Source organism: Haemaphysalis longicornis, unplaced genomic scaffold (genome assembly GCF_048455015.1).
Source record: "Haemaphysalis longicornis isolate Haplotype H1 unplaced genomic scaffold, Haemaphysalis longicornis Haplotype H1 scaffold_1, whole genome shotgun sequence".
NCBI lineage: Eukaryota > Metazoa > Arthropoda > Arachnida > Ixodida > Ixodidae > Haemaphysalis > Haemaphysalis longicornis.
This window is the reverse complement of record NW_027526203.1, coordinates 155,958,932-156,103,110: the sequence shown is the minus strand read 5'-3', so window position 1 is coordinate 156,103,110 and position 144,179 is coordinate 155,958,932. Positions and strand designations below refer to the sequence as shown.

The 144,179-nt window shown below is 48.1% G+C and overlaps 4 protein-coding genes and 1 long non-coding RNA gene across 5 annotated transcripts; all 5 read left to right on the top strand.

The window, feature by feature from the left end:
- The first annotated feature begins 38,280 nt into the window (after nucleotides 1-38,280).
- On the top strand, nucleotides 38,281-59,401 carry LOC144166770 (uncharacterized). Its single transcript, XM_077696260.1, has 4 exons — nucleotides 38,281-38,390; nucleotides 43,901-44,039; nucleotides 46,468-46,711; nucleotides 59,001-59,401. The coding sequence occupies exons 1-4, from the start codon at nucleotides 38,300-38,302 to the stop codon at nucleotides 59,316-59,318; spliced, it is 792 nt and encodes a 263-aa protein (XP_077552386.1). The 5' UTR covers nucleotides 38,281-38,299; the 3' UTR covers nucleotides 59,319-59,401.
- Nucleotides 59,402-77,795: 18,394 nt separating this feature from the next.
- LOC144155304 (uncharacterized) lies at nucleotides 77,796-79,316 on the top strand. The gene has a single exon (XM_077686653.1). The coding sequence runs from the start codon at nucleotides 77,796-77,798 to the stop codon at nucleotides 79,314-79,316; it is 1,521 nt and encodes a 506-aa protein (XP_077542779.1).
- A 20,523-nt stretch (nucleotides 79,317-99,839) lies between these two features.
- LOC144155296 (uncharacterized) lies at nucleotides 99,840-101,636 on the top strand. Its single transcript, XM_077686640.1, has one exon. It carries the CDS (start codon nucleotides 99,840-99,842, stop codon nucleotides 101,634-101,636), a length of 1,797 nt encoding a protein of 598 aa, XP_077542766.1.
- Nucleotides 101,637-103,945: 2,309 nt separating this feature from the next.
- On the top strand, nucleotides 103,946-105,482 carry LOC144166760 (MOB kinase activator-like 1). The gene is made up of 3 exons (XM_077696249.1): nucleotides 103,946-103,959; nucleotides 104,861-105,249; nucleotides 105,313-105,482. Exons 1-3 carry the CDS (start codon nucleotides 103,946-103,948, stop codon nucleotides 105,480-105,482), a joined length of 573 nt encoding a protein of 190 aa, XP_077552375.1.
- A 21,709-nt stretch (nucleotides 105,483-127,191) lies between these two features.
- LOC144166751 (uncharacterized) lies at nucleotides 127,192-128,842 on the top strand. Its single transcript, XR_013321758.1, has 4 exons — nucleotides 127,192-127,391; nucleotides 127,581-127,719; nucleotides 127,807-127,929; nucleotides 128,421-128,842. It is a non-coding gene; the product is annotated as an uncharacterized LOC144166751 (long non-coding RNA).
- The last annotated feature ends 15,337 nt before the right edge of the window (nucleotides 128,843-144,179 follow it).

Genomic DNA, 144,179 nt, shown 5'->3' with positions numbered 1-144,179 from the left:
ATTAATCAGACAGAGATGCGACGGGCTCATAACGGGCGTTAATAACGGCCAGAGATTGAAAATGAGGACGCGAACTTCGTGTACTGCAAAGAAGGCTGAATGCATGGCCAGCCAGTTGGAGCTTTACATTCGTTTCGTTCGATTGAATTACACGACCAGTTACTGGAGTGCCTAGACCACGAAGACCTACATGCTTTGCTGTGGCGGATGGTGGGAACATAACAGGCACTCTCGTTATGGCTCTCAGAACGAAGAAGAGAAGCAGCTGTTTAGTGGAAGCGGTTAAGTACGTTGTCGCGCGTGTGTGACGGATATGGCTTGCGTGTACATATAATCATTAGCTTTCAATAAATATCACTTTGTAGTGGCGCTGGGTCATATTACGCTGCTTTTTAGCCACTTGTGAACGTTTGGATGAATTGCTTTCACAGCTTAAGAGAGGGCGCTAGGGTAGAACCACTCAGTTTGTCGGTTTGTCCTCGATCAATGCACCGTGCTGGTGCGCACCATCGTTGGGCACCGTGCACCGCGCCGGTTTTGGGGGCAACCCCGGTGCGTGTTTATCGAGGATGCTATCAGTAAACGGAGTAGAAACGACGGCGTTTCCCGTTTTAGACGAGAATGGTCGTCACGTGCAACAAGATAGTGCATTTGTGTACGAAACACAAGGTGATTGCAGGGTGACACCATTTGGAAAAAAAAAAAAACGCGAGCGCGCTAACACGGACCGCAGCAGACGACGTTTGTGCACTTTTGCCCTCGATTCGGCCGCTGCACGGAAAGCGCTAGTATACGGCTGCACACGCACTGGAAGAACTGGCGCTGCACTTGCACGACACTTTTGGGAACTAGTGCACAAAGTGCAGTCAAATCGAGGAGACCTGTAGTGTCAAGTTTTTACACTACGAACCGCCACCCTTCCGATCTCAGAAAGTTTGGTGCCAAACTACAATTATTTCTGCCAATTTTGTATATAAATTGCCTGTGGTTATCGGGCTGTATAAAACGCTGGCTTTTATTTGTGATAGAGAGCATATACCCGACCAAAATCGGTTGTCTGTCCCTTTCTTGTAATTGTCCACCGTGTTCTGCTGCAATTTCCAACACTCATTTGGTCTCTCTGCAGAAATATGGTAAACGAACATTCACAGAATGCAAAAGCAATACATACCACTGCTTTTCCTCACCGCAGTATCTTGCGCGTGCGTGCTGAACTCGCATAAAGCGATATATTTCTAGAAATATGCATACCGCTGAACAACATGATGGTTCTTCGAGAACTGCTCATCGGCCACATATGACAGAGTGCAGAAAAACTACAGGAGTAGAGCTTTTCCTTTTGGAGCAATATCAGAATGCCTTCTCGAATTACAAAAAAGAAATAATAATAAACGGAGGAGATAAGTCAGCTTCAACATTGAACTTCCCGAAACGCAATTCAAGCATTCAACCAAGAACAACTCAACGTGTGGCCCCGCGGATCCAACATGTTGGCTAACATGTTTATCAAATTTATTGCTGCGACAGTAACTACTTACTACCACCGATTAGTCAACAGCTACGCGGGCAGCTTGTTAAGCTTGGGTATGCTAGCAGAGAGTGGAGTGATCCGAAAGAGGCACACTGCTATTGTTCTTCCGCAAGTGAAGGCGAAGGGGTTGGAACATGGAAGAAAGAATACTTTTTTTTCCTCCGTGGGTTGAAACAATTTTTATTTTTTTGGTGGCATGCGGCGTGCGACCTAAAAATATTTGTCCCCACGTGACGTGTGAGTAGGACACCGAAGAAGAACAGAATTACATCATAGAGTTTCTTAGTATGTATAAAGTAAGAAACTCTATTGCCTACATGCCTCCATTGGCACGTAGTCTCCCGAGAACAGAGCATACAGTTTTTTACTATATACTTATTAAGAAACTTTGGAATAGAAGACAGCGTTGCGCCACCAGCCGCCGCGTCGCCGGCGTCGCAGAACGAAGGACGAGAAAGTCCGCTTGACCTGGGGCGGTGTTCTCGAGTTGTGTCCCTTTCAAAAGTGTCCCTTTTGGCGAGCCCTGATTGGCTAAAAGCAAACTACCGGAAGTGACGTAACGCAAGTGCGGCAAACCTACTGTCAGCGCCCATTGCTTAACTGGAAGTACGTCACGATGAAAGGGACTCAAAAGAGACGTTTTCAAAAGGGACAGTTACAAGAATACCGCCCCTGATATTGGTGATACCTGATACCGCGCCGACCGCCGCTTGACGAGGAGAAAGGGGGGGCACTGGTCTTGAGGACCGAAAATTTGCCAAAAAATCAATTTTCTGTATTAATTTTATTTGCAGTTTACAGGTCCCAAAGAATGTACCTGCAAAATATCATAGCTGTATCATAAGTATTCACAAAGCTGTCGCCTAAATGACCATTTTTGCCTATGTTTGCAAACTTCGTGCCCTGTTTTCTCAGAACCAATTTTTTTCCCACATGGTCAGCTGTCGGGTACAGTATCTTGGGATGTACTGGTTCGATTTACATCATTTTTGCTGCATTCGAAAGCTTATGAACTGAACAGTGCAATAAAACCACAAAAGTACAGAATTTCTTTTTGCTGGCACAAGATTTTATGCAGTTAGTTTTACAAAATCGTTGTAAATTGATGACCTGACATTTACGAATTTTACAGCGTTTGCAGAAACCATGCTAAAATTACTGCAGTGGTATAGTTGCACTCCCTGGTCCTTCTAGAGCACAAAGGCCCGAAATTGCCCGAAATGGAGTGACATAACATCTTGCACAACTCTAAACTTGCACCCCATAGACGAAAACTGACTGCATATTTGTGCTCAGGATGTTGAAATACACTCAATGTGCAAATCTCAAGCACATAGGTTAAAAAATAACAAAAATGTCCTCAAGACCAGTGTTCCGTTCCCCCTTAAGTGAAACGTTTGTCTTAAAAAAAAAACGTTTCCCTTTCCCTTTTGAGCGGTCTAGAAACTGCCTTGACTGTTTTCAAAGGCCAGTCTAGCAACACTGGAACTGGCGCGCACATGAGTGTCAACCCGTCAACCTCCGTTGACTGACAAAGTCGCGCGGCCGCGCTTCGCATAGAATTTCAATCTCTTTCACTACGGTAAAGCACACCTGTCTAGCCGTTCGCAATGCAACGTCTCAAATACACCGAGCCCGACGACACGGACACTACCCGTACGAATGGCAGCTACTACTTTTCGTCTTGGAGCAACACCGACCGTCTCGTCCTACGGGGCCTGTACAAGCGTTACGCCTGTCCCAAGGTTCATCTCATGAAAAAGATCGAAGAAAGTGGACGAGGGCGCAGCTGCGGACGCTGGCCAATGTGGCGGACCATGGCCAAGGCTCTGTTGTCGGAAGTAGGCAAGAAAATCACGCCCAAGAAACTGCACGACTTCTTCTGGGACGTAATCGGCCGAGGTTCGGATGTGACCGCGACGCTGGACCAACTCCTGGGCCGCGAGGCCGTCAGTTCGTCCCTCGTGCTCAGTAGAGCCGTTGTGCCCAAGCTAAACGTCAAACCAGCCAGACGTAGTTCTGCCACCACTTCGTGGGACGACCGCGATAAAGGACGACAGAAGACGGCGTCGCGCCGCCCGTCGCCGCGTCGCACAGCAAAAAACGAGGAGCTACCGCTCGACCTGACGCTGCGGCCACCGCAGCATGATGAGGTGAAAGAGAAACCGTTGTCGTGCGACGAGCAATGCGTCCTTGCTTTGTTCTACGCGATGATGGTGGAAGGCGGCGCGGCCAACGAATCCGCCTTGCTGCCGGCGTCTGCGGCAAGCTTGGACAACGAAGGGGCTCCTGTGCTGGGCTTGATGCCCACGCAGATCTCAATCGCGAACGGCTGCCAACCGGACGCGTCTGCGGTGAATAACGCCTTCGCGGTCTGCCCCTATGACGGCGGTCTTGTCGGGGTGGAGCCGATGTTCAGCGACGGTAGTGGAGCCATCGCGGGCGCGAGCCCCGAGCGCCCTCCCCCGCCCGTGCAGCGCGTGGACAAGGAAGTACAGTGCGAGCTCGACTCTACGCTGCTGTTCGAAACGATGATGACGGAGCATTTGCGGCGAATGGACGATATGCGGCGTCAGTTGGAAGCTCTGATGCTTGAATTAAATGGACCACTGGACGGGGTGCAGTAGTTCTCTTCCAGAGACTGCAAGGGCACTGTGATTTACGGCTTTGTGATCTGTGTGCAATTTTGTCGTTTTTTAGATCTTCAATCCATTTTTTTAACCAAATTTTTTTCAGAAGATTTTCTGCCTGGTGAGATTTTAAGATGTTCTGGTGTGTTGATTTCAACAATTGAGAAAATTGCTGTTTGCGTTCGGTATTATCTAGTGAAGTAGCAGTTAGTATTATTATTCAGTGGTTTCAACTATTGAGAGAATCGCAGTATTTGTGAATCACATTTGTCAGTTATGCTCAACTGCAAAGCACTGTCATTTACAGCTTTAAAACCAAAATGTGTAAAATTTGTTCATTTTCCATATCTATATTTCATTTTTTTCAGAAGGCTTTTTGCCTGGTGAGATTTTTAGATGTTCTGGTGTGTTGATTTCAACAATTGAGAAAATTGTTGGTTGCGTTCGGTATTCACTAGTGAAGTGGCAGTTATTAGCGGAGCTGCAAGAACATTGAGATTAGAGTTTATTCACCAAAGTGGTGAAGCTTTGTCATTTTTTATTACCGTGTTTCATTTGTTCATTGATTTTTTTCTGGGAAGGCTTCTCAACATTCCAGAAATTTGGTGCTTCTGTTTTAACAATTGAGAAAATTCTATTTGCGTTCAGGATTGTGTACTTAAGGGGCACTATTGGCTGAGCTTCTGGATCGTTGTTTCATTTTAATAAATTAATTTTTTTTGTTTCTTGCGGGGCTCTTTAAATATTCTGAGCATTGGGTGGTTTCGACAAGCAAGTAAATCGTTGTGTTTGCTGTTTGTGACTATTTTGATTAACCATTTCAGCTTTTTCTTTCTTTGTTAATTCACACGGGATTGTTTGCATACGACATAGTCACGCTCCCAGCCATAACCCAGTATGAAGACCAAGTGAAGCTTTGTCCCTGGTCATGTGGAATGCGTTCACGTTCTGTGCAATAAAATGTGATAGACGATCAAAAATCTCGATGAGCTTTTAGTTTTGCGAACCTATGCGTTTCTGGCGTTTAGGTGCAAGCCCAGGAATTCCTGTACGCTGTATGCCCTTAAAGAAGCAATTGTTTACATCCTATGCCACGAGCAACATCAGTGGAGCATCTTTACAGATTCCAGGGCAGCTCTGCAAGTTTTGTCAAGAAGGAGCAGGTTTTCCCCCACCATACCGCAGCCTGCGATGCCTCCTACCTTGCATTGCTGAACACCGTATAAAATGGCAATGGATACTGGCTTAGTGGTATTATTGGAAAACAAAAAGCCGAAGCTCCCATATAGGCCTTAACCACAGAAAATACTGTAAAGGGTTCTTTACAAAAACAGGCTTCTACCATGGTGCATCGTTTTTCAGGAACTGAAAGAAACCCGAATAACCTAGTCTTTTTGCACGCGATTGACGTGGAGTAGAAATCGAGACTTCCAGGACAGCTCCCTCATAGCCTAGAAACATTATACACATTGCCTGCGACTGAACTTTGCTTACACCAACAGTTACCTTTTCCGCCTTGGACTGACGAACAACCCGTACTGCGACAACTGTTCTTCTGTAGAAACCGTTGAACATATTTTTTTAGAATGTGTGGCCTATTTGGCACCAAGGTCCCATTTTTCTTTTTTTTTTTTTTTTTTTTAAGATATTGAATGCCTAGAACAAGGGCTGGTAACTCTGAAGACTATCCTAGGACCATGGACCTGTGCCTCAAAGCAGCGTCAGGCTCTGAAAAGTTTGTTTTCCTATTTGGAGGACATTGGTCACATTTCAAAATTATGAATTCTGTGACACAATCTGAAAATTAGTCTGTCAAGCCACGCCAGTGTTTTTTTTTTTTTTTTTTTTCTGCCCACATCTTTCTAGGGCCTTTTTCCCTACATTCCCAATCCCTAGCAGAGAAGCATGTAGGCAACTGCAAATGCTGCCAAAACTCTCTGCTTTTTCAATAAAGAGCCCTCTTGCTCTCTCTAGCGCCATCTACTGGTTTGCATTCAACGTTCTCGCTATTCTCTCTGGCAACTGCTGAAAGGAGCTCATTGTTCAGCCACCTTTGCCGAGGGGTAGAGTCAATATTACCGATGCTAACGACCCAAGTTCGAGCCTCGGGAATGCTTGATTGAATAAACTTTTATTAAGCCTGCAGAACTAACGCTGACGTCGAGACGCTAGCGCTCATCGATCGGGCCTAGATCATCCTCGAGGGGACGGCTGGGCCGTCCCTTTACGGTCCCCCATCGAGGTCCTCCGGGGCCTGCCCAGCCTTTGATAAAAATTTTCTCTGCACTAAGTAGTGCGAGCATTTGGGCAAGTTGGTGATGAATGTTGAACCACAGCTCGAGCAATTAAGGTGAGGACAACTGAGAAACAACAGTGCATGGATGTGTCGCCTACGATGTTAGTAGGTCACAGGTCCAAAGAAGGTGGGAGTGATTGTGGGGTTTGCTCATTTAGCGATGGTGTAGTGGGGGCGGGAGCATCAAAAGTGAGTTTATGCTGTTTACACGTTTTCTGATTTTCTTATGACCAGCGGGAAATGATGTTGCATGATGCAAGTGCAGACTACATTTCTATTAAGGATTTAACAGGAAGTCAAATCGTGCGTCAGTCAGTAAGAATGAATAAATGCACAAGCATGCCTGCGAAGAACATTTTCAGCTAAAGGGCTTGGAATGGGGCTACAAAGAAACGGAGCATATGGGGTGCAGTATGAGGAATTTAGAAAACCACGATGAGGCCGGTGACCCTAGCATAAAGTGACCATATGCCTCGGACTCCAAAGTGGGATGGGGTGGGGAAGGTAAGGAAGGACGTAGTACATAGCTTGAATGACAAATTTCACTGTGTATTACTACATCTGCACCATGCGGCCTTCCTGGTCCCGCAGGTTTTTTTCCTGTCCAGTAACTGATACTCCTTGCTTGAATGAATTGCCTTCATCAGTTCATTTTTGTTAATGTGTCTGTAATGCCACTCACATGTCATGTGCAAATTCTACCTTAAGCAACATCATTGCTTTGAGTGTGGTCAAATGAAGCTGTCTTCTCTGCCGTCCACATCTTATCAATCACGGTAAACACCCTTTCCACTGGTACATTTCTCACTGGCAAGCATATGGCATACTTGACGATTGTCTTGATATTGTTGCAAGGCATGTCATTTGTTTTGAAGTGCTGAAGCACGTCCATCCACCGTTCCTCAAACGCAGAAGGGCGTTCTGAATGGCTTATTGGTATACTGTACCTTCAAGAAAACGGCTCAGACGTTGGAATTAAGCAAGAAACAAGCAACACAGGTGCTGTGTTGCGTGTTTCTTGCTTACTCCCGTTGTCTGCGCTGTTTTCTTGAAGTTCCTCAAATGGTTTCTTTTGGCTCTGCCATTCCTCCAGCCTTTCATTCGTGACACAGGGCAATTGGTACCTGTCTTCCATACTTTCGATCGAAGGCGCAACAAAACGCCATCCCACAAGCAGGCTGCCAGGGCAGTGGGACCACAACCACAAAGCCGGTACATGTCCCGCCAAAATCGGGACATCTGGTCACTTTACCCTAGCACCAGAGAAATCGTCACGGCTGGAAGTTGCACAGGAGGCAGAGAGCCAACCGGAGCTATTCGCTCGTGGCATACAAATCGCGCATGAGGCCGTACAATGTTGGTCCATGGGCTGGGCTCTTTATGGGAGTTGCAGAAGGCTTACTTTACCTTGCACACTCCTCAATACTTAATGGCGACACATGTGGTTAGTGGGTGGAAAGGCGAAAAGCGAAAAATCTATGCAAGTGTAAAAAGCCGGAGGCAAAGAAAGTCAATGCCACAGCACAAAGGCTCTGTCTTGTGCCCCACGCGGGGCACGGTACAGAGCCTAGAACAAAAGGGTAGTTCATTGTGTAGCGTAGTGTCTGGCACCACCGTCAAGGCGAGCTGCGCTTCAGCGAGCGTTCTGTCATGTACCAGGCAGGACAAGCATATCGGGCCAGAAGGCACGGCACCCTGATTGGCCGGTTGAAATGACGTCGCGGAGCAAAAAACCGGATGTGACGTTCCTTGTTTTTATTTTTTTGTGTGTGTTCAGATCTATCATGGCGGTGTGTTGTTGATGAACTTTCAGGCGCACGTGTTGCTCTTGCCTCAAAACTTTTCATTGTGCGGTATCTTAGTCAGCGATGTCCTGCAGAAAATTGCGTCAGTATCGACCCAACTTGTTGTGATTTGTTAGCACGGGCACAGTTTGCTTTCGAAGACGCATCATGGCTGGCAGACAACGACGTGTGTCCACAGCCCTGATGATCTAGCTTTAATGTGGCATGGTTCTTAGGTTCAAGGTACTGCCCTCTACTTCGACTCTGCGGATGCGTGTTCGAAGTGCCATGCCCTCAGCAAGAAGCATGCAACGGCACTGAAGCGTAGACCTTCGCACATTGAACGCAGAGGTAACAAAGGACGCGCTCGTATGTTTTCAGTGGAATAGTAGTAACAGCCCGTAACTTTTTTTGGCTGCTCCTGGAAGGAGCAGAAACTTACAAAAATTTTGCCACTGTTTTTCATGTACTGCCACAAAAAATTGTACGACATGTGAATACAGGCAGAAAAGTGGAACTAAATGAATGCATGTTCTGCTTTGTGTGGCCTGTAAAGCAAGCAGTATGGTGATATATTTTTATTTATTAGTTTTCTGTCTACAGGTATGTCGAAAATCTGCCCCTGGCAGTTTGGATGCAACTATAGATAAGCTTCTTGGAGGCTCACTAAAAGGGTTCAACTTAAATTGAGGACGACTCAGCGAGCAATGCAACAACAGATGATAGGTGTAACACTAAGGGACAAGAGGAGGGCGGAGTGGGTCAGGGTAGTGTCTGGCGCCGCCATGGACGCCAGGCATTTACGCCTACTCTTTCTGCGGCTGATGCAGGTGATGACTACCGTCTGCAGTACCTTCGACTCAGCGTGCTTGTTTCCTATCAAGAATGCCGACATGAATCACGTCTGCCCCGCTTTCATATGCCCTTGGGATCGCAACCCGCCACTGGACATGACAGCGCTGTCGGCAGCCGATCGTCTCATCCTCTGGCAACCTTGGTCACACCAGGACGGGAAACTACATAAGCAGGCACCTCAGCCTGCCACTCCGGGATCTGACGCCGCCATGGACGCCAGGCATTTACGCCTACTGTTTCTGCAGGTTGGTTATTCCTATCGTTGTGTATATGGAAAACCGTTTAGAAAGCTGGCGTCAGATCCCACATGTGTCCGTGTGCTTATTAGTGATTGATTTCATGTTGTTGCAAACTACTCGGAAAGCGGAGATGTTATTGTTGGGTTGCTTTTGCTGCTTTCCGGCGGTATCGAGCAGAATCCTGGCCCCCTTTCTGAGGAGCAAGAACAAAAAATGTTTTCTGCTATCATGCAAATCCCTGAGATGTTGCAGGAGCAGTCGGACATTCTTGATGAAATTCGCACCCTACGCAGTGAGCAACAAGCTATCAAACAAGACGTATCTGATCTCGTGGCTAAGGTCGAGCGTGCCGAAGCCAGCGCATCATGGGTTCCGCCTTTGAAAGAAGAAGTAGGGAGAGTGACGGCTTGCGTTGAATCAGTTGCTGCATCGTTTGCATCCATGCGCAAACTCCAAGATGATCTAGAAAATAGATCACGCCGAAATAACTTGATATTTTATGGTCTTGATGATACCGCTGGTTAAACGTGGGTGGAATCCGAGGAACGAATTTTGACTTTTTGCTCCGAAAAACTAAGCGTTGATGCTTGTGCAACATCGATAGAAAGAGCCCACAGGCTTGGGTGTTTTTCACAGCAAAACAACAGGCCGATAATAGTGAAGTACGTGTCATTTAAAGAAAAACAACGGGTGCTTGCCGCTGCGCCAAAACTAAAGGGAACCGACTTTTCTATCAGCGAAGACTACTCTGAAAAGGTTAGATTGGAGCGTAAAAAGCTACTCCAGTTTGCTAGAGAACGCGGCAGTGATTTCAAGCTGAATAAGCTCAAGATTGGCACACAAGTTTTCAGGTATGACGCAGCTAGTGATAGCGTGAGGTGCAATGACCGATAGCCACGAATTCAACCTCTATCGCGCGAAAAGACAGATGCTGTAAGGGAACTTAAAATAATTGTTGTAAATTGCCGTAGTCTCAAGAACAAAAAGGAGCAGTTTGGTGCACTTGTTGAACTAGTAAAGACACACGTCGTTGTGGGCACCGAATCGTGGTTGGATGACACCATAACTGACAGCGAAATTTTTCCGCCGAACTATACGGCATATCGGAAAGATCGCAATGTGCATGGTGGGGGCGTTTTCGTCCTTGTCCACAGTGCTATCAGTAGCGTGCCAATAAACCTAAATACCCCATCATGCGAAACGGTCTGGTGCAAGATTATTCTAGCTAACGGTTCCGCAATGGCTATCGGGTCGTTTTACAGGCCACCTACACAGAAAGGCCCGAGTCATTCTTTCAGCTTAGCAATATTTCACTAGCCCTAGATGCAACGCGTGTTATTTTGGCAGGCGATTATAATTTGCCAAACATCGAATGGTTCCATCTTCAGCCTAAATCTAACACGTCGTCGCTTCTGTACTCTGCTTTTTGTGAAATGATTAACGCCCATTCGCTATTTCAATTTGTATGTCGTCCTACCAGACTAGGCCCCACCTGCAATAATGTGCTTGACTTAATTTTTTGCAATGACCAAACTCTCATCTCTTCTGTCACAACAATACCAGGTATAAGCGACCACGAAGTCGTTGTTGGAACAATAAGTTGCGATATCGTGCGCCGCCGAATCCGTTACCGCGAAAAGTGTTTTATTATAATCGCGGTGACTATATCTCTCTTTCCCCAGAGCTAGATCAGTTTTTACCGGAGTTCAGACAACATGCTACCAACCTGGATGTAAATACTGCATGGCACTTGTTCAAAACTAAGCTTTTATCACTTATATGCACTAATGTTCCGTCACGGGTGCTTTCCTCAAAGCGTAGAACTAGTAAGCCCTGGATGAACAGCAGCCTCAAGGCCTTGATTAATCGCAGGCACCGCGTGTATCGAAAGTACCGCCAGACACCACAACGCGAGCTATATCAAACGTTAAAAGAACTAAACAAGAGTGTTGCTAAACAGATGCGCTGTGCTGAACTTGAGCATCTGGGTCACCTAACTGATAGGATCAAAAATAACCCGAAAGAAGTATGGAAGTACGTTAAAAGCAAGCAGGCTGTGAAGGAAACGATTCAAGATGTTATAGATGACCTCAAATTCAGCGCAGACTTAAAGGGTAAAGCTGAGAGATTCAATTTTTATTTTCAGTCTGTTTTCACCCAATCAGTTTGCCTACCCAGCGGCCCTCAGTTAGTCAGAAAATATTCAGAAATGATGGAAATATGTTTTACTGAACAGGGAGTCTTAGCTCTGCTACAAAAAATTCAGGTAAATGCGGCACCTGGTTTTGATGCTATTCCTAATTATGTTTTAAAAAACTGTGCTGTCTCACTTGTACCATTTCTAGTATTGCTCTTCGAAAAATCAATTGCGCTTGGCTGTTTACCTGACGACTGAAAAAGTGCCAACGTTGCCCCTATCTTCAAAGCTGGAGACAAAACGCAAACAAAAAATTACAGACCGATCTCGCTAACTTGTGTAATATGTAAATCGATGGAACACATTATCTATACCAATTTAATCTCCCATCTTCAAGCTAATAACTTTTTCTGCACTACGCAACACGGTTTCAGAAAAGGGTTGTCCTGCGATACTTAACTAGTTGAATTTAGTCGTGATATAGCTGCCTCGATCGACAATGGATGCCAAGTGGACTGTGTATTTTTAGATTTTCGAAAAGCCTTTGATTCTGTATCACACAATTTATTATTACTTAAGCTGTCTGCTCTAAATATCCCTCCCTTTTTGCTGAAGTGGCTTGAAGCGTATCTTGTTGGTAGAAAACAGCAGGTTGTTCTCGAGGGAGTGAATTCATCTGAAGTCGATGTGTTATCAGGGGTCCCCCAGGGATCTGTTCTGGGACCCCTTCTTTTTTTTATATTTATAAATGACATAAGCCAACAAGTATCCAGTCGCATGCGCATGTATGCAGATGACTGCTGCATATATTGTGACGTCACGTCTGCTCGAGATTATGCTCAACTACAAAGTGATCTAAATGCTGTGTTATCATGGTGCACCACATGGAACATGACACTCAACTTTTCAAAATGTAATACCGTTCGCTTCACAAGCAAAAAGAACATTTTAAATAAGAATTACTTTCTAGGAGACAATTGTTTGGAAGTTGTCTAAATATAAGTACCTAGGCGTTTTCTTTGCGAGCAACCTATCCTGGAACGACCACATTGAATACGTCGGTGCCAAATCGAGCCGTGTATTGAACTTCCTAAGACGTAACTTTAAACAGGCCCCACTTAAACTAAAGGAAATGCTCTATCTTTCTAACGTTTGTTCAATTTTAGAGTACGGTTGTGTGGCTTGAAATCCAGACCCTAAAATATGTATTAATGCGCTAGAAAGGGTTCAGAAACGAGCAGCGCGATTTGTGTCTGGTAACTATGATTTCACTAACCGCTCTTCGTGTATTCGCGAACATTTGGGTTGGCCTCTCCTGCAGGACAGACGCAAATTCTTAAGAATAAATCTATTTCATAATATTTATATTGGTAGCACTGGTTTAAATAAAGACGTGTACATTAAAGATCCCACTTAATGTATCCTCTCGCCTAGATCACTCCCGAAAAGTTCGCGAATACCGATGTCGTATAAATACTTACAAAAACTCTTTCTTCCTGAAAACCACACACGAATGGAACAACCTACCAGAATATATTGTATCCACCCCACCACCCTCATTTCAAAATGATCTATCACAATTTTTGTTGAAATGAAAGATGCCAATTTCTGTCTGCATTTCTGTTTGTGTTTTCCTTGATTGCCTCGTGTTCGCAAGAATGTGTACACACTGTATAAGCTGAGCATGCTTACTTGTTTTGTTATCGGTTCATACCCTGTATCAAATTTCAAGTTTTATGTCTCCTCCCCCCTACTGTAATGCCCAAATTTGGGCGCTGTAGGTACTCAAATAAATAAATAAATAAATAAATAAATAACAAACGCGTGTTAAGGACATATTACTAGGCATTAAGAAGAAGAAATGGGTGTGGACAGGGCAGTAATGCGAAGGCAAGATAACCGTTGGTCATTAAGGGTAACAGAGTGGATCCCTAGAGAAGGCAAGTGCGGCAGCAAGTTAGATGGGCAGATGAGATCAAGAAGTTTACGGGGATAAATTGGTTGCAGTTAACACAGGACCAGGATCATTGGAGGTCTATGGGAGAGAGAGAGAGAAACTTTAATCGCAGTTGAAGTGAACATATTTGCGGTCTCGGGGTCTTCAGTACAAAACTCCGTTGGTATGGCCGGCTGTCTTCTCCCTTTCCGCTAGCAAAAGCTGCGTTTCAAGGCAGGAGCTGGCCAGCCTACTCTCCCACTGCTCGCGTGAAGAGTTAGGGATGGGGGGAAGATCTGGTTTTAGTTGGAATTTCCAGACAATATGGTAGAGTGTACCTGGGGCTTGGCAGTGAGTACATAGCGGATCATAAAGAGTAGGATGGGTGGCATGTAGTCTTGTTGGGTGTGGGTACGTATTAGTCTGCAGTTGTCTCGGGATGATTTCCTGTTCTTCCGTGGCCGGATCGGTGACTGGTGTATAGAGTGGTCTCGCTAGTCGGTAATATTGGGCGATGTCGGTGTATGTGAGGAGCAGTTGCCAGGTTCGCTCTGAGAGTTTTTGCCCTGCAGTGGGCGTAGAAATGTGCATATAGTAATAAAAACATAGTTATGAGTCTGTGCTTGATATTGTGTTTCTTTTCTGAATGGCTAGTCTTTTCTGCTAATCTTATCATTTCCTGTCATTAGCAACCTGAGCTCTAAATCGTGCTTTGCTTATTTACTGTCTTCAGTGACCGGAACTCTCAATCGTGCTTCCCTCATTTGTGCATACATTTGCTCCAAGAGCCTGTTTGCTTAGTTCCTCAGTTTGTGCCCAGAAAGTCAAAGCTCTCTCTGTGTTCGTTCAATTCAGCCTGCACCAATTCTGAATCAGTTCATTGCAAAAAAATCCTGCACGAGCAGCGGAACTAGGCCTGCACTCTTCGTCTGTTTCTGCACATCCTTGTCTGGGAGTGCAGACAAAGCCATGTACTTGTCTTGCGCTCATCTGCACATCCAGTGAATCTAATGGTGCGATTTAGGGGCCACAATCTGCACTACTACAACAAATGGCGAAGTGCTGCACCACCTGAACTGGTTCGCGTGCTGCAGGCGAATCGAATGGACCCTCTGTTTGCTGTGGATGGCTCGTTGCGAAATCATATGGCAGGTGGTACGGGCAAGGCATACTGTACCGTGGACACTCTACACGAGGGTCCAAGTGCATTATCATCTAGTGTGGCCACCATGGAATCAAGAGTGCTGAGCACAACTACAAGCAGCACTGCTGGCCATCTGGAGGCACAGTGCGGCAGTGCTGAAGACGAGTCTTTGGACTGCTCAACATGGCACCTTTCAGGGCCACCCATTTGTTTATCATGTGAAACTTGATGGAGTCAGCCCTCATTACCCTCTCTGGTCGAATGGGAAGCTCAAGTCCCTGTGTGGTTGGTCAGATGGTGCGAACGACTGGCGAGTCTCGTGTAGTACAGCTAGCAAACCCCTTTGTGGAAACGTGCAACCTTGGTTTGTACTCACTCTGGGCTGACTAATGCAGCTAAGCTCTGATTTTGAAAGTCCTGGCTCGCACGTGCTTTCGAAGTCAACATTATTTTGCTTCACCCTGGAAAAAGAAAAAACAAAAAAAACGTGGCATCCAGGCAACAGAAGCGTCGTGTGCCCTTTGTCTTAGTATTGCAAACAATTGCACATAACACATTCATTGCATGTGGTCCTCCGTCTGCAGGTGCACTATTTTTCTGCTCTCTAAATGGCACATCACATTGCCTAGGTCCAGTAGACTGAGAGTACCAGTTTGTGCTTGGCTTGCATTTCTTGTTGCTGTCATCTCCACTTGAAGCAGGTGGGAAGATTGTACTTGAAATTTTCAGGGTTGTTCGTGCTTAGGGAAACAGACTTTTTAGTACTTGATTTCATTTTTGTGTGCTTCCTTTGCAGTGCTGTTATTTTTTAGATGCAAGTTGCTGCAGGGAAGAGATATGTTAGAGACAAGTTGAAATTGATGCGAAAGGCAATTGACTGATAGTGGACATCAGGAGGCTGATAATGCACAAACATTAGTCATTGTAGCTCAAGGTAAATGTGGCAGCCAACATGCACCAAGGCAATTTGTGAGGCGGTAACTCCAGTTCATATGCACCTTTAATCTAGTATAGTCTGCTGTTGAAATGCAGTGCAGTTTACCATTTAAAGCACTACAAAAAGAAGTCTGAAATGAGCATGGGCGTTGTATGCACCAAAGTGCATTGATTGATTACCTCATGCCTTTGGTTCATATGGCTTCTCCTTGCAGTGCGGCACAAAACACTGCCTTTAGAATTAACAGTTGCCCAAGTGGGGTACCGGCTGGTGCTGCTGCTTGTGGGTAGTGCTTGGATCGAAGTGTTATCTTGTGCTATCCTTCAGCATGCACCTCATGCTAACTGTTCCATTTCGCAACCTGCCTGACGTTTCACAAAGGTAGCAGAGACAGCTTGAGGCAAAACGTTCAGGTAAAACTTGTTTATTTGGAGTAGTAGAAATAGTTGTGTTTGCGCGTGTGGTCCAACTTCCTTTGCATTGAATTCGCACCAAGGAATGAAAGTGGTGAGGGTGTTGCTTGGCTTGCCACTCACCTGCCTAGGAACATGCTGAAATCAACCAAGAGTAAGCCAACAGGGCACAAAAGCAGAAGTATAGCCAGAATGACCATTCTTGGGAAGGGCACATCTGAAATCGTTCAATTAAAACAAATACATATCAACACCTTTATTATCAGCACACGTATAGAGTAAAAAGCCTCGCATGTGGTTTTAAATGGGTGGGGGTATTATTTAGCGTGCAACAGTAAAGTGGCCTGTGGTATGCTACTGATTATGACATTTGTGCCATGCGGTCGATGCAAAAAGAAAAAAGTACACACAAGTTAAGAAGCAGTCAAATTCCGATTGGCGATTCCAACAAGCTCTCTGCATTCACATATTCTCTCAGTCTCTTGAGTGCATGATCCTCTACGACTGGGTTCAACATTAGGAAAACCTAAATGTCAGGCTGGGACCACACCACAGGAGTTCCTATATAAAACTCGCTTGCCTACTATAAGACAATAAGGCACGAATTTCCCATGCAACCGTGTGTCCTTTACTGGTGAGTCCCTTCAGAAAACGTAAATAATGAATGTCGACTTCACTAAGAACAGTATAGCACAGATAATTGGAGACATCTAACATGCAACTGCAGGGAAGAAACATTTGTGTAAACAGCACATGAACTGCTGGCTGAGCCCGCATGCATTTGCTTGTGGAAGCAAAACAATTTCTAAAGTAAATATACAGGATTCTTTACAATTAAAAACATGATATCCCATCAGCAGTGGCAGTGTTTCTAAGGCAAAAAATAAAAAACCCAAAATGCCCGTACATACAGATTTTTGTGCAAAGTAACTATTCTTAGGTGGTCTAAATTAACTCACAACCCTGCACTGGGCTACAGGCAGATTTTTGTAAAGCAAGAAATTAGTAAGCTGAAAACTGTTCTCAATAGTTTGATGCGTGTAGTCAATGAACGCAATACCAGACCTGCTTCCTTTACATTTTCTTCAAAGCAAAATCTTCCTTGTTGAAAGTTGTTTTTCTACTGCTTCGCCTGCTGCTCATACAACTGGCTCATCTTTGATCTTCACGAATTTCACCCACATGTGCGCACTAGTTGCACCATTAGGGTGGCACTGTTCTGGAAAAAATTGGTTGAAGTCGTGCGTAACGTGATGCAACTGCTTGTGCTCTGTATTCTGTTGAGGTGTTATGTCCACGCCTTTTCGTATAAGCTTGCACTGATCCTGTTCATAATGGTGCTGATAGGCACGCCTTTCTCGAGCTCCTTGGCGATTTCAACTCTTTCAGTAGGAGTCATACCTCTATGTGCCCATAGTGGTGCTTTTGATGTGACGCTTAAACAGAAGCCCTGGAGGTGTAGGTAATGCCCTCGGTAAAGGTTATGAAGGCCACGGACAGGTCTTGACAGTCTTACACGTTCGTAGTTTTTTATCAAACATGCCTCTTTGCGTCGTCTGGCTGGGTTCAGCCACTTTTGACCTGTGGGAGCCATATGTTGGTAACTTACCGCTGGCAATGCTTGAGGCGCCGCACCTGTCTGTTTCACTAAGCAGAAGCACTGGCCTTCTTTGTCTAATATCTGCAACGCCAAGGAAAGAAAACGTATACAGGTGCATTAGACGGGGCCTAAGCACAATTGTACTTTCCATTACAGGTAACTGTGAATATGCACACACGACATCATGCTGCCTCATGACAGCCAATGACTGCAAGAGGTAGAATGTGCGTTGCGTATAACACCTCCACATGCGTGGCTACATTAGAGCCACATTAGAGAACATTATAGCCAAAACACCACAAGCAGTTAAACTTTCTAGTGAGACAAGTGCAGAAGCAGCATTTGGAATGAATATTTACGTGCGACAGTAACTGCGTGTTTTGTGCTGCTTCTCATATGAACCTACGAAAATTAGACTTTATTGCATCTTTCAGGCTGGGGATATATTACAAGCTTGAATTGAGACACCATGACAGTATTTCGCACGCTAGTACAATCATAACAAACAAACAAGTATGGTGACCTTGAACTTGGTAGGGTACTAGTCCTGACATGTAAAAGAAAAAAAGCTTTGTGAAAGCCAAGGCATGCGGTGTGGCTGTATCTGCTTAGCAGAGTGAAACATGTATCACATTACGTTGCATCAACACTTTAAATGCGCAGCTGTCACTTGCAAAGAGTACCATCGTAACAGGGTTGGCCTAATTGAAATTTGAAATGGAGCAATACATGAAAAACAGTCGTTGCTTTTTCATATTAATAACGTTTACTCGATGAAATAACGAATATACATCAGCTCATCTACATTTCAATACATTCAGCGCTACTCATGGACACTTTGTACGATAGTAAGCGACGACCACAGCACTACACAAAGCAAATTGCGTACTTGTCTACGTTTTGTACCTCCAGCGCCGACGAAAAACTGCAGCACTGCAACCTCAGCATTCAAGTTGCACAGTGCACATTCCTCTCAGGTTGAAGCATGTTTTTTCGTCGCAAGAACAAGGATACAGAGCAGCAAGGAGCATTTTCATTGCTGGAAGCAGTTGCATCGTCATTAAAAACAAAAAGGCTGCACAAAAACACCTATGTAACTCTACGTCACATTCGTTTGTGACTGTGGTGTCAAATAAACTTACCAATCGACCAATCAGGGTGCAGCGCCTTCTGGCCCGATATGCTTGTGTTTACACGGCTCATTGGCCTTCATTTTCAGCTCAAGAAAAACAAACAAACAAACGTGAACAGCATAAACAGCTAAGCGCTTCAGCTAAGCACTTCTTGTGAGTTGTAAATGCAAAAGTGTTAATGCTAAACGCTACTCTTCCAAACCATCATATGCTCTTTCTGCGATGAACCTGCCACACCAGATGCACATCATTTAGGCCTGCACCCAACAACGGTCATCCCGTTCCTCACTGGTGTCATTCTTGCTCTTGTTTTGAGATGAGGAACCGAGCAATACAGTGCTATGCCACCCACTCGTCACAAACATGAGGACGATTGACACAGGAGTAACGTGTCGCCGGATACTTCCGTCAATGGGTCATACAGTGTTGTTGCATTTACTGCACTGACTGCCTCAGTGTAAACGCAGCATCAAACACTGAATAGTTATCCAAAATATTTCTTGCCCTCAAGCCTCCACGTAATAAACATTTTTACACACGGACCAGGCTTGCCAGTGGCGAACGCACATCATCATCCACTTCAGTCGATGAAGAACAGGCATAACACTAAGAACAAAAACAAAACCGAAAATATTTTTAAAATTATTACCATTAAGATACGCCAAAAGTACTAATAAATAACCCAAGCCAGCATGAAACAAACAAAAGAACAATAACATCAAAGCAACAGTTTCGTTTTGGTTAACTTTGGTAGCCAAATTACCAATACCTAAAGTGACCATATTCTCCAGACCCCAAAGTGGGACGGGTGGTGGTGGTGGGGGGCGGGGGGGGAGTGTTAGAAAGAATGTGGCACATTGCTTAAATTACAAACTGCACTTTGTATTACTACACCAGCACCATGCGACCTTCCCATGGCCCTTGAGGTTTTTTCCTGGCCATTAACTGGTAGTTCTTGCTTGAATAAATTGCCCTCGACTTCATTTTTGCTGATGTGTCTGTCGCACGCCAAGTGCAGATTAATTCATTGCTTTAAATGCGGTCAAATGAAGGTGCGTCTTCTCTGCTGTCCACATCCTATTAATCAAAGAAAACTCACTCATCGCTACCAACACTTCATCGGTGGTTCGAGTGACCCTGACTGAATCGTGTCACATACCGGAGACTATTGAACATGTGCTGTGCAACTGTCCCTGCTACGCGCGTTACTGTGGAAAGTTAGCCACGTTGTTGGCCCGGTTAGACAATCAGGCATTATCTGAGGACGTCCTGCTGGGACCCTGGCCAGACCCGCAGTATTCAAACAACGCCTTCAAGCAGTGCTGGCATTCTTGAAAAACAGCGTTTGGCAGCTAGATTGTACCTCAATTCGTTGTGGTAAACTATTGAACATGTACTGTACATAGCATAGGCATTTTGTGTATACTTGTACTATCACCTCTATGTCCATCATCATACCTCTCACCCTCTCTATCAGTGCTCTTTTCCTCCCTCCCCCACCGCCCCACAGAGTAGCAGGTCAGAGACTATACGATCAGGCCGACCTCTCTGTTCTCCTCACATTCAATAAATTACTCTCTCTCTCTCTCTTCCCACTGGTGCGCTTGTGTATGGCAAGCACGCGGTGTACTCGACGATTTTCTTGATATTGTTGCAAGGCTCGAAGTGCTCAAGCACGTCCACCCACCGCTCCTCAAACGCAAAAGAGTGTGCTGAACAGTATGTTGGTACACTGTAACAATCCAAGAAAACAGCTCAGACGGGAATAAAGAAGAAACAGACAACACAGGTGCTATGTTGTGTGTTTCTTGCTTAGTCCCGTCGTCTGTGTTGTTTTCTTGAAGTTCTAACGGTTTGTTTTGGCTCTTCCATTTTTCCAGCTTTTCATTCGGGATACAGGGCTTGATACCCGTCTTCATACTTTTGGCCGAAGGTGGGAGAAACACACCGTCTCACAGAGGGACCACAGCCGCAAAACTGGGACATGTCCCGCCTAAATTGGGACCAGGGTTGCCGCTGAGCTTGGAGTGAATTTCACCAGACGGCGAGCAAGAAGTCGCCAAACTAGCCATTTTTTCTTGAGATTTCATGAAAAATGTCGCCACACTTCATATCTGTAGTAGCACCTAAAATAAAAGCTTCTAATTTTGTATAATCCCATAAAAATCAGCACTGTTCAAAACACTTACATTATATTGACATTTTACAACGCCAGTCGCATCGTGCGCTTCAAAATTCCTGGTTCTTCGACTAGCCTTTAGATGGCGCCGCAAGGCTAGCCCAGTTATCATGGTAAACGTCTAGTACACTCTAATCATGGTCTTTAACGACGGTGCGGAGCACAAAACAGTATCAGTGCAACAAGTAGAAATACCATTGGTGAAAGAGTATAAATATTTAGGAGTATGGCTGAACGACAGCGAAGATTACACGCACGCGCATGAGGCTCACCTTAAGACGAAAGGAAGACGGAACGCGGCTATAATGAAGCATAGAGCCCTCTGGGGATACAGCAAATACGAAATGGTAAGGGGAGTCTGAAATGGGGTCATGGTACCAGGATTAACTTTTGCAAATTCGGTTCTGTGCATGAAACCAGAGACCCAAGCGGGCCTGGAGGTAAATCAGTGGGCGGTAGGCAGATTGTCCCTAGGGGCCCACAGCAAAATTACAAATGAAGCAGTACAGGGGGATATGGGCTGGTCGTCTTTCGAGGCAAGGGAGGCGCAGAGCAAGATAAATTTGAGGAGCGACTTCGTGACATGGAGGACGAAAAATGGGTCGCGAGGGTGTTTAAGTATCTGTATATGAAGAGCGTGGACACGCAGTGGAGACGAAGGACCAGACAGCTGACCAAGCAGTACAAAAAGTCGCTAGGGGAAAGTGGGGTTTACACAACAGTTAAAAAGCAGGTGTAAAGGCAGCAGAGACGACAAAATGGGCACAAATAATGGAAGCGAAAAAACCCTGGAGACTTATAGGGCAGAGAAACGGGAAATTAAGAAGGAGAGATTCTATGGCAATACGAGAGGAAGTGCATTGCTCTTCGAGGCACGGGCAGGGTGCCTGAAAACCTGGGCATACACGGGTAGCTACAGGCAGCAGGATGAAACATGTGCATGCTGCGGCAGTGATCGGGAAACTATAGACCATATTGTCAGAGGCTGCACAAAGATACAACCACCGCGGGGTGAGGGGGAAACGACGCTGGCCAACACCGACTGTGCTGGCGGAGACTTTGGGATTTGGGGCGAGGGGGAACATCAACTTCAAGGCCATAGAGGTGACGAAGAGGCGACTGGAGTGGTGGTGGAGGAAAAGTAGGGAAGGGATGGGCACGCAGGCGAAGTAATCATGCGGATGAGAATTTGGAACAGCGAGGGGAGAAAAAAGGGGGGTGGGAGTGATGAGTTTAAAACAGGGAAGAGGGGAGATGGGAGGGAGGGAGCAAATCTATTAGGTTAGCTGGGAGTAGGGCAGGTAAGCGTATTAAAAGAGGCAAGTCGGTTGCTGACAACCGACGCCTCGATTTAAAGGGAGAGCCACTAATCATCATCATCATCAGTTATGATCATTAACTAAAGTTCCTTCATTGCTTTTAGCCGAAGCCTCTCCTAACTTTTTTCCTTTGTGACTGGGAAGGCTAGTACCGCGGGGTGTGGGGTAACGTAGCAACAGTTGCAGGAAAGACTTAATTAATATTAATAATAAAATAACCACGCCGAGGCGCCACCTTTACCTTCAGCCATAGCGTTATACAGTAGGCTATGGCTTAGCCGACGAAGGGACTTTTCCACCGACGTAGCATGTGGTCGTTATCTTGCAAACACAGAAAAAAAAAAGTGGTGGCTGCGCTTGGACGGATAAGTACCCAAAAGTGCGCTGAAAGTTAGCTGTAGTTCATTCCACAAGCTAGGTGCAGCACTGCACAGGCTACACTGTTGTCAACAGCCCACCACCTCAGGGCGCCCAAGTCACCGTGAAGGAAGCGACAAAAGGCGCCGGGGCCTTGGCGTTCCATTTGCCCAGAGGGGAGAGGGGAATCTCCTTTCAGGAACCTCTTCACGGCGACTTAGGGGCCTCCTTGGTTAGACGCCCTCAGTGGGCGCACTGTTGACAACAATGTAGTCTCCACAGTGCTGCACCTAGCCTGTGGTATGAACTATAGCTGCGCGGTGCCCCAGCTGCGTACGTCCCGCTTTCCGCCCCCCGATGCCTACCCCCGTGCCCCCGCCTAGACATGCGCACGCCTCGGGCGAAATGAGACGAACGGCCCTTCGAATGCTGCTTTCTGGGTCCAGCCCGATGGCAAAGCTTTGCATTGCCACCGAGACAGATGTAGAAAGGGCAAGCAGATAAGGGGGAGAGTCCTCAGCCGAAAATCGCCAGAAATTCGCCATGTCGCCTTTCATGATTTTACATCACCACGGGCCTCTCAAAGTCGCCAATTTGGCGAAAAGTAGCCACCAGTGGCAACCCTGTTCGGGACGGCTTGTCACTTCACCGTTACCACTTTCGTTATTTTCGCTCAATTTCAAATGTAATGGTCTGCGCGGGAAGAGCCAATGAGCGCCGCTCCCGCCGGGCCCGGGTTTTCCCGCCCTCCTCCTCCTGGCATGTTCGCGCCCTTTTCGAGCAGCGTCTGTTGCGTGCCGCCGAAGCTTGGGCAAGTCGCGGAAGAAGTTCGTCGCATTCGTAGGGGCCGCGGTTGTTTTCTTGCCACACTTTGAGTGCTTCTGGTCGTTGTCGCAGACGTTGACTTGTACGTTTTCCGCCGTGCGCTCTGTAGGTCATGGTCGGAAGCAGCAAACTGCACGACGCGAACCGTCACGACCGGTGCCGGCTGGTAGCCGAAGGCAAGCGTTCGGACATCTTTTCTCTCGCCATGCCGCGGATCTTACGAGTAGTTTTGAAGTCCGCGCCGAGTATTGAATAACCGTTGTGCTCACCCTGCTTTTTGTAGCAGGAATCTGCTTTGTATGGAGCTCGAAGTTTTAAAAGTGTCGCCGGTCGAGTTTTTTGCCTTTGTTAACTCTTACGAACACTGCGCTAACGGTTCCCTGCACTGACCTGTCGTTCCACCTTTGTCCAACGTCTCCTATAGACTGTAGTCTTATTGTGTTCGGTTAGTTTCGAAATATTTTCTCTTTTCCGTCATGCTGGAGGTACGCAGGCGAACCTGTATTATGTTGCACTGAACCCGATCGTTCGCCCCGCAGGGGGCACCTTGTGTACTCAAGGTGTTTTGGTGAGTAGCGCCACCACGGTCCCGAGCTCCGCAGGGGTGCCTACTGCCGTAGGCACTTGGTGACTTGCAACACCACGGACCCGAGCACACGTGGGTTGGACCCACCCACGCCCCGGCTGTGCGTGGCTGAGCCATGTCCGGGGAAAAGGGAATCCTGGTGGCTGAGCCAAAGCCGGGATTGTTTTGGACCTTCATGGCCCCCCGGTAGAGGCAACACACCACTTTGGCCCCTGCTTCTCGCAGACGGTGCCCCCGGTCTGACCCGCCCGGGGGGAACCAGCCAGTCGCCTTTTCCTGCCTCCCTCTCAGCTCTTTCACCTTCCTGTCTTCTTTTCTACCCCTACCCTGTCATCTCTTCTTTTCCTCATTTCCACACATTTCCAGGCGGCGAGGGTTAACCCTGGGTAAGGAATCAACCTTGAGGACTTATACAGGGTTATAGCAGCTATGTATGGCTAACGCGCATCTAGCGCGTTCCCAGGTTGGGCTCGGTGGGGGGCGGCCAGCATAGCTGCTGAATTGATTTCACTTGTTATGGCAACAAGATTTTCTGCATCCCATGATCGTCCTCCAAAACGGGGACACAACGAAGCAGTCCAGCAATTTTTCACTCCTAAAAAGTCAGAAAATTTCCTAAAGTTCCATGTCATGCACTGTGAAAAAGAAGGCTTGTCAATGAGACGTCTGTCACCATTCTTGGTAGCCAAAGTTCTAACGAATGAGCTAGGCGGCGGTTATAAAGTAAGCAAGTTGGGAAGCGGTGACCTTCTCCTAGAAGTACAAGATGCAGCTCAGTGTGCCAAGTTGACGAAAATAACCGCTGTTGGCGACAATCCTGTGAGCATCAGTCCCCACCGATCTATGAACACTACCAGAGGTGTTATCTCTGATGAAGATTTTCTGAACTTGTCTGAGCAAGAACTCCTGGGAGGGTTCGAGGGCCAGAATGTTGTGAATGTTCAACGAATCAAAATACGTAGAGATGGGAAGGAAATTTCGACCAAGCATGTAATCCTCACATTCTCGACTAGTGTACTGCCCGAGTCTGTCGAGGCAGGCTACGTTAAAATCCCTGTGCGTTTGTATATTCCAAACCCCCGACGCTGCTATAAATGCCAAAGATTTGGCCATGGTTCACTGAGCTGCCAAGGCAAGGCAGCATGTCCAAAGTGTAGCCTCCCCAACCACTCGTCTGACACCTGTGAAGCTCCACTCCACTGTGTAAACTGCATGGGAGAGCATGCCGCGTACTCGCGCTTGTGCCCGCAATGGAAGAAAGAAAAAGAAATAGTTGCTCTGAAGTATAAGGAAAACATTACCTTTAGGGAAGCACGACAGAGACTGTTCCTGACACACACTAGCTTTGCCGATGTAGCGCGACGGGGGGCGGCGCTACACTCGGTTCGAGTTCCCCTTGGAATCCTCCCAGTGAGGCCCCAAGGGACACCCCAAGCCCCCTCAGTGCCGGTGGCTAAGGCCACTGCACTTGCCACAAAAGAAGCATCAAGGGCTGCCCCAGCACCCCTTGATGCCAAATCTAGGCCCCTTGCTGGCACTGCAGTGCCGGTCCCTGCTGAGAGGCAGGCTGCCGCAACCAGCCAGCCTAACCCTGCTGACGAGGCTTCGCAAGAAGCCATGGACACAACGCCAAGCCCTCCATTGCGTGGTACGCTGATAGGGCGCGGCACGTCGCTCGACCGTTCAAAGCAAAAGACACCTAGGGTCACGGCTCCTGGGAAGGTGTCTTGAGCCTGGGAGGGTGACAGCATGGCACTTCCTTAATCCTTGTTCAGCATAAGCTGATGGTAACTGATAATGTAGTCCAATGGAACTGCAGAGGCCTCCTGAAAAACGTGGACGATATCTATGAATTGCTGTCACAACACCAAATAAGTATTATGTGTCTCCAGGAGACACACTTGAGGACGAACCAAACTAACTTCTTAAAGAACTACTCTGTATTTAGGAAAGACAGGGATGGCTGCATTCTGGAGGAGTTGCGATTATCGTGCAAAAATCAGTGGCATGCCAGTTCTTACCGCTACAGACCAGTTTAGAGGCTGTAGCCATACGAGCCATTATCTTTAATAAACTGGTAACAGTATGCTCACTGTACATACCTCCAGACCACGGGCTCTCCAGTATGGAGTTTGAAACATTAGTTGATCAGCTGCCAGAGCCGTATCTGCTAGTTGGGGATTGTAATGCTCACCACCCACTCTGGGGTTCTGCACGCACGGATGCTAGAGGACGCCTCGTTGAAAAGTTTCTGCTATCATCTGGAGCATGCATACTTAACAAGAAAGACCCAACATATTATAACACAACACATGCCACGTACTCCTGCATAGATCTCGCCATAGCCTCTCCAGTTCTGTTTCCAGCACTCTAGTGGAAGGTCATTAATAACTTGTACGGAAGTGACCACTTTCCAGTGAGCCTCAAGCTTGTAGACAATAAACAAGACAACACTCCATGCCCACAAAAGTTCAAGGAGGAGGCCGCAGACTGGAAAAAATTCAAAGAGCTCTCTGAGTGTCACTATACACTTATAGACAACCTTGGTATTGATGAAGCTGCTGAGACTCTGACCATCCATATAATTGAAGCTGCGCTGAAGTCCATCCCCCAGACTTCTTCTAGTAGGGTTGCTAAGCCGAAACCTTGGTGGAATGATGATTGCAGGCAGGCCCGTAAGGAACAGAATAAGGCATGGGGTGTCTTGCGTAGGTGCCCAACGACTGAAAATTTGGTACTTTTCAAGCGGGCAAAGGCCAATTGCAGACGGATTCGGCGTATTGCGAAAAAAGAAAGCTGGAATCGTTTTGTGTCATCAATCACATCATATACTGACACGCGGAAAGTATGGAGGAGAATTAAAGCACTCCGAGGAAGTAACACTCTTACGTACCCTTTGGTCAGCACAAGTGGAGACACCTTACAAGACCAAGCGAATGCCCTAGGCAAGCATTTTGAGTATGTATCAAGCTCAGCTCACTATTCAAATAACTTCCTGAGACACAAGAATGCAGAGGAACGGAAGATTGTACGTGACAAACGGCAGTCTGAGGTAGGGTATAATTGCCCCTTCACTATGCAGGAGCTTAAAGTGGCGCTCACTACTTGTGGTTAATCATCACCAGGTCGAGACCGAATAACATACACCATGATTAAGCACCTGCACGACGACACGCTAGAAGCGCTCTTACTGTTGTTTAACAAGATCTGGCGTGCAGGGCAATTTCCAAAAGTGTGGAAAGAAGCTATTGTGGTGCCGATTCTAAAGGAGGGGAAAGATCCATCACTTGCAACTAGTTTCAGACCGGTCGCTTTAACCAGTTGCTCATGCAAGGTCTTCGAAAAAATGATTAACCGTCGCCTTATCTATTTTCTTGAGTACCATGGTATTATAGACAATCGCCAGGCGGGTTTTCGCTCTGGTAGATCGACAGCAGACCACCTAGTGGCTATTGAATCCTACATCAGGGATGCATTTGTTCATAAGCAGCATTGTTTATCAGTTTTCTTTGACCTCTAGAAAGCTTACGACACAGCCTGGCGTTACGGTATTCTTTGCGATCTTCGTCGCCTTGGAGTTTGTGGAAACATGCTGAACAGTTTGAAAGATTACCTTTCGGAGCGCACCTTTCAGGTTAGGGTTGGAAATGTCCTCTCGAGGATGTTCGTCCAAGAAAATGGAGTGCCGCAGGGTGGTGTGCTCAGCTGCACCCTTTTTATTGTTAAAATGAATTCCTTAGGAACTGCACTGCCTCGCTCCATATCCTACTCGCTATATGTTGATGATGTGCACATTGCGTTTAAATCATGTAATATGTCCATTTGTGAGAGGCAAATCCAACTAGCTGCAAACAAACTTACAAAATGGGCAGATGAGAATGGCTTCTGTTTTAACCCAGAAAAAAGCACGTGTGTGGTCTTCTCTAGGCAGCGTGGTATCCGCCCAGATCCTGTTATTAAACTCAATGAAACACCCATAGCAGTAAAAAAGGAGCACAAGTTCCTTGGGGTTGTGCTTGATGACAAACTTTCATTCATTGCACACCTCAAATGCCTTAAAGTTAAATGTTTGAATACAGTCAGGATCCTGAAAGTCCTCTCACACCAGTCTTGGGGTACTGACACAAAGTGCCTATTGGCCTTATTCAATAGCCTTGTGAGGTCCCGCATCGACTACGGGTGTCTTGTTTATCAATCTGCCGCGAGAACAGCACTAAAGATGTTTGACCCTGTCTACCATCTTGGCCTTCGTCTGGCTACAGGCGCTTTCCGAACAAGCCCTGTTTTAAGCCTGTATGTGGAAGCCAATCAGTGGTCTCTTGAAACACAGCGGAAGTATACTGGGTTGAATTATGCTCTAAAAGTGACATCCTTGACCGGACACCCGAACAGCACTCTAGGTAACCAGGCAATCAAGCTTTTTGAAAAGCGACCTGCCATGGCTGAGCCATTCCTTCTGTCGGTGAGGGCACTGGCCGCAGACCTGGGAATATCCTTCACTGACGCTCAGAAAACCAGCTTTGCTGACTTTGTCCCTCCATGGGATCTCTGCCCTATCTCTTATGATCTCTCTTTTATGAAGATTCACAAAAGAACCTCTCCAAAGGAATTAATTATGCAGCATTTTTTGTTTTTGCAGAACAAGTACAGAGCATCTGAGTTCTACACAGATGCGTCCAAGTCAGCTGGTGCAGAATCATGTGCTGCACATGGTCCCAACTTTTCCACGTCTAAGACTATGCCTGAAGCCACATCTATATTCACTGCTGAAGCACGCGGCCTTGTATTGGCTGTAGAATATATTATTGAGAACAATGTCCAAAAGTCAGTGATATTCACTGATTCTCAAAGTGCTGTGCAGGCTTTAGCGTCAGGAAAGTTACAAAAAAATCCAGTCTTTAATCAATTGCTAAAACTACTGTGCTCAGCCCACAAACAAAAACTTGAAATCACTGTCTGTTGGGTCCCAGGTCACTGCAGCATAGCCGGAAATGAGCAAGCAGACAGGAATGCTGTAACTGCAGCTCTTCGGAGTGACCTAGATATTGAAAGCGTCCCGTACGAGGATCTTAAAGCGTACGTACGTAAGAGGCTGCGCGACCAATGGCAGGAAGATTGGAATGGGGAAACAGCAAACAAATTGCACATGGTAAAACCCAAGTTAGGTAGATCGATCTGTGAGAAACGAGACAGGATCACAGAGGTTACTCTCTGTAGACTGCGCATAGGCCATACCCATGCTACACATGCGTACCTATTGAAAGGAACAGAACAGCCACGCTGCTTGAGGTGTGGAGGGTCGCTATCAGTCATTCACGTACTGGTAGAATGCAAACTACTTGAACCGCAAAGAAAGCTTCATTTTCCAGAATTGTACACACGCATGATCCCTCAACACCCATTGCTGTTTTTATCAGACGAGCCACTTTTCTCTACTAACCGTGTTTTTAAGTACCTCTCAGACGTAGATTTTTTAAGGTATGTGTCGTATCACCCGTGAGCCGAGCCACCATCGCACGCTAGAACCCGGTAGGGCCACTCATTGCTACCGCAAAGACGGTGGCAAGGGGTGCACGTAGAAAATGCCTGTCATAGTGTCAAATGTTTTTACTTGGCCCTCTACACCAACAGAAATCTGAGATACCTTTTATTATGTATTCTCTACTTTATATTCTCACTTGAATAATCCTCACCATAGTACTGGCGCTCTTTGGCCTTGATGCCCTTGCGCCAAGGAAACCTAACATCATCATCAACCCGATCGTTCGAAATTTACGTGTAGCCTTTAGTCTGGACGTAGGGTTTACCGGCTCGCGCGCTGGAGCGAATTCACGAGACGCGAAAGTTCAGATTCCTCGCATTTCACAGTCAGAAGCGCGTCTTCAAGATGGCGTCTTCAGTGCGCTGTTGGAGGAAGAGTTGTGATAGAATACACGCCGCCGTGATTGGAAGATTTTGTGCTAAAAGCCTGGCTTTGTGATGGACGTGAGAAACGAAAGCTCCCGTGTGTCATTTAGCACGTGCTATTCCAAGGTTCCCACGTGGCTTAGGTTAATCTGTAGTCCGCCAAAACGCTACGACTTATAAGCCCTGGCATTGCTTCATCGCATGAAACCTCAATTTAAACTTTTTGCAACCGCAAAAGTTTTTCTATAATTTTATCCGTTCATTAGCCGTGGCACCTGTCGCATGCGTTGGTTATGTTTCTGATACAATCCGCGCGTCTGCTTTGTATGTGTTTTCGTATTTTCATGTCAGCCTTTTTGTTGGGCGTCTGTGTACTGTTGTGCTTATTATATATTGAGTTGTGAGTTTGCACAGAGTTAAACTTCGCTGTTATGAACAGGTGTTAGAAAGTTCAGATCGTATCCTTTGAGGAATCATGCTGGAAACAGTCGATACAGTGTACTGGAAGTGTACCATCTTCTAGTACACGTTACAGTCAATAGTTATCTTTTCTGCTTAATTTTCTTGATCTGTCCGGGGATGGGAGTTTTCGAACTGCAGTTGCAATTTTGAGAAATTGATAATATGATAAACGTAGTGTAACACATGTTTTCTTTTTTTAAGGTTTTCGGCTTGAACAGAAAAGGGTGCAGGGACAGGTTTCGTGTTCCAAGTGGGGCTGCCTCTTTTTTTTTTTCGTTCAAAGCAGCAACGATGTAGTCGTGGGGGGTGTGGATAATGATTGTAATCTTAGCCTGACATAACTATCGCTTCTCGGAAAGTCTGTTGGCAGTGCGGTACTGACCTCACCCGCATAAAACCGTTGCCCCGTTCGTGCCGAATGTGTGTATGCGGTTAGCACTGGGCGTTGCGTGAGCCTATCATCGGGATGGAGAAAATGTTGGTGGTTGTTGACTCATTGCTACGGTGTTCGGTCGAGACTGGGGCATCTTGCTGAATCGCGCTAGTGTTAGACGTTCGGTCAGCATAACAGAATTTTGGTCTTGGTGCAGGTTGTTTCAGTGGCACTACTAGCTCATAGTATTCCTTTTTTTTTTTTTTTTCATTTTGTCGCATCAGGGGTGGATGTGTGCACAATATTTGGGATTTTCCACCCTCAAGTCTTCCAATTGTGGGGGTAATCTATGGCATGAAAGTAGGCTTAAGAGGGAATGAGAATCCTTGTTTGGGTGGCAGTTCTCAAGTCTGGTGGCAGACTCTCTTGGTTTCCTACTTTCTTCTCTCTTCCTATGTTTAAGCCTCCTGTCATAGGCACTGGATATTGCACCTGCTGCGGTGGCTCAGTGGCGAAGGCGTTGTGCTGCTGAGCACGAGGACGCAGGTTCGATTTCCGGCTGCGGCAGCCGCTTTTCTGATGGAGGCGAAAAGCAGAAACGCCTGTGTGTATGAGATTTCAGTGCACGTTAAAGATTCCTGGGTGGTCAAAATTAATCCGGAGCCCTCCACTACGGCACGCCTTATCGCCTGCGTTGCGTTGGTGCGTTAAACCCTACAATTAATCAATGAACCGGTCACTGCCCGGAGGGCAACACGGAGCCAGCGACACCGAGCACCGCCTTCAACAGATACGTGCAACACCGGGTCAGTCACCGCGCGCCAGCACATTCGTGACTGAGGCGCACTCCTTTCTCGCCGCACCCGGTGAATCATATTTGTAGCCACTTTTATGCTCAAAATAAAATGCGCTATTCTACTAATTCTGCCGCACAGTGCACGAGAACGAAGACGGATTTTCTCAGCTGTACTCGCACAGAGTTAAAATGTCGGAACAAACTGGCGTGACACCCAGAAGGGAAACACATGCGCGGGATAGCTCGCGCATCTTCGGACTGGCCTGCACAACTTTCTCATGATCTGCGTGTTTTGGTTCAAAGGAAAGAGTACTTTATTTTTTTCCAGTCCCCTAAAGAGGATGTTTCATTTGCTAATACGGTATCAGACGTGCGATGTTTCAGTGCGTTAGCTGATCAATATTAGTGCACTTGTTGAAGTAAGTTGTTGACTGCAGAGCTACTGACTGAGCAGCATGGATGGTACACAGTGGTCTCATCTAAATGTTGTACTTGGCATATGCAACAGTATGAAATTCACACGTGTTTCTGTGTATGGGAAGCAGTGACGTTAATGAATAGAACGCACCGTCGAATATGATGTCTCGAGAGCTGAAAATCCCATGCTGATTTTTTTCATTCATGACTTCGGCTACAAGAATCGAAATATTAAAAAGGTGTGCGTCAGGCACACCATGTCATCCTCTTTTCATGTCTTTTTGTTCGCTTCTGCTGGAGCACCGCACGGCCGATGTCACCCTCTCCAACGTTACGGATAGAGAAAAATACATAGCTATGTGTTTTTGTTGGCCCTTCCACCAATAAGCTTTACAGGTTTCTTGGTGCAACCCAGAACGGCAGCTGTATAAAAGCACGCCATGAAAGAAACTTTTCGCGAGAAGGCTATCAAGGAGCTTTCATTCAGATGAGGAGGTCAGAAAGGTTGGGGGGAGGGGGGGGGGGAGCATGACACCCAATAAGCTTATTGAAATTATTTTTGAATATTCATATTTGGCGATATTTTTCGCTCTGCATTAACGGCTCTGGCGTGAGAACTCATTTAGAAAGTAATTGTATCACTTTTATTACCTTCAGTTGCCAGAAAAAGCTTTAATCTCAACAAAAAAATAGTTGGATCGCAAACATTTGGTCCTGCATTTTGCATATTTTAAACTTTTATTGAAGCTGATGTCGGTATTTTTCTTACCCGTTCAGTGGATTGGACACCAGCCTTGCAGAGTTTTGTTTTGCAAGAAAAACCAATGACGGTATGGTATTCAATAGCTGAAGAAGCATTTAGGAACATCAGCGCCTAAAGAGTCTGCAACACATGTGGTTGTCTGCATTAAGTGCAGTTAAACCCTGATGTGACGAAGTTGACAAAAATTCGTAATTTCTCATTACATGCAGGTTTTTGTTACATGCAGGTTTCCAGTGAGGGCTTGCGTGAATTGAGCAGCAACGAAACCAAAATGCTAGACATCACTAGCAGTAAATTCACCCTTCTAGGATTTGTTTCACAGTGAAAACTGCGTGATTTCAGCCTGCTGTTTACCCACGAGTTTAGTAACTACATGGCACACTAAAGAAGCGAGGTCACTTACCCCCATATTTACAACTTAAGTATCACTTATGCTTTGGACACTTTTTGGTGCTTGACGCGTTTTAGGGACCACCAACCCTATGCTGAAAACACGCCTTTTCGCAAACTTGATGCTCTTTTCCGCACTCAACACTCGTGAGAGCGTGCCAGCTGGGATACTGTACCGGGTGTGGCGACGTTCTTCTTTCTCGCCAGCGGAGATGGGATTTAAAATTGTGAGCATGTCTTGGAAAGACAAAACTTTTCGTTTTCTGGCAGCAGAAATCATCACCGACGAACCAACACCACAGACAGCAATAAAGATTCGCGACTATACACGCCGACTAGGTATATACCTAACCAACACCGCACTCGCATGTGGAAACGCACGCTAGTTGGCAGTGCGAGTGAAATTCGCTAAATTGGTGCATTTCTCCAGACAATTTTTTAGAAAAAGTGCAAAATACAATGGCTCATCAGTGTAGCGCATTACATCGATGGTACCCGGGGCAACGTCTTTATTTCATAGAGGTCGCAAAAACATGGGTTTTAATGGGACGGGCAATGGGGAATTTAAAAATTTCATTAAATCCAGGGATTCGTTACATAGAGGTTCATTACATCCAGGTTTAACTGTACGGCTGTGGCCACGTGAAATAACGTATTAACCATAGAAAGGAACCGCTGGGTGATTACGCTGTAAAAACTGCATTTGTCCTCGTTGTGAACAAATATACTGCGCACTTATGCGTATTAGCAGCCTGCTACCCTATAACCACCTGCTCGTATTTCACAGCAGCACATAATGCACTCACTTACTCTGTTTTTAAAATGCAGTAACTATGGCTTCATACCTGCAAAAAAAAAGAGAGGAATCGGCGGAGAAATGCAAAGCCTTCATAGCAACCTTCACACTGTGCGGGCCTATAGCTCGGCAGGAAGGCGATATTATTCCATCAGCGCTGTCCTATTTGGAGGTGTCTACCATCTACAACATTTCTTGCTGCCATCGTTGCAGTATGTTGTAGGTGTGCACGCTTATAAAGTTATGCCAGACGCCTTTGTGAAGGTACGTTCGAGAGCGATGAAGGCGGTTTGGCGTGGCCCGACCGACCCAGGGTGGTGCGCGGCTGGTGCTGCAGTCGCTCGGCAAATTAGAGTGTCCGGTGCCTCTAGGCCCTGTGGCAAAAACACGGAGTGAAAAAAAAAGTACACCAACGTTGTCTTCAAAAGTAGCGCCATTTTTAATTGCTCAATTCTCGTCAGGCTGAAAGCAATCGAAGACGTGTTTGTGTTTTTGCACTTGGGCTAGAGACCGCTAGTGTAATTGAATTTGCAACTTTTTTAGTTCATGAAACTGTTGCTTATTTTCTCTTTGCATGTCTTCAAATACCTTTACTCAGTTATTTTGTTGTTAATGTAGAGCTTCCTGGCAGGCGTTTCCAGTGCTGCTGGTGCTTAATTCTGCTATACCAATCGCTCTCCTCTTTATTCCCAAATTGTATTCCTTAAGCTACGCTTGAAAGCCACTGGAGAGAAGCATTAATTCAGCAAGGCCTAACATTGTTGGTGAGTGTCTGGGCAGCCATGATAATGAAGAGGAAGTGGAATGGAGTCACGATAATCGCGTTCGAGAAACGCACGTGCGCTGAGCTAGGCCTTTTTTACCGAACGCGTGTGCAGCGCTTGCAGCGTTGCGTAGCCTGAGGGAGGCAGCAAAAACCGTGCCTCAAAAAACCTAGGCTTTCAGTGCTCGAACAAGCGTTAGCGTTGTATTCTTGTCGATGTCTGCTTGCACAATCGCACCGTTTGTCGTGTCGGTTTAGTGAGATGTCCCACGTGAAGAAGCTTGTGCCACAGCTGAGAAGCGGGACAAAATACTGCTGATGCAGAACGGTATCGCGACCCAGCTCGTAGCTCCTCGTGCGACCCCCTCTTTATCGCTGTAAACAGCAGGGACGTTTTCATTCTCCGCTTGATTGACTAACCATGGTGGCATCTCGCGAAGAGCGGCCGGGAAATCGTCCCCACGTGAGCTCAACCATTCTGCCACCGAAACGCCCTTGCCGACACCGCTGGCTTTTCATGGAGAGCAAACATTACTGGTGAGCCTTCGCACTGGGAATAGTTGGTGAGGGGAAGAAGAGGGAGAAAAAGGAGGGAAAGTGGGATGCAGAGAGAGGTCACTAGAAGAAGGAAAGGGAAAAGAGCAAAGGAAGGGAATTTGGAATGAAGGGGTGTACTAGAGGGGAAATAGGGGCCCGGGAAAACGAATGTGCTGTGGTGGTGGGAGTAGAGGGAGAGAAAGAGGGGAAGAGGAGGAGATAAATGTAGCATATGCAAGAGGGTGGGGTTCCCGGAGTAGGGAGAAAGTAGCGGGAAGGGGATGGGGAGGCTTTGGACGGGAACGAAGTGAGGAGGAGGATTGCGGTTGTGAGGAGAGGAGGAGGAGAATAAACATTTATTGAGCTCAAGTGCTGATGGCAGGGCACTCGCCCGGTGGAGGGCATCCTTATTCCGGGATACCCAGGCTGCGACCTGCCATCCAGGCCCTTTTGACCAGTTCTTGCTGGTGTCCAAGGTCCGGATCGACCAGACGAGCCATCCACTGCTCAAAAGTTGGGAAGGGGATTGGGGGTAGGTTTGGAGTTTGTTGGCACTCCCATACCTGGTGGTACAGGGTGCCCGGCGTTGGACAGAAATTGCAAAGGGAGGGATACTGAGTCGGGTAGATGGAATGGAGGAGGGTGCTGTGGGGATAAGAATTTGTCTGCAATCGCTGAAGAGTGGTGGCTTCTTCTCTGGTTAATTGAGGATGAGGTGGTGGGAATATTCTTCTGCCGAGCCTATAATGTTCCAGGACGTCTGAATACCGGAGAAGTGGGTCCGTTTTGGCGTCAGCGGAGAACATTCCGTCTCGGGTAATGGCCCGGTGTATGTACGCGCGGGCAGCGGTGTGAGCTGCCTCATTACCGTCGATGGATTCATGCCCAGGAACCCAGATGATTTCCATATCAGGTAGCTCTGCAATATTTTTCAGAATGGTCAGTGCTGGTGTAGAGATGCGCCCCCGCTGAGGAGATTTAAAGGGAGTCAGAGAAATGGGGATTCTGATATTCGAGCGGTGGGAGGGGAGGAGAACGCAGAAGGGGAGAGTGAGATGCAGTTGAGTGAGTTGGTAATGAGAATGGTGAGGCCGAGGTGGATGAGTTGTAATTATCATCACCAGCCTAGTTTGTGTCCACTGTAGGATGCAGGCCGGGCGTACTGACTTTTGACTGCCCCTGTGCCGCACTGTTCAACTTTATCCTCTGCCACCAAATTTTCTTATCTCATTCCTCTGCTGAGTTATTGGTCTTCCCTTACCTCTAGTCCCATCTCTCGGTTGTCACTCCATTACCGGGGCACCGTAGTTCCACTGGTTGCGCAGTCAATTCTCCAATATACACTTCCAGCCCAACCCCACTTCGTTCTCTTAATCTGAGCCAGAATATCATCGTCCTCACAAGTTTGGTGCCTAATCCAAGACGCACACTTTTTATCACTCATCGCTGGTTTTAGCATGCTTGGTGATAGGTAGGTTAGTGGGAATGGGGAAAGGGGAAATGCCAGGGGGAAAGAATGTAATGAGAGGGAGAGGTGGAGAAAGGGGAGGAAAGAAGCAGAAGGGGATAGTGAAGGGAAGGAGGAACAGGTATATGAGATTTTGATGGGGAAAGGATGCAGAGGGAAGGTCAGTGGAGGGCAAAGGGGAACAGAAGGGGAAAGACATGAGGGGCAAAGGTGAAGGACATGTGGGCAGACCTGGGAGGAGGTAGATAATAGTGAGAGAGGGGCCAGAGAAGAAAAGATAAGGCGAGAATGGAAGGGGATTGGAATGGGTGGGGGAGGAGGATTGGAGGGAGAGTAGAGAAGGGGAGAATGATAAGGTAGGATTGTTTCAGGGGCAGCAAAGGAGCAGGAGTGAGAGGCATAGAGGGGTCCAGGTAATCGGGAGAAGGGGACCGGAGGACGAGACATTTGGTGACAGTGGCGACCCAGATGCTATCCTCTTTTGACATTCGATATTGTTTGCAGCAAAGCAGGCAGATATGGGGTGAATTATTTACTGTGTGGGGTTTCCAGCCTGCTAGCTGGTCCGTCTGAGCATACGTATTTGGACCTAGCACGGAGTCCAGTGTTTGTTGTACAGTGAATAAAAGTACAAGGTGGGACATGACCTACAAGTACTGCTCCTTGTTCAAGTACATTTCTGTATTGCCAACCTAAATGGCCATTTCTGCCCCTAAAGACTTTAGGTTGGACTGCCAGCAAACTGAAATTTGTGCCGATTCAGACTCTTGATGGTACAGATTTCTGCTGGGGACAGTCGTGGGTAAGGGGTAGGTATAAATAAAAATCAGTCAGTCACAATAAAAAAGCAATCACAATGAAAACACTTCTAATGTACTTATGTATGTAACGTGATGAATGCACTCTAGCTGTAAAGCGAAATTTGAGCACAGCTGTTCAGATGCAGGGAGTTCTGGGTGTTTTATCGTAATAGTCCGTTCTGCGCTAGGAAATCTTCGATACACTGTAACTGTGGAACTACGCAGTATGCTCTGCTTGCACTTCCCCTCAGGTTCGTAGTGCTTTTTATGTGGATTAAAGCCAACTTCTCTCCTTTAATTCAGCCTTGCTAAGTGATGCAGCCACCATGTACTCAAAAGCTCATGTGAACATCTCCCTTGGTGCACTGAATTTGTCAATAGCGAGCAGCTTGTCATAGAGAACAGTTTGCAACAACGTGTCTTGTCGCTTCTTCGCCCCTGCTAAAAAACGCTTGATTCTCGTATGTCACTCCAAGCAATGAATCCACGGGCACAGAGGGCAAAGCGGTTCTGTAGCTACCACTAAAATGAATATATCACTCTTACATGTGCTGAATGGGAGCTACATTTACCATTGCCTGATGGCCAAGTGTCGGGCTGTGTGTTTGAAGGTGATGCCCGAGATGTGGTTCATCATTTCACGGGCACAAAACTGGGTGTGTTGTGACACCATGAAACTGAGGCACATATCAGTTAGCTGAAAGTGTGCCCTGTGGACTTCTAGTCCTGAAAGCGCATTGCTTTGCAATGTGTTGTCGTGCTGTCCTATTGCTCTGCCACATCTCGTTTTGTGGCCATATTGTACATTGCATTGAGCAATTAGTGATCGTGGGATGTGCACGTCACGGAGCTAAAAGTGCTTGGGTGGCAGGGGTACAGTTGCCCGCCTTGTTGTACCTGCGCGGGCGTTCCGGTGGACAATCTGGATGGGAATGGCAACAGGGAGTTTGTTGCCACCACGGACAATCCCGTCAGTGCCGTGCCTTACCTGTTGCAGGTGGGCGCCGACCCCAACTTGTGAGTGCACCGCTCGCCGCCTTTCCCTCTTCTCAGGAATATTTTGAGCTTCTGTGGTGATGTGTGAGATTTCTGCAGACTTCCATGTACAGCCCGTAGTAGACACACTTTTAAAGAGACACTGACGCCAAAATTCAAGTTGCTGTTATATTGATAGATTAGCTTACCAAGAGCATGGTTATACCGCTCTTCATCATCATCAGCCTGTTTACACCCACTGCAGGGCAAAGGCCTCTTCCATAGATCTCCAATTATCCTGGTCCTGTGCTAACTGTGGCCAATTTACCCCTGCAAACTTCTTGATTTCATCTGCCCATCCAACTTTCTGCTGCCCCGTGCCACGCTTGCCTTCTCTAGGGATCCACTCTGTTACCTTTAATGACCAACGGTTATCTTGTTTTCGTGTTACATGCCCTGCCCATAGCCATTTCTTCTCCTTAATTTCTACTAATATGTCATTAACACGCATTTGTTCCCAGACCCACTCCACTCTCTTCTTGTCCCTTAACATAATCTTCCGTTACATTGCTCACTGTGTCGTCCTCAATTGAAGTTGAACCCTCTCAGTAAGCCTCCAAGTTTCTGCCCCATAGGTGAGTAGCAGTAAAATGTAGCTGTTAAACACTTTCCTCTTCAGGGACAATGGTAGGCTGCCGTTCATTATCTGATAAGGTCTGCCGAATGCACTCCCCCAAATTCTTATCTTTCTAATTATCTCTGCCTCATGGTTGGGATCCGGGCTCACTACTGGCCTGAGTAGATATAATTGCTTACTACTTCCACAGCCTCGCCGCCTATCTCAAGCTGTTGTGCTCCCCCGAGGTTATTGAGCATTACTTTAGTTTTCTGCATGATAATATTCAGGCCCACGATTCTACTCTGCTTGTCCAGTGCGGTAATCATGCTTTGCAATTTGCCCCCCGAGTTACTTAGCAAGGCAACGTCATCAGCAAATCTGAGTTTACTGAGGTATTATCCATTAGCCCTTACACCCACCTGTTCCAAATTCAATGTTCTGAATACCTCTTGTAAACATGCCCCGCATGGGGCACCTTGAGTAATCTTGGTGACGGTATTGGCGACACCGCGGACCCCCAGCCCCCATACTCGCACTGTAATCCACCGTGGCGGTGTTTATAGGTGGAGGGTGAGAAACCACTAACGGCCTGTCGGAGCCCAGGTCAAGCTCCAACTGGGAGGGAGGGCTGGGAGCTCCGGGACCTCGTCAGCTATCAGGGTAAGGCTGACAAAGAAAGTACCCCCGTCCCCTGCTTCTTCCTATGCCATATGGATAATGCAAACCCCCCCCCAATATGTGATCGGTCCCTGAAAAGGGGCCGCACCGAAGTTTCTTTCCAATCCCTTCCAACAATCAACATTCTGAAACCTGACAACTATCCTCGATTCTTGGTTATTGGGATAGTTGACAAAACAAACCCTGTTTCTTCCAAGTCCGTATTCCTGATCACTAAATTCCTGGAAGGCATGCTCGGAAAATCGTTCGATGCTAAGAAACTCCGTACCGGTGAAGTGTTAGTCAATGTCAAGACACAGCAACAACCCACTAACCTCCTGACCCAAACCTGCATGGCAGATCTGGCCATCAGAGTCACGGGGCGGCCTCTCTAGCATCCACAGTGGTCCCGCGTAATTCGCGCCAACAGCGCCAAATCCTCACCTAGTGGTACGTGGCGTCTGAAAAACGTTGCATTTATCGTCATGGCAACGAGTGGAGACGGGGGAAAGGACGTTGGTGACGTCGCGGACGCTGCTGACGTCATTTTTTCCGCGGCAGCCGGGCTGGGCCGCCGGGCGCCGGCCGCAGCAACCGACGCTTGCCCAACTTTCGCGCCGGCCGCTTCTCATGGGCCGCTCGGCAATGGCACCAGGCGCGAAAGTTGGACGTGCGGCGGCGATGCTTCGGAATGGCCACCGCCCGTCGTTTGGTATGTGTGTGCAGTAACGCGTTTCATAATTGAACGAAGAAAACATGTAGGTTTCTGGTGTCGAATTATTGTATTTGTGGCAATATTAATTGGAGCGTTACATAAACATTCTTTTCGGTTTTCTTTTATTCAAAATTTATATGAGGACATCTTTGATTCGAAGTCATGAAAAAACATGCACTACTTTCATATATTGCACATACATGTTATGAACACACTATTGGACTCTAAGTAAAATTACGACATGCAAATTTAGGCATACAACATTGCACAATAGGGAACAAAACGTGCGAGATATACATTTAAAAACAAAATAACTGATTACGCAAGCAGAACTTCGAAAGTTTTAGTCACTATAGATTTTTTTTTTCGCGCACACCTCGGCGGGAGAAGAAAAGAACTTGACAGGTCCCACTCAATGTATACTTATCTCTTGGGCTCGCCTCGAGACAGGAATATTCTTAGACATTCAAGAAATTCGTTTCAGTTCAGAGACACAGTAATCGGGAACCTATAAAATAAAAGAACGCACGCACAGGTATGCTTCAAGGCCGGTCTTTTTGAAGTAACAAAAGCTTGATGTGGGCGAGTTGGTACATACTGCTACCGGTCTTTTTGGCCAGTTAACGCAAACTCTAAAAGAAAGCGTTAACCCGGACATTAACCTGCATACACTGCCGAGAAATCATGTTCGCACCAACAAAATGCAGCGAGAAAAAAATGTTGCAACACAATAACCGCACTATTGGCCACTCATTGCTGGATTATATCTGCGTACAAAAATAATGCGCGACCACGTCGTATAGCACAGAACACAATCGCAACACAAAACGAACGCACCGTCTTTTCTTTTAATGGCCCGTGAACAGTCTCATTACCGGTAGGGGGGGGGGGGGGGGGGAGAGAGAGAAGACGTGCACAAAAAAAACCGTTCCTGTATTGTAAGCCGAATGTACCGTGCTCATTACTTCCAGATATCGGCTAGGTTGTCACAAGCTACTCTCTAGCTCGTGTCTGGGCCGCGACTCTTATCTCATCCTGTCCGATACAGCATGACGCTTCTAACTTAGAACTATGGAACAGCAAGGCCACTCGCGATAAGATGACAAGGCGCGGGCGCGCACGTTAGATTGAAGAGCAAAGCCGGCAATGCTACTTTGTTTTTTTTGTTTGTTTTTAATGAGCGAAACGCTTGCAATGGGGGCTGCAGACAACGCATGTATTTCGGCTTGGCCTTCCACTGATCACTGTGCAAATCGAGTGGCATTGAACACCGCGGTATTCGCCAGATTTTTCGGAGCGCTGAAGGAAGAAACACTTGGCAGCAGTTTTGCCGCAAATATCCGTTTTTGGAGCAAGATGGCACAGGAAAAATTGGTCAGGGCACACCGCCCCCACGCCAACAATCGCCGTGGTAATAGGTACGAAGTCAATGACAAGAAGCGCGTACAGTTGAGCTTGCCTGCTTTGTGAGCAGGTGCAGCGTGATGACTTTGGAGGGGTTGAGGAGATTCACCACAGAGGAAACGTCCAATCAAGTCTCAAATCTTCCGCGACTTGGGGCCCCAACCAAGACTCAAACCCACTGCACGAAACAACAAGAAAAAATACATTGATAAGAATCCTGAATCGATGTTCAAGCAGTTACTAAGGCAATCATAAAACGGCAATGCCGCCTCAAATTCACCTTATGAGCAACAGTGTGCGCTCCGAACGCGCATTTACTTCTATTAAAACTTTTTGTACCTGCAAGGCTGGGGTATGTTTACACATTAGTTTCCACTCCAAGACGACTGACATGTCTTATTAACTTCTCCGTACACGCGCGAAGTATTTTGAAAACAGAAGAGTGCGATCGGTCGGGTTGTTTGGACATTACTATAACTTGTACAAAGCTAATTTGCTTACCCCTCATCTTTGCAGAAGACGAGAAACTTGGCCGAACTGTTTCGCCCTGTGTTGCTGCACACAGAGCTGCGCAGGACTGGTGACGCTCCTTTCTCCGCGGCCCCATATTAAGAATACATTCGAATATATTTTATAATGCAGCAAAACTTTTAGCCCCTGGAGGCGTTAAGGCAACCTGCGCAACCCTTCGCACGCCGGCTCGCTCACGCAAGCACCGAACTTGGCCGCCGCGGGCGCCGAAGGAAAGAAAAAAAAATATTGGCGCCAGTGAGCTGTTGCGCATGCGTGAGGAGGCGCGGAAGCATGCATGGTGTGGAAAGAAAGAAACGCTGAGGGAAAGGGAAGGGCCACGCCGCAGCACCCTGCCGCTAGGATCGCCACAATTTCGGAAACCGAAACTAGCCAGAGTCGCCGACCAGTGTCAGAGTCGCACCCCGTCGTAGCCTCAACAGCTCTCAGGGTGTGATTTCGGAGACAGATTTATTGAATGAGACTGAAGCTGATCTGTTGGAAGGCCTGAAAGATCGGGTGTAACTGCTGCAGTGAGGCATATCACCATCAGACGGGATAATCGGGAAATCCCCACAAAACAGATAATCTTGACTTTCAACCGCTCCACACTTCCTGAATCCATTAAAGCAGGCTTGGTCTCGTGCTCCGTCCAAGCGTACATCCCGACTCCGTATCGCTGCTACAAGCAGAGTTACTCAATATATACAGTTGCGAAACTCCACTTCAGAATCCTGGTGGCGTTAGCCCCCCTGCTCTGTGGAAGCTGAGGGGCAAGTCGACGCGCGCGGCACCTGGGATACAAAAACTGAACTTGGCTTAACTAATATTACTCAAAATTTTTTGTAAAATAAAGTTTTCTTTTTAAATTAGAATACATTAATTAGGGAAAATTTACTTCTGTTTTTGCAACCTTTCTTTTTTATGACTTACAGCAGCAGCCGCAAGCACTCGAGTACTGCTTCAACGTTCTGCCGACAGACGACAGGCTAGTCAACTTGCCCCGTGCTTGCCCCGGCGCAGGGGGGCAACCGAAGACCGGCTTTTTATACATGGGGCCTATGGGGAGTTTCGCAACTTGTATATATCCAGTAACTCTGGCTACAAGTGCCAGCAGTTCGGGCACGGTACTGACTCGTGTCGGGGCCAACCAACCTGTGCCAAGTGCGCCTAACACCATCTCACTGATGACTGTACATCTAATCAATTCCTTTGTGCCAATTGCCAAGGACCTCACGCTGCATATTTGCGAACCTGCGAGCGGTTCAAACTTGAGAAAAAATAATTAACATCTAGGTCACGGAAAACATCACTTTCCCAGAGGCGCAAAAGAGGTTCATCTCTTTCCCCCTGGGGAGGTATGCCGACACGGCTCGCCGGGGGGCGGAGCGGCGTCTCGTTTTGGCGGGAACCCAGTACCGTGAGTCGGACCTGGTCCCGCCCCCACACCGCTTGCTGAGCCAGCAGCGGCTGTGGTGGCAACCACGTCAATTGGGGATGCCGCTGCATCCACTGCTTCCTCTCCACTGGCCCAAAGTGCACGCGAGGGCACGGAGGAGATGGAAACAGAGGCACCCGCGGCAGTCCCCACCCCCGCCACACCGCCTCTGCCACCTGGGGCACTCCTGACGCCCTTGGCGGTTGCAGCTCCAACGAAGGGCACCAGGAAGGGGGCCAAGTCCAAGTACAGGGAGTCCGGTTCACAGGGCACCTTCATGACTTCGGATGACGACATGGACGTGGAGCCGTTCCGGCGTGCACCACAGCAAAGGGCTGTGGCATCCAGGTCAGTAGAGAAGGTCAAAAAACCCCGTCCAAAAGTTCAAGCCCCGAAAATCGACACATAAACACGCACATATTCCAGTCGCTCTAAACTTCAATAATGGGAAGACAAAATATCATGCAATGGAACTGCAGAGGCCTTCTTAAAAATCTTGACGATGTCTATGAGTTACTGCATTCCAATCAGCCAAGTGTGATGTGTCTTCAAGAAACCCATTTAAACTCCAGGCACACAAATTTCTTGAATAGTTACATGGTATTTAGGAGGGACAGAGATGGTGGTGGCACATCCTCAGGCGGTGTGGCCATCATTGCCCGGAAATACTTGGCGTGCCACACTGTCCAACTACAGACCATCCTAGAGGCTGTTGCCATTTGAACGATAATCTTCAATAGGCTTATAACACTATGCTCTCTTTACATCCCTCCTGACTTCCAGCTCTCGAGTTCAGATTTCGAGGGTCTAGTAGATCAGTTACCCGAACCTTTCATTCTGATAGGCGCCCTGAATGCGCATAACTCTCTTTGGGGCTCTGCTCGCACGGATGCCCGAGGTTGCCTCATTGAGAAATTCTTCACATCGTCGGGAGCATGTCTTTTCAACCAGGAACAGCCGGCATATTATAATGTAGGACACAACACTTATTCACACCTTGACTTGGCTATTGGATGTGCAGTTCTCTTTCCATGGCTTGAGTGGGGTGTGGGCACTGACCCATATGGTAGTGACCACTTCCCCACCTCACTAACATATATAGGTAAAGGCCCAAGCAGTCCATCTTCCCAGAACAGGTTTAATGAAGCACTAGAATACATTTACAGAGGCATCTAAACTACACTACACGTCCATAACACACCTACACGTTGAGCAGGCAACCCAACTGCTCACGGCGCACATCCTCGACGTCCATTCCCCACGCCTCTGGTGCCCTGCGCAACCAGAGGAGGCCATGGTAGAATGAAGACTGTAGGTGGGCGCGAGAGGCCCAGAACAAGGCGTGGGGTATCCTACGTCGGTACCCCACGTCGGGAAACCTCCTTTTGTTCAAAAGGGCAAAGGCTTTAGGAAAACGTGTCTGCCGTCAGGCAAAACGAGATAGTTGGCGTTCATTTATGACATCAATAAACTCTTACACCGACACATGAAAAGTATGGACAAGAATACGCAAACTCAAAGGACAACAAACACACAGCCTGCCTCTGGTCAGCACAACAGGGGACACACTCGAAGACCAGGCTGACACACTCGCACAACACTTCCAACACGTGTCCAGTTCAGCACGCTACACAGACACTTTCATAAAACACAAACAAGCGGCCGAAAAGAAGCCTTTACTAGATACAATAGGTCAGCACCTTCTTATAACTCAGTTTTCACTGCATGAGCTGAGGGCTGCTCTGAGCACGTGTAAACCCTCAGCTCCAGGCCCAGACAACGTCACATATACAATGATACAACACCTACACGCAGACACACTTGAAACAGTTCTACATCTATATAATAAAATATGGCTTTCGGGGCACATTCCAAAATCCTGGAGGGAATCCATAGTAGTGGCTTTCTTCAAAGAGGGAAAGGACCCGTCGTCCCCCTCAAGTTTACTCCTTACAAGGCATTTGCTACTCCTTACAAGGCATTTGCAAACTCACGAATCACGCAGAAAAAATACTATCCACACAAACGTTTTTTCCAACACCATGCCACAAACCACATTTCGCATCAAGAAACGCTGGCCGCATGGCAGAGTGCAACCGCACATCGCAGCTTCCGCCTGAATAGCAAATTCCACCTGAAAGCCCAGGTGACTTGAATCAGTGGCCTGTTTTGTTGCTGATGTGAACTAAGGGTAGCACCAAATGTGGGAGGGGTTCTGGGAACCCTCACAGAGCAGAGTGGCCACCAGGCATTGGTAAAAACATAAGCGATGCAAGTTTGGCGGGTGCACAACTGACATTAAAGAGAAGTGTTCTCTGCTGAATGGGAGGGGCAAAGACATGAGCTGGAGGTGCAGAGGGGAGGAAGTACCGCAGCATTTCACATTGTCATGAAGGCCGCAAGGATCAAGGGACAGTGTTGTTGTGTGGCTGTTTCGCGAATTTTTCTCCAGCTGCAAAGTTACTAAGGAAGCTGTACGGCTGTCCTTTGCAGCCGTTAAGCTGCATTTGAGGTGGATATGAAATTTTTTGGCGCATTTGGCGCATTAGTCCAAAAACATACTTCCTTTTTTTTTGTATGTGTGTTTTTGGCTGCATTATAGCGGCTTTTACTGGGTTCCTCACTTGATGTAACCATTATTTGCCAGCCGCCATTTTCCCTTTCCTATCAGCATGCTAGCTCCAAAGCCAGTTATACACCACAGCTGGTATAGGTGTGTTACGCAATTGGTAAATAGGCGTTACTGTAGGATCTTATGTGGTGTTTCCTTCTGCAGTCTTGCCAAGGATGTGGATACCCAAAGTCCCACGGGTCCCAAGCCCGTTCCCAGCCCAGCGAGAAAGCTCTCGCGCTGGGGTGCTTGGATTCTCCCCCAGCCTGAACCGGTCCCTTCACCACGCAAGTCCACTGGCCGGTCACCAGAGGTGTCCGGCAGCAGGCATTCTGGGAAGCGATCCAGGGCAAAGTCTCCACAGAAGGCTCGCAGTTCACAGCAGCCCAGTAAGCGCCATTTGAAGAAGGTGCGTGAAATGTTGTGTTGCTTTACTTTAAACAGACACTAAACTTGCTAAAATGGAACAGTGGGTATATTTTAAAGGAATAAACGGCAAAAAAAATGACGAAACACAAGAAGGAGATAATGAACAGACACAGCAGAGCTGTAGCTAGAAATTTTTTTCGGAGGTGGTTATGGGCTATCGGAAAGGAGGAGTTTTGCCGAAAGGAATACTAAGCCTCGCTTACGCGCTGCCCGGGGAAAAAATTTATAGGGTTTTCGAACCCCCAAACCCCCCCGCTGGCTATGTCCCAGAGACGCAGCGTTCTGTTTGTTAGTTGTTTCTTTCGTGTGTTTCGTTGTTGCGATGCTTATTCTTTTAACCCTTTAAGGGTCGAATTTTTTCGGCAAATGTGACCCCCCAGGGTCGATTTTTTTTATTGCTGATTTAAATTCTTTGGATGAATTTATTTAGAGATTTTAGGGTGACCATAAAGTGACAAAAAAATCGTTTGTGTTGTTAACTTACATGTGGTTTATTCATGAGTAACACAAGAAAAATTCTAAATAAAAACGGGAGAGCAACAAGCCAGCACCTTTTGAGTGAATCAAAATCAGATAGACATCAGTTTCGCGGGCGCAAAAAGCGGGAAGCGCCCGGAGGACGATACCAAAACCAGCTGCTGCGCCCACACGCGCAGCTGGATGCACGAGCGATAGACGGTGCACCGCTCCTAAAAAATACAACAAAAGGAGAAAAGAGCCTCATCAGTTTCGCAAGCGCCCTTGGTCTGTGGCAGGCGCAAGAAGTGAGAGGTGCCCGGTGGGCGTAAGGGGCCTTAGGTGGGCGATACCCAGCGCGCCCCCTCGTTACCAGGTGCGCCAAGCGATAGCCGGCCCGCCACTGAAGTAAATCATAAAAAAAAAATCAAAAGAACAGCCATTGGCCAAGAAAATAAATTGACTTCTGTATTTCCGCAGTGTGGCAGCACATGCCAAGCAAGAGAAGTTGGTGAAAAAGGCACGCTTTTTAAACATACAAGCGATGATGTACATGTACAATATTGACCATTTTGAAGGTGTTTGCAGAGGACATACATGTATGTCTGTGACCCTGAAAGGGTTAAGATACTAACCGAGCAAATTGGGTATTGGCAAATTGCAGTGCCAAGAATGTAGATATGCTACTGGAATCAGCAGCGGTTGTCCAATAAGGACAAAAATCATAGCCCCTTTCTTATTAAGAGAAAGATGGTTACAATGCGAAACAATGCGAAGCAACCTGAGTCAAAGTCCGAAATCCAAACTGCTTCAACCGTGTTGGAATGGCGCAGTCGGATACACATCCGCTTCATACTGTGAGGACCCAGTCTTGATTCCATCACAGGAATCAGTTGAAGCACTTGATATGCCTTGTGGAAACCAAGTTGGCTCTGCGGCGGTGTTTTTTGGCTATAACGATTTGGATTTTGGACTTCGATTTCAGTCTTTGAAGACATTGGCTCTCGACCAGAGAAAGCTTCATGTTTCAGCCATCTGTCACTTCACCCATGATCGTCATCGTCGTCAGAGAAAGTTGGTTTTCCTGCAGTGTACTTTGGAGCAAGAAAGCTTCACATTACAAAAAAAAAAACAAAAAAAACAAAATGGGTATCGCTGCCTTTACATTTTTTACGTAATGCAACTTGTGGTGTCATAAATTGTAAATGGTGGCGTGAGATCGACAAAGCTGGTTTGAAGGCCAACTGCACTCAAATTTCACCTTGGTTAAATTTACTTTGAACGTACAGTACGTACCACCAATCCAACTGGGACATGACTGTAATTAGTTACAGTCTACGCTCGTTACAGCGGATCCGGCAACAACGGACTTTCGGTTACAACAGACCATTTCTGTTGGTTTGTCTGGTCCCCATGCATTTTAAATGGAGTCCACTCCGCTCATATGGACCCGGCTAGAGCAGACTATCGGCTACAACAGACTAAATTTTGGGCGAAAATTGTTTCGACTGAATGTTTATAGCGGACTTCCACGAGGCTGGCATCCGATCTGCTTTTTCTTTGTTTATTTTGGCAAGAAAACTGTTATGTCTGGCAACATTGCTGGCAGCCGGGTCGTTGGCGCAGCCAAGCCAGTGCTAGTAGCTTTTTTTGTGTGTGTGTGCGACCAGCGGCATGAGCGGCAGGGTAGCTGATTTCACTGTCCGATAAATTAAGCGTAATTAATGCTGTCGAACATGGGGAAAAACAGGCCGACATCGCCAAAAGTACAGGCCTGTCTAAGCAGACGGTCCGCTCTACCGTCAAGAACAAGGCCGGTGCCGATAAACGCGACTCCGGTGAGATCAAAGCCGGTCGTGGATGAGATTGAAAAAAGTGGTGCACTCAGAGGCGAGTCTGCCCTCGTCAGTTTTTTTATGTAATAAAAAACTCGGGTTAAGTGAAGTTCGGCTTTTATTATTCCCACGCATGCATCGTTCCCGTTCCGTTCGGTGTGCATTGTGTGCAATCTGCCGGTAACCGTGCGCAGTCCAACTGGTCTAATTTTCGATTTTACAGCTGTCCATCATCAAATTATTTCATTACGGCTGTTTCAATGACCAGACTAAAATCGCTAAAAATCTGGAAGCTGGCTTGAGGGAACGTCAGGCAGCGATCCGATTTATTTGACGAATGGTTTCGGGAAAACCTGCCTCGTCGTGAGGGGATTTAAAAGAGCCTAGCTAATGCTGATGGCCACGACTGATGTTTTATAGATGGTTAATAATTGCGCCTAGTTATATTCTTGCTTTATTTGCTCAGCTCATCATGCGTCTTTACACGCTTGACCGCAAGCGCTAGGCCTTTTCCAAGTGCCGGTTCTAAGCTTTGGAAACGGTGTTTACGCAATTCTTTGCCCTCGCGCGAACACTGTGCAGAGGTGCTGCAGGCATGTAGAAAGAACAAAGTTGTACTATGCATATGCAATATCGGTCAAAGTACCCACTTTTGGACTCATACCCCCCCCCCCCCCCGTCGGATACTGCATACTTCGACTACAGCGGACATTTTTTTTCCGGATTCAGAGAGTCCGTTGTAACGGGCGTAGACATGCGCGTTTAAAATAGCTCCGTCGCAGGCAACGCTGCACCTGCCGAGGGATCGCGCAAACAGCTGTGAATCGGAAGTGACATTGCGGCCGGCCCTGTGCTTTTGCCTAGGGCCAACCAGGATAACCGGTCGAGCTCCGCTGGGCACACTTCTAATACTGCGGCGAGGGCAAAGCGTTGCGCACAGGTTTGCCCCTCTCGGTCCGTCGCGTGCCGCCGCTCGCTTGCCGGCTGGGACGGCTGGAACGCCACTTCAGCCTGTCCGTAATGGCAGTGCTGTCCACAATTTCGCTTTCAGAATCTTTGATTTTTGATGGTCGCTTGCACCGCAGCTACGCGTATTGCAGCTGTCATATTTTTATATCTTGCAGTCTTTTTAGGCAGACTATATGGAAGTAACGTTTTCAGAAGGTTGAAAATTTGACTGCAGTTGGCCTTTGAGCATTTTTTTTTTTAAGATACATGTCACAGCTCGTATAGATGTTGCTCTAGGATCATTTACATGTGCAAAACAAAATTGGCAGAGTTTGCTTGAGCTTTGAAAGATACTTGAAGTTTTAAACTGTAAAGAAAAGACTGTGTTGCTAGCACAGGTGGCACGTGTTGTTTTAGTTTTGATTTAAGTTCAATGACATGCTTGGTCTACTAGTGCAGGTGAATGTGAGAGCTCTCATCCCTCACGGCCAGTGTCGCATGTGCATGTTGTGTGTGTGCATGTGAAAGTACCATATCCAGGCTTCAAAATGGGAGATTGTTAGCAGAGACGACATGGCAAACTTTCTACACTTCTTGGAGGTGGTAGCAGTGAGCAAGTTTTAACTCACGAGAAATGGGAGCAAAATGGTGGAGGTGAATTCCAGCTTTAATTATTTCTTTCCAAGCAGAGCACCATTTGGGGCGGAGAAAAAGGAAAAAGAGCTATGAAGGGGTACTATTTTGGTCAAAACAAAAGTTATTCAGCCTTCAGTGTCCCAGAAGAGAAGAGGATGAAATAGTGCTCATATTAGAAAATGAGAAGTAAAGAACACATTGTGTAGATTTTTCCAACTTTTCTCTCTCGGCTGTAGCCATCCTGTTACTGGACTGTGCACGCAATGTCGGTTATGTCGCAGTTCCACTTTCGAAATAAACCAGTTATAATGCTTGTGCACTCAAGCGGTAAAGGGTAGTGTTGTTGGAAAAATGTGTAACATTGGCTATTCATGTCATTGCTGTAGCAGTGGAACTTGAAGTTAGTAAAGAAGAGCTTTGCATGCAATGGCTTCACACCAGCTTGCATAAACGCTGTTTTCTTAACCTGGGTGATAGGCCCTTGCGAAACTAATCGCATTGGCGCCTGAAGTTTTTTGAGCTACTTTTTGTCAAATCCCACCCTTGTGAAGTGTTGCGTTTTGAGTTGACCCGGACGCTATTCACTTCAGGGCCAGAGTCTAATCTGCACCCGTCAGCGTCACAACAACCAGTGATTTATTCAGACATGCCCATCCCAGTCCCCGTCACGGGCAATACCACCAGGCAGCTGGCTGAATGCGGGTGTCACCACAACACCTCCTTCCTTCAAAAACTTTTGTAGCCTTACAAGTGCAGATGGGCTGGTGGGACTACACGACGGCCACTGCATGTTCTCCGAACACCTCGAGGGCCATTGCGACTGTCCTGAATGCCCGCCATTGGATTTGCAGTAGTGGCACCCTGCATTAGGTCCGTAGGAATTGCAGGATCCGTTTGATTCTGCTGTGAGAACCCCGACAGGTGTCGACGGTTAAGCTGCAGGACTGCACCTTGATCAGTCTCTACAATGTAACAGCGAGGTCGTTGGCCTTCACTTAACACTGTAGCTCGATCTCCTTCACGCCGAACCCCACACTCGTTCTCCTATCTGCAGTAGAGGCTGTGGCCTAGCCCAATGATGCTGGTGTTGCGGTGCACCTCGTCTCACTGGTTAGCGTTGCACTCGCTTTTCATGTTGTAAGACGCATCACCTGTGGGTACTGCGTCTCTCGCGGGTTGGGACAGTTGCAGCAGCTGTTTTGTCGTCAGTGTGCGAGTTCTGACTTGCCTCCCCATTAGGAGCTGAGCGTGGCTTAAACCATTCACTCCCGGTGTATCTCTGTAGCTGAGCAAAGGTAGATGTGGGTCACTTGATTTGCCAAGCAGGTCCTTCACTGTGCGGACCAGATCTTTTCAGCCTCTCCGTTCGATTGAAGAAAATGCGGGCTGCTAATCGCAGGGGTGAAACCATAGGAGTCGCAAACAAGCTCATGGGAGGAAAACGATGGCCCATTATCAGATCTCACAACTTCCGGGATACCATGTCGAGCAAATGTGCTCTTGAGCCCCTCAACGACTCCAAAAGCTGTAGACGATTGTAGGGTAATTACCTCAGGGAAGCTGGAGTAATAATCCTCGAGGAGCAAAAACGTTTGTCCTTTGCTGTGGAAGAGATCCATACCCGAAACCTCCCATGGGCGACCTGGTAAGGGGGTGGAAATAAGTGGCTCCGCCGGATTTATCCGAGTGTGTGCACACCATTCGCATCGGGCTACCATGGACTCAAAGTCTTGCGATCCCCGGCCACCACACCGAATCTCTGGCTTTCGCTTTGCACCGGTTTATACCTTGATGACCGCCATGCAGCAGATTCAGGACTGCTGGTCTCAAGGAAGTAGGAACCACAATGCAGGGACCCTTGAGCAGAAGACCATCACAGGCTGTGATCTCGTTAGCTACCACAGCATAACATGTCAAATGTAAATGCAGCTTCTTTTTATGAGGCCAATCGCATTAGGCTAGAGAAATATGGGATGTGCACTCGCCATCCGTGCTTTGGGCTCTCTTGATCTCAGCCGGATTCAATTGCAAAGTAGAGGATGCGTTGCTAACAAATTCTGTTGCAAACAATTCCACCGTTTCAAGGGGAAAAGAAACCTTCGGTGATATTCTCGAGGAAGCATCGGCTGTTGCTAGTAGTTTGCCTGGGACATACTGCGTGGTGAACTGGTAGTGCATGAACTTGTGGCGCAATCTTTGAACACGAGGAAGGAGCATATCCAGTTCCATATTGCTAGACAGGGTGACTCGTGGTTGATGATCCATTTTGATGGCAAAGTTTATGCCATATAAGAACTCATTGAACCCTTTCATTGCCCAAGCCGCCGCCAGAGCTTCCTTCTCTGTCTGACTCTACCCCTGTTCCGTGGCCGTCATGGAGTGAGAAGCAAATGCCGCTGGTCGACTTTCTCCTGAATGTTGCATTTGAAGACCGCTCCTAGTCCAAAAAAACTGGCATCCGCCGAAATCGTGGTGGCATAGGAGGGGTGATAATTAGCCATGCACCGATCTGATACCAGCAGTGTGATCTTGCTGAAGGCTGACTCTTGTTCGTGGTGCCATGAGCAGGCCATTTTCTCGCTCACAAGAGCACGGAGGGGTGCAGTAATCTCGGAGATGTTAAGAAGGAACCTAGCTAGGTGGTTCGCCATCCTGAAAAGTCGGCGAAGTTCGGCAACGTTCTTGGATGCTTTAAGAGTCTTGATAGCCTCCAGTTTGTCTGGATCGGGTCTGATGCCATCGGCTGAGACGACCACACTTAGGAAAGGCACTTCGGACACACCAATGCAGCACTTATCTTGGTTTAGAGTGATTCCAGCTTTCTAGAGATGAGAGATGGCTTGTTCCAAGCAGGCGTCGTGCTCTTTCTTGTCGCGACCGAAGGCAAGGATGTCGTCAATCATATTTGCGACGCCTTCTTGACCCTCGAGGATCCTTGCCATCTGTTCCTGAAAGTATTCCAGGGCTGATGTGATACCAAACGGCAGGCGACAAAAACAGTATCGACCAAAAGGTGTTACGAAAGTTGTCAACTGTTGAGACTCTGGAGCAAGCTTGACCTGGTGAAACCCGGCTGTTGCATTTAGCTTAGAAAAAACTTTTGCATCGCCTATCAAACCAAGAACTTGCTCGACGGTTGGCAATATTGGCTTTCTCGAAGCAAAACCTCATTTAGACGAGTGAGGTCAATGCAAAGTCAGTAACCACCCGAGGCTTTTGGACTGCTACGAGTACCGCACACCAAGGTGTTGGCCTATCTATCCTACAAATGACTCTTTTGGCCTCCATTCCGTCAAGTTCCTGTCGAACCACCCCTTGCCATGGGATGGGGACATGTCTAGGTGCACTAATTGAAAATGGGACAGTGTCAGGTTTGAGTCTGATTTGGTACTCATCTGTCAGCGTGCTGAGGCCCTTAAACAGTTCCGCTTGATGCTTCGGCTGAGGAGCCGCTACATCTCCTAAGAATCTGACTACTTATAGTGTCTGCAGCGTGGGGAAACCCAGTAGCGGAGTAGTGAGCGACTGCACTTCATAGAGTCACCGTGGACGTCCTTTCCCTTGCCACAAAAGCTGGGAGACATATAATCCTGGTACACGAAGCGGTTGCCCTCCTGGACCTGTCAACAAGTTGTCCACTTTGGCGAGCTGAAGGCGTACTGCAGGGAAATCAGCTAGCACTGCTGAGACTTCAGCACCAGAGTCCACGTACTTAGCGTGCTCGGGTGCAACAACAGTATGCAAGTGGATAGTGGTGACCTTGGTTGCTTTTGCTTTACGGGAACGACAGAACTCAGCAAAATGTCTTTTCTTTTGGCAATAATTGCAGAGGGACACGTGTGCTGGGCATTCTGAGTGAGGATGCGGTGAACATCCGCAGAAAGAGCAAGTAGCTGCGCCGGAGAGTTGAGTCTTGAGCGGCGCGTACCGCTGCCTGGCCTCCTGACGTCGCGGCGCTTTGTGAGCTTTGGCTGCGTCTAGTTCGACCGGCGTAAATTTTTTGGCAGTTCCTTTTGCCACTTTTTCTTTCTGGGCGTCTTCGCACTGCCGCGCCTGAGTCCGAGCCTCCTTTAGCGATAAGTTGGAATTACAGCACAACTGCTCGGAGAGGTGAGCATCTCGGAGGCTGAACATGAACCTGTCACGCGTGAGGCGCTCTTCGATTTGAACGGACAGGTAGTTGCAACACTTCACATGTCTGCATAATTCTGTGTAATAAGTGTCAACACTTTCGACCGGTTCCTGAGTGTGCTTATGAAAGCGAGAAGACTCATAGAGCTCGTTAGCCGGGTGCCCAAAGTGTTCGGTAAAATGCTTGACGACGCTCTTGTAGGAGAGCAGTTTGTCTGCAGAAAGCGAGAAAGTGACAAGCAGAGGACGACTTTCGGGGCCCATACAATATAAAAGTGAGCGCACAGGTTCCATCATCAGTAATTGGGACAAGGATTTGTGAATATCGCAAAATATTTGTCTTGCTGGCTTAAGGATAGCCATAACCGGTTTACAGGAAGCTTTTTTTATTAGGGAGGACTCTTTCAAACCCACACCGATGCAGCCAGGCAGTTTCTGGAAGAAGAAATTCCTGTAAATTTAGAAGACCATGTTCCAGTTACTTTTGACGGCATGTACTTCGGCAGAGGCGTGGCAGACTCCGGAGACCGCTGCGTAGGTTGGCCAAGATGCAGCGTCAGTGAAGTCGAACGCGTCGGGTTGCCGAAGCGAAATCCCGAGCCTTTTGCATTCAGGAGTCTGTTGCTCGTCAGCCATGATTTCTTCTTCTGCCTTGGTGAGGAGGAGAAAAGGTGTCTGTTTGCCCACTTCTGACACCATGTTGTGTTTTGAGTTGGCCCAGATGCTATGAAGGGACCAAAGTCACATCTGCACCCATCATCATCACAACAACCAGCGATTTATTCAGACACGCCCATCCCAGTACCCGTCGTGGACGGCGCCACCAGACGGCTGGTTGGGCACGGGTGACACCACAACATGAAGGGGCCAGGGTTACTACACTATGCAGCAGGAACCCGCGCTTAACTAACAGGACCGACTACTGAAACTTCTTGCGGTGCGTCTGGGTCTGATGATCAGAACCCCGTTTATTAACTGCAGGTTAAGTAATGTACAATGAAATGAAACTAGAAGCAGCACAGTCATGTTTCTTGTTGGCAGCGTCAACCAGCAGCAGCCGTCAGACGAACAAGTCCCTGTGACATCATAAGACTAGGCGAGTAAACGGTTGGTGCGTCACCACAGCTTCATCTTGTTCTTATTATTGAGATTATTTGTTTGAAGTTTGTATTAAAATTGGTATCGATGTTATTGCAACAAAGCAGTCTTTTCAATGAACGAAACTTGTATTTTGACTCATGGCCTCTTTAGGTAACACATCGTGTTACAGTTGAAAGAGTGAATAATTCGAAATTTTCTCCTTGAAAATATACTAATTCCTCAGTTATGGCTGTATTATTCTCCATTGAACAAAACTGTGGTGAGGTATGAACGTCCTAGCCTTTTTAATAGAGTAAGGTTGTGCATTGCATTCACAGTTCCTTAAGGGGGGATATGGCTCTTAAGGGGGCTCACTGGTCTTTGATCTAAAAGTTTATTTTTGCAGTTATGATGATGAAAATTGGGGGGCATATGTAGTTTTTCATTCTGATTGTAGATATTCAATTTGTTTTTGAGTAAAAAGATTATGTTCAGATTTATTTGGATTTTTATATTCGAGTTTTTGACAGCCTTTGTAAAAAACTGCTGGAGGGATGCAGCTAAACAGGGTACGAGTGAACTGTGCACAAATCGAGGCGTGCAATAAGACTACCATTATCGTTCTATCTGGTATGTAGCAGAAGTTACGACCGTTTGAAATTTGGTGTTGGAAGGGAAAACCGGTTTTTCTGGTTTCCACCTTGGAAGCCCAAATTTCAAACGGTTGTAACTTCTGCTACATACCAGGTAGAACGATAATGGTAGTCTTATTGCACGCCTCGATTTGTGCACAGTTCACTCGTACCCTGTTTAGCTGCATCCCTTCAGCAGTTTTTTTACAAAGGCTGTCAAAAAATCGAATATAAAAATCCAAATAAATCTGAACATAATCTTTTTACTCAAAAACAAATTGAATATCTACAATCAGAATGAAAAACTACATATGCCCCCCAATTTTCATCATCATAACTGCAAAAATAAACTTTTTTGGTTTAAGACCAGTGAGCACCCTTAAAACAACTTCTTTTAATTTTCAAGCAAACTCTGTGAAACTTGTCAGTCTTGCTGCTTTTTTCCCACTGATTTTAAATATGGCATTATTTTTTTAGTCAATCAATTAGTTACCAAGATAATTAGAGATAATTAGCCATTTGTGGAGGAACAATAGACAGAACAGTGTTAATCATAAAACTGTAATCTTTATATTTTTCAATACTATGAACCCTGGTGAATGCAATAAGAGAATTGGTTTTTTGATGCACTGCTTGGAACTAATTTTACAGCTCATGGAACTTTGGTTGCACCAGTGGCAAGGAACCATTTTGAATTCCCATTTCAAACACCAAAGTTTAATGAGCTGTAAAATTAGTTCCAAGTGGTGCACCAAAAACCGATTATCTTATTGCATTCACCAGTATTGAAGAATATAAATATTACATTTTTATGACTAACACTGTTCTCTATTCCACCACAAATGGTTAATTATCTCTTATTATCTTGAGAACTAATTGACTGACTCAAAAAATAATGGCATATTTGAAATCAGTGGAAAAAAAAGCAGCAAGACTGACAAGTTTCACAGAGTTTGCTTGAAAATTAAAAGTTGTTTTAAGAGCCATCTCCCATCTTAAAGTTGGCTCGAAACGAACTCCTGTTCTTTTTTTTTACGTACATTGTTTTGCAAATTCTTTTGTTTACTGCATGAATGCATGTGTCATTAGTGTAATTCAGTATATTGATATTGCTGTCAGTGATGTCTTGACATTGAATTGGTTATTTTGCACTTTTCACCAGAATGAAAATCAAGCAGTAATGTCTGGTTCCTTAGCTATCAGCTCGTTATGGACCCATTCAAAACACATCAGTTGATATGGAGGAGCATAGGAAAACATACAGAAATACAAGACATGAAAATAAGGGCACCGTGTGAGCACATGAGGAGCATGGCGTAAGAAATATGCCAAAAAGTGAACCAGAAAGATTAAATCACAAGTACGATCTGACAATGTGAAACCATTCGTTTAGGATATTTACGCTAACCAAGAAACGAAACAAGGAAATACGGAGAAAATTTTAAGACTATTGCTTCCTATATATCAAATTGGATTTTCAAAATGTTGGACTACACAAGTGTAATCATTGTGTGGCACATAGGGAAAAACCCTATTTTAGGAAAGATAGGATAAAAAATATGCTTTCAAAAAGGCAGTGATGTCAAAAAAGTGTTCATTTGGATAAGGTAACTGTGTAAGGAAGCTTGTTGCAAATCTTGACTTAGTATACACTGACAAAAGTCGTCGTTACCTGGAGGAATAAATGTTTGCTGTGAGAGGCAGAACGACTATTCCTGCTCAATTTTCTAAAAATTGTGTAAGGAAGAGGTGGGTTGTTATGCATCATTTGGTACAGTAATACCACTGAACTGTAATTGTGTATTAATATCACTGGCATTATTTGCCTGTGAATGAACAAAAGTTGTGGTGGTTCATTTCAACATGTTTCATTGTGGCATTTGTCACGAAAAAAACTTCAAAGCACCTGTCAAGTACAGGCTAGTGCACAAATATCACGTGTCAGACAAAACCTATCCCACTGGCAATTGGCACAGTTTTAGACTTTGTGAGTGGGGAAACGAGCTCTTGTTGGTTCACACTGCCAGCAACATTTTGCGATTGAGTGTGACTGGCCGATTTTGTGATTGGCCCAGTGCCTACTTGTCTCAGCAAAACTTTTATCACTAATGATCAGTAGAGATTGTGCATTTCCAGGCTCGTTTTTTCGTTTTTCTATAAGTGCAAAGTGGCAGCAGGTCACAGCTAGATCCTATTTAGCGACATGATGTTGGTCATAATTTGTAGCTGCCATTCGTACCTTCTCACATCAATGCAGGTGTTTTCCATGGCAGGCAGTTTCACCTTCTACCTGTCAGCAACGAACGACCTTGTACGCAACTCGTTTGAGCAAATTGTACATGCAGAAGCTTGTGCACTTTTTCTTGGTGACTCAAAGCTACGTGATTGAAGGCATCGCAATCAGCCACAAGTTTTGTTCATGCAGCAAACCCGCCGTCGCACCTTTGACGCAACATGCGGCTTCATCACATGAATGCGCAGGCACAGATGTTGCCGGCTGTCCCCGAGGTGCGCACTTACATGTAAGGACACTTTTTTTTTTTTTGCGCAGGGCAGAGCTCCAGTGAAGAGGTGGACAGGCTATGGAGCTCTTCAGGAGATGGTGCGACCGCAGCTCTCCACCAGACTGCTCCTCCTGCGGCGACCTTTTGAACGGCTCGTGCGTGCCATCCTCAGGAAGGTTGCCAGGAAGCGCCTCTTCATACAGGCCATCGCCCTCCAGGTGCTGCAGGAGGCTGCCGAGGCAATCCTAGTGGCCGTCCTACAGGGGGCAAACGCACTGGCCCAACACTCAAAGAGGGTCACGCTCATGGACCGCGACATGGCCTATTTGCTGCAGAGTGTCCGGAGAGACACTAGCCTGGTGTAATGCCTGTCATAAGGACGCACAGATGGTGGCTTTGTGGGGGCTTTTGAAGTTTTAAGAGGGTATATATTAAAAGTTGTAAATTTTACTGTGTGACAAAGCGTGCTGGCTGGCTGTATTTTTTTTTAACTGTGATTTTGGTTGCCATATTAACCATCATTTTACCTTTTTCATGACATCCATCTTCAGTACAACACAGCCATCAGCATGTGCACTCAGACTTTTAAAAACACGCTTTAAAAGATAGTAGTGGTACTTGCCAGAGAGAAAACATCTTTGTTGAGTTTTATGAGATGACGTACTGGCCAAGCGAATAGCATTGCTTGTATTGCTGTTGCGAAAGCTGCAATAACTTTTCTGCTGTCAGGTCTACAAGGTGATGAATTTCCCAGTCTTGCTGCTACCTGCTCAAGCAGGGGCAAATTTGGAATGAAATTCTTTTTGATTTAATGTAGTGATCTTATCACATGGCTTTTTCCTAACATCTACCAGAAGTGCTGTTCAACTATTCGTGTTGTATTGACGACTGAAACCCGTCATGTCGGTGTATGCAGACACCGAGTGTGAGGTTTGAGAATGTGCTAGTCAAAGACATGACCGTCCTATTTCTTAAAGGGGCCATGCAGACAAAACACAAGTTTGGTTCATTCGAAAGCTTGCCTTGTTATAATCATACTAATACCTATTTTAACGTAAACTTCACTCAGATAAGCTATACAATTAAAAGAAAAATAAATGGCCATGCGACCCAAGCTCAGTTACTGCACTAGAACATATGACGTCATATGCACGGCCTTGCGATTGGCTGAGGCCAGCAAAAGCAAATGCAAGTTAGGCAGGTCTTATAAGCTTGCAGAACGACCTATTTGCCTGTAAATGTAATTCATATTAATTTTATAGCAGTAAAAATGGTGGGACGAAACAATGGAACTTACGAAAGTACACGTAAGCACCAGTGTGTGCTGCTGTTGTTACTGTGTGCACTATGCTTGTTATAGCTGCACAGCCATGCGGCGCTTTGGAGTTGTCTCGTACGACACTGACCAATTGGCATAAGCGAAATTGTCGTACATGGCCCTATTTGTCAAACATAACGTGTGGAAAGAAATACGTTGGACAGACCGGCCGCTGCCTGAACGTACGCCTTCGCAAACATCAGAGCTCGCTAAAAGGGTCACCGTATTCGCATTTAGCCGTTCACTGCAGAGACTGCAAGTGCCGCCCAAAATTGCATGACACGTTAATTGTTGATAAACACAAAGAACGGTTAACAAGAGAAATAATAGAAGCCTTCCGTATAAAGGAAGGGAATTACTGTGTTAGCCAACCACAGGTTTTGCTGTCTAACACTGAGTATGCCTTTTTGAATCAGGGTTGATAAAATGTGTTGCGGTTCTTGTCAGCACACGTGCGGTTTGATTATGTATAGAATGTTTCGTGTTGGTGCGCCGGGATCTTGTCGGATGGCAGATTGTAAATTTGGATGTTATGACGGTGGCGTTTATTCCAAGTATACATGTATGTTTTTTCCCGTAATGAATTTTCAGTTGCTAGTCGTGCTTTGTCTCATGTACTTGCTTGTCCTCGTCGTCGTAGCGCTTTTCCCACCATGAACATTTACCAACAAGCCCAGCTCGCAGTTCTTCTAAACATACCCTGTGTTTCACAAAACGATTACTACCTACCATAACAAAAACAAGCCAGGTGCAAATACGGTAAAAAAAAAAGCAAAGGTGAATAGCGGTGCAGAGCAGTATGATTGATTTCAATTGATTGTAGGGTTTAATGCACCAACGCTACACAGGCAATGAGGTGCACCGTAGTGGAAAGCTCAGGATTAATTTTGACCACCTGGAGATCTATAACGTGCTGAAATCTCGAACAGCCTCCAGAGGAAAGCGGCCGCCACGGCTTGGTTGTGCAGAACAAGTGAAATTGCTTGAGATGTGGAACGAAATTATTGAATGTATTTCGTTGCGTTTTTGTGGCTCTAATTGCATGATGATGTCTGGTGAGCTGTTCAGGTAGCATTTACTGGTGAGGTTGTTCTAGTGGGGTGAGGGCAGTAGAGGGGGGTAAGTGGGTTTACAGTTCTTTAGTGTGCACAATACAGTTGAACCTCGATCGATTAACGAAGTCAGTAAAATTCGTAATTTACTCCGTTACACTGAAATTTCACTACATTGAAATTCGCAATTATAATGAAGTGTTCATCCCGTGAAGCGTTTCCTACAAAAGAAAACATGGTGCGCATACACGGCTGGCACAGTGTTTCTGTTTCTATCGGAGCTTAATCGTCTATGCAGGCATCAGCATGAACCGCATGGAGCGTTTTCTCCCGTCAAAAACGCGCCCCGCAAGCCACAGGCGCGCTGACGCAGCCGCGGAGGCCGCCCGCACAATGTGCGTAGCTCCAGCGACAGCTTCTAACCGCTGCCTGGAATACAACTCGAGGGGCAAACGATAGGGGCATGCAAGAAAAAAAGCGGATAACGTGGGCAAAAGTTTCACTGTAAAACGTCATACACGCTGCTTACAAAAGCGCCCATCAAATATTTTCCGCGGCGGTAAGCCTAATCATCTGGCCAGCCGGCATCTCCAAGCGCTTCGAAGCTCCCGCCATAGGGTGCGCGCCTCCCCATTGGCGAAATTGGTCAGGCTCCTCCCACTGACGCATGCAGCGCGAGTCACTTCCTGGCTGAGGCAGAAGCCGCTGCCGGCGCGCAATCGCGGACGTGGGTGTGAAAAAAACGCGCGCAAGGCTCATAAAGATTCACAAATGCTTGCTGGAACGATGAAACCCAACAAGCATGAGTGAACTCGAACGAAGGGCAAAGCGAAAGCATGCGGCGGCCCCGCCAGAGGCTATTAGGCTTACCACCACGGAGGATATTCAATGGGCGATTTTGTAAGCAGCGCGTATCACTTTTTACAGTGAAAATTTCGCCCACGTTATCTGCTTTTTTTCTCGCGTGCCCCTCTCATTTACCCCTCAAGTTGCGGTTCAGCGAGCGGTTAGAAGCGGTCGCTGGAGCTACCCACATCACGCGGGTGGTCTCTGCGGCTGCGTCAGTGCGCCTGTGGCTCGCGGGGCGCGTTTTGCGTTTTTGTGGGGAGAAAACGCTCCATGTGGTTCACGGTGATGCCCGCGTAGACGATTAAGCTCCAGCAGAAACAGAAACAGTGCGCCAGCCGTGTATGCACTCCACACAGTTTGTAGGCAAGGAGCTCGCTGCATTGGGCGGCCCGTGTCGCCGTTCACGTTTTATTGAGACCCCATTTCGGCGCTTGCGTCTCCCAAAATCTACCTCTACAATTTAAATTTCATGCCTAGTTCTCGATGAAACTTCGTTACGTTGAAATTCCGGCAAATGGGACTTCGTTACACAGAGGGGAAAAAACATGGTGTGCATACACTTGAAGTTACAGAAATTCCGTGGTTCATTACATCGAGGGTTTCGTTATATTGAAGTTCGTTACATCGAGGTTTAACTGTAGCAGGATTCTTGGGCTCTTCATAGGTGGTCAAATTGCAGACCTAATGCTATATTGCCCAAATGAGGCTACTCGGTATGCTAAAATGATGCAATTGGTGTTGTGGCACTTTCTACAAGTGCATTGGGATCGATGGGGGTGTCAAGCTCCAGATTGGTTTGTAGAAAAAAAATGGTTTTTGTGAATTATGGCATAGCCGTATGAGCTGATCTAAATTGGCGGGGTGGACCATCTGAATGTAAAAACTGAATATAACAATGTCTTGCACGATGTTTTGGAAGCTGTCTGTGCCACTAGGTGTTGTGTTCAGTGATGTTCCATACCAGAAAGACAAATTCCCATTTCTAGGTTCAGAAATTCCCTATTTTTAGCATTTTCTCTGCAAGATTCTCAGGAATTCTCTGCAAATTTGCCTGCATTCTCACTTTGTAGCTGATAATTCTTAAGTGGATTTTTGTTTAATTTTCAATTTTGGGCATTAGCCAGCACCACCTATGTCTACTTTACATAGCCTTCCTGGTGCAGATTTCGTTCAGAGAATCAGAGTTTCAGTGGGAACTAAATTCCACTACAGCTCCCACTCAGCAGCATTTGACTGTGCATTTCACATTTTGTACCAAGCAGCACGCTTACTTTGCATGCTAAAGGACTCGGTTAAAACTGCCTGTATGGAAAAGAACGACACTGTTGAGTAATGAGGTAACTTTAGCTCAGTGCCAGGACTGCAGGAATTATCTCTGGACTGCACGCGGACTAAAGTGCACCCGAAATACTTTTTTGTATATTGCGCAGGAATACATTCGAACAGGCCCTTCAGCCGCCACCACTTCACACTTTACTCGATCTTTCTCATGGAGTAATCTTTCCTCGATGCTTCCTCTTGTTTTATGAACTGGATTGGAAGTGGTCTTGCATGCTTGTGGCTTGCGCAAGCACGACTGCGGATATTTTAGCACAAATCCGGCAAAGTGTAAGGGAACTTCTAAAAAAAAGCAAAGTAATAAATGATGTGAGGTCCGGTTTACAGACATTTCCTCTTTTTACTCCAAGACTCCTGAAAAATCTGCATCTATTAAAGATAAAAGATTTCCTTTGTCCCTTTTGGCCAAAATTACAGCTGAAAATTCCCTACATAAGGGAAAATTCCCCGCACGGAACGTCACTGGTTCTGTTGGCCTAGTGTGACGTTGCCTTTATCGTTTCTAGTGCCATACATTTCTCTTCTAAAGCACGATTTGGTGCCTTAGTCGAGCCACTGTTAGGGCTGAGTCTTTAACAAGTAGTCACTTTATAGGGGCCTGTTGTCGCGTGTCTATAAAGGGCCGCCAAGGGCATTCTGGAGATGGCAGGGTCGGTGGTCTATAGACGACACTTTGCCCCAAACAACCGACCAGGGTTCTAGCTGCCTGTGCGGAAAGAAAAACCCAGTCACTAGGCAGCAGCTGCTGCTCCTGTACACCATGATCCAAGGTGCATTTCTCAGACACAACAGGGCCTGCACCCTGTTCTGGAGTGAGCCTGAAAGAGTGGAGGTAGGTACGGTCATGGACAAATGAAATGCAAACACAAAAATATGAACCAGAACTGCAAAATTGAAAAATACTGTTCGTGGAGGTCCAATAATGGCGCAGTATTGGTATATTTGGAAAGCCGCATTTTTCTAAATTGTTACTGTAATTAAGCCACGCGTTAATTTGACTTGCATGGAAAGAAAGCGCACTATTTGCATGTTTTGGTTCATATTGTCAAAAAGAGCAAACCAGGCATTGCTGGTGATGCTTGTTACACCACCAGCATATTTTCTGTCTCTTCAAACTCTTGATGTTTCTCCAGGTAGTCAAAACTTACTTTTGTACATTAATGACGAGTTGTTTTTGTGTTCACGGCCATTCGGTCCTGCACACTTGGCCACCAGAAACAAAAATAAGAAAGGAAACCTTTCCTTAGATTATTGCATTGGGGTGTACCAGTCAGTTACCTATGGAATTGGATTACCCCTAGACTGGTACCCAATAAATCCTACATGGCAATAAAAATCCCTAACTTCTTTTTTTTTCTTTTGCTGCGCTGGCCAGCGCTTCGAATGGTTGGTTGGGCAGTGCCTGCGCGTTGTTACAAGGTTCTTTATAACTCACAACAGAACAAAACACTGAAGATAAAGGGAATACAGTAGTACCCCACTGTTACATTCCTCACTGTTGTGAACAAAAACAAGAAAGGAGACCTTTTCTTAGATTATTGCATAAGGGTGTACCAGTAACCTATGGAATTGGATTACCCCTAGACTGGCACCCAATGAATGCCAGATGGCGATAAAAATCCCAAACTTCTTTTTTTTTTTTCTTTTGCTGCGCTGGCCAGCGCTTTGAATGGTTGGTTGGGCAGTGCCTGCACGTTGTTACAAGGTTCTTTATAACTCACAACTGAATAAAACGCTGAAGATAAAGGGAATACAGTGGAACCCCACTGTTACGTTTTCCTGCCTGTTACGTTGTTTGTCATAGTCCAGGCATAGCCCCAACAGGATATGATGTATTGCAAACCCTGCTGTAACGTCACAACTGTGGGCCCGCTCCGTATGATGCGTTGCAAGCTGACACTCCAAAGCTGCCTTGGCACCGCCATTTTGGCTTTTGACGAGTCTTGCCCAGGCTTTGTTACTGAACTGGCTACAAGAAGCCGCAAGCGAGTTGGAGAGGCAGTCATGAGATGGCCATCTGTCGAAAGTGCTATCCCCATCATCACTGTGCTTACAACAGAAGTTTCACTTAGGAATGCCGGAAGTGGTTGATGTTATCGCTGCCGCACAGTTGTAATGATGCCGTGCTGCGTTTTTAGATTAGGTTACTTGACAAAGAGCGCAGCCTTCCGGTACCGCGGAGTGGGCCGGTGCTGCTGCCGACCAGGCAGTGGTGCTGCGGGTAGCGTTGAGATTTAAGGGCCTTAGTTGAGATCGGTCTCGGTGCGTCGTCTGCTGCTCCTTCCTTGCTACTCGGTGCTTTCTACACCACCCATACCGTCGCCTGCACCAGTTTTGTCGCACAAAGGACCATTATTTTGGCAGGACGCAACACTGCCTTTGGGTGGTTTTCTGCGTGACTTTGGTGTCTCTGTTTCGACAGGTGCTCAGGTATGTTAGGGGCAATACGGGGCACCGCGCTTTCCCTCGGGTCCACCTACCTCGTGGAATCCTTAGTTTGACCGTTCACGATGTGTTCGCAACAGTTGACAATGTCTGAAGGCTCACAATGAATGTCACAGCCGTTAGTTTGTGACGTAAAGGCACATTCCCACTGGCGATTCGCCTTGTCGCGCGACGAAATGCGACGTCGCAAAGCGATGAGCCGGCCGTCGCTTTTCGTAGCTTTGCAATGACGGAACAGATCGCACTAGGTCCGAATTTCCTCGTCGCGCGACGGCCCCGCAAAACCGGATAGCCAATCATCGCCGCGGAGCAGGCTGACGTAGCCGGCAACGGAACATTTGTTTACATCCGGCAATGCAAACGGCAGCGGGCAGGTGAGCCGCTGCTGCTGGGCTCGCTCGGCCAGCGCTTGGCCCGCTATCGCTGTACCCACTGGGTTGGGCTGGCAAGCAACTTCCCGTGCGCTTCGGTTCTTTGGTCAGTGGCTTCAGCGTACGCGTGCACTAATCAACGAATAGCGTGGAACTCATCAGTGTGGAGAAACGTGTATGGATTGTAAAAGCAAGTAATCATCGTATATAGGTCGATAGCGAGACGGTAGGTTGACTTGCAGCCTCTTCATACTTCTATCGGCAACTGGTAAACACGCGTAGAGTTCAGAGGCGTCCAAACTTTGCGCCTGTGAAAAGAAGCGAAATTTGTGGGCCGTGATGCGGGTGTTGTGGCGTGAAAACAAGCATGTGCATTACTTCGTGCAATATGTTGCAAAGATCCTTCTTGAGTTTGTTATTTTCTGCTCCTCCCGCAACCCGCAATGCTTTCGGCATTGTTCCAGGTTAGTAGCATGTGTTTTAGTTTGATTTCTACCTGCTTTTGTCGCGCTCGTGTAACATAATTTTCTTTAACTGCTAATGGTTGACACACGAAGGAGGTCGTACAAGTCGGGAAGCAGCAGCGCTGAACGCAGTCGGATCATCGCTCGCACCGCGAGCGGGCCGACACCTTCGTGGCGGTGGTCGTGAAGGCCACCACGGGAGAACTGCTCAGCGCCGGGAGCGTGCGGGCCACGACCGCCCGCCAGGCCGAAGAGGCGGCGATCGCCCTCGCCCTGGTCCTGCCGGGCACGACGACCATCCTCAGCGACTCCAAGTCGGCGACAGCGAACTTCGCCCGGATCACGGTGTGCAAGAGCACCGCGCGGCTCCTCTCCAGCATCGGGGAAGGAGCCCGCGCGAACAGCACGAGCATCCGCTGGTTCCCCACCCACGCGGGCCGGGAGCTGCGCAACGGCCACCGCAACCGCAACGAAGAGGCGGACGCCGCGGCTCGAGACCTCGCCACGTGCCGAGCCACGCCCCCCCGACCCCCCTCCGAGCCCGGAGAAGAACAGCAAGACGACGACGCGGAGCCCCTGACCGCCTACGGCGCCACGCTCGGTGGTACAGGCACGGGAGACGAGCCTTCCCGCCCCCCCATCTGGGGCTTGCGAGAGGGGAGGCAGTGCTCCTGCGGCAACTGCAGACAGAAACGGTTCTCACGCCGGCGCTCGTGCGCCACGTGTGCCCGGACCTCTACGAACGAAGTGAGTGCAGTGTGTGTGCGCGAGTGCCCGCGGACCTTGCCCATCTCATGTGGGGCTGCGAAAAACACTGTGCGCGTGACGGAGGCCGCGGCCTCCCACCGGACGTTTGCGACATGATCGGCTCTACGGAGCACGGACTCCAGCTCAGGTCCGTCCAGCGGCTCGAGGCTGCTCTGGCGCGGCAACGGCGAAAGGAGGACCCGCGCTCCCTCCCGGTTGCTTCCCTCGGGAACGGCGACAGGGGGCGGGGCGGGGACACCCCTAGTAGCCCGAGCCGCAGGCCAGGCCCATTGCTTCGAGGTCAGCCCGATACCTAGGATAGGTAGATAGACAGGGGTGACGGCGAAGCCCTGCGTGGCCTGACCCGCACCCCCCACCGGACAACGCAATAAAGGTCATTTCTCTCTCTCTCTCATCGCAAGTGCGAACACCGCCTCATGGCCTCATCGCGCGACGCGTGCCGTCGCGCGATGAGGCAAATCGCCAGTGGGAATGAGCCTTAACGTGGAAGTTTTCCCGCGGAATTGCGCTTTCCCACGCCTTCAATCCGTCAGGATCCTATGGCGCCTTGAAGAAATACCGTGTCACGGACTTTGCCGATGCTAAAGCAACCCCGAACAGCAGCCGGGCAGGTAGCACCTCACCAAACCACACCGACACTTCACAGATCCACTAAAATATGTATGCACGATGACAGCACAGTGCTGAATAAACTGTTGAAAACTGGCCCATGATTTTGCTTCGACGTTAGACATCATTGCTACCAGTTGAAACATTGCCCACTGTGTGTGCGCAAATTTCTCCTCTTATTACTTAAAGGGGTCATGAAAACGAAATGCGAGTTTGGTTCATTCATAAGATTGCCTCGTTAGAATCACGCTGACACCACTTTTAACGTAAACTTCGCTCGAATAATCTATATAATTAGGAAAAAAGGGAATGGCCATGCGACCCACTAGCTGATTTCCCGCAACAGAACCTGTGATGTCATTATATATATCTCAGGTAGCACAAAAGAGCTTAAGGACGTCTACTATCAATGTTTTTCAGGACGAAAGGAACGGCTTGTAAACATCCCAGACAATCCGATAACGCTTTCGCAGCGTTTTAGAGAGGTCTTAAATCACGTATAATGTCCAGCGGGTATTACTATTTCTAGACAACTTATTTACCCGCTTTAAAACGTCTTTGGAAATCGGTGTAAAAGTGGGATTTTGCAAGAGCTGTATAAGTCCGTCAATGTGGCTTTTCAATCGGCATTTTAGATGGTTTAAAGACGTCTCGATAATTACGGTCTAAAAATGGGCTTTGGAAAGACGGTAAGAATCCGTTTCTTGGGATATTTAGAGCCGCATTTTATGCGTATAAAATACGGCTGCATTAATCGCTCCCCTACTGCCCTCCCCCTTCCCCCGGAGGTGATGCTAGGCGTGAATGCGGCCGCGGTTTGCTTCACGCATTCGCAATAAAAAGGCCTTTGGTTTTAGAAAACATTTTATTTGAGACCAAGCAATGGGGAAAAGTACTGAGCACAAAAATACCATTACCATTCAAAACACACAATTCAGTGGAAAAATCTTCCTTGCACGTGCCAGAAGCATCATTATACAAAAACACTAAATTGGTTATTTTAACGGGAGAATTCAGTGCAAATAAAACATTGAACAAAAAAGATCAATTCAAGAAACTTGTACCAGCAGGTCCACAAATTTCCACACTTTCTTATTTTTAAAGCAAGAATGGAGCGCACACAAAACATTGAAAACAAAACGAAAAGAATCAATGCAAGAAACTTTTACCACCAGGTCCACAACTCGGCGCATTTTCTTGTCGGTATTTGGAGGCAAGAATGCAGCACAAATAAAACATTGTACAAAAAAGGGTACATGCAAGAAACTTGCACTATCACGTCCACAACTTTGTACGTTTGCGTATGGTTATTTGAAAGCAAGAATGCAACACAAATAAAGCACTGGCAGAAAAGGTCAATCCCAGAAAATTTTACCATCAAGTTCACAACTTTATACATTTGCTTTTCACGCTTAAACAATAAAATGCAAGGACAACTGGTTCTGCAAAAAATGACAGCCACTTAGGAAAGCGAAACAATTAAACTGACTTTATTTAAAAATCACATTGTCAAGAGTGTACAACAAAATGACTAGGCAGAATGCCAGTGCTCACCTGGCGCCAGCAACGTTAAACACTTCTTCTAAACAAATAAAAAAGCCATGTGTAGCATGAAGACACTTTTCTCCTTGGAATAAGCACTATAAGCACTGGTTAAACCCCCTTCTAAAAAATGACTACTGCAACACAGCATAAAACGAACATTTACTGGTCTAGTTAACACAAACTGAAACAGTGCCGAAAAGCGCACGCAATGAAAAGATAAATGAGTAACTGGACAAGTCAAATACAGCCACTGCAGCTAAACAAATGAGCTTCATTCATGTGCACTCGCTACCACCTTGGGTTACCCCGAATAATAAGGGCATGAAAAAAGACTGCCCACTTGCGTTAGAGCAAACAGCAGTGTAGTCAGTTTTCCCTGTCCCGTCATTTAACGTTACACTGTCCACGAGGTTGGTACAAGCACTTACTTGCTGTGCCAAATACCCGTACGTCGTGCTTTTTGAAGGAAGGGTCCGATCGGTCAAATTGAGTAATTGCCATTTTCAGCCGTGTTGTAGTACTGTAGGCGACGGGCCAAAAGCAAATCTTGTCCCATACCCGGTACCGCCTCCACTTCATCAGTCTTCAGGAACCGCACAACTGTAAAGGCTGCAAACAGGCACTACAGTGTACTGTACAGGCACCTTGCATTAGTGCACTTGCAACACGGAAGCCTTAAAGTTTTGCACAAATTTAAGCTGGCGTTTACCGAAGTTTGAGCAGGAAGTAACCACCAGAAGTGAAATTAAAGAAGTCAAAAGCGCACACATGAGAACAATGATGAAAGCTTTTTAGCAGCTGTAAATAGACAGAACGAAAATAAAAAATTCAACACTCGCATGTATGAAAGAAATAATGTTTCGAGCTATATTTTATAAATCGCTTAAAATATTCAAAAATAACAATCCCACGATATTTTCGCACTAATTTAATTTAATGCTGCCCAACGATCCAGACTTGTCGCGAACCGGGTTTTGACGTAATTACAACGCTTACCAGGGGCGGTATTCCCGTGTTTTGTCCCTTTTGTGTCCCTTTCAAAAGTGTCCCTTTTGAGCGAGCCCTGATTGGCTAAAAGCGAACACCCGAATGTGACGCCATGCAAGCACACGGCGGAGCTATGAGCCGTGGCTACTCGGAGCAGACGATTTTTCGTCGCGGTTCGGTCGCGAAACAATACACACATAAAAGATACTCTGACACGGTTTCAGTTCTTTAAAATGCGTTTGCAAGAACAGTTACGCTATTTGAATAAAAGGCCCACTGCTTAATCGGAAGTACGTCACGATGAAAGGGACGCAAAAGGGACGTTTTCGAAAGGGACAGTTACGAGAATACCGCCCCAGGTCAATTATCGGGCTGGGACGGCATGTCGCCATGTCGACGTCGGGTTCTCAGTTCTGAGACAAAGCAGGTCGCGGTTGGAACCTGCGTACGCAACACCTGGCAATGCGTGGATTAATTGTTGGAAAAAAAAAAGGCATCGTAAATCAAGAACCTCGCCATTATTTTTGTTTCGCCATTACATACTGCAAGTAGTCGCTTAGCCTACATCCTTCTGGTCAGCAGCGAACGGGTCAGCCACCGGGTCGTTCTTAGGGGTCACAATTGTCAAGTATTCAAATGTTCCAGCGCTGCGGCCTTTTTAAATGCGCAGCCAGAAGTGGCGAAGACCGGAGATGTCGAGCGGAACGCGTTCCGCTCCCCACTAGCAGACGACGCTCGCTTTCCTAGCGCAACTCGCAACCGCAACCGCGGTGGAGAGAGTCGCGGCCGGCCGCCTTCTCTCCACGGCCGCGGCGGGGAGATACGGAACTGAAACTAAAGCGTGGCAAACTGTTCGCATGGCGACGCAGTGAAACATCCCCCTCGCGAGGGGCACGATCAAATGCAGAGCATTTCCGGGGGCGCACGACGTTAAGTAGTTTGCGTTACGTTGCACTTGTGGCAACTGCTGACGAAAGAGCGCTCGTCAGCAGTAAAATTGGCAGCCTCGGCGCACGTTGAGTCCGAGAGAGGGGAGAGAGTGTCCTTGAAACGTGCCTGGGCGCGCTATCGAATGTTGATCGCGCCGATAGCGAAACGTCTGTGCCGGGCATGTCGAGGCGAGCGATGCGGACAACTACGGACGCCAATAACGGGTGACATCGTGAGTTAAAGAAATGCTCTGCATTTAAAAGGAATAATTAGGCGCAAATAAAAGCTCAGTTCCGCTTAGAGCAGAGAGACACGCACGTTGTAGACGGTTTGCTGAGCTTTATCGGCATCAAAACACGAACACCTGAAGCGCTACGGCGCGCTAAAGGCCGCGTGCGTTCACCCACGATGCCCACGACGCCTTGTCATGCAGACACTGTGTCACGTGGCACGACATAATCTCTCATAAATGTGAAACGAACCCGCTTGCTTGCGTACGAGTCGACCCTCCACTTGGAATATTACGGGTGAATGCAGGCTTACGAAGGATATCGCATAATTTTGAAGCCGGCTTTCGCAAATGCATTGAGGTGGAAGCGCAGCTTAGCGCTGCCGACCAATGATTCCAAGATAGCACAAGTTGTCGCTCGATCATGTAAACCAAAACACGTAACAAATGTCACAATGCGAACAGTATATTCGAGGTGCATGCAGTTGCTTACACAAACACTTCCTGCTTATAACTAGCCACGGCATTACGTATACAACACTTTAATACGTACTTCACAACAGCGCGAAACTGCACACGTCAAAACAACGTAACGGCGCTTGTGGATGGAAATAAAATAAAGCTCTCCTTCGCAATCGCTGTCACAAATATATCAGAAACATTTACGGTTCATAGCACGGCGGTAGCAACGGGCGGAACAGATTCTGAAGTACGGACCCGGCACAAACTGCAAAAATCCTCCCTGTTCTCTGCGCGTACTATTACAGCGATGCACAAAAGAGCTTCCACCACAGCGTCGGCGTCGCAGAACAGCGCTGCCGCCAACTCTATGCCCCTGGCCTTTGGCGCCAAAACTGATTACTCTCTAACCAGCGCGCGCCCAGACCATAGCCTACATACGCAAGGAGGTTATATAAAGATTGCTGGAGTGGAGGCCTCCTATGCGCGCCACTGCTAAGGGGTGAAGCCAGTCCGAGCGGGCGGCGGCCATCTTGGCATAGGCAGAAACGTACATAGCCAAGGCGCACACATTCGCGATGAAGCCTCCCTGGCCTCTGTTATTTTTGTAATTCGTAAAAATAAAAGAAAGCATACACATATCATGAAACAGCTTTATTCCAGCTACTACGATGCTGATTAAACAAGGTACGGGTAGTAGCAGGAAAACTTCATTTTGTAATTACACCACCTTAATGACCCCTCAACTTGAGGTTTCAACAGAGTGCCTACTGATTTTTGAAAAGTATAAGCTTAGTTAGCACATTCCTTACTTTTTCTGCCGACATTTTTCGATTCTTTTCCTTGATCATGTGGTGAATTCGAATTTTTATGTACAATTCCACCACATCTTTACACAATTTGTAAATGTGGTTGTCCAAGGCATCACCATCACGGATGTGTTGATTAAGACTTGAGAACCACTGCTTGTCCGGCAGAAGACCAAGAATTTCCAGAACTAGGTGCCTTGATCTTGAGTGAACAGCCCCCAGTGTTGTGCATTCTGCCTGTAACCGACGCAGACCTTTCTCTGCAGCTGTACAAATCGACACAACGTCATCCGATGGTGAAGTAAGCCCACCTCTATTCTTATGCCTCACCAAAGCAGGCTGTTGTTCGGTTTGAAGGGCCATTACGCACTCTTCACACATGCTTGAGGCACCAAGACTTCTAGCAACAAAGCCAGCAATGTATGGCACCACAGATTGGCTAAATGAAGACAAACTCTCAGGGATGTCCAATCGGTGAGTGTAATCATGGTCTTCGGGCTGCATGATTGAACGCCTTGCCACAGTTGTGTCTGTGTTTTCCGTGCTGAGAACGGTAGCAGACTTGCTGAGGATGGACACAAGGTCTGGTGAACAGTTGCCTGCACTTGATGACGACACTTCTGTGTGCACTAAGAGGCGCTTATACGCAGCAGTGAACTGCGCTGCTGTAGGGTTATTGTTGAAACCACCTTGACCTCGAACACCGCCAAAAAAGGTTTCAGCATGGTCTTGGCTCATTTTATGAGTTAAAATATACGTCATAGAGCCATGGACTACCAAGTGGTCAAAAATATGCTCAATGCTTTGCATTTCTTCGGCCACCTCGTTTCTTCGGCTGAGCCTTCGCTTGTTTTGCTGCAAAATTTTAACTTTCTTCTGAAGGTGAGTCACTTTTTGAGTCGATGCGTGGAGCAATTTCTTGTAGTGCTCTTTAGTTGGTGAAGCCGTGGCACCATCTTCCCCTTCTTGTTCAGCACACACAACTTCAATGCATCCAGTGGCGGGAGGATCCCGAGGAGTTGGTGGAGGGCGCTTCCTTTTCACCTGTAATTAAAAAACCAGTGCATTTAGTACTTCTGCATGCCGAACGAGCCAACTGTAAACACTAATGGAGTATCTACTCAAAACCTCTAGAAAAACCTCCTTGGTTTGAACCCGCCGCGGTGGCTAAATGGCTAAGGCGTTCTGCTGCTGAGCAAAGGTCGCGGGTTCGATTCCCGGCCGCGGCGGCCGCTTTTCCGACAACGCGCGTGTGTTCGAGATTTTGGCGCATGTTAAAGGTCCCCGTGCTCAAAATCAATCCGGAGCCCTTCACTACGGCGCGCCTCATAACCTGAGTAGTTAATTTCGGCGCGTTAAACCCCACAATCAATCAATCAGAGCATTTGTGTGCGACTTCGCTACCGCGAAGCTTTGTGGCGCGAAATATTACTGCCACCATCGACGTCAAGAATTCATACGAGAGCAACAAACATTACGTTTACGAGTGACGAAAACGCGCACAACGCACATTGCACGAGCCAATTTGAAGCAGAGACATTTAATACCGCTACACTGCGGACTAGGAAATGACTCTTACTGGCTTTTGCAGGTGTTTTGGGAACTCTGGAAACACTGTCGGCAAGCTTCCATGTCGCAGCCGAACTGTTTGTCCTGTTCGGTCGAAGCATTCCGGGGTGAAATGGACGGAACACAACTGGTCTCCGTCTTTCGGCTCCCAGCCCTCTCGACGAACCGCTTGTTTCCACTGGTTTCGCACCTCGGCATTTTTGGGGAATCTGTACAAGAAAAACTAGCTGTGATACCAGAAAACAAAGGACGAAGCGGAAGCAAGGCCCCCAAAATGGGCCCACAACGAGCAGCCGTGGGTGAACACACCATGTATTGTTTTGAACAAACTTCGGTACTTACAGATGAAAAGTTATTCCCGATCCTTTCTTCGCTCTATTCGTACATCCGTAGGCGACGCACGATGACACCATTTCCGCTATTTGCGTCACACTCGCGAACACACGTTTTTAATCTCCGCAGAAGCAAATGCAGCGCCCGCACGAACGAGGCCAGGTGCACGTTGGCCAGGCGTACCGGCGTACCTTCTGCCTTCTGCCTATGGCAAGATGGCGCCGTCGGCGCCGGGTGGCTTCAGCTGAGGAGCGCCCCCGCCACTCCAGCAAATTTATTTAAACCTCCTTGTACATACGCATGCGGAGTGGACGCTGCCAACGCGGCGGAGGGGGCTGAGGCGGAGAGCGAGGCTTTTACGCGAATTCTCTCCCACCGTCTTCTCAGTCACACGAGGGTACGAAAAATGGCGCTTTAAGGCACTATACCCTCGACAAAAGTATTGGCATGGGATTTTACGGACGGCTACAAGAAAGCCAGAGGAGCAACTGCTAAAAGCAGTTGTAAAAAAATACGTTTTAAAGACGTAGTTTTCGGAGGGTTCTTAACCTTGCAATTATTGACTTCTAGAAGCCGTCTTCTCCTGTCAAAAATCCCTTTCTGACGTTTAATCCATGAATACGACGTTTTCTAGACATTCTGTGCTGCCAGCTGTGCGATTGGCAGAGGCCGCGGCAAAATCAAACGCAAATTAGGCAGAGCTTACAAGCTTGCCGAACAAGCTATTTACGCTTAAATTTAGGGCACGTTCTTTTTATACCAGTAAGAACGGTGGGACAAACAATGAAAGTTATGAAAGCACACGTAAACATAGAATTACCGATGCGTACTGCTGTTGGTACTGCGCGCACTATGCTTCGCTTATACATACACAGCACTGCGGGGCTTTGGGGTTGTCTCAGACAACACTGGCCGATTGACGCAAGCGACGTTATCTTGCGTGACCATATTTGTCGAGCGAGCACTATGTTTAACAAAACGATTATTTTCTCCATCAACAAAAACAAGCCGGGTTTAAATGCGGTCAAAAACAAGCCGGAAGCAGAAAACGGCTTGCCGTGGTGTGGTGGCACGATCTACGTTGACTAACAGTAAGCAAGTCTCCGCTCCTGGCCAAGTTTAGCAGAAAGGCCTGTTCCTATGATGTCATCGCAAACGTCGTTCAAACACACGCTTTGGCGCGAGGATCAAAATTTTAGCTAAAATTGATTGATTTCGCTGTGAATAAAGCATCGTTTGGTTTCGGACAAACGCTGGGGGCTCTATAGAATACGAAATCTTTCGAATAAAAGAAATCTATATTTTGTCTTCATGGCCCCTTTAAACACAACATGAAACCCACGACGGCATCCTTTTTGATTACATTTTCTTTTACCCCGGTTATGTTTTGCTGGCTGCAGTCAGTTTTGTTGGAAAAGGGAGATCCCCACGCAGTTCATTCGAAGTTTCTTGTTTCTGGAAAGCCGATCAAGTGGCGACTGCGAATACCAGGTGATGCAGAAAGGCGTCCAAGTCCACAATAAGAAAGAATAACTGTATTTACATTAGATAGCTACGAATGTCCATGGCTTCCGATGATACTAGTCTTCCTTGTCTTCTTTCTTTGGGCGACCGAGGCTGCACCCTTGGTCTGGCCTCCTCTTCATCTAGGCTATTTCTGTGTACCCGACGACTTAAAATGCCACACCATGCGCCATTGGGTGATTGTCGATTGTTTGCGGTAAACGAATCGCATCCTTGCGCCAGTTCGTTATATCTGAAACAAAATTTCATTGCATCAATGCATGCTGTTATGGTCATGCCGTGTTCGTTAGTTATAACCGAGTGTTCGTTACAACTGTGGCCGTTATAAGTGGGCTCGACTGTATTGCTTATGACCAGTTAAATATGAAATAACACAATTCAGTATTTGGGATGGGATGTTTAAGTTTTTCTTTTTCGAATGTGGAACTCTGTCGAACTCTTTCGAAAAATCTATTATTATAACGTCAATCAGGCCCCCATCGTCAAGAACCAGTGCCATCTCATAAACGGTAACTTTGAAAAACCTCTTCAAAAACCATGCTGCATGATAAGAAGGTTATTGTCTAGAAAGTCATTTAGGTGTTTGGTAATTACGTGTTCAAGAACTTTACAAACTGAGCAAGGAAGAGATATAGGTCGGTAATTACAATAATCGGTGACTGAGCCTTTTTAAAGAATTAAAGAGGGCGCCAATCATCATCAGTGTACGAGAGCGCTTAATAAGGTAAGCTCCCGAGTGGAGATGGGTTGTTGTTTTCCCGCTGGCCTTCAGTGTGCGCGCATCTCAGGACTGTGGGTTCTGTTTGGGCGGTCTCTCGCCGTACGCGCTCGGCAACCCTCAGCAAACACCACCTACCACTTTGTCTGGGAATTCTTCCAGGCGCCAAAACTCCTCCCTTCCCTTTCCCCTGAGCTCGAGCTGGCCAGCTCACGGCGCGAGGGTTCAGGAACACCACATCGCTCGCGCCCCGGCTGCTGCGCTGGCTCGCGGCTGTAAGCCACCAGCTTTTATGATCGACAAACGTCTCCCAATCGAATCCAATTTCCCTGTGGTCCGGCTTTCATACCCTGGTCCCTGTGCCCCTCTTCTACCCGTGGAGTCAGCTGAAGCCAATTCGAATCGGCTGAACACCGCAAACCGGTGAAGTGGCGTGCTGCAGGCTGATCTTATTTTAGAAGCTGATATATTTGTAGGGATCTGCATGCACTTTGTTGCAGTGGTTCCTTGTTGGTCACCACGGCGATGAGCAAAGAAACTGCGTTGACGGCGTCGAACGGCCGCCCTATAATCGGGGTCCCTTTGGACGTGCCTGTGGGGAAGCGCGTGCCCGTGCGTGTCACGCACTACTCCGGCCCCACCAAGTTTTTTCTGTGCTACAAGTTCCCCAATATTCGCGACGCAGCCGACACAGACTCCTTCTTCATCTCCCGAAGGTCACGCCACGTGCGCCAAGCCATCGTGGGCATGTACTGCTTTGTCTGCAAAGCCGGCAGCAAGGGAGCGGCACTTCGAGCGCTGGTCACGGACGTGCACCGATACCGCGACACGCCGTGGACTGTCGATGTGCGCTACGTGGACAGCGGCATAACTGACACCGTCGGGTTGAATGTCGTGTACGCAATCGATGGGAAGGCGGCGGCCGAACCCTGCAGGGCGGTACCCTGCTACATGCGCGGATTGGGGCCTGCGCGTGACAGCACGCACTTCGACTTACAGCAGCTGACCGCCGACACCGACCCGCTGTACGAGGCCGTCTTCCTCGGGGTTTCTGATACAGGCGCCTACGAGGTGGACCTGTACGTCGAGTGCCCCGGCACCAAAGTGGGCCTCAAAATGCTCAGCGTTAGCCACCTCCTAATCCAAAACGGGTTCGCCCGGTCTGTCGTCTATCTGGACGACGGAGCGGACACAGGGGCGCCTCACAGCACTGACACGCCGTGCCAAGACAGCGGCGAACGTCCACAGGAGGGCGCCCTCGGAAAGCAGTCGTCTCTTCCGCTGAGCAGCACGGATTCGTCTGCTGAGGGTATTCCGAGTGAAAACTCTTTGGAGATCGAGATCACCCTAATCTGCACACCCGAGCTCTTCTATGGACACATTATTTCTGCGGCTGAAGACATGTCCCAAGTGCGCAGCCTGATGAAGACCTGCAAAGAGAAGTGCACCGAAGGCGAGCTCGTCAGGGGCGCCCACTGCATTTACCGGAACAAGCGCGAAAAAACCAAGGCCAGAGTTTGGGTGGAAGCCGTGCTAGGACCTCGGAAGTGTCGCGTTTTCTTTGTGGACTATGGTAGCAGAAGAACTGTGAAGTCATCGCGCTTGTACAAGACGGATATTAGGCTTGACAGCATAGACCCACTGGCCTTAAGGTTCGAGCTGATGGACATCAAGCCTTGGTCAGAATGGACTGAGGCCGCTGTCAGCCGTTTTGAAGAACTGGCTGGCAGTGACGCCACACTGACGGCAGTGCTCACAGGGACCAAGAGGAGCTCCGACGATTTTGACGAAAACGTTTACGTGGTGAAGCTTTTCAGTGAAAAGCACGGCAACGTGGCTGAGTGCCTGTGCCGAGAAGGCTACGCCAGGCTGCTGACTGCGAAAGAAAAAAGGAGTCTCCACGTGTCTGCTGCAAAGCCTGCCCAAACATCATCTGGATCCATGAAAGAGGACTATGGAAATCGGCCAAACAACCAGAACGTGAACACGGTTAACCCCCGTGTGGCCACTTCAAACACTGCCGTGAAAGGCAGCCTTCGCACTTGAAAGCATTTCACTGCAGGTGGCTTCAGCTGAGGACAGGCAATTCATGCAAAAAGCAGCTAGGGTAGCCCTTGTATCAGGCTCGATACTGTACGGAGAACGAAATGCTCAGTGTGTTCTTTTGGTTCTGCGAGCACGCATCTCCGAACAACATGAACTCCTTTGATTACCACCCTATGTGTACTTGCCCCCTAACTTGCACCAGAACCATCTTGCGATCAATAAAACAATGTCCAGCCTTAAAGATGAGCCAGTGGCACGGCAGATGTGCTGTTTCTAGTTCGGGGACCATCTGGCCAACACTCATGGGCTCTTGGATGGGATCTAATGTCTCCCCTGCCTCAGTGAAGCGCCTGGAGACATTGCAGCGGCCCAAGTCAGATTAGTGACCTATCCCACATAGAAGGGCGACTTACCTAGCAGCACAGGTGAAGTTAAAGGGACCCTGCAACACTTCCGATAAACGCTTTCACTCTTTCCTTCGCGACTGGAAGCACTGCGAAAGCTATAGCAGAGTCCGTCGACGGACTCTGGCTATAGTTATCGCCAGCACAGAGCGACACGTGTGATTTGCTCGTCTCAGCAGATACGCCTTCCGTTTTTGCTTTGCTTTTGTGGCTTTATTTTTAAAGTGGCTATCTAATGCGTTTATTGCTGCAACCATCCAACAGCCGCTATACCGCTGTAATTACGTAGTTGCAGCAGTTAAAGAACGCCAAGACTAGGAGAGAGGAAAATCTTTTGAGCAAGTTTCTAAGTTATCTGATGGGCATAGAGCAGTACTTTTTGGCTGAGTTAGTTTGCGACCCCCTAATCTAAGTACTCGTTGTGTTGGTCGACTACTTTCTGCAAGCATTTAAATTTCGAAAAAAAAGCAAAAAAAAAGTTGAAAAAGTGTTGCAGGGTCCGTTTAAAGACAATTCCAGGACACCTAAACACGTTTTGTTATGCGAATTCAAAAACATAAGGGTTGAAATGTGGTGTTCCACAGTTCAACCCTGATGCTTAGCCGGTATTGTATGCACCGCCATATTGTACAGCTGCTGTTAATATATACAGGTCAGTTCACACTAAAAAAACAGCGCAGGGACGAGGACGGAAGAAGTGACAAACTGCGCTGTTTTTTAGTGTGACTAATGTGTACCCAACTAGCCCAACATCAAGCCTCAGTAAGATACAGTTCAGAGTATATCGCCGCATACCCTGCACTAATAGAATTCGCAAAACAATTGTTGCATTGGATGCAGCGTTTTTTTTCTATGCACAGTATTGACAAGGTGCCTGCAGCAGCCCATGTCCAGTGTTGTGCATATGTTCCCTCATTATCGTCATCATACTTCCCCTTCACGACGTTTTCTGTACTTTCAGTTACTATTGCCGAGTCTTGGCCAATGGTCCTTGTTAGACATTGTATTATGCTATCAGTTGGAACACGCATTGCTGCTCACCCAACTGATACTTGTAAAATTAGCATGCTCAGATTGTCCTGCAGTACTAGTACTTAGAGTAGAAGGTCGCATGTCTGTAACATGCGCTTCTTTCTCAGAGACCACAACCCATTCACTACATCCAACTGTAGTCAGTGACCCACCGGAATGGTTGCATATTTCGTATTCGTGCGTCGGCTTGCCTCAGTTTTTAAACGGTGCGGATTTTTGTTAGACTGCTGTGCTTATTATAGCGATGCTTTATTGTCCTCACTTATGCCGTTGCATGCCAATATGCCCTGCAGGAAAGCCCACTTTCTCCGACGATGAGGATGAATGATCGCGGGTGAAGTGAAAGAAAAAGCTTCCTGCGGCTAAAATCAAACCTGGTTCACTCGCGTTATGAAGCCGGCGTCTATCCATTTATCTATCCAGGACGTCTGGCTCCATTCCGACATGGTCGAAGCAAACACCAAGCAGCATGTGCTGATTCGCCCCGTACACCCCAAACCGAAACCTTAGGCCTACGGAGTGCACGCCCGAGAGTTGCTGTGGGTGTTCTAGAACAGTGGCGCGTACCTCCATAGTAACACACACTCGCAGCATGCGATTGGCCAAAGCTTCATGTTCAACCATTGTCGTCATTAGACGGAAGGGAGCATGATTTTTCTTCACTTTCTGTTTGCTTTTATATTGTGTGTTAATTGTCACACGTGATTGTGGCTGAATATTTATGCGCTAAAAAACATGGCTGTGGTGGTACGGTGGTTCCACGGCCGTTTGGCGATTCCGGGGACTCCGGTTCGAATCTCACCGAGGGCAAAGTTTGCCCAATTGTCTTTGCAATTGCGTTTTTTTATATATAGACACTTCCCTCAGAGCTGCTGCGTCATTCCAAGCATTCATTGACCATTTTTGTGTGCTTTAAGCAGTTGGCCATTACGTGTGAGGTGGATGCTGTGTTTCCGGCCAACTTAGTGTACCGATGCTTTCGCACTAAAACAGCCAGCACGTTTGAAACAGTTGAAAAATATAAGCTTGTCTACGCTGATGCCCGAAGAAGTTCCTCGGGTGCCCTTTAAGTCCGCTCATGTGCTTTAAAGGCGAAAGCCCGGTGATACTTGTTAACGTTATCTTTACCGCTACATCGCATCCCTTTCTTCGCAAATTACATCGACCTGCTTCTTTTCTGGTACACCATGTATGCATCTCTTTCTTCGCTCTCGTTTGTTCCTCTTGCAGTGCGAGGCACGCACCGTTCAACAACCTTTACGTTTCCAGTTCAGAGTTTTGTGAATTTGAGCAGCGGGCACATTGGCCCCTCAAAGCTTGTTCCTGGCCAATCTCCTCAGCGGATATGCTACACGAACAAAGCAACAACGACGGCAACTTTTGTTCTACCGGTAACAGTGTGTGGTGATAGCTCAGACGTGCAGACCTGGATGCATGACCAGCAATAAAGTACTTTATTGGAAGCATTGCTTATATCAGGGATGTAATAAAAATGCACGCGTGGGCTGGCATGTTGGATGAATTGGTTAACATGAAACGTTTTTAATATGCACACCCGAGTAGCAGGTACGACTTTATCATTCTAATGTGGTTGAAGCATGCTTTATTGATTTGGTCACTGTGCCAATTCCGATAATAAAGGGAAAACAGCAGTGATAGCTCCCTGGTAACGCATTAGGCTTCTAATGGGAAGACCCAGGTCCCATCAGATCGCACGTTTTTTATTCCTCTCCGCAGCGGTGGGCATTTTTTTGACCGGAATACAACAATGACAACGGTTTTTCGGAGAATGGGGCTCTTGAGGCTTTCGTTTGAATAAAGGCCACATGGGTTTTAATGTTGCAATTGTAACCCTGTACGAACAAGTCTTTTTTCTTATGAGCAAAATGAAATTTCAGATCCTTGTACTCAAGCTTGTTATGACGTCTAGGGGACAAAAGGATAATTCATCATGCAGCGTATAAATTTCCCTGATACCAGAAAAACACAAAAATACTGGAGCTTACTGTTTAGGGGGTCTATTAAAACAAAGTATGACGATAAGCCCACACCCACTTAAGGCGCATACCCACACAGGGGATTGGTCGAGAATGTATGGGCCGGTGAGTTGCTGAAGAGTCTTGGAGGGTCATCTGGTGTTGGACAAAAAAAAAAACCTCCCCTTGTGGGCCAAGTAAAACTTAAAGGGGCCCTGAAAGGCGTTTTGAGCACGCTAAATGAACTAGCGCAATCGTTAGATTGGGTTGTCAACATCAGCTGTGCCAAGTATTACTTTTTTACGTGGGGCGGAAAGCTCACACTTTTCTTGCAAAGATTGTCGCCCTTTTCTCACCCTTCCCTGCGTGTTGGACGCCGCCATCTTCACATGCCTACGTCATCGATTCCCAGATGTGCGTCATGAGGTAGACATCTTGCTGCCATCTTCACATGCCTACGTCATCGATTCCCAGATGTGCGTCATGAGGTAGACATCTTGCTGCCATCTTCACATGCCTACGTCATCGATTCCCAGATGTGCGTCATGAGGTAGACATCTTGCTGCCATCTTCACATGCCTACGTCATCGATTCCCAGATGTGCGTCATGAGGTAGACATCTTGCTATTGGGCGGCTTTTTCACACACTTCCGTGAAAGAGATGTGTCGTCTCCTCAGCGTCGGCTCGCTGGCTGATCTGCCAGCGGAGTGCCGGAGTGCTTGGACATTTTACGACTATCCAAACAAGTGTAAACAAACGCTTAACCGTTTGCATTGAATGCAACACGGCCATAACACGACATGGATATTCTCTTACCTGAGTACGTTCCATAAAGAAAGCGTTGAAGCCCCGTGGCACTTCTTTCGTGCAATCGCAGAGAACGCCCTGAGCCGAATGCCCGGGTTTGACGCATACATTTTATTCAACTCCAAAACAATCCAGAGAGGCGTTTCGAACGAACGCAACGTCACAACATGCGTTGCAAGTCTGAACCGCGATTGACAGACGATGGGTTGCCTCCTCGTGCCCGTCGTAAATTCGGCACTCACCTCGCGCGCGGTTTGCGGGGAGAGAGAGAGAGACAACCTTTAATAGAAAAGGATGACCACTGGTCACGATGGGGGAAATGAATGGGGAGGGAGGGTAAGAGAAAATAAACAAATTAATGCTGGTCGTTCTCAGTAGAGTCAATAACTGGGCCAGTTCTTGGAACCTGCAATTCATGGGCCAGTTCATGGTGATCGCAATAGGGCTTGTGCACATACACCAGTTCGTTCGGGGGAGGACCCGCTCAAACAACCCGTGCCAGACCGCTTTTAATTGAATAAACCGCTATTTCATATAATAGTTGTGCATCAGTTTGTTGTGGATCGGGATGGGGTTGGGGAGATTGAAATGTACGGTGCGTGGCGAAAGCTGGGCACCACCAAACTAGGTGTGTGAGGTCTGATGGAGTGGTGGTACGGCAGTAAGGACATCGAGGGGGCAGGTGAGGGGTATACCACTTGCGAAATGTTTCAGGTGTGTACGCTGAATTTGCAATATATTTGTAATAAAAATTTCGCCTGAGCGGGTAATAGGAGGTAGGCGGCTGAGGTAGCCAGCTGGAGTTAGGGCTTTTAGACGTGTGCGTCGGTCCTTCTTGTGCTGGTGAATACGCATCGCTGGGGAGGGAGAGGGGGACCGCGACGGCCTTACCCCAGGCACCAGTGGAGGATAAGAGGGGGAACTCTCCTGAGCGGCCATATGAGCCGCCTGGTTGCCTGAAGAAAATGGTTCGTGGCCAGGTACCCAGTCGACGCGGATGTTGGTGTTGTTCCGTTTGAGGAGTTGAATTTGAGATAGAACAGCATGTCACTTAACTCTGGCGCACAAGCCGAGATGGCTTTTAGCCACGCACACTGCGCATACCCCATGCGAGGTTGAGTCGTACGTCGCTCGAGAAAGATAATCGAGACCATGGGAAGCACTATCCACCTGCAGAAGCACAACGTCGCATTTCATCGGGAAACGAACGCGTCCACAACACACACACACACCATCGCCTCCCGTATTTTTACAATGTCAAACGCATCGCGCACTTCCCAGTGGGAGTGAGTGGTACGCCTGCAGTGCCCACATGCCGCGAGGTGGGGCCCCGAGCTGAACCGGGATCACGCAACCGTAACTGACTTCGAGAGCGGTTTGTGCCTTGTTGCCAAGGCAACTGATGTTTGAGATTGTCAAAGAAATCGCTAGAAAGCTCAGAGCCGCGGCGGAGCATGTTTTGCCAACGTTGCCGCTCTTCACCACGTGTCGCCTCAAGCTGAACGGAGCCTCCTACGGGCCAACTTCGAACGCCCAAGCAAGCCTGCCTTTCCGCCATGGAAAGCTGCACCATGGGATATAGGCCTCACCATACCAGGTATAGGCAAGAAATCATCTCTGCCTGAGCCAGCCTTGCGATACTACACGCTGGAGCATATCAGTTCGCGTTATCTTGGCCACATTCAGGTATATACAGACAGATCCGTGAAGTCTGACTCGTCAGCCATTGGAGTTTGGATTCCGTCGGTGGGACTAACTGTGAAAGAGAAACTCAGTCACAAGACGTCGTCCACCTTCACTGAGTTAACTGCTATTAGGGCGGCACTCCTTCACATCACCAATAGTCCCGCTCGACAATGGGTGATTTTTACCGACTCGCGGCCTGCCTTGCAAGCACTGATGAAGCCATCCCACCGCTGCGGCCAACTTGTGCGCGAGCTAAACGCATTGCACACACTAGGGCTACGAGACGGGCACCGCATCTCGCTTCAATGGCTACCAGGTCATTCCGGCATCAAGGGGAACGTAATCTCTGACGCAGCAGCGAAAGAGGCGCACAATCTGCTTGTGTCTATTGGAAAGTACGGCCGTGAATGCGCTTGGATGGAAACTGCAGTTATCAGCTTGGCAGGACCCTCTTAAGATACCCTTGCCTCTGCACGCGATTGACCCTCAGTGCAATTTCCAGTTTCCGCGAGGTCTGCAAAAGAAAACTGAGGGTGTCCTTCACCGACTACGCCTGAACGTTGCCTTCACTGGTAGTTTTCTTTTTAAGATAGGCTGGGCGGACTCGCCATTGTGCTCTGTGTGCTCTGTGAGAGACGACATACAGCATGTCTTGTGTTACTGCCCGAAGCATACAACTCAACGCGAAACAGCTAAAAGAACTCTAGTGCGACTGCTACGAGGACACTCTTTAGAGCTGCGTCACTTTCTTGGTCCGTGGCAAAATCACGCTGACGCGGCGCGAGGGACAAAGGCTCTGTTAACTTTTCTGTCTGACACGGGACTAACCGATGTTCTTTAAACTTTGGATCCTCAGATTTTTTCTTCTAGTGCTGTAATTTTTTTTCTACGTTCCGAACTGATTTTATTTTCTTCTCCCTCTTATTCATTGTTGGTGCGCACTTCTTCCCCTCTTCCTTTTTTTTTTTTTTTTTCACCTCGCTATGTTCACCCCCATCTGAAGTCGCAAGCCCCGCCGTTTGTGGGGCTAACCTCTTCAGTATTCATTAAAGTTTTCTCTCTCAAGTTGAACTGGTCACATGATTGAAGCGCTGGGAAGGCTACCGATTGGGGGAGAGTGGCCGTAGTAGAAGGAGAGGGCTTGGTTGGCCGGTCCGGGCTGATGCGTTTGGCATTGTAACAATAGAGGCGGTGATTTTTTTTTCGGTGATGCACACACACACACACACACAGGCATTAGATTCAGTTTTCCATGATGCAATCCTAGCATCCCTTGCTGCTCTTGGTTTCGGGGAAAACTTTACTCGTGGATATCAAGCTACCTACAGGGGCGAGAACTGTTCATGTGCACTCCGGAAGGCCCAACGTCCTACTACGCTATACAAAAAGGGGTGCCTCAAGGGGCCGTCTTGAGCCCTCTCCTGTTCAACCTGGCGCTCATCCACCTAAAGCGAGTACTCCCGCATGGCGTACATTTCACGCTCTATGCGGACGACACCAGCATTTGGAGTGCAGCGAGGTCATGTCGCACCACACAACAAAGACTGCAGAAAGCCATCGCGAACATATCAGCCTACCTTTCACCAATAGGACTGCATCTATCCCCCGAGAAAAGTGTTTAGATGGCTTTTACTCGCAAGAATATCAAACACTATCCATTAGTCCTCGGAGGCCGTACCCTACAGTATGTACGTACTCAAACATTGCTCGGAATCTTAATAGACCGAAATCTTTTTTACCCGCCGCGGTGGCTCAGTGGCTAAGGCGTTGCGCTGCTGAGCACGAGGTCGCGGGTTCGATTCCCGGCCGCGGCGGCCGCTTTTCTGATGGAGGCGAAAAGCAAAAACGCCCGTGTGTACGAGATTTCGGCACACGATAAAGATCCCCAGGTGGTCAAAATTAATCCGGAGCCCTCCACTACGGCGCGCCTCATCGCCTACGTTGCGTCGGCGCGTTAAAGCCCACAATCAATCAATCAATCAATCAATCAGACCGAAATCTTTCTTGGGCTCCGGAGGTTAAAAGGCTCTGTACGCGAGTTTCGGCGATCCCAGTCGAAAAACACAACAGGAATTTCTGTCGCGCAACAGAAATTTCTGTCGCACGACAGGGATTTCTGTTGGGACTACAGGATGGTCTGTCGTGCGACAGAAATTTCTGTAGTACAACTACAGAAAATCTGTCGTACGACAGGCATTTCTGTCGCACGACAGGGATTTCTGTTGGGACTACAGGATGGTCAGTCGTGCGACAGGAATCTCTGTAGTAGGACGACAGAATGTCTGTCGTACGACAGAAATTTATGTAGTACAACACACATATCTATCATGCGACAGACATTGTGTAGCCCCACTACAAAAACCCTTGTAGTAGAACTACAAAATGTCTGTCGCATGAGACATTTCTGTTGTACTACAGAACCTTCTGTTGTGCAACACCCTGTAGGCACTACACAAATTTCTGTTGCACCACAGACTGTCCTTCAGCCACTACGATTGGATTCCGTAATTACTATTAGTATCTGCCATGCGACCGAACATTCTGTAGTCCCTGCAGATTTTTACAGTCTGAAAGAGAATTTTAGATTCATTGCGAAAGTGTCACACGACAGACCGTTCAGTATTGCTACAAAATCTCTTGCTTACCCTGTCGGCAAACCCCGCGTTTTCCAGCATTAGGAGAGCGATGGAATACGCCGGAATGAACGGAATACACTGGAAAACGCAGAGCTGCACAACATCAACGCGGGGACCGCATTTTCCATCGAGAGAGCGATGTAATACGCTGGAGACAACAGAAAACATTGGAAAACGCCGCGCTGAACGACAGCAACGCGGTGTGGTTGCTGGAGAGCATCGAATAACATGGGGCCATTGCCTTTGAGGACAGAGCTTCAGACAGGGCAAACGGCCGGGATAGCACGAACAGGATAGTTAGTGTGGTACCGCTGCTTGGCTGGACACAGGAATGCCGCGCGCCGCTTAAGGGGTGGACTGGTTGTATTCCAGCGCCGCGATCGACGCAGATGCTCCGAAACTTGGTGTTTTCGGCCTGTGCGGTGCCGCGAATTCCCACTTTTTTAGCGTGCGCTGCACGAAAACAATGGTGCGTGCGAGTGACGGTCATCTCGTTGAGTTGCATCGCAAGCGTCTGTAGTAATGAACGTTTGTTGTAATAATTACATTAGCATTCCGGTCGTGTTTGAAAAAACCTTCTCTACAAATTTGCAATTAACAACGCAACTTAGCACAAATCACTGTAATGTTGCAACATCTAAGCGTAGCCCCATAACCAAAGAAATGGATACATAAAGAACTTCGCAAATTCCTTTAATTCTTTGAGGGAATTGCAATTGCATATATTGTACTGTGGACAATCTTTGATAAAAGAATGAGGCAATAAGGGTAGCCCGTCGGCAAAGCGGACGCATAAAGGACAAGCAAGACATGCTTTTTGAAGACGTGGTGTAATAATTGCAGTGCACATTCTGACACGTATTTCTGGGTGTCTTTGAGAGCCCCATTGTTTCAATCTGCGTGCTGTTGTTTTATTTTTTTAGCCCGCAATTTGTTTATTTTAACGCGATACGTGTGTCCAATCAAGCCTAAATAGCTAAAATAAGATTTTAAAAACAGGAAACCAGTTGCCTCTACCTGTGTAAAAAAAAAAAAAAAAAGAAACTGCGCCAGTGAACTCGTTGCATTACCGAGATGTGTTAAAAAAAATAATGTAGAAAGAAAGAAAACGCGCGCCTTCCCTCTAGCCCGGCCCTTCGGAAGAAGTTCGGGGAAGAATCGTCACCACTGAAGGCATGTCGGGGCGCGACAGCACTCTCGGGACGGGGAGACCACAATACGAAGAATCGAGAGGGGTGAGGAGGGGTCGCGAAACAGCTTCTCGTGATCGGCCGGTTCCCTCCTTACCCTTCCTTTGTTCCCTCCTGCTTTTCGTCTTTCGGTCAAAATTTGGCGGTGGCAGCGTGGCCGAGTGGCTCCTTCACATTTAACATCGGCGCTTTGCCTAGCTGAAGTTACGCGTAACTTATTGTAAAAACGTGCATCTTATGTCTCCGCGAAGTATCAGCAGCAACATTTGAAGCTTCGGAAGCTGTGGTAAAAACAAGATCAGTGGTCCGGATTTCAAGCATCTCGAAGTGAGGACTCCTCTAGCCACGACTAACCGTAGTGCTTGGGATTATTGGCACACTGATGCGAGTGAATACGACGAATTTCGCAGGCAGTGTGATCTCGAATACGTGCGATGTGCTTCGACAATCGACTGAACTTGCAATGACCCCTGCGTGACTTCGGCAGGTATCGGGCGTGCGTACTCTTCGAGATAGTGCATCACCACAGAGACGTGCGCTTTTCGCCACAGGATACCCCTCCACGTTTTGCTGTGCGAATGCATTGTCAACGGATCAAGGTTCACCAAGGCAAGCATTCCAGCTAAATATTGACTTTCCATTTTAATTCTCTCACGTTCTCTCGCGTTTTGCTGTTTAAATAAATCAGGTTCAAGAAATATTTGTTTGCTTGTGTTTTAATGGTCCTAACTAGTATAAGGAACGAATTTTCGAACGGTTATTGTCCATGCTCGTGTAATAGTTTTTTTTTCTATCCTGGAGAATAAATTTGCTTTCATGAACGGATTGAGCGTCATTGACGGAACGCGATGATGGGACGCGATTTGGCCCTGCTTTAGAAAAGCACGGCCAAATCAGCTGAAAAGTGCCCAAACGAGTCTAGCTAAATTTTGTAGCGCTACTTAGGTGTCCCTGAAGGAAAGACTTCTGTATTTCTTCTTAACAGCTACGCGGGTTTGTAATTACACGGCTATTAAAAAAAAGGCCTAGCGCGAGCATCGGCCACGCTATTCGCTGGAGACCGCGTTGTCTCCGGCGTGTTCCAGCGTTACGTTCTGCGGCTTCGGATCCACGAGTTTCCGCGTGTGCACGAGTTTCCGCGACTGCCCATGCATCAGGCATGTGCAATCTGCGTAACATCAAACTTTTGTATTGCATGCATGACGGTACCACTTGTTGCATTGCTTACATTGCCTTTTGGTACAGCTTTCTGAAATCAGTTATTCACTGAAAACAATTTTAAGCTTGTTCCAGAAAGGCAAGAATCCCCCCAAATGCTTATGTTTGTTGGTCATATTTTTATTGAAATTGTTATGCATATCCTGCATACTTCAGGTACTTAATAGAAAAAACATCACGGTAAGTAAATTTCTTATGCAAAACAAGTTGAAATTCAAGTCATGACAGGATTTACTACAGACTACAGAACAGGATTCACTACAGACTACAGGACAGGATTTACTACAGACTACATGACAGGATTTACGACAAACTACAGGGCAGGATTTACTACAGACTACAGGATAGGATTTACTACAGACTACAGGACAGGATTTACTACAGACTACAGGACAGGGTTTACTACAGACTACAGGACAGGATTTACTACAGACTACAGAATGTCCCATTCCCTCACAGGATCATTCTGTCGTATTTTTCTGTTGTGTTTTTCGACTGGGATGTCAAAGATCGTCGGGTATCTTGCCGGTAGTCGCTGGGGCAGTGACCGACGCTCCATGATACTTCTCAGTAAAGCCTATATCGACGGCGTACTGCGCCACAGTCTCCCTTTCCTCCAAAATCTGTCACTCACAAGCAGAAAACAGCTAGATGCAGCAAGAAACAATTGCCTTCGCATCTGCCTCAGACTTCCCAGAGGGCCGTCGTGCTTGGGTACTGTCGCGGAAGCTGTCTGTCTGCCCTTGGACGTCATTAGGCTCCAAGAAACCGTACGCATATATCTGCGACATCGGATGCACGCCAAAACCGATACAACAGCGCGCATGATAAAAAATGGCAACTCCAGCTTTGGTCGAACATTAAAGACATTGCATCTTTCCATTCCCTCTCAGGCACCAAATTCAATGCCGTCTTATTTCCCACCCTGGACCCTTTCGCCATTGCAAATTAGATGCACCATCCCAGGAATTGGCTCTAAAAAGAGTATGCCTCAAAGCGGCTTGTTGCAGTTGACACTCGGCCACATTAGCCGGCTATACTCAGGCACAAACCAAATTTTTACAGACGGCTCATGTACGCTTGATCGCAGTTCCTCTAGTATATTTATCTCGTCCACTGGACAGATGTTCTCTCATCGTCTTGAGCGGGCAACGTCATCAATGTCAGCCGAGCTTCACGCCATCAAGGAAGCCATCCGGTACATTCTCCGCCAACCGCCGGGGCAATGGACCATCTTCACCGATTCCAAGGCAGCCCTCCAAAGTCTACTGCGCAACGACTGCTTCAGCATTCACCAGCACGCCTCTCGTGAAATAACTTACTTGCACCACCTAGCCAAAGACATTGGGCACCAAGTGACATTTCAGTGGATTCCAGGCCACTGTGGTGTTCCAGGGAACTAGAAGGCAGATGAAGCAGCTCTCAGGGGCCTTGAAATGTATAACAAGAGGAAGGTCTTATTCACCAAGCATGATGCGTCAGCTATGGCGAAGGCACTTGTCTTAATGAAGCGGAACCGTCTCTGGTCTCTTCCAGAGCACCATTATGCCTTCTTGCACTACGAAGACCCCGAGCTCAGGATTAAGCTGCAAGAGCGACTTCCGCGCCGACTAGAAACTTTACACCACCGATTACGCCTCAATGCAGCGCTCACGAAAACATACCTGTTTCGACTCGGTGCAACCTCGAATCCGTACTGGGATAACTGCGGATCGACGGAAACTGTAGAACACCTACTGTTAGAGTGCCCCGCTCACATAGTCGCAAGGTGCCGTTTGGAGCAGGAGATCGAGCACCTACGCCCAGAACCGATCAGCTTAAAAGTGGCGTTATTTGAGAGAGAGAGAGAGAGAGAGAGAAAGACTTTATTACGTGATCCTGCGTGGGGAGGGATGAGAGGAAAACCCTCGTCGGGGTATTCTCCCCCCTCCTGCCTAGTCTAGGCCTCGAGGGGTGTTTGGCCAGTGGCCCAGCTCAAGCTACTAAGCTTCCTCCACCCGCGCCGCCCTCCCCGGCACCCTCGGAGTGCGGGGGGAAGGCGCGACGGCAGCAGAGTTCTCCGTTCGCTCTTGCCGGGCCAGGGCTTCCTCGAGCCGCTGGATGGCTTGTCTCTGGGATTCACAGTCCGACGCTGTAGTCATTGTCACTATGTCCGGCGGTAGATCGGACGGGGTAGCGTTCCCACACGGCGTAACATTGTCACTCAAGGTGTCACTGCACTTGAACACGCGCACTGCACCACTGTTCACCTGCCCGCCACCTGATTTCCCGTGTTCCCACAAGATGTGGGAGAGGGTGGCGGGCGCTCGCGCACACACACTGCGCATGTAGTCTTTAAAGCGTCCTGGGCACACATAACGAGCCAGCGCGGGTGTGATCACCGATCTCGACTGTAGCTGTCGGAGCAGTACCTGTTCGTGTCTGTTGAGTCCAGGATGCGGCGGGGGCTGTGTCTTTCGCTGTTCTCTGTAGTGTCTGAGTATATCTCCATACTCTAGGAGAGGCTCGTGTTCGTCTTCTTTTCCTTGCGCTTCCTGGTCGTCCCTTGCGGCCTGAGAGTTCGAGGGGCGGGGGGGGGGGCGCCGCGCGGTGTGTAAGCTCGCGCGCGACGGCGTCCGCCCTCTCGTTTTGGTTGGCCGTTCCGCCGGGTATGGGGCCGACGTGGGCCGGGAACCATCTGAGGTATGTGGTATTCGTTTTCTGACTTGGCAGGATGTGGTGGGCTGGCGGCCCTATGACGCCCTTGCTGAAGTTGATGATAGCTGATTTGGAGTCACTTATTATAGTGGTGATTTTCGGATCGCTCTTCAGTGCTAGCGCGATCGCTGCCTCCTCCGCCTGTGTGGCGTCCCGGGCCATGAGGCTTGCGGCATTAAGGGTGGCACCGTCCCTAGCTCGCATTACCACCGCCACGTAAGTTTTGGTCCTGTGCGGGTAGCGGGCAACGTCGACGTACACGGCAGTGTTGTCAGTGTTGTAGGTTTCGGCCAGCGTCCTGGCTCTCGCCTTTCTTCTTTCTTTGTCCCTCTCCGGGTGCATGTTTCTAGGCAGGGGAGTGATGATTAGTTGTTCACACATTGATCTAGGCACCCGTTCGCATAGCTTGACTTCGTTCCCGTGTTCCGTACTTTGGTTCCCATGCGTTCTAGTGTGGTTCGGGGTGCGGTGTCCAATCCTGCGTAGTATTTCTCTTCCAGTCGGTGTTGCTTGGAGTCGTGCGATTTGGGCAGATCTCTGAGCTAGACGAGATCGGTGTCACTGAACTGATTTGACATACTACGCAGATTGTGACGTTCATTGAACTGTTCCCACAAACCCCACGATGTGTGCTTTTTTTTTCTTTTTTTCTCCTTGTTCTTCCGCCCTGTTATCTATGGGGAATTTTCTACCATCCACTACCCATTCCCTCGCCGAGTAATGATTGATTGATTGATTATAGGGGTTAACGCGCCGACGCAACGCAGGCGATGAGGCGCGCCGTAGTGGAGGGCTCCGGATTAATTTTGACCACTTGGGGATCTTTAACGTGCGCCGAAATCTCGTGCACACGGGCGTTTTTGCTTTTCGCCTCCATCAGAAAAGTGGCCGCCGCGGCCAGGAATCGAACCCGCGATCTCGTGCTCAGTAGCGCAACGGCTTAGCCACTGAGCCACCGCGGCGGGTCCTCGCCGAGTAGCATGTCAGTGTAGAGATTCTGGCAAACCTCTCGGCTTTCTTCTTTAATAAAGAGCTTTCTCTCTCTCTCTCTCTCACACACACACACACACACACACGGCATTCTCCAGCTGTGTATAAGACGCCTCTCTGACCATCAGAAATCGATTAGAAAGAAAGCTGAAAGAAGACAATAGCTGCTGTGCCGTAATTATGGTCTGGGTAGACTGGAGCACCCACCAAGCACATAAATACGGCAAAAGAATCATTATCTTATTTCAGCTTTTTAAAAATGATTTCTGATGGTCGCATCAGGTAAGGACAAATCCTCTTTTTCACCTTCCCTAAGCGTTAAGAAGGTCGCCAGTCACGGATCGACAAGCCTCACGTTGCCAGTACGGCGTAATTCTTCGTTCTACACGGCCCCAAACTTTGTCATGTTTGTAGAACAAGAGGGGTTTAGGATTGCCGTTAAAGTTCGGGTGTGATAAACCCAAGCATCGTTGGAGGCAGTGCAAAACAAACGTTCATGAAGCATCTTAAACAAGTGCTCCTAGCGAATCTTACACAACTAAGTCAGTGATGTCCATTCTTTTGGCACCTATACCCGTACCTTTGTGAAGAAAATTATGTGAGGAAGTGTGGTGAGGATTGCTGCGAAGGTTGAGAGTTTGAATCAACTATTAGAAACAACACAGAACAAGAAATTAAAACAGATTTCAAATTTCAGTGGAAGACAGGAAGACAGGAACTATAAAATAGCTTCCAAAGGAACTCTTGATGCCGCTTTAAAGCAGCCCGTGAATATTCTTATGAACTTAACTCGGACGAAGCGCAGTCTCATCAACAAATCGCGTAGCATTTTTAGTGCATATGGAATTTCGTCGATTCCATCACGTGTAACTGCTACCAGAACGAATCCTAGAAACTGCCTGAAAGTAGTCTGATACGTAACGTTCTTTATGTCACACACACAGCACGCACCAAGGCTTTTTCGAGTGGCGTGTCCAGTTGCAACTTTACATTTTCTCTGGATTCTGCCGCATACCTGCTGCTTCACGTCGCCTCATACAGTGCACCGGCAAACGATGTCCACGGGTGAAACCTGGCGAAGATAGAATGCAGCTTCAATATAATACTTATACTCTGACGCGTTTTCCCTGACATACAACAGGCAAACTTCTGCCGCGATGTGCAGCACAAACAAGCACATTTTTAAGGCGGCCTTAAAGCGTTCTGCACAATGGAACACGATTTTCAACGCTTCGTAATGTGCGCGTTGACTGTGTGAATTTGCGGTAGACGATATTTTTTGTTATTTTCGAAGTGCTCTGTGGAGGGACGGAGTGAGCAGGCGGCTCGTTAACCCGCGGTGTAGCGCCTCCTCACCCATGAACAGCCACCGATGCGAACTGCCAGTGCTGCCGCGAAGTTTACCGCCAACGAGCCAAAGATGCCCAGCGCCAGACGCCGAGACCGACGGAAACCGGACGGCGAGCAAGAGAAACGACTTCCAGCCACAGCAACGAGAAACGCAACCCTTCCTTCTTTCTTCTCATCTTTCCCGGTCTACCGCGTGATCCGTGTCAAACAGAAGCTACATAGAGAACTAGGCTTGACACTACTGCGAAGTTCCGAGACAATAAAAAGATCTACACAATACACTATAAACGTCGTCATTTGGAAAATAGTTCTAAAATATATAATGAGCCAGGACATTGGGAAATAATTTGCTTACCTGGACATTCCAAGCGACCGTGCATGACAGTTGACTGCCCAAAGAACGCCATCCGGCCGGAAAAGTGGAGTTCGTGTGAACGGCACCGTGTGGCGCGATAATTCCTGGAAGCCGATACTCGATGTTCAAGCACATACCGCGCGGCACACCACTCCGCCCAGTCGAGGTCAAATCGCTCATCAGGTTGTTCCTTCTTCGCCACTTTTTACCCCAAGAAAGCGAACACTCGATCCGCACAATATACACATTTGAATGTCAGAAAGACACGACGCACAAAGCGCCTGCTTCACCCGATTCCGCCAACGGCTCTAACTCCATTTTCCCGCCAAAGTCGCTGAAGCCACATTTCAATCCCTTCCGCATGACAAAATAAAGAAAAGGAGCGCGAGTCGCAGCAACATGCAGCAGCGCGTCCCACGGCTCCATTGTGGATGTGTATCAGGGTATGTATATGCGTGATTAGGAAAGGCGCCATCGCTGGCGTGAAATTTTTTTTGCGTGATTTTTACGCTTTACACGCATGAAATCTTGCATCACGCGTAAAAGAAAGCGAATGTGGATTTTCCCGACACGCTTCACGCTTATATGGAAGAAAACCACGCGTATTTTCAGTCACGTGGTGCTCAAAACAAAGTTTACGGCGCCAAGGAGCGTGTTTCACGCTTACTACGCGTGAAAAAATTTAGAGTGTGGAGACAGACACCGTCACGCTGAGATCCGTTCCCCCTGCGTTATGCGACCATAACGCCGTTAAACACGCTGCAGCGATGATGTAATCTGGGAGAAATGAACGCAAATGAAAAAAATTGGCCGCGTATCTGCTCCTTTTGTTGCAAATGTCGTCAAAAGACGATAGTCTTTGTAGGCATTTGCCAAGGAAATGCCCCCCCCCCCCCCTTCGCTTTCCCGCTCACCTCTCATCCTATTCCTGTTCCGTCGCGCTCATCCCAAAGTAAACACACTAAAGGTTTGCTCAAGGCGATTTGAATTTACCGCGTTCCACTGCTACAGGCGGGGTTCCTCGATGCCAGCGCTGCAGTACTTCGGAAACGCGCGTGAATGGAGGCGGCCGACTACAAGGTTTATAGAACCGCGTGGCCGTGCTCCACGTGCGTTCCAAGCAGAACGTGGAACCTAGCTAGTGGTTGGACCCCTCGTACCTTCTACCTTGACAGAGGAGTTCCTCAAGGCTCGATCCTCAGTCCCACACTCTTTAATCTAGCCATGACCAGGATCGCCCGGAACCTTCAAAGAGACACTAGTGCGAGGTTTACTATTTATGCGGACGATATCACAATATGGACCGAGTCAAGGGACTACCCGAATGAACGAACCATGATTACGGCCCTGCAAAATGCAGTAGAAAGCATTGAATCTACCCTACCGGATCTCGGGCTTTCCTTAGCCCCTAATAAAACCGAATTTCTGTCAGTTTTCGGCCGCAACCCAGCTCCTGACTTTAGTCCGCCTTGCATCATCGTTGGCACCACACCTGTCACCGCCAAACTCGACCACATTCGCCTACTAGGCATCCCCGTCGGTTACAAAAGTAGCCCGACTATATGGCTGAACCAATTAAAACAGAAATGGAATTCGACTCAACATGCCATACGAAGACTATCTAATAAGCATGGAGGAGCAAAGCAAAAAGCAGTGCAGACACTTGCCCGCGCCGTTGCAGTGGGTATTCTTACATATGGAGCCCAATCTTACACATTGAATTGTACCCAACGACGCGCTCTTAATGTCCTTCACAATGCGACTCTTCGTACAATCACTGGCTTACCACGCCATACCAAAATCTCTAACCTCCAATCTGCGGCTGCCCTTCCACCAATTGAAAAAATTATTCAAGAGCAAACCGACCAATACAACTTCAAACGGAAACTTACCCATCAAGGTGCCATACTCACGGCCTGGGATAAGCAAGATCACATCCCCTTACCTGATTTCCCGATACCCATTCCTCCGTGGCAACGACCTCTCCTGACCGAACCAACAACAACTCACCCCATCACCCGCGCAACGGCCATTCCTAGACAAAAACGTTGTCAGAGGCTATTCAGCGCAAAACAACCCGACGAAATCGACATTTATACTGATGCCAGCCTGACACCACCAAATGTTGGAACTGCCTGGGTTTCCCCAGATGACCAAACCATTATAGGAACCCGACACTCCAAAATTCCTGTAACACCCACGGAAGCGGAACTACTCGCCATTACCCATGCTCTTGACTACTTGATGTACGACCACCATCAACCTATACCAAAAAAGATCCGAATATTAACCGATTGCTACGAAGCATTTCAAGAACTTCGACGACCACTTTCAACGCACCCTTCCGTAAACCAAATTATTCGGCAAACAATGACCCTACAACTGCATGGCATTCAAGTCCGCATAGACTGGACTCCTGGCCATGATTTGGCGGCACCGGGGAATCAGGCAGCCCACGAAGCTGCGCAGGAGGCTTGCTCTTTCCTATCCTCCGCTGACCTCGCCGTCGCCCAGCCTTCAGACCTTCCTGAATGCTTGGACACGACCGAAAATATCAGCGTACCCCCCGCCATTCGCATACACCGGTACAAACACGAAAAGAAACTCCGACTCAAGCAACTTACGCCGAAGGATCACGTTTCCAACAGACCTTCCCTTACAAGAACCCAAGAAATATTTATTAACAAATTCTATACAGATGCATCATTTTCACCGGAAACAATTCGCAAATGGTACTACCCCCACATCAACCCAAAATGTCCATACTGTCAGCAAGCCGTCACAGCTGATTTGCACCACCTGGTCTGGATATGCCCCAAATTCTCTCGATACCGGAATTTCACTTCCCCAAACCCAGATCCCTCAACCCGTATCGATCCCCTCACATTAGATGAACACACCCTTAACCTTATAATACGGTTCGCCACTAAGAGCGGTCTAGCGCGAGTTATATAGCGATGGCCTACACCAGTGAATGGACCATTCAATGCTGAACAATTGTCCTGTGAAAAACTGATTCCGCCTCCCGAAGACCAAGAACTCATACGAGCCCCCTTCAACCATGAATCCTCCCCTCCCAACTCCCCCACAGGGCCTCCGGCCTTCCCTTTTTGAATAAAAGATTTAACAACAACAACAGCTAGTGGAACCTTTCGTTGCTGTTGCCGCGTGATCTTTCATATGCCGCCAAGAGGCGGCGGTTTTCTGCAGTAGATGTAGAATATCATTTGCTATCGAAAAACCAAGCACCCAGGAATTTTTTAATGAAGGAACACTGTAAATATCCCTTGTGTACTAATTTCCTGTATTATATTTGCGTAATGCCTTGTTCTTGTTCAACAAAGTTGACAAGTATGAACACATAAACCGGGCTTAGACGTTTACATTTGGCTGTGAGTATATAAGACTATTGCGCAGTAAGCATTTTACTTTGGCCGGGTGACTGAATTGAGTTACAGACAGACAGACATACAGACAGACATGCAGACAGACCAAAATTTCTGGGTTTAAGTAGCCCAAGAAAGACTATCGACTTTAATAGGTTAATCAGAACGTTGTTTTAATTTTGACTATTGCTTGCCCACGTATGTCCGCATGTCCGCATTTACTTGGTTTTGTTAACTGCCGGGCGGTCGCCGCAATCTTGGCAAATCTCCCTGAGTGGGCATGCTTGGCTTGACAGACGTGCGTACGGAACGCTAGGCGGTCGTCGAGAGGCACTCACACACGAGCGCTAGCCAGTTTCTTGGTTTTGTTAACTCCCGGAAGGTCGCTGCGATGCCCGCGCTCACGTGGGTGAACTCAACAATTTCTTGTTATTTTAAACGGCGGACACGAAAAAAATTACGATTTGCTGAATAGCTTTGCAGCTAAAAAGAGAATGGTCTTGCGACCCACTGGCTCATTTCCCGCAGTAGGACCTACAACGTATTATAAACAGCTGTGCTCTTAGCAAGGGCCGGCAACAGGGGCCTGCAGCAAGTTAAAGATGAAGTGGACGAAAAGGAGCATGCGTGCGTGTGCACGACCCTCGAGCCCCGGTCGCACGCTGCCATTCCGCTGGCTGCAGCGGTCAAGAGAAGACCAGGCTTCGGCGCTGGTCGGCGAGTGCGACGCTCGTTTTCGGCCCGTTTGTAGCTCAATCGTTCGCTCCGCAGGGAAGCGGTTGGTTTTCCAGGGCGATGCGCATACCCTGCTGCTCGGCCGAGTGGTCGAGCGTTGCGGCCCTGTGCCGGGACTGCAACCGGTTCATCTGCCGCGACTGCGCCGCGGCCCACCGGTCTCTGCAGGTCTTCAAGCACCACCGGGTGCTGTCGATGGAGAAGTGCGAGGGGGCGGCGGGAGGAGAGCAGCCGGCGGCCGACGAGGAGGGCACCGACCAGCCGGTTTGCGAGGAGAACCCGGTGGAGCGCACGTCCGCGGAGGTGCAGCGCTCGCTCGGGCGCATCCCTCTCATGTCGAGGAAGCTGCGCGAAAGCTACGACCGGGCCCAGGAGGAAGTGGGCAAGACCTTCCAGTCCTTCATCGCGGCGCTGAAGGAGCACCGCCAGAAGATGCTCGGAGACCTGCAAGACTTGTACGGCGCCCGGAAGGCTTCCATCGAGGCCCTGGAACGCAAGGTGTGGGACTGCATCAAGCACCTAAACCGCTTCCGCGCGGCCGTGGAGACGGATGGCTCCGACAGCGCCGAGGTCCTCGGCCTGGAGCAGCGGCTCGATTCGACCGCGGCGGCGCTGCAGCGCTTCCTGCCCCAAGTGGAGCGCCGCAGCAAGGAGCTGGACTTCAGGTTCAGCCAGGAGGTCATCGAGGAGGGAGTCCGAATGGTCTTCGGCCCAGTGCAGGCGGGGCAGCAGCCGGAGACTGCAGGGCCCTCTGGGATCCCGGCCGCAGTTTCTGCTGTCATATGGGAGGGCGGACACGCGCTCCGCCAGGATGGCGCAGAACCGTTGCGCCCGGGCGATCTGTGCGAGCTGCACCTGGCCTGTGGCATTGGTGAGCCGAGCCTTCATCCGAGCCAGTCGGGCGGAGGGGGCGATGTCCAGCAGTGCCCCCGAAAGGCACCGCTCACCTTTCGCATGACGCGGGAGAAGATGAGCCTGTATCACAAGTTCGGCTCCCTGGGCATCATGGAGGGCGAATTCTGCGAGCCTTCCGGGGTGGCCGTCAACTCTGACAGCGACATCATCATCGCCGATGCGAACAATCACCGCGTCCAGGTGTTCGACCAGGACGGCCGCTTCAAGTTCCAGTTCGGCCAAGTGGGCAGGGGGGACGGGCAGATGTATTTCCCCAGCCGGGTGGCGGTAGCGCGGGGCACGGGAGACATCATCGTCATCGAGCGGGCGCCCACCCACCAGGTGCAGGTGTTCCACCGGAGCGGCCAGTTCGTGCGCAAGTTCGGCTCGCTCGAGCTGCAGCACCCGCGCGCGGTGGCGGTGGACCCCCTCGGGCGCTTGGTGGTGATCGAGTGCCACGTCATGCGTGTAGTCATCTTCGACCAGAGCGGCAACCTCCTGCGCAAGTTCGTCTGCTCGGACCGCCTCACTTTCCCGAACGGCGTGGCGGTGAACGAGAGGGAAGAGATATTCATATCCGACAACCTCGCCCACTGCGTGAAGGTGTTCAGCTACGCGGGCGCCTACCTGCGTCAGATCGGCGGCGCAGGCGTCACCAACTTCCCCGTCGCTGTGTGCGTCAGTGGCGCGGGGGAGGTGCTGGTGGCCGACAACCACCGCGGCTTCAAAGTCACCGTGTTCACCCAGGACGGGGCCCTCCTGAAGGCGTACGAATCGAACACCAAGCACACGCACTGCTTTGACGTCGCCTGGATGGACGGCGGGTCGGTGGTGCTCGCCAGCAGGGACTGCGCCATCCACATGTACCGCTTCGCGGAAGCGGCGCGGGTCCCTGCAGACGCTTCCCCTCCGGTGCTCCCCGTGCCGCCGTCTTCGCTTTTCTTCCACCTAGTCGGCAGGTGAGCCCTCGTGTAGCGCATTGTTCGTGGTACAGGCTGGTCATTCTCTTCACAGACAGCATAATTTACTATTTGTTGGAAAGTGTTGGCAAGAGGAGTGGATTCGCAAGCAAAAATTGTGGAAAGGGGCGGCAATTAGTACGTACAGGTGCCGTCAAAAGTAATTGGAACATGGTCTCTTAAACTTGCAGGAATTTCTTCTTCCGGAAACTGCCTTGTTGCATTGGTGTGCGTTTAAAGGAGTATTTCCTAATAGAAAAAGCTACGTGTAAACTGGTAATAGCTGTCATAAAGCAAGTAAGAGAAATATTTTGTGGTATTCACAAATCCTTGTTCCAATTACTTATAACGGCACCTGTATTGTCAACGCACCAAAAAAAAAAGCATACCATAGATGTACTTATAACATGAAACGCGAAGGCGCAGAAAAAGTTGGAAAGTACTCAGCGAGAAGTTAACAGCACCCTGCAATTTAGCTCGTACGTTGGTAGGGCGAGAGAGAGAGAAGGCTTAAATGAATACTGATGAGGTTAGCGCCACAAACTTCAGCTTGCTACTTCAGATGAATGAACATAGTGAGGTGAAAAAAGAAAGGGAAAGGGGGAAGAAGTACGCAGAAACAATGAGAAGGAGACGAAAATGAAATCAGTTCGCAGCGTAGAAAAATATACAGCAATGTCGGACAACAAAGTAAAAAGAGCATTTGTCCCTCGCGCCGCATCAGCGAAATTTTGCCACGGACCAAGAAAGGAAATGGAAAAAAAAATTACGCCATGTTCCCGTTGGGGGAACCCTGAGGAGGATGCGAAGCAGCAGTGGGGGTTGGTTGGTGTGGCAGCAGCGTAACAGAACCGGCGAAGACGGGGGTTGGAAGGAGGCTGAACGGCTCACAGCGCGTGCGCACACCTGGTTTATAGGGCTGGTAGGAGGAGAATGGAGGAGAGACGCGCATGCGCAGTAGAGTAGCGTGCAGCGCGTGTGCACACCAGGAGAATGGAGGAGAGACGCGCATGCGCAGTGGAGTAGCGCGTAGCGCGTGTGCACACCTGGTTTATACGGCTGTAAAGAGGAGAGGGAAGCGTGCTCGTCTCGTGGCGGCCCAGGAAGACACCGGCAACACTGTCGCTCCAGGAGCCATTAAAGGGCAAGACACCACCGGGCGTTCAGCAAGCCGAGCATGCGCAGTGGGGGTGTGGACGGCGCAACAACAGCAACAAGGGAGGGTCATAGCCCCGACCATGAGATGCTTCGCATCTAAAACCAATTCCAAAGAAATTGATGAACTTGAAAAACTCGAAATTTTCGGAATTGTTTCTGCCCCTTCCTTGAAAAAGAACCGTCCCAGAAAAGTACTCTCAAACCACGGAGAAGAATCCAAGCAGTCAGGTTTTCGGCGCACATCTTGGAGCCGGGCCACGATCAATAAAAAGTAGAACCAGAGTCCTTCAATGCTTTGAAGGACTCTGGTAGAACGGAAGCGGGAGCCTCTCGGTTTGCGTGCGCCCGCACGTCTGGGATCGGTCATGTCTTGCCGTCAATGTACGCACTGTCTTGCACCGTAACTGAAACGTGTTCTCCCTCGTCAGGCTGTGTTCGCGTGGTCAAAATAGGGCCTGGAAGTGGAAACGTGTTCCAGAAACACTGCAAACACGCTTTGTTCCCCAATTTCAGACACTTGAATTGCAGCCATATAAAGTACTGCGATGAAGCTTAGCGAGCTTTACGGGTTATGGAAAAGTCCTGCGCTCTGGTTACAGTGAACTAGAATAGGTACTCTGGTGGCAGGAATCGCGGTAAGTTTTGAGTGTGGCCATTTATAGTTACCTTTCGTTGCTCACCGCCGCTTCTCAATCTCCAGCCGTCAGCAATCGCAAGAAGGAGCAGCAAGAGCCGCTTAGGAGGGTTCGCGTCAAAAAGATTCGAATGCGGAACCACGGAACCAAACTTCCTTCTCTTTTCACTAATTACCGACAACAAGAAAAATGGTCTACGTCGCAAATGTTGATTATTTTTAAAAACTGCTAAAATTATGTATTGTTTATTAGGTTTACTTTCTATTGTCAGCAGTAATGTGGCAATGTTTTATGGCCACCTCTGTACGGAAAACGGGTTAGCGCATCTCTGCCGCTCCCAATACTGCCAATACTTAATCACTGGAACTGCCGGAAAGCTGTTGGCCGTGTTGTGCTGTTGGTCGCGGTGTCGTGCGTAACATGGTCACTTCCGGATAGCTGCCGTGATTTAGATACCCTGTATAGAAAGATAGAAGCACCACAACCTACTCATTGCCACAAGTACACGCGCGTCGGCGAGATGAGCTTCCTTTTGCAAGTTTGGCGGCACTCGGGCGCACTTCAGAAGGCTGGACACGCACCTTTATTCGCCTTTGTTGTCTGGGGGAAGTACCGTGTCGATGCCTCTTGCAAGCTATTTCCACAGCGGTGATTACACCTGGACTGCTAGGCTGAGATCAGCTGCGGCTGAGCGCGAAATCCGCCGCAAAGAATCCCCGCACTGTTCCGCGCTTCGCGTTGTATCGTCCAGGTTTGTGAGGTTTTGCCAAGGCGTCGCTCGAGCGGCAGTAGAGGCTGTCCCCCGAGCAAAACGCTGCGAGTTACCGCTGCCGGCTAAGTGTGGCAACATCGCTGCACGTTCCTTATTTCAGATCAAAATCGCTTCCCCACGATCTGGTGCAGCGTTAACGCGATCCTACGCCATTGAGGACCCGTGTAGCAGCAGTTGCACTGGTGGCGTAATATTTTACGCGAGTGGCCGAAAGGGAACAAGTTAAACTAAAACTGCGGGTCCATCTTTTGTATAGAACAGACCCCCGAGTTAATACCGGAGCAGCTGTCCAACGTACGTTCTGTGCGTGACGCGGTCTTCCGTGCGGAGCTATCTGCATGTAGAGACCAGTGACAAACTGAGCTGTGGCGGCAGCCCAACGAGAATTAGTAGAGCAGCGCTTGGATCTGTTTGCGGGTCGTCATTTGAGCGACAAGGGAGCGGTTGTCCCGACTGGATCGCTGTTGCGGCTTTCCCCGCGGACAAGCGGCCACTTTAGGCTGTCGTGGCTCGGGATAGGTAGGCCTGGAAACGTTCTGCGAAGATGGGAGTCGCAGATACTGGTGCGTGTGTAGCCGAGCGTTCTGGACAGTCGTTGCAGTGAAGCGTGCTTTCAGAGGTGTGTGGGGGCGGCTAAAGCCTGCTTGTCGATGCCCTTTGCAGCGGGGGCCGCTCCTCCGAGGCGTCTAAGCCGAAGAACATCATCCCCGAAGGCACGCACCAGTACGACCTGATGAAGCAAACGGCGTCCACGCTGGGCTCGGGCAACCTGCGGTTGGCTGTCATGCTGCCCGAGGGCGAGTACCTCAGCAAGTGGGTGGCCGTCCGCACGGTGGACTTCTTCAATCATATCAACACGCTGTACGGCACGGTGAGCGAGTTCTGCACCGAGAGCAGCTGCGCCGTCATGTCGGCGGGACCCGAGCACGAGTACCACTGGGCTGACGGACAGACGGTCGAGAAGCCCATCTCGGCGCCCAAGTACATTGCCTACCTCATGACCTGGGTGCAGGACCAGCGGGACGACGAGTCGCTCTTCCCCTCTACGATCGGTGAGTTGTGCTCCTGCTTGTTGTGCCCGCTCTTCTTCCCGCTCCTCACGCTGTCCCGTGCAGGGGCGCCCTTCCCGGAGTACTCCTCGTCCATCGCCAAGGCGGTCCTGAGGCAGCTGTTCGGGGTGTACGCGCACATCTACCACCGGCACTTCTCGGAGGTGGTGCGGCTGGGCGAGGAGGCGCACCTCAACACCAGCTTCAAGCACCATCTCCTCCGTCCAGGAGTTTGACATCATTGACCGCCGCGGGCTGGTGCCCCTGCAGGAGGTCATCGAGAAGCTCACCAACGAGGACCGCGACGGAAACCCCTCGCACTTGTGACCCTGTCCTCCCACAGAACTGCTGCCAGTCGAGGACAGACCTTTCTTTTTTGCCCTGGTGTGGAGGAGGCCTTCCACAGTGTGTGCCCCCGAATCGTGCTTCCTCCCCTCTGCTGCAGCCTTTGCGCACCCCCTCTTTAGGCATCAGCCGTGTGCTTGGACTTTGTCATTGAGAGTGTTCTTTTCTTGTGAATGTGCTCGTCATTGTGTGTGCCAGGGACGGTCCCCTCCTTTTCACCGTTTTCTTCACCCTCCAGCTGCCCCCCTCTGGGTAGCTGCCGTTCGGCTGACAACAAGATTGACTGGGTGGCGCACCTGCATTGCAGAACAATCCTGCTCTGAGGCGTGCGATGTCCTAGCAGTTCCAGTGTTTTCTTTGCAGACGTTTTCCACCACCATGAATGTGGATGGACGATTTTCTTGCATCAAATTTTACTAGAGCACACGCTTCCTGTTGGATGTTTTCAGGTGTCAGAATTTCCCCGCATGTTCAGCCTGGCCTGAAAGCGTGCTCGAGTGTGCATTCATTCCGCAGACATCGTAACGGCATTCTGCACCTGGTTTTTCTTTCTTGTCCCTCGTTTTTCTTCTCGCCAGCAAGCTAATTGGTTGACTGATGTGGGTGGAAGGATTTCACGCGACTGCCTTTCAGACGCGAAGGAGTTCTCAGTTGTAAATGCTTGAGAAAGTTACCCGGCCCTGCCCGGCCTTTCCTTCTGCCAGGCACAGCTAGGCGCATGTCCCTTGTGATTTCTTGTTTTTCCTTCAAGTGGAACTGTGGGACCCTAAACCACGTGGAAGACCCCCCCCCCCCTTGGTGCATAAAAGAAGTGTTTCTAGTAACCTTGGGCTTGTGTGTGTTCTCTTCCTCTTCCTGGAGCGGTTCCGATTATGCCAGCGGGACAGCTTCGCTGCATGGTGGAATGGCATCCTCCGCGGGGACAGGAATTTGCGGGAATTGTTTGGGGAATTTGCGGGAATCTACCCTCGAGCCTGCTTCCCGAAATGCTTTTTCCGAGGTGCTGGTTCTTGGCTGCTATGGCAATAAAAAAAAATCCCCGCATTTCCCCGAGGGGAAGAATGTGAAAGTGCGAATGCACGAGTTGAATTTGCGCGGTTCGGTAATGTTCGCGAAAGAGAGATCACACACACACACACACACACACACACACACACACGCACAACTACAAAGAAAGAAAGATGCATTTATTCACAGACACCTATTTGTGTTGTCGTTGTACTTGTTTGCTAGAGCGGATCTCAGCTTTGAAATTTCGTGTCAGTACTCCTTTAAGCGGGTGCATTAGCCCTTCTCACGCCCGATTCCTGGCCAATCCCCCAAGTGGGTATGTGCCATGTCAGCGGCCAGGCAGCGCGCGCCCATCTCCCCCCGTTGCCAAGGAAGACGCGGAGATTCCTGGCCAATCCCCCACGTGGGTATGTGCCATGTCAGCGGCCAAGAAGACGAGGAGATTCCTGGCCAATCCCCCACGTGGGTATGTGCCATGTCAGCGGCAAGGCGGCGCGCGCCCATCTCCCCCCGTTGCCAAGGAAGACGAGGAGCGCGCGCACCCGCAGCTGTTGCTATGCGGACGGCGGCGGACGCTTCAGGCTCGCTTAAGAAGTGCATTCGCACTTAAAAGTGCAGGACAAAATAGCGCAAGCCCGGTGTAACAAGGGTTGCGGCAAAGCGATGATGCGGCTGGTTCAGCTGGTCCAAAGCCCTGTATTCACAAGGCTTTGGACCGCGCGGTTACGCTACCTGCCCGGCAGCGACGACGCCATATTTGATGTTGCACTTCGCCGCGCAGGCAGCGCGCTTCCCGGCGCGAAAAGTGGTTTGCGGCGTGGTGCTGGCAATTCGTGTGGACGGTGTTTTTTCTGCGTGATTCGTGGGTTTGAGAACTTACAGTGAAGCTTTCTGGGGCCATGAGGTCCACCAGATTATCTCTGCCCACGGAATAGGACGCCAGCGTAGCGCCGCATTGCGGCGCCCTTTTATATCTTCAGGATCGTAAAACTGTGCACTACAGCTTCAGTGCATGCAAAAAAAAATGTTAAAAAATGGTCCTAGGACCTTCAAATTTTGATACAGGACGGCTTATATTGTTTCCGAAGAAATACCTTCCAGCAATATATTTGTGTTTAGAGGGGAAGCTGACTTAGAGGGGATCTGGTCTGTGTAAGCTGGCTTTTCCACATTGCGTGTTGCGCACTGAAGCCTAGCAATCTACGGAGGGAGAGTAGCTACAGAAAACGGCTCCCTAATCCCTGTTATAGAAGAAAGCCCGATACAAATTATATGCCACTAAGCCGACTCTACCACTACGTCGAGTTTCCTCGACTTGTCATAATTAGTTCAGAGTAAAGTTGTAAATATTACAGAATTTGTCCGCCCTCAGGCCATGCCCACCTGCGGAGGGAGTATGGTTGAAGAAAACGGCCGTAACTTGTTTCAACGCAACTATCCGGAAACAAATGATGTGACAATCATTCGCCAAGAGATTACGCACATACGCATCTGACATTACGCCCCACAGCTTCGCTGGTCCTCCTCCGCCGCGGAGCGGAATTGGGCGATGTAGTTTTTATTTTTGTCGAATAATCCAGCCCCTATTCGGGCTTGCATCGAAATCTGTGCCGTGGAATCGCTGCTCCGCCGACTGCTCAACGTGCCGTGACCAAAAGTCAGCATACTAGAAGATATCATGTCCGAGTCCCACAATCGACAACGGGTACAGAAAATAGGCTCCCTAGTTTTCAAACCCGACCTCACATTTATCACGCCTCTAGAGGTCTGCACTTGTAAACGGCATAGCACGAAAAAAAAATCGCCGTATCAAGGAACGATCCGCTAAATTCTTTTGTGAGGAATTGGGTGGTTCGCGGGATGTGTAACGCCAGGCCTTTTGAAAGTGGAAGCGCAGGGGTGCAGCTGTAAAGGAGCGCTTGGGGACATTCTTCGTGTGCGGCATTGGGTGTGGTAATGAGACGGGGTAATGTAGATTCCGGCTAAAGGTTTCACGCTGCTGCTACCATGGTCTCCGCGATCACCCCGCGCGTGTTTTGCTCGCGGGGTGATCTCGGAGGCCATGCTGCTACGCAGTTGCTCGTGCTAAGTAAGACCCGGCAGGGGGAGCCACGAGGAGCCGTAAGTGCCGGCCCTCTCTCTCCCCTTCAGGACTCCCCTCAATGAACGCCCCTCAAGCGCAACGTACATATGCTCCGGACTACAGACACACAGCACACAAGCAGTTCGATGATCGGATGTTGGCATCATTATTACGCAATACAGTAAATGCACTAACAAAAAAGTGCCGTTGCTCTACCACTTTTGATTTTTCATCTGCCAGCAGATCCATTCCTCTAATAGCTGGGATGAAGCTAGGCCCACAGGGCTGATGCCTCCCGCACACGAGTCCACTTCTTCGAACGACGAGGCGCTCTGCCAAGCAGGACTCGTCCACGGCATTGAGCTGGGCACCGCACGGCGCAGTCATCCACGATGGCGGCCATAGTAGCCTCGCACCTGCGGGTTAATTGCATTACACGGCTTAATTGATCTCGGTATTTCTAACAGGATGCATCATCATGCACGGTGGTATTGATATCCACTGCCGGGCTAACGCAGCTCCTACGCAGACTTAGTTTTCCGTGTTTTCTGTCATCCCCTGTAGTTCTCACACAGTCCGACGGTAGTCTTCCTCTCACTCGGCTGGCACCTCTGCTGGCTGCCCTCCTCATCATGAGGCTTGTCGTGTACAGGACGTCTTTTAGTCGACTTTGTTCCCTAATTAATCAACTTGTTTCTTCTCCCTAAGGGTTGCTACCATCAAGCTTTTTTCCAGGGCCAGACCAGCTGATGTAGGTTTGCCTTAACAGGGTTTAGTCAGGCACAAAGTGTTCCCTCGCAAATTATGAATAGAAATTAACATGGCTTGTGCCGCAGACATTCTACATTTTAGCGGCAGGGCTAACTTACAATTCTTTACCTCAAAAAACGTTCCTAATGCCCTTCAGGCCGTAAAATTCCCTGTGCGATTTTCGCCTGCTGGCTATAAACGGCCACGTCAGATTCTCTCACATAAATAGGTTCATAGAGATATGCTAGTGTTATAATACATAAACTGGAAGAGGCTGACTCACTGAAGATTTTTTAACTATTACTTTCCTGAGATCATGGGAAATTTCCAATGAAAGCAATGTAACGTATATATTCAGAATTGAAAAATGCTGGTACTCTTTCGCGCTTGGGTATGCAAGAAAGCATATCGTCTTTAGAGATATATAGTGCCCTTCACTCTGTCAAGAAGGATGACAAGAGAAGCTGCGGTTCGTTATGTTACTTAGGCGCTAGTTACCATTGTTTGATTTCGGATAGTTCAGGTGAAACAGCTGTTACAGCCGCTTCCTGTAACAATACTCCAGGCAGTAATTACGTTACGCTTACAATTTCAGTGTGAACTAACTGTGACAAGTCAATGAAACTCGGCGTAATGATAAATTCGTCCTAGCGGATAATTTCCGCATCGTTTGTTTCGGGGTGCTTTCGATTACACAAGAGTTAAAGCCGGTTCCTGAAATCCTACTCTCTGCTCTGCGTTAATGGCCATGCTTGGCTGTGCAGCACAGAATGTGCAAAAGCCAGCTTACAGATAGCACGCCTACACCGATCACTTGAAAGAAGACATCACCTATAGGCTCAAATGTCATTTTGACAAGAGGAGCAAAATTGGCCGTCGTGTATCAAAATATGAAGCTCCAATTATGAAGCTCCAATGAGCTTTCTATTATTGTTATATTTTTTCTGTGCAGAGAACCGAACGGTGGAGACATCTGCTGCTCTGCGTTAATGGCCATGCTTGGCTGTGCAGCACAGAATGTGCAAAAGCCAGCTTACAGATAGCACGCCTACACCGATCACTTGAAAGAAGACATCACCTATAGGCTCAAATGTCATTTTGACAAGAGGAGCAAAATTGGCCGTCGTGTATCAAAATATGAAGCTCCAATTATGAAGCTCCAATGAGCTTTCTATTATTGTTATATTTTTTCTGTGCAGAGAACCGAACGGTGGAGACATCTGCTGCTCTGCGTTAATGGCCATGCTTGGCTGTGCAACACAGAATGTGCAAAAGCCAGCTTACAGATAGCACGCCTACACCGATCACTTGAAAGAAGACATCACCTATAGGCTCAAATGTCATTTTGACAAGAGGGGCAAAATTGGCCGTCGTGTATCAAAATATGAAGCTCCAATGAGCTTTCTATTATTGTTATATTTTTTCTGTGCAGAGAACCGAACGGTGGAGACATCTGCTGCTCTGCGTTAATGGCCATGCTTGGCTGTGCAGCACAGAATGTGCAAAAGCCAGCTTACAGATAGCACGCCTACACCGATCACTTGAAAGAAGACATCACCTATAGGCTCAAATGTCATTTTGACAAGAGGAGCAAAATTGGCCGTCGTGTATCAAAATATGAAGCTCCAATTATGAAGCTCCAATGAGCTTTCTATTATTGTTATATTTTTTCTGTGCAGAGAACCGAACGGTGGAGACATCTGCTGCTCTGCGTTAATGGCCATGCTTGGCTGTGCAACACAGAATGTGCAAAAGCCAGCTTACAGATAGCACGCCTACACCGATCACTTGAAAGAAGACATCACCTATAGGCTCAAATGTCATTTTGACAAGAGGGGCAAAATTGGCCGTCGTGTATCAAAATATGAAGCTCCAATGAGCTTTCTATTATTGTTATATTTTTTCTGTGCAGAGAACCGAACGGTGGAGACATCTGACAAGTCAATGAAACTCGGCGTAATGATAAATTCGTCCTAGCGGATAATTTTCGCATCGTTTGTTTCGGGGTGCTTTCGATTACACAAGAGTTAAAGCCGGTTCCTGAAATCCTACTCTCTGCTCTGCGTTAATGGCCATGCTTGGCTGTGCAACACAGAATGTGCAAAAGCCAGCTTACAGATAGCACGCCTACACCGATCACTTGAAAGAAGACATCACCTATAGGCTCAAATTTCATTTTGACAAGAGGGGCAAAATTGGCCGTCGTGTATCAAAATATGAAGCTCCAATGAGCTTTCTATTATTGTTATATTTTTTCTGTGCAGAGAACCGAACGGTGGAGACATCTGCTCCTCACCCATTCCACGAGAGATCGAATATCCGCGTACACGCCAATTTTTCGTTTGCAGTCACATTTTTATTAGTTGTGCGCAAGCCAGGGAATAGTCCAAAAGTGGAATCCGCTTTCCGCTAGCATGCGTACTTGGCGAGAAAAAAAAAGAATTGCAAATGTGGCGCGAATGACGCGTGGTTTCCGGCAGCCGCAGTTTTTTCCCAAGTTTGGGGCTTTCCGCACGGAAAGGTGCAATTCTTCTGACTAAGGTTTGTTTTAAAACAAAACCTACACCACAATGACAAACCTTTTAAGACAAGCATTGCGTTATGTTGTGAACAGAAAATTTAGAAAAAAGTCGTGAAACCGGATCAGCCGCTAGATTGCCGCTCACTTTGACGCCCGCTATCTCCGCATCTGCAGTAGTGACCAACTAGTAAGTGATATGTAAAGTCAGCCACATATTTATAAACATATCTGAAAATCTCGGTTATTTAAAAAAATGAATATACGAAAAAAGGGTTGGCCGCACTGCGTTTTAACACACAAAATCAATAAAACAACTCGCTCTCGTGCGTTATGTTGTGAACAGAAAATATAGAAAAAAGTCGTGAAACCGGATCAGCCGCTAGATTGCCGCTCACTTTGACGCCCGCTATCTCCGCATCTGCAGTAGTGACCAACTAGTAAGTGATATGTAAAGTCAGCCACATATTTATAAACATATCTGAAAATCTCGGTTATTTAAAAAAATGAATATGCGAAAAAAGGGTTGGCCGCACTGCGTTTTCTAAAAATGCGTAACACACAAAATCAATAAAACAACTCGCTCTCGATCTCGTTCAATCTTGGGGACCCGCCGCGGTGACTCAGTGGCTAAGGCGATGTGCTGGTGAGCCCAAGACGCGGGTTCCATTCCCGGTCGTGGCGGCCGCTTCTGTGATGGAGGCGAAAAGCGAGAACGCCCGCGTGATCGAGATTTCGGCGCATGTTGTCAAAATTAATCCGGAGCCGTGCACTACGGTGTGCCTCATCGCCTGCGTTGCGTCAGCGCGTTGAACACCACAATCAATCAATCAATCAATCAATCAATAAATCAATCAATCAATCAATCAATCAATCAATCAATCAATCAATCAATCAATCAATCAATCAATCAATCAATCAAACAATCTATTAATCAATCAATCAATCAATCAATCAATCAAACAATCTATTAATCAATCAATCAATCAATCAATCAATCAATCAATCAATCAATCAATCAATCAATAAAACGTGGGGAAACGAAACAAGATGGCCAACAACACTGCTCAAAACATTTTGCATTATTTTTGTCATTCTGAAGTTCTTAGCGGCTAAATTCGCGCGTCCGAGTCTAGTCTCCGTGTCATGCAGAAGTACTGTCAGTTGGGCTAATTGGCATTGGTTCATGAGGGAAAAAACAGTGCACAGCCGACGGACTTAGAAAAGACGGGTGACAGGACACGCGCTCACTAGCAACTGGATTTTTATTCCCCATGAAAAACATATAAGCACTCATGAAAAATTACAATTCACATATAGCGCATTAATTTGCGCGTACTGACAGCCAAACAAAAGATACAAACACAAATTGTGCGTGTGTGTAAACGATTAAGCAGGCCTGGCACCATAGTCTACCTCCCTATAATAATTGATAACGGTGCGCATCTATCCGCGCACTGTTACAAGTGCAAGTGCAACCCATGCTTGGAAAGCACTCAGGTACTGTATCAACACAAAACCCAGCTCACCCGCGAGGTTGTGGAAGCATTTCACAATGCAAAAAAGAGCAGATGCATATCCAAACCGTCTATCAGGCTTGCTGATAAGAATATTGACTTTCTAGCCAGGGCTGTTTGAATACGTACGCACACGTGCCCCGTGTGTTATCTTTTGTTTGGCTGTCAGTACGCGCAAATGAATACGCTATGCGTGAATTGTAATTTTTCATGAGTGCTTACATGTTTTAAAGCAAAGCTTTTTACCTCTACCTCCAAGAGTTCTTTCGCGACCGTTGGTGTCAACAGAAAACTCCCGCTAACAAATAAAAGAATTTACTGGTACCGCCAGGAATCGAACCTGGAACTAATAGAGTAACAAAGCGAGAGCCCGTTGTCTTACCGATTTAGATACGAGCCAACGCGGAGACCGGGACGACAGGTGGTGCACTCAGCAAGCACATCTACGGGTTTACCCCCTGCATTCTCGCTGAATGCCACGTGATAGCGTCACGCGACCTCTCGCGCCACTGTGCGGTCTACCCACTGCACGTCTAGCGGCCCTGTGCGCACCTTGCGCGTGTGCTAGGAGTTACAAAAATTAGAGGAAGATCACACCAACGCATGGCATCTCACTTCTAGTACGCCAATGTGCTAAAGCCTGTGGCCTCCAGTGTTCACGTAAAAAATCTCAGCTCCTTGCTGTCCACCCTCACGCCAAACGACACATCAAAGAACACATTCAAATACTCCTTGATGGCTAAGCCATCACTCCAAGCCCCAGCATGAAGATCCTGCCTCTCCAGGCCTACATCTCCAGGCCAACACCAAGAGTGACGTATCCTTGCAGCACCTCAAACACAATATTAATCAAATCATACACATGATCAGGCGAGTTGTCACCAAGAAGCGAGGCCTCAGGAATCCGATACCTTTCGATTAATTCAAGCTTTTGTCCTCTCGAGAATCACTTACGTCTTCTTCTCGGCAAGAAGGACATAAAGATGCTTTATATAGTGGTTAGAAAGGCGGTTGAGCAGGCCGTTGGTCTTCCCATGAGTGCGTCCACACACAGGCTGCTTAGCACAGGGATCCACAACACGGTGGAAGAGCTGATAAAGGGCCATCTTTCTAACCAGAATCTTCGAATGAGTAGAACTGCGGTGGGACGCAGCATCCTTCACCAGGTTGGCTAGGCAGCCCAGAATGTCTCTCAGCTTGATGTACTCCCGGACTCTCGGCGACAAGAACTAAAGATGATCTCTTTGCTTAGAAATATGAACCCCTCAGAGTGGATCCCTGACAGAGTGGATCCCTAAGAAGGCAAGCGTTGCAGGGGGCGGCAGAAAGATGGGCAGATGAGATCAAGAACTTTTCGGGGATAAATTGGTCGCAATTAGCGCAGGACCGGGATAATTGGAGAATAATGGGAGAGGCCTTTTCCCTGCAGTGGGCTTAGATAGGCTGATGATGATGATGAACCCCTCACATGACGAGGGTCGCCGACAAGCACGGTCAACACCACCCTCGGTGGGGATCATGCAGTTATCTACACAGACGCCTCCCAACATCGAGGGCAGTAGTGCGCCATCATCGTGGCTACCTCAAGAAGCAACCTCCTTGCGTGTGCCTCACTCAAGACCGAAGACATGACGGCAGCAGAAGAGGCCGCCATCGCATTGGCTCCCACTGAACCAGAGGTTCGGAAGGTAGTCACCGATTCCCAACAAGCCTACCGGAATCACAAGCCGGGTTGGGTGTCCCGACCTGCACTGCATGTGCTAAAAAACCACTCCCCAAATGGTTCCATTCAGATCATCTGGACACCCGCTCACGTTTCCATGGAGAGCAACGAATACGCCCAAGCCTGCGCTTTTACCCTCCGTGCTATGGAGCTGCACGAGGACAGTCACCCGCTTGTCTCGTTCAGGGACATAACACAGCATTATCGCCTTCTGAGACAGACCCTACCTTCGCCTTACCCTGACCTTTCCAGAGAACAACAAACTACCCAACGGCTCTACGGCTCATACAATCCGCCTCCTTCCCACATCCGACGCGTCTTCACTCAGTGCACCCGAATCGCTACGACGCTGAATGTAAATTTTGCTCAGAAGTAGGAACACTCCGCCACATAATCGGGGTGTGCGACTTTAGCCCTGAGCACCCTCCTCTCTTTCCGTCAATTGATTGATTGATTGTAGGGTTTAACGCGCCGACGCAACGCGGGCGATGAGGCGCGCCGTAGTGGAGGGCTCCGGATTAATTTTGACCACCTGGGAATCTTTAACGTGCGCCGAAATCTCGTACACACGAGCGTTTTTGCTTTTCGCCTCCATCAGAAAAGCGGCTGCCGCGGCCGGGAATCGAACCCGCGACCTCGTGCTCAGCAGCACAACGCCTTAGCCACTGAGCCACCTCTCTTTCCGTCAACTACGCAACAAGAGCAATGGGACATGCTGCTGTCCAGCTCCTCTCTGCCTACCCAGTTTCAGCTGGTGGACAGAGCACTGGCGGCGCGGGCTGCATATGGGCTCCAGTGAAGAAGGAACCACTGCCCTGGGCCTCACTCTGGACCGTTTAGAAATCTGAATAGAAGTGTTTCCTCCATCTCTTCTTCCACCTCCGCCTTCTCCTCCACCTCCTCCTTATCCTCTTGCGTCTCTGCCGCCGATCTCGTCGCCTCCGTCCGCGACGGCAGAGACGGAGAGGTGAGATCGTCTAACACCGGGTTTGAGGTTTCATTTTATAAAAAAAGACTTTCCACTCATGTGCTACACCAATACACCAACCACCACTCATGCATCATGCATTAATTTAACCTTACCAAGAATATCTCTTTGAAGTAATAAATCATGTGGTTAAGTGCATTTCACTTCTCTCTGGTTTCACTATTTGTAGAGCGACGTGAGTGAATTTAAGTGATGTTGCATGGGTAATCGTTGTGGGTGCCGTTTACAGCTTTGCTTTCCAACCACATTCACAGGGTGGATTGGCGGGAATTTTTTTAGATGCGACGCATCTCTAACTCGCCTTGTCCCTCCATGCATGCATCCGGCGTCCATCCGCACGGCTCTCCCCCATTCTCCTCGCCATGCCAGCTGCGCGGTAACGCCGCTCTCACCGCAGCGCCATCTTGCGTTAGCGCTCGCTCCCCTCGCCATGCCAGCTGTGCGTCAGCGCGCGTTAGCGCTCGGTTAACACATGCGCATGCGCTACTCTCTCTCATTCCCCTCACCGTTAACGGGCGGTACATACAAACACGATAACTGCACCGCTCCGCTCAGTCGCTCCACCGCCGCCGCTCCGATGACATCCGATGACCACCGATGATTTGAATGGAGACTAACAGGTCTGCTACCGCGATGGTCGGCGCAACCGTAACAAGCACCGCCCAGATGCGTCGCATCACGCCATGGTTTCCCCCCGCGGAAAGACGTGGTCAATTTTTTTAAATTGCTTTCAAGCGTGGGTGTAAACTTCTTGGGATCCCGAAGACAAATATTGCACGACACAAAACAGGATTGACGCGTCCCAGCCCATGCGGTTGCACGGAAGAAAAGCGAATATTCATAACTTGGTGATTTTGCATTCTTCTTAATTACCTTGAAGAAATTGGAGGGGATAGCAAAGTTATCTTTCAAGATGAACATGAGTCTGCCTGTGGCACAGTGGCTTTGTGTCGCGGCAGGAAGCGCTCAGATGAGTGGGGTCATGTTATTTGTCATAAAACTGGCTTGTAGTTTTCCATAAAGGTCAAATGTGAGAAAACGTCCTATTGGTATGTAGGCGTTTGAGCGCATCAACGTCGTATAATTTTTTTCCTGATAGTTTAGTGCATCACAATGGGTCGTCAATGTTCTAAGTCGCTTTCCCAGTTTCGTGTCCTCAAACACATCGTTCTCGCGCCAGACGAAAAACGCGATCAGTCACACGGCATTGTTGCTCACCGGAACGACGGCCGCTTGAAGTCGGCCAGTCGGCCTTTGCTCAACCGAGCCCCCCGTCCCGTCCTCGTCGGCCATTTCGGTCACTCCCCAAGACTGGTGTGTCAGCTCCTCCGAGTCCAAGGTCACGTGGTCCCAGAGAGCTTCAGCATTGTCTGGACCCTGAAAGAAAGAACGGGAAAGTTCTCACAAACTGCACGGAACACCTAAAGTGGCAGACAGGCTGCATCGCACTATGGTCGGGTCTCAGTGCCTGTCCTTAGTGTCGATGCTCCGGCCGGAGTTTCGCTGCGGCTTAAATGATTGGTAATTTCCCGCTGCTCTGTCGCGCCGTATCGTCAGCGGCTCCAACCCAATGCAGTTGTGTCAAAGTGAATCAAGCGCTCAAGCACCAGCACCCTGTGGGTCCTGTGATGGAGCTAGTACCGGCGAAAATCCTCGCACTCCTCCGGTCACTTTTCATTGCCGGCCCATTGTCGGTGCATGCGTAAGGCGACATTTCTTTCCGGAGTCCACCATGCAAGCAATTCTGCAATAAAATGGTTGACATCCCCTTGATAAGCGCTTAACGTAAGCCATTGGCCCCTGATTACAAATATTCCTCCCGCCGCCAACACAGGTGATGTCCCCGAGCCCAGCACAGGCCCGACCACACACTTCGGCCCCTTAACTTTGTACCGGACCGTTTACTGCGTAGGCCGCAAAGGGGGCTGCAGATACCGCATAAACTGCAGCAGCTAAAATCTTCAAAAACACCTCGTGAGCTAATGAGAAAAGGCCAGGAAATAAAATTAACAAAGCAGCCTTATGCCCAAACAACCAAGAAGTGCGCTAGGTTTCGCAAGATTAAAAAATCCTCGCACCCAGAAGGTAGCCGGACACCTTGCTCGCCATGCGCGCCGGATTTTCTGCTCTGGAGCTGCCATCCTTCCTTGTGGCAAGCCACTGGCTACTCCTTACCGTACTCGCCTCACCAGGTGCTGTATTTTATCAAATGCGCCTCACAAATATGTTGGATAGGTTCCCTCGTCGCAAGCGAAACAGTACTCGCGTAACAAAACTTAGTTAGTATTCTAGATTCTGAGCGGTATCAAAGTGGTCAGTGACTTCGGGATTGAGAATTCATTCGGAATTTACTGCAGTGGATAACTTTCAGGCTAAAGCGAAACGAAAAGGATATGAACGTTTTAAGTCACATTGACTCTTAACTCTGTTATTGGGTGACATGAGACGCCAACGTTTATGTTGTACCAAGTGTAGGCTCTGCGTGGTACGATTTCGATGCAAGCATCGTTTGTTCATTGGTCCTCAGTGGCGTAAACGTCTAAGCCATTCATTGGGGTGCATAGTACTAGAACGGAGCGCACGCCATCCACGTGACCTCTTTGCGGGCAAGCCGCCGAGGCTGGCGAAGCGACCGCGCAGTCGGCGGAAGGATCGTTAGGGGGCCTCTTCCGCGCTTTCGCGATGTTCAGTGCAGTCGTGGACGGTGAGTTGTGCCTTGCACGTGGGTCGTTTCATTCGGGACTTCCGGATGGCGCGGTAATAGATCATGGTAGCGTTCTTCTCAGGGTCAAATGCATTCTAGCGCAGACGAGTTTAACACGTGCCCTCGCAGGCGTCTTCGGGGAGCTTGAAAAACGGTTCCCAAACGCTTAAATTGACTGGAATGAAGGAGAGAGTAAACGTGGGCAATTGACAACGTAGACAACATATGCAATACTTGGGTAATTGCTTTTTGAATTTGATAAATATTGTAGTGTGCATCTCTTTTTCATGTGTACAGAGATGAGCCGGTATTCGAAAGTGTGCTTTGAAGGTGTCAAGACGCGCAGCTACTATTTCTACCAGTTAGTTTCGTGCAGCATCATCATTGGTATTGGGACGCGAACACCACCTTTTTTTGTGTACTGAAGGACGAAGCGTTTTCCGGTATTCTTCCGGATGCGCTTATCCTCCCATGTCCGATAGCATATTTTGCCTGAGAATTTTTGCATTTCATCCCTCCGTCAGGGTACTTTCCTTTCCCTACTTTTAGACCCGTCTGTATGTAGCTACTCTACCGGACGCTACACCTGCTAGTTCCCCGCAAAACATCCCTGGCCCAAGTACACTTCAGTCTCTGTATTCGACATCTTCCACCGAGGGTATTTCCGTAATCCAAGACACTCGTTTCACGTTCCCTAAGTGTAAGTGCCATCACCATTACCATTACTAATTGAACTGACCGCAGTGGTCTGTCAAAGGTCTCATTAAGCGCCAAGTATCTACGCCAAATGTCAGTGAACTTTCGTTGTATACCACTGTTTTCAATGACTGAGGCTGCCTACTGTTCATTACCGGGTACCGCGTGCTGAATGAACCAAAACCCACAAAAATCCCTGACTAATTTTATTCCAGCGGTTTTGGTCGGTATGTGAGGACTTCTCCAAGCGAGACATAGGCACCGATTTCTCCACACTTTTACTAAATGGTAAAAGAGAAACAAAGAGATAACTTTTATCGCGACATGGAGTGTCTGGTTTCGCGCATTCATTTACCCAGGATCTTTCTGCAACAACAATTATATAAATTGCCTTTCCTCTCACTTATCCTTAATTATGGTGGTTAACAAAGGTTGCATTACATTTGCTTTAACCACAAATTATCGACAACCTTCCTGGAGGCGGGGCTTTGGGCTGTTCCTGAAGCGTTATTCTCGGAAGTCTTACACGATCACTGAATAAGACAGTTTCGTCCGACAATGTCAAGTTGCTCAGATATTCCCAACATACTCGTATCGTTAGCTACCCGCACTCAAGCTTCCTTAATATAATCTTCATGGTTTCACGCCCTTCCGTATTACCAACATACACAGCTATCCTTCTGTTCCTTATTACACACCCTCCCCCCTAGACAGGCTGCAAATATTGTGGAGAGATCGTGTCTACTTGTCTGAAGCCATTTTTTGAATGGGCTTTTGCCTCTTGGTATGAAGGATATTCTTTCCGTGCATTCTTTCTATATAACCTCCAAAACCCCCAAAGGTCTCGTCTATTCTCTTGTCTCTGAATGCTTTTATTACTAGGGCGGTGTTCACTGAATCAAATGTGCTCGATCTTTTATAAGTGCACACGAAAATGTGTGAAACCCCTATTACCTTACTGATGACATTAATGTGTTCAAATTAGGAGCAGGCTTTCCTAACTCCAGCCACTTATCTACAGGCAATTAGAAATCTAGGCTGCCGCTTATGTGGTTCACTCATACATTGCGCAACGACTTATACTTGAAAGCACGCTGATGGATCTGTCGCTGAATCTCTTTGACAGCGGCCGTACTCTCAAATAGAATTCTGTTGTTTTTTCAAAAGCTGTGAGACGTTTAAACTCTTCGGCAAACCGACAGCAGGTGTTCAAGCATTTCAAGCATTTCAAGGTGTGCAAGCATTTCAAGTCTGCGCCGTACTTTAGCTTGTCCATCGTTATTTTTCGTTTTTGGCAGCTTTTCTCCTGTTCATCCGATTCAGCTCCTTTTTACCAGTGTCGCAAACACCTGGCCAGGGCCTTCAATTTCCGCGCTGGGGTGACCGCTATTGCGGATTCCTCCCCGGGCCGTCCATTTCACGTAGCTACTGCCTCGTCGTTCTCACGTAGTCACCCCGCATTTTTTGCCTGCTTGCTTTTTATCTTCCTTCTCGCGACGCAAAAGTGTCTTGACGGCTCTGCTGCCATCCCGCGGATGCAGCCGGCGGGTTTCTAGGTGCGAAGTCACAACACTTTGGGAGGCGCGAACCAGTAGCAGTCAAACCACGTCCTCTCTTGGGGACTGTTTCAGAGGAGTGTAGTTCCCGTCTGATGAACCACAGATTTTACATGGCCATCCCCGCGTATACCTGATGCCGCCTGGATGACTCGGAGGCTGGGGGCGTCGAGGGACGGGGCTGGCTCCATCCAGAAGTGAAGGGCAGAGACGCTGCATATCCTGTGCGCCGCTGCAGGATGGAGCCAGGCGGGTTAGAGGCCGGAGCCGCGTTGAACACGACCGCCGGCCACTGCGAGCACTCGGTTGGCGCGGGGAGGGAGACGAAGGGCGCCGCCGCTGCAGACCCACTGTGAAGGCGGCGTGAAGGCAGACGCAAGTATGTATATATAAATGCCGACGAGGACTCGTTACTCAAAAATTTTCGAAATGCTGGATCACAAGAAACGTACAACAGAGCAGACGCCAAATATTATGTTCGACTAATCGGTTCGGTAAAATTATTGACGGGTTAATTTTTTCAGCGCAGTAAATTACAGAAAGAGTCATTGACATAGGAGACATGCGCCAAGAATATGGAGTGATTAGGCGGTCAGAGAGCGGGGTTGAAGTGCGCGTTCGCTGTCAGTCACGATAAGATAGCCTTGCGTGGATCGGCCAATACGAACTCGAATAATAGGCTGGCGCAAAGAATGATAGAAGTCATGGATGCAGACAGATGGCGCATTTGCGTTGGTCGGTTCCAGGATAATTGCAGCCGCCAGAGACGCCGACCGACGGCCAATGTGGAATCTGCATACCATCGCAATGGTTGTTACACTGTGCGCACGCCTGTCAATCGGTACTCGAACCACGAACAAAGAATTAAACAAGCGCCACAGGGTGACTGAGTTAGAAGTGTTTTAACGTGTCTCTTACGCGCGAGAAGTCTCGACGCACAAGCGTTTTCGTGTCTTCGCCTACACCAGCGAAGCGGCTGACGCGGCCGGGATCGAACCGACGACATTGGGCTTTGTAGTGCAACGCTATGGCCTTGCGCCACCGCGGCAAGTGAGCAACCTTAAGTTATTTGAGGGGGGTTGAGCAGCAATGTTAGCTCAGCTCATGGCCACCTGGCCTCAGATATACCATGTTTATTCTCCGTGTAGAAAAACAATTTCGGTTTTCTCAAAAATGGTAAGGTGGTCTTTCAGGTATTGCTAATGGCATTAGCGTCGCTCGATAGCAAAGAAAACTGCATTCGCATGGAGATGCCCTCAGATAGGTGTATGGACAAGACACGGCAGTCACTGCGGAGGCGGAGGGGCAGTTCGAGGACGAAGCGCAATTGAGGAAAACTACGGAATGATTCAGACGACCTACGAGTATTTGAAGTCCGCCTGACGTCTGCAAGAATGCGTGTTTCTCTTTTTGGCCTCCACTGGTAGAGAGGCTAAAATGAAGCCCTCAACCCCGTTCTCAGCACCGCAATTCTGAGCAATTGAACCACGCCGCAGGTACCCTGGTTAAAGTGAACACAAATTTACGACTTATTTTCGGAAAGAGACGAGGCAACACTGCGGAAGCCAACGGAGGAAAACGAGTCACAAAATTTTCCGATACTCATACCGTTGATCTCGAAAGCCTTTCCCGGCTATATTCTGCTTAGTAGTCACAAGTATTCTCTGCGCTGAAATGATTGCGAACGCTCATAGAAGCTTTGGACCAATGCGGTGAATGGGAGCAGTATAAAGTTGGTATGCATGGGCCCAAAAACGCGCAGATTAATGTTTTCTCATCGGCACTAAAGAAATCCAGAGTGCAGAACAGAAAGAAGAGAGCACAGGGGAGTAGTTTTACTTTTTTTGAATGAGCAATCTTTCGGTAAGAATGAATGAACGTTTTTTAGGTGGAAAGTGGAGAGAAACATAACCGCATATATAGAACCAAACCCTGCCTTCGGACTACACACTCTTAATCTGGTTCCATGTAAGTTCCAGTTAAACGGGGCGATCCACATATTTTTATCTGGATCTAAACGAAGAATAACTGGAACGAGAGATATAAGTGGATCTTATGTGGAACTGTCCATTTGTTTTCTTTAGGTTTGTGGTTATTATGTGGAACCGAATAAATGAGGGGATGCGCTGTCGGCCGTTCCAGTTACTGTTCCACTTATGTCCCAGTAAAAATTTTGGACAGTGCTTTTGTATATTTTTTGCTTGTCTCTTGTTCCACATAACTTGTACGCTGCAGTGAAGTATGCACTGAATCGTGCATTAACTGGAACAATGAACCACATATATATTTGACGCGCTTTGGTGCACAAGCGCTCGCACAAGCACTTGCACGCACACGCCCACAGACATAGATACAGACACGAACGCACACCCGCGCACCCACACATACACACACACATGCATGCAGCCACACACGCACACACGCACGCACCACATAAAATTTAATAAACTTCGTCGATATCTATGGAACTGTCTTAGGACAGTTTACTTATATAAGACGGCTAAGACGTATTTTTAGTGACGTTATTTGACAGAAAAAATTATGTCCACTGCTATAACAACACCGTACAAAGCATGAAAGGTGCGAGAAAAGGGTATATTAGCGAAAATAGAAATTCCACGAAACCCCTTTCAGGTTGTCTGCGGCGCTCAGACCGCTTTAGTGAATATGGTCTTTTGCTAATTGCAGACGCGCAGTACGTCTGAAATCACCAATGACTTGAATTGGAGAAGGACCAGATGTCCTCAGGTTCTCCTTCTGCGTTTGGGACAGAGCCGTGGTAGTGCTGAAGAATTCATTGGGCTTTTGTGGATACCTCATAAAGAAATATATATAGTTGTTGAGACTATTGCATGTTCTGCATTTGGTTCACAAAGCGTCGCAGAAACATTGTTTTTTGCTCAATGCTCAGCCATCAGCTCGCTGTGTTGTAGTACGTGCACAATTTTAAATGCTTTACAGGAACGTATAAATGGCTACAATCTGCTGTAAAATAGGTACTTAGTCTACGTTATTTATGCCCTGATGCGGTATATACATAGTGTTAACCGACTGTGCCGCATTTTACACTGCACGCAGCATGTCACGCATGCAGTTATATATGCTTGGATGTTCGTTAGAATTTTTCGTCTCGTGCATGCTATTAAGGGTGACTCACCTGATCCAATTCATATGGGACTCACTAATTCATGACGCAAATTCATGAGACTTACTAATTAAAAAGCACCATGTACCGATACAAGAAGTTTTACAAATTCACAGAAATGACACTAACGACCCGGTTTGCTTCTTCTAGAAATACAGTAGACCCTCGTTAAGACGAACTTGGTTAAAACGAACGCTGATTAAGAACCACAACATTTTTCTTTTGTAATGTCCACAATGCAATACACCTCCGCCTAAGAGGAATTTCGGATAATACGAATACGTTTTTACGGCCCCTTCGGGTTCATCTTAACGAGAATCTGTTGTATATCATTTCTTTGCAGAGATAAAAAAATACAAGAAACGCATTTTGGTTTATCCAGTCTTCACTGGAAGGCGCTAGCGGTCTACCATGCGAGAGCTTTATTTCTTTGTTTCAGCAGAGAAGCGACATATATCTAAAATAAGCAAACTCGGCCGTTGTGAATATCGGTATGTATTTGTAAAACTATTCGTATTGGTGCACGATGGTTTTTAAGTCCGTTGGTCATGACGTAGTAAGTCCGATAGGAATGCTAACAGGTGAGTCCCTTTTAATTTCCACAAGCAAAAACAAAAGCCTCTTTGCAGGGAGCGGTTGACTGGGTGAACGGAACTAAACTTGGACAACTAAATATACCACGTGATACCTGCATTATTTTGTATGTATTTATGCTGAAATGACATTGTAATTCCTAATTATGCTGTGCACTAACGGCAAAAATGCGCAGAGTTAACTTGCTGTTGTTGTGTCTTGTCATAGTAATTGAAGTTCATTGAATGACCCGCCTTCTCCAGCTACTTCCCCAGTTGCTGTTTTCCTGTAGTATTGGTGTTCAGGAGGGAAAAGGGCTGGGAAACGGGCCGATGTATTATTACTCGCTAATTAGCTGTAAGTAGCTTTATATAACATGGGTATCTAAGAGCGTCGCAGTATATTTTATTGACTACGGAAAGGCTTGTTGTCAAGAAAAGCAGTAAATGAAGCCACGTCCTTTTGCGTTCATTGTAAACAGGAACGCAGAAATTGTCATCCAAAGTTAAGCTCAAATATCGCACGCACTCACGGCCCTCCGCGAGAAACAACTTTAGCCAGTACTAACACGCTAACGCGGCTATTATCTGAGCTTTGTTTTGGCCTCAGCGGGCGTAAACGTCCGCTTAGACGCATATGCCCGTTTTCCGAATAAAATAAAATCCATCACGTGTGCCGAGTTTGTATGAGCTCTTATGCGGGCGCATCGCCAAAGCCTCCGCGAGAACGAAAGTTTGCCGAAACCATGAGGAAAAGACCGCCACCCCAGTAGCGCATTCCATGCGCATGCGTCAGCAGCAGCACGGCAGAGCTGTTTTTGCGTTGATTCACGGTACAGTGGGGCTGCAACGGGTACGGCGGCGACGGATGAAAATCGGGACTGCGTCAACACTTCAAACGACAGCAGCGCTCCCATCTTCCAGGATTCCCTCCGCTAATTTTACGGTCTTCCGCATGCAGCGCCACCAGTGGCATTCCCGGCGGGTTTCTCAATTGCTCGCGCAATGCGCCTGACATTTACTAAAGAAATTCTAGGTCACGCTGGCGAGAACCGTTAGCGCCGTTAGCAGTTTGATTGGGTTGATTGCGGCGTGCAATTGCGAATTTTTTCATATCCCCGGGCTGTGTTACCTCTTCGGGGAAATGGAGTTTTGCCAGGAGGCGCAAAAAAGGTCAGTGCTGCTTATTTATGTGCTGGTAACGGTTGTTGTTCAGTGACATCCTTGTTAACTGCGTCCGATAAACATACCGCGTCTATGCCCGTTGTTCGTGTGTCGTTCATGCTTGTGGTCGCGGCGTGTAACATTTTGTGTTCGAGAAACGTTTGCAGCCGTAATTTACCAAAACTCCCGTCTTCGTGGGTCAGAGTCGGCTGGAAATTTCTGACTGCGTACGTCAGAAGTTCCTGGTTTGCGCGTTTCATGAGTGGATGTTCCCTTACTGTGTGGCTTTGCTTAGTTGTATATTGACGGTAGCTGTGTATGTCTGCGGTAGCGAATCTTCTCGGGTTAGTCGCTCGCGATAATCGCGCGTGCACACGTGTACAACTTCCAAGCAAGTTTGTCGGAGCGTCCGTCCTTAGATTTATTGGTATTTTTAAAACTTGCGTGGTAATTGCGGCGTTGTGTTAGTCTGCTGAGTAGAATGCATTTACTGTGCTTACCAGACCGGGAGTCTTCGACCTTGCCCGTTGCGCGCAAGGTAGACGCTATTTCGAGTTGTGTTGATGTGCTCTCAAGGCGTCATCTTACGTTTATCTGTTCCATGTTTCATGTTTATGTTCCATGTTTCTTCCAATTCCTTTGACCAATTGAGATGATCTATTTTAAATAACATTGCCTGAAGTGAAGAGAAATGGAAGGGACAGTTGTTGTCTTAGCAGTACCGCAGTAACAAACGTTTCTTTTGTAGAGGGGAAGAAATGTGGAAACACGCAGCGGGTATATAGAAAGTGTGCTGCCGTTTCTATGCTGTTAATGTCAGTGGTAACTTGAGACTTCCATAATTAGTGGTTGCTACTTCACGAACTGCGTTAGAAATAAGCCACTCTTGCATTTTTATGCCGTCAATGTCGGTGGTAACCCGAGAGTCGAAATAATTTTCGACAACGCTCAGGTGATAAGTTCTTGCATCACTATGTGCACCCAACATTAACCCATTTCTGTGCTTCCTTGAACTTAGAAAATATACTGCGAAAGCAGATTGCTACATTCTGTATTCGATCTGTCGAACCTGTCCAGATGCAGACTATGGCTGACTGTGGAGACATTTGTCTACACTGGTAGATTGCGACAATTGTTTTTCTTTGTCTCAAGAACAGAAATTAAAACGAATTATTTCCATTCCTTACATATACCCCTGAAATCATGGCTGTGGCATTCACTGTGGCTGAAGACATCTTCGGCACGCCGAGGCGTCGTCGGGACAAGTGTGGCAGATTATGAATGCATTGTGGAAGTCATAAAGCCACGAAAGAGTGCCTCTTGAGTGTTCCGTATTATACAGACGTTCACCACTCCGCATGGAGCAATGACAGGTGAGCCTAAAAATGTTCAAATATTTTTATATTTAAAATTTTTTCGCCTCAAAACGTTACCAGGGCTCGTGCTGCAAAATACATTTTAGCACAACTAATCAGACATTGTACGAGACCTTGTAGTACTCCCTTCTTAGAGGGAAGCGTAAATTTATGCTTCGATATTTTTATACTGTTTTTATTTTCTAGGAAATAGCTGGCGGACCGGGACTTAAAACAATGGAACAAGAAATGCATACTGCCATTTTCCTGGTTCTTGAAGGCGTGTGTTCACAAAAAGGAAACACATAAAAGCCGTTGTACGGGATGAAATCATTGCATTCTACAAGTAAGTACGCACTCCCAGTTCTGGAACTTTGATGGTCCCTTTTTAGGTAGTTGCAATATACGTAATGGCTTCGGAACACCATTTCAGTGACAACTTGACCTGTAGGTGAAAACGGCAGTAAGAGCTTTTGGGAACACGTTGGCAAAACTTCCCTGGAAATGCACTCCGAGGAGGCCCTGCCAGGAACGCCTGCATCTTAATTTTAGTTGGGTAAGTTGGCATTTTATTTCTGTGGGACTCAATTTATGGTAGTGTTTATTGAAGCTGGCATTTTATTTTTGCGGGACTGAATTTGTGGTAGTTTTCTTTGTAGCAAAATCTTACTATTAAAAGTAAATCGTGAACTCCAATATTGGGAAATACCTTCACATTCAGCCTGTTTCGGATGCTGCAACATGTGGACAAAAAAACTATTATTTTGCATTCAAGTTTTGCAAACATTTTGCTTTCACATTGAGAGTTGCTGCTGTGATAATACGGCACCACGGCCACGCCCAGTGCGGTTGCTTTCCAGAATAAAAGAACGGCCATTGGCAGTCTGTGCTAATAGTTTTTTGTACATTGTTAGCAGCATTCCCAGAAAAGAAACCTAGAAATGGCTGATATTTCAATCAATTACTGTGCAATAAAAGGGGTATCCTAAGCAACTCACTCATTTAAAGCCATCGTCTAACAAAAAGTTTCTTGTTCCTTCCTTAAAGGTACATGACGTGGTCCAGTTATTCTCGAGGTCCAGTTATTTTGAGAGAAGAAAATGGCAGCGTAAATATTGTCTGCAAGAAACACGTCATGGATTTTCCGCCTGCGTTGTCACATCAAGATGTGGTCATCCTCCTCGCCGTATATTTCATCTTAATCTCCTGAAACTTATGCGACTTTGGAGAGTTTTTGGGATTTTTGCAGAGAGTTCTTGGAAATTTAACAGTGGCCTGGTGTCATTTAAGTTGAAAGCTGTGTTGAAAGACTTGATGTGGTCACTCTACTTGGGGTTTTAAATTATTGTTAGACGTTGAAGCCTATTCCGAAAGATATGTCGTGGTTCAAATGATTGCTAGATGCAAGCTGCATGTCAATTGCAAAAGTGAAGTCGGGCTTTCCTTTGCAATTTATCATTATTGGCATAAAGCGCAGGCTGCCTTTGCAGCTACTCTGCTACTCTGTTAATGTAGTTAATGGCACTGCACTGTAACGTTTTTATTATTCAAGTGCAGCTCGAAATTTTTTTCAATGGCAGTGCTGCTGTTGATGGATGCAAACGTGAGAGTAATTATTTACACAGACGGTTTGGGGCTTTATTAATCAATTTTTGTACTGTATCTTAGCTGACACCAAAGCCCTAGAAGAATGCGAAATATATATATCTGGCTTGAAAAAGTTGTTTACTTTGGACTAAGTTGCATTTCTTGCTTGTTAGAGGCAGTGCTTTGGTCACAAGCATACTGTCATCATGATAGTATGGTTTGTATAGCACGCAACTGTGAATTTTACCTCAGATAAATGTTCCGGCTGGAAAAATGCTTCCAAGTTCGCTTGGTAAATTTGGTCACCTGTATGTTTCAACGCTACCTGGCTTGGTTATTTGGGATGTCTGAATTGTTCTTGAGGGAATTAATAACGTCTTTAGAGTTAGGCTGCTTGTTAAATTTTAAAATGCGTAACATGCTCCGAGCTATCTGGTTTGTAAAATTTTGTAAGATTCACACTGGGTGCTATGAGCTTTTTTTGGATAAGTTATTTTAAATAGCTACAAATTGTCGGGGAAGCAACGCGGCTTCAGTGAAAGGCTTTTTTAGGGCGCGTATATAGTCGGTTTTGGCTACAGTTAGCTTGATATTACAGTTAGCTTGATATTGATATATGGTGTATGTTTTAGTTGTGCAATAGTGCCACATGCTTCCGGTAAGTTTTTCTGTGCAAATGTTATATTGTTAGTATTGGCTCCGGTGTTCTTTTCCTACACTCTTGCAGGTCTTGTATTAATCCAACCGTGTATGGCTTGTATTTTTGGCTTTTCCCTACAATTTAATAGCAAACTGCATATTTTGGAACCGGGATGCCTAAACACGGTATGGCAAGCGCTGTGGGTACTTCCGCATTTGCGGTACCTGATTTCATGTGATAAAACAGCACATTTTATGCTCACTGTTGTGTAATGCTTTTTGAGTTAGTGCGAGGGTAGATGTACAAGTCTGTTTGTGACGCGGTTGCGCTTAAAGCCATCTTTATTACCCATGTTTGTTTAGCAAAAAAGAATAGTAAATATTAGCGAAAATAGGAAAATGCCATTTAGATCGTTATGGCCACTTCATATCGTTTTGGTATTTGATCCTGTACGCTGCTCATTTTCTGCCCAAGTGGAAACAGATATGTCTCCATATCTCAAATGTACGCAATAATACGAGCGAATAAAATTTGCTTAGTGTTTTGAAAAGCATTGTATCAGTGCTAATAGTTGGTTTGGTGTGTATTTTAATGCGAGTCTTGTTTCTTTTACATGCAGCCAAAACCCAGAACAGGATGCGGCGGATGAAGCCAAAGTCTGTGTGCCGCTCCAGGTATCTCAGACCAACTTTTATATAGAACTGTGCTCCGATAGGCAAGTGTTGGGAACTGTCAGGGACCACACTGCTGCGGCGGTTTCTGTTTTCCAATTGTTGGTATCACTGTGGGCCATATGTCAAGGCTGCGTTAGAATGGTGCTTGCGGTTTCCTTCTGATACCAATGCATCCGCCAGCCTAGCAAATGACCTCAGTTTATACCAACAGTAAAGCAGATATATTGGAAAAGTGGAGTCCCATAGACAGCTTCTCAACGTCTATCGGAACACCGTTTTATATAAACAGCTGGTCTGAAGGTACCTGGAACGGCGCACCGGATAAATTCATAATCATTTTACGTGGGTCAGTGTTCCAGTAACTTACACTACCCGTTTATTTGGAACAGTGATCCATATACTTTTATTTGGAACGCCGATCCAGATAAATTAGCTGCAAAAATATGTGGTGCACTGTTCCACTTACATTTTCAGGGTATGTGGAACACGGTTCCAAATATATAAGTGGAACTTTTTTGCAAAAAAGTTCCAGTTACTAAGTGGATCTTATGTGGATCCAGATTAAGAGTGCACGTGAGATGCCCTGTCCTTTCCTTTCCGTTCCGTATTAACTCAAAGAGGACTTTTTCTTGTACAGTGCTGATGATTTAAAATTTGCAACTGGACTAGTAAAAAAGTTCTATTTCCCGTTTTGAGGGGAGACACAATTCGTTAAATCAGAACAAAATGTACGGAATTATAGAGAAATATTACAAAGGGAGGGAGAAGTTGTGTTCGGAAAAACAGGTAAAAACTAAAACTGGAGAGTTAACCCGGCCATGATTGTGACTCGACGTTCTCGAAATGTTCGCTGAGTCTGTGCCAGTGCAGGCGGGAAAACTTTGAGAGAGCCGTCTTCTGTTCGCTCAATGCGGTCGAAATGACCAGCGTGTCCGGGTATAGTTAAGATCGTGACCAAACAATGCCATCGTTTCAATATGCGCACTATAGAATACTTCTGAGCTGGTTTGTGCGATGGCGTTGGTTTGGATACACTTACCAGCGAAAAAAGCACCGCGTTATGCAATTAGGCAAGTACCGTTTCGCAACCTTGTTGTCAACCCGATGTGCGGTTTCTACAGACACAATGCACCGGCTTTGAAACATCAAAATGTTAGAAATTCTCTTGAAACTATACACTTTCACGCTTTTTAACTGTCTTGAAACTATACACTTTCATTCGCTTTTTAACTGTGGTTAGAAATTGCCCATAGCAAATCAAACGGAATTCAACGGGTTATATATATAAGTCGGAGCTGCTCAAGGGGACAATTTGCTTGGGCTATGCATTGGCAGGTGTGCAGCAGACAATACAACCCCGCATAATAGACAATACAGACAATACAGACAATACAACCCCGTTGCAACCTGTATGGTGAACATATCATTGTCTAATGTTGCGCAGTGGTCCAACACGGTATTATTGCCTTCGAATATCGCATATCGGAATACGCCTTGGAGCCGTATTCTCTGATGGCCGTACTTTTATTCAAAGCACACAATGCCAAATTCATCGCTGGCACACAATTGCCGTCCCATTTAGCTCCGGAAAAGCGATTTAACAGACATTTCCTTCTCAGAAGCGATGCCAATAGGGAGAACAATAAAGTAGGACACAAAAACATGCATTGAACCCTGAGAACGAACACGTCTGCACTAGGGCGGGCCACGTTATCAAATTTTCACCACTGTAATTTTTTTACCCGCGTACGGTCGGCATTGTGGGGACTACGCCCGCAAGTAGTGCTTATAATAAACCTCTGAAGCTTACTTAAGTCAGGAGACCGATGGCAAGTCTGCCAATAACCAGCGGTGGAGACAAAGACGGTGGTTGATTAGTAGTCTCCCCCCCAATACTTATAAGACTACGCATAGGCGTTAAAATAACAGCACTAAGATGGGTTAACTTCTTGCCTGACTTTCAAAACGTTGAACTAGCAAGGAAATAGAATCCTCGCTACAGTCATGTATGCCAGCAATTCTCGGATCAGATCTTTACCTTACTTAACCTCCGTACAGCGTTCACATGGAGAAGCGAATGTGTTAGCCCTCGTTAACTTACCGCTCCATCCTCGAATCGGATTCAAGGCGTGCGGCCTTGAAGAGGGGACCAATGCTGCCAGATGATGTAGCCGCCGGGGTCTCCACTCGGGTCCGTGCACTCGATGCGGCAGCGACGAAGCCGCGAAACTGGAAGAACTGGGAAAGCCTGCCAGGATACAGCTTGGTCTGAAGGTCTTCACCGTGGATGGCGAGGTTCGACGTTCCAGATAATCTACGCGCGGCAGGCTGGCGCGAGAGCACGAGGTGTACGCACCCTCTGGCGGTTCGAATGCACCACACGCTGCCTTACGCCGTGCGTGGAAGAAGAAGAAGCTCGAGAAAGCCAAAACACCTGCCTTTGACTGCAGGGTAAATGGTAGCGCGTAAAAAGAGACCATCAAAACTCTCCACCACAACATGCAGAAATCTCCAGAAGTCTAAGAAGGGTGGAACACATCCACAGGGTAGAATAGACATTTTGCAAAAACTGGCGCCCTCTTGCGGGAACCGCGTGCGCTTCTGTCATGTTGGGGAATTCCCGGATCTCCGGATACCGCTGTGTACATGATAGGCCGGGGTTAGCGACGCGCACATTGGCATTTATCGTTGTCCAAGATTCCCAAATACTGCCCCGTAACTTGCTGTGCACGAAGATGATACGAGGACGACTACGGAAATGGCGTACACATCTTTTTTATTTCTAAACGGAAGCATGACTCGAGCCCTGCGTGAAGTCGCTTGCGGGTGTCGACTTCCCTTCGCGCAGTAATATTATAGGTAGATCGCATGCATAGTCACGAAACGAATAATATGTGAAGGGCTAAAAAGGTCCCAAAGTGAGCTATTTCCTAGCCCTGTATTTGCCGCGGAGCACTCCTCCCTGCTGGTAGTTAAGGCGCACTGCATCGGTCAGCTCGTACTTTATCGTGAGGGTAGGGTTTTGAGTCAGCCGTTCGTGCTTTGCGCGCCCGCGTTTTTTTTTTAATTGTGGACGTTCGGTAGGCTTTTATGGAAGTACTACGGATTCTTTTATTTGCCAAACGACGTTACAGGAAATAATGGATCCGCGAGAGTTGCAACCTTCACGTAGCGCCATGAGTAGCGCAAGTAACGTACGTAGTAATTCCGTGTATCGGTCATTTACGCTCGTCGCGTGCTGTTCGACCGTAGCCTATTTTTCCAAGATCGAATTTTTCGAGCATAATTTTGTAAGCCGTAGTGCGCACCCAGTTTTGTTGTCCACGGCGTGAGCAAAGGACGCTCAGCGGTCGCCGCGAAGCATGCGCTCACGAGCGCTGGGCATTTTGTCGCTATTTAAGGTTTTCGCAGTTTTTTTTTGCTAAAGCCTTTGCGTGTGCTGGGGACGCTCGGCGGTCGCCGCGAAGCATGCGCTCACGAGCGCTCGGCATTTTCTCGCTATTTAAGGTTTTCGCAGTTTTTTTTGCTAAAGCCTTTGCGTGTGCTGGGGACGCTCGGCGGTCGCCGCGAAGCATGCGCTCATCAGCGTTCGGCAATTTATTGGTAAGTTAATTATTCATTGGCAATGTATTGGTAATTTATTGACAATGTTTAACGCGTTACACGCCACACACGTTACGTGTATACGGCCAGCTACAACAGCTCCGCTGTTACAATATGCCAGGTATGCAATTCATTTTGTGAAGGGTTTTTTCCCGTTTGCAAGTTTCCTCTGCGTCCCAGAGTATCCTTAGCGTATAGCTATATCGCGAGTGCCCCCCCCCCCTCCCTCCCCCATTTCAACCTCAGGACAGCCCGCAAGTTTCGAAGCGTCTCAGGAATGACCTCCTGAGAAACCCGCAGGATGCGAACCACCACGGATGAACTTTCAATGTTTGCGTTCTCAAAGCCCCCCCCCCCCCCCCCCCCCCCAGAAAAAAAGAGAAGAAACGCGACAGCCTCCCAGGTTCCCTGCCGGTGCCTCCCTGACTGCTTTTTCGATGCATAATGCGTATTTACGAAGTCGCTCGCAAATGTGGGCAACAGAGAAAGGTCCACAGATCAATCTTCGCTCATTTTGCTGCGCTTAAATCTGAATATAAAAAGATCGCCAAGCCGAGAAAGCCCCTCACACGCTCCGTACCGTCCTCCATGCTCCGTACTAGAGCTGTGCACGGGCCAAAAATTTGGGCCCGAGCCTAGCCCGGGCCCTGTGCTTATCGCAGTAGGCCCGGCCCGACCCGACGAAGAAGGCCGACGGTCCGGCCCGGGCAGGCCCTAGACCTTAACCTTATGGCCCGGGCCCGGCCCGGCCCGGCTGCGTGTTTCCAACCCAAATACCGTAGGGGCCCGCGCCTGATTGGGGCACGTTTGGAAGCGAAAACTACCTCAAGGCGGTAAAATGCATCGTAAGGGAAATGATAACAGGCAAAACCAACATTAAACGGGCAAAACAACCCCAATTAAACATAACAAGTTCTGATCCGTGCTTTTACCGCGTCAGCAACATGTAGTTTCTGTGATATCATAAAAAACCTTAGTATTGCTTCACTGTGCCGGGCCATCCCTGGTCGTCAGGACGGCCCGGCCCGTCCGAAGCATTTACATTTCGGCCCGAGTCCGGCCCGGGCTCGGCTGAAAAGTAAGTCGGGTGGCCCGAGCCCGGCCCGCGGGCCGGGCCGGGTCCGGGCTTTCGGGTAAGCACGGGCCCGTGCACACCTCTACTTCGTTCCAAGCAATCCCGCGACCGCCATCCCCCAACATGGCGTTGCGTGCTCGTTTCGTTTTTCTTCCGGTAGATGGCGGCACTTTTGCATAAGGCAAGTAGGCGATCCACCCGATCGCAGACGCCAAGAGCAGGAAACAGACCTAAACCCTGCACAACGATCCCACATCAAAGCGCTGCCCCTTCCAAAAAACAGGCATCCTAATACCCACGTAGAAAGAAGAAAGGCCTGCCCACACCTCTGAGCAGGGGCCGAACACCAAAAGAACCCGCCACTGACTTCCCGTGAATCATGGGAGGCCGCCCTCGCCAGCCCCGACTTACAGATCCAAAAGGACCCAAGAAGCCAGTGGAGCCCTGGACAAAGGGTTCCACCTATGATTTGTTCATCCTTTTCTCTCCTTTTCCTTTCCTCCATCTTTACTTGAATAAAGTTTATTCATTAGTCTATTGAACTAAAATGTCTTTCAGGGGCACTGGTGACAACGCCGTTATTATTACAAGATTAAAAAATCGATGAAAGAGGAAAAGCATACAGGAAGAAGAGAAGGAGCAATAAACTTTATTTCGACGAGACTTACGTGCCGAAGTAAATTAGTATTTTTAGGTCCTCATGAATTTCAACAAGTGGGTTAGCCCTGGCCAATCCACCTGTGTGGGTACGTGCAAAAAACTTTGAGGGCATCAGCATCATCATCATCATGATGTCTGAGCACCCGCCTGGTGGGGGCTTCCTCTACTCCTGGATACCTTGGCCTACTATGGCGACCAGGGCCCACTCCACCAGGCTACGCTTAGAAAACATGTCTGAGCTGGTCAGTTGTGCCCCCAACGGCTCTTATGCAGGTTGGGTATTAAGAATAAGGGACGGGGTTTGTTCACACCCCTATACGAGATAGTGTAGGGTGCCAGGGTGGGGGCATCTATCTGGCTTTGGAATAAAAACGTAAAATAGCGTGCCCTTGAGGGCCTACTCTTCTCATACCACAGCGCGAAATGCCTTTATTTTAACAGCAGCAGGCACACCCACACAACTTTTGAGCAGTACGTTTCGTAAGTTTTAGGATTAACGCCTGCTTTGAATGTGGCGAATTCAAAATATTTATCATAATGTCTATCATAACGTATATCATAACGCATCATATTATTAGGATGAAAATAAGGCGTATTTGCGATATTCACACAATCTGCGATGGTTGCATGCAGCAGCGCATAAACGAACAGTTCGCAAGCTGGCCGATCAACCTTCTCCTCTTCTTTCTCGAACCGAGCACCATCCAGTGTCTCTCGCCGTCTTCGTCGTTTGCCTGTATTTGGAGCGTCACGTAAAATGACCCCCCGGCGGCGAAAGCACCGTCCCGGTGTCGGCTAGGAGTCGCTATCGGCGGGCGTCCGATAGGCCTTGAGGCGAGATACGTAAATAACGTCCGATGAAGGAGACGCTTGGGATGTGGAGGGCAGTAAAGGAGAAACTTCGTACGGGACATCCGTCACCTGTCGCAGCACCTGATAAGGTCCGGTGTAAAGGGGCATCAACTTTGAGGAAAGGCCAACACGGCGAAGAGGCATCCGCAGGAGCACCAGAGAGCCATGCGGAAAACACACAGTGCAGTGCTTATCGTCATAACGGGACTTTTGGGCCACCTGGGAATCACACAACCGCGCGCGAGCGACGTTACGTGCCAGCGCAGCACGCGTGATGGCGTCGTGGACGTAGGCTGTCGGTGAAAAAGCGGGAGCAGGCAGTAAAGTGTCCATTGGCAAAGCTGGTTCTCGACCGTACAACAGATAAAACGGGGAATAGCCGGTGGTGTTATGGCGTGAAGAGTTATAAGCGAATGTGACATATGGAAGCACGGCATCCCAGTCATTGCGGTCAGATGAGACATACATGGCCAGCATTTCGGTGAGTGTGCGATTAAAGCGCTCGGTCAGACCATTTGTCTGGGGATGGTATGCTGTGGTCAACTTGTGTCGGGTGGAGCACGAGCGAAGCAGGTCGGCGACGACTTTGGAAAGAAAGGAACGACCACGGTCTCTGAGGAGTTCCCGCGTAGCACCGTGCTGCAAAATGACGTTTTCTAGGAGGAAGTCGGCAACATCAGTGGCACAGCTTGTTGACAGGGCACGGGTGATGGCATATCGGGTCGCGTAGTCGGTAGCAACCGCAATCCAGCTATTGCCGGACAGCGATGAAGGGAAAGGGCCAAGGAGGTCCAAGCCGACGCGGAAGAATGGTTCGGTCGGAATATCCACGGGCTGAAGGGGACCTGCAGGGAGCACTGACAATTTCTTGCGGCGCTGGCACAAATCGCAAGCGTTGACGTATTGTTTGACCGTCTTATAAAGACCAGGCCAGAAGAATCGGTGGCGGGCGCGGGCATAAGTGCGCGCAACACCGAGATGGCCAGCCAAAGGCACGTCGTGAAGCTGTTGGACGGCATCTATAGTGTTCAGGTACCACAAGGAGGACGTCAGGCCCATCCGAGCGGTAGTTACGACGGTAGAGGACTCCCTCACGGAGGAGGAGGGCTCGTAGCGATGGGTCAGATGGGCCACATTGGAGGCGTTCGATTATTGCGCGCAATGAAGAGTCACGGCGTTGCTCTTCGCCCATCTGGAGGAAATCAGATATTGCCAAGAGGTGGGCATCGTCAGCGATGTGAGCGTTGTCCGGCGTAACGACAGGGTAACGGGATAGACAGTCGGTGTCTTTGTGCAAATATCCAGACTTGTGAACGACGTTGAAGTTGTACTCTTGTAGTCGTAGTGCCCAACGACCAAGCCGCCCGGTGGGGTATTTTAAAGATGATAGCCAGCAGAGCGCATGGTGGTCTGTGACTACGGTGAAATCGCGACAATATAAGTACGGTCAAAATTTTCCAACAGCCCACACCAGCGCAAGGCACTCGCGTTCCGTGATGGAATAGTTGCGTTCTGCCGGTGACAAGAGGCGGCTCGCGAACGCAGTCACCCGCTCGTGACCACACTGGACTTGGGCGAGCACAGCACCTATGTCATGGCCACTGGCGTCAGGGCGCACCTGCGTGGGAGCAGAAGGGTCGAAGTGGCCTAAGATTGGTGAGCTCGCCAGAGTGTCGACGAGGCGAGAAAAGGCTGCTGCTTGCTCAGGGCCCCAAGCAAATGGAGTATCGTTCTTGAGAAGTTCAGTAAGGGGTTTGGCGATTTAGGTGAAATTTCGGACGAAGCGGCGGAAATAAGAGCACAAACCGACAAAACTGCGCACATCTGTTGCCGAGCGTGGAACGGGAATTTTTCGCACAGCTTCAATCTTGTCGGGGTCAGGTTGCACTCCTTTAGCATCGACCAGGTGGCCGAGGATGGTGATTTGCCGTCGTCCAAACTTGCATTTGGAAGAGTTAAGTTGAAGTCCGGCTCGGCGAAAAACGGCGAGAACGTCCGACAGTCGCTGGAGGTGGGTCGCAAACGTTGGAGAAAAGACGATAACGTCATCAAGATAGCAAAGGCAAGTCGACCATCTAAAGGCGTGGAGGAGAGAGTCCATCATTCGCTCGAACGTAACTGGGGCATTACAAAGTCCGAATAGCATTACTTTGAATTGGTAGAGTCCGTCCGGTGTGATAAAAGCCGTCTTTTCACGGTCCTTGTCATCGACAGTGACCTGCCAGTAGCCGGAGCGGAGATCAATGGAAGAAAAGTACGCGGCACCATGAAGGCAATCGAGTGCATCGTCGATTCTTGTAAGGGGATAGGTCCTTTTTTTTATTTTGTTAAGGTGCCGGTAGTCCACGCAGAATCACCAGGTTCCATCTTTCTTTTTAACCAGGACAACTGGTGACGCCCAAGGAATTGAGGATGGCTCAATGATGTCTCTATTAAGCATTTTGTCCACCTTTTTTTTGGATAACAAGCCGCTCAGCGTGGGACACACGATACGGCCGTTTGTGCACAGGGCTGGCGTCTCCGGTGTTAATACGATGACGGACGATGGATGTCTGGTCCAAAGGAAGACCACCAAAATCGAAGATGTCGCTGTATGACTCCAAAACGCAACGCAGGTCTTGAGCTTGCGTTGGCGTTAGATCAGCTGAAATCATCTTCGAAAGTTCGGCATCCTCCCGCGGAGGAGTCGGGCGGGGTGTTTCAGCATCGATTGGAGGTTCGCCAAAGGTTGCTGCAGAAACGTCGTAATCACAAACCGGCGCCAACGTGGCGAGTGTCATACCGTACGGAAGAACCTGCGGAGAGAAGCTGAAATTCAGGAAGGGCAACGTGACTTCGTTGTTGGTAACACTAACCACGGTATGAGGTAGGCTCACGCTGTGCGCAAGCAGCACATCAATGATTGGTGACACTACGTAATCACCGTCGAGAACTTGGGATCTGCACGACAGGGGAACATAAGTTATTGCTCTCGGTGCCAAGCGAATACGCTTTTAAGTGCGAATGCACTTCTTAAGCGACCCTGAATCACGCGTCCACCGCCGTCCGTCCATCCGCACCACATACCCACTTAGGGCGATTGGCCAAGAAGAGTTTTTAAGTGCGAAAGCGACCCCACCACATACCCACTTAGGGCGATTGGCCAAGAAGAGTTCCTTCGCTACCCATTCGGCATATCTTCGTGATACTAACCACTCCCTACGGGAAATTAACAACATAAAAATTCCTGATGGCGCCTTCCTTGTAACTATAGATGTAACTTCTCTGTACACAAATATACCTCACCGAGATGGGATTGAAGCCCGGTTGAATCCTATAGCATACATCGGTATCACGAGGCGCCAAGCCCACAAGTCATTGAAACTTTGACCAGGCTAGTGTGGAATTAAATAGCTTTTAATTCCACAATCAGTATTATTTTAAGCGACCCTGAATCACGCGTCCACCGCCGTCCGTCCGTCATTCTCTCTCTCTCTCTCTCTCGTCCGCACCAGATACCCACTTAGGGCGATTGGCCAAGAAGAGTTTTTAAGTGCGAAAGCGACCCCACCACATACCCACTTAGGGCGATTGGCCAAGAAGAGTTCCTTCGCATCACCCGTGCATTCGCACTTCCCCATGCTCCCCTTCGGGGAAATGCGGGTGAATTTTTGTAGGAAAGCCTCTCGTCGGGCGCGTAGTCGGGAGCTGGTAAAATCGGCATCTTGAGGCGAAGGACACCAGTAGAACAGTCAATTTGGGCGGCGTGCTCACATAAAAAGTCAAGGCCAAGGATGAGGTCATGCGAGCAACGTCCAAGCACTGTGAACAAAACAGTCGTTTGATGACCAGTACAGTCGCACGGGCAAAGCACATTCCGATAGCAACAGGTGTCCCTCCATCAGTGACTCTAACAAGATGTGATGTTGGTGGCGGCATAACTTTGCGTAAACGGCGGCGAAGATGAGCACTCATAACAGATAAATGCGCTCCTGTATCGATGAGGGCACTGACAGGAACCCCGTCAACTTCAACGTCCAGTAAATTGTTCGGGGTAGCCGAGTTCAAGAGAGGATTTTCGGGCGTGGTCGGGAATGCAGTGTCACCTCCGGGAGCTGCATTATCATAACATAATCATAACCGTGTGGCCTCGAACCACCGTGACCTAGACGTCGCTGAAGATTTTTGTACCAAAATCACCGTCTTGTCGGCTCTCATCTTTTTAACCACCCTGCTAGCTGCCTCCTTTTCCTCTGCAAATGTGACCGTCATAGACAAGCTATACACAATGGCAGTACTACTTGCTACCTTGTCTTCCGTAAACAAGGCTTCTGAACCTGGCCCAGATGGCATCAGCTATGCAGCTCTGTCGCACCTCGGAGAAAAATCTAAGAGCTTCCTTCTCGGCACATACAACCACAGCTAGGAAACAGACCCCCTATAACCGAGCTGGAAGGGCTGTCGCCTTGTTCCTGTACTCATCACAGCCCAAAAATCCCTACGTAAACTGAGTCCTATCGGCCCGTTGCACTCCTGAGCTGCGTGGGGGACCTGTCGGAGAAAATGGTCCTTGTTCGCTTAGACTGGGGCTTGACAAACCGGAACGTGTATGCCCCAAAGATGACTAGATTCACACAGTCTCGCAGCAGCATCGACAACGTGCTTACCAATGTCGACGACATAAAGAGTGCGAAAACCCAGCGTCGCATCCCTCTACCAGTGTTCATTGACATTAAAGCAGCCTTTGACTCCGTGGCCCACGACGAGATAAGATCTGCAACTGAATCGGTAGGCCTCGGAGGTCGCATGTATACGTGAATATCCGATTACCTCTCCGACAGATATGATTTACTTGCACGAAGGGCGGCGAAACAGCCTCTCACAATGTCACGCGGTGTGTGCCACAGGGTGTCCTTTTAAGGAACAGCGTGCCACACACTGTTAACATATCGGTCTACGGTGAGGGCATCTGCATCTGGTGCTCTGGCTGCAACCGGTGTGTTTTATGAGCGCGCCATCAAAAAGCTATAAATTCAATAGCGTCCTTCTTGTCAAGACGCCGCCTCGAGATGTCGGCTAGAAAATGTGCGGAAATAGCCTTCACAAGGCCTGGTGACTCCCGCTATCATCTTTCGGTGGCAGGAGTCCCCATATCCTTTGTGGACTCAGACCGAATCCTGGGCGGAACACCTGACAGGTCCATAGCATGGCCCTCACATTTCGTCTCCTGAAGGAGAAGCTGGGCTCCTTTGTTCAGGTGCTACGCGCACTGACCAGTGGCTCAGGAGACTGTTCTGTAGGGCGCCTGCTACGTCTCTATTCAGAACTCTGCGAAGGACTGCTCCGATACAGCTTCATAGCAGTCGGTCCTCTTTCCAACGACACAAAGCGGTTAGAAAGTATGCAGGCCCGAACCCTGCGGTTTTCTCTTGGTTCTTCCGAAGAAAACTTGTACGCTGGGGACCCTGGGAGAGTCTATGCGGTTCTCATCCCGTGTCCTGGTCAAAGAGGAACAGCTCCGCACACATATGAGACTGGCGACTAGGGCTCATGGACACTCGTTGAGTTCTAGCTCCACCTTAGAGGTACAAGACACTCTACCACCCTTGTGTCAGAAGTGCCCTGCGCGGCTTTATCTCCCGCCCTGAATGTACTACCCTGACGAATTGTCACCACAATACCGCGAATCAGCAGTAAATCCAGGTAACCGATTAAAGCCCTAAAGTACTGCACTCTAGAGCACATTTGGAACTGCTACTCCACCCACAAGCATATTTACACCGGTACATCGGTGACAACCACATCATCCATGGTGAGATCCCGGGTTCCATCAACGCGGACCACAATTGCGGACAGGTTAAGCAACAAAAAAACGTCGTCGACCTCAGAACTTTGCTGCTTTGTGCTCTGCTTTGCAGTACATTCCGGGGCAAGAAGCTTCTGTGTGGGTGATTTCACAGATTCATGGGTGGCGCTTCAGCAACTTGCCTCATTTCCTCGGGAACAACTGGCTCACGAAATACACACTTTGAATACACAGTCTACCAGCTTTCTTCACGTCGTAATGCTGCAGTGGGTACCTGGGAATGAGTCCCAGGCATTGTGGGGTGATTGTGGGATGAGTCCCAGGCATTGTGGGATGAGGCATTGTGGGATGAGTCCCAGGCATTGTGGGGTGATTGGGAATGTAGTAGCCGACGAAACCGTTTGCGCAGCCCACAACCAGTCTAGCTACACCATCCCGATTTCCTTCTTTCGTCGTGATGACGTGAAGTTTGCATACTCCGCCGCGCGGCAGTTACAACTGTCAATAAGGACGGACAGATAAAAAACTTACCAGCCATTATATAGGTGCTATTCACATAAAAGTTTATCGAGCGATTTCTTCTTTTGGCAACCATGAAAACCGCCATAACTGTGCCCACACGTGCGCCTGTACATTTCCCACGGAAGGTACGTTCAGTACAAAAGCGAAATAATGCTTCCGAAGAAATTGTAAGCCCTCACGCCCACGCTGATTGAGATACGGCGGTAACGCAGCCACGCAGCGGCACAGCAGGGAGTGCATTGTGATGATGATGATGATTAAAGGCCTCCTCTTTGAATCGGGGTGACGGCGTGCGCCATCTAGCCTATCTTAGTATTTTGAATATAAATTTAGTCCCTCAACTCGGATTTCTTTTTAATTCTGTCCTACCGCTACCCCTGGCTGGGATGACATTTTATCGACTTCCCTGCTTTTTTTCCACCAATACTGCAGCCGCTGCTTAGTAATACCTGCTGCTGACCAGTCAATGCTTCCATCAACTGCGAGAGAGAGAGAGAGAGAGAGAGAGAGAGAGAGAGAGAGAGAGAGAGAAACACTTTATTCAAATCGGGCTCTGTTAGGCGGGGCGGGTGGCCAGCAGCCGCAGCTGCTCAGCGGCAGCTGTGCGGGAACCCACATGTCCTCTATGTGGATGCTGAGGATTATCACGACTGACCGGCTGTGGCCGTAGCCGTGGTAGACCAGCAAGGAAACGCAGTGACCTCGGGCACAATCCTGACGACGCACCCTGAGGTGGCGGAAGAAGCGGCTATTGCGCTCGCGATAGCTAGCATGGAAGCTAAAATTATTGTGTCTGATTCGAAGACGGCAATAAGAAACTTCCTGGCGCGACGAATATCCCTGCCAGCGGCCAAAATTTTTTCGACGTTTATTGGCGACAGATGCAGGCATGTTCGCCTTGTATGGACACCAGCACATGTGCACTCGTCGCTGCCGGGGAATGAACTGGCTCACGAGGTAGCCCGAGATTTCGGCAACCAGCCTCACCTCGACGGAGACATCGGGCCTACGTTCACGGGAAGCAGAGACAGGCTGGTTACGTACAGGGAGATTACGCACCACTACAGGCTGAGACGCCTCAAGTACCCTGCACCACACTCTTCCCTCAACAGATGGCAGTCGGTTGCGTGGAGATGACTACAGTCGAACACCTTCCCCAACCCCGCTCTCTACAACCGATATTTCCCAGACACGTGTTCCGACAGATGCAAGTGGTGTGCAGACAAAGCCACCCTACAACACATCATATGGGCATGCCCACACAAACCTCGTTCACATAATAGAGCATTACACATCAGGACTCAAGAGCAATGGGAGGCCGCCTTGCTCAGTTCCCACCCCGACTCACAACAACTACTCGTCCAGCTGGCGGAAGATGCCGCTGGGGCCCACGGGCTCATGGCCGCCA

Bases quoted from the DNA above. Each gene is read 5' to 3' on its own strand.
- LOC144155296 (XM_077686640.1), top strand. From the start codon at position 99,840: ATGCGCATACCCTGCTGCTCGGCCGAGTGGTCGAGCGTTGCGGCCCTG.
- LOC144166760 (XM_077696249.1), top strand. The intron at 105,250-105,312 runs GTGAGTTGTGCT...TGTCCCGTGCAG, and splicing joins GCTCTTCCCCTCTACGATCG to GGGCGCCCTTCCCGGAGTAC.
- LOC144166770 (XM_077696260.1), top strand. From the start codon at position 38,300: ATGGGAATGGCAACAGGGAGTTTGTTGCCACCACGGACAATCCCGTCA. The intron at 44,040-46,467 runs GTCAGTAGAGAA...TTCCTTCTGCAG, and splicing joins CAAAGGGCTGTGGCATCCAG to TCTTGCCAAGGATGTGGATA. The intron at 46,712-59,000 runs GTGCGTGAAATG...TTTTTTGCGCAG, and splicing joins GTAAGCGCCATTTGAAGAAG to GGCAGAGCTCCAGTGAAGAG.
- LOC144155304 (XM_077686653.1), top strand. From the start codon at position 77,796: ATGAGCAAAGAAACTGCGTTGACGGCGTCGAACGGCCGCCCTATAATC.